Genomic DNA, 144,179 nt, shown 5'->3' with positions numbered 1-144,179 from the left:
ATTATGGCTGTCACTCACATTTTCCTTCTCCTTGAATAAACATGATTATTTGTCGTTTGCTAGTCTCTTCTCTCTCTCTCTCTCTCTGCTTTGTGGGTTCCTGGCTATCCACATGAGAGTAATTTCATAAAGTTTCCCGATCCACACTTTTCAAGGAGTCATATGTTTCTTACTCACAAGAGCAGCTCAAGTATCACGATGGGAAGGACATGCCTTGCCACGGGGTTTCTAACTGCAGCTCAGAAGTTCTAGGTTTGATGTCAGTCCTTCCAGGAGCCTCCTGATGGGCTGTCTTGTCTTCTCTCCTGGAGGTCTTCATTCTTCCCTTCTTGAATCCGAGTGGGCTACTAATGGAACAGGATTGAGGGAAGCCGAAAGAATTTCCTTTGGGGGAGTGTAGACATCAGTGTAAGAAGAAAAAAAAAGGGGGGAGGGGTTAAAAAAAAAAAAAGCCACAGAGTGCGCACTCTTCTGAAAGCAGAAGCATGTGACAAAATTTTTTAAGAGGTCTGGCTTTATAGCTGGGTCTCTGGAGGGGATTAAAAGCTAAAAGGCATGGACATCGTGACAAACTGGCTGGATACAGAAGACACAGAGCCAGCAAAACGCTGAGGGCAAGAAGCACATCCAAAAAGAAAAGTTAATTCAAAACCGCAGATATAATTACCTAGATGAAAAGAACAAGCGCCCTTCTTGAATTTTCAGAGGAAGGTTATAAAAATCACTTAATTTAAAATAAAGTGCACCTTTTGATGTGAAAATACACAAACCCTGGGGCAAAAAAAGGTAATATAATTAATTTTTAGATCAGATTTTGAATGAAGGGGGAATATGTTGCATCCGTTCATCAAACTTGCAAACATTTACAAGCGATTAATGACCCCTAAACCCAATAAAGTCATTACCAGGCTAATAAAGACAATCATAGCCAAGATCCACAGTTAGTTAAACGCAGTCAGATGATGGATTGAAAAACAAAAAATAAAACCCCACCACTCTCATTAATGGAGAAATTAAAACTCTTACCAACTTCTGGCATTTTCTGTCACCTCAGGCCATCTCCGATCCCCCCACCCCGTCTTATCTGTTAATTGACTTACTTCGATTACAAGGCACTGACGCAGGACACATCTCATGTCTCCATTCCACGCTGAGCATTTCCTTGGCATTAACTGGAATATTGTCTGTGGTTCATTAGTTCATTCATCCAGCAAATGATTACTAAACGCACATCGACAGCAAAGCATTGATTTGGGGTTGCTAGTTATACAAAGATTAAAAGACAGGACCCCTGCCCGTAGACGAGTTAACAGTCCAGTTAGGGACACATACATAAAAGCAATTGCAATACAATATGCATAGATCCATAAAAATAATCGCACCTGCCTGCTTAGCACAGTAGGCAGCGCGACAGTCTCATAAAAATAATTGCAGTACAGAGGACCTTTGGAAAAGGTGCAAAGGGAGCCAAAAGGAAGGAGGCTGAAGACATCTGGGGACAAGGGTCTACTTCTGCTGAGGGTTAATGGCTGAGGAGAGGTATGCGTGAGGACCATAGGGTGCTGTGAACTGACCAAAGCCCGTTGGGTCATATACAACTCTGAAATGCAGGTTAGTAAGTAGTGCCTGCTGGAAAAGCTTGAGGCACATAAGAATGTGCTACTCCCTCAGTCTTGCTGGGACCACGAAGGCAAGCCTCAAAACAAAATCTGCCAAACACTCAACATTTCCTCAAGGAACAGTCTTTCACTTGCATGGAGAATCTAAAAAACAAAACAAAAAACCCCAAACTTATACAGAGAACAGATCGGTGGTTGCCAGAGGCAGGAAAGTCAGGGGTGGATAAAATGGATGAAGGTAAAAAGGTACCGAAGTCCAATTATAAAATAAAGAAGTTACGAGATGTAATATACAGCACAGTGACTCTAACTGCTAAGATTGGATTGCATATTTGAAAGCTGCTAAGGGGGTAGATCTCAAAAGTCTTCACAGAAGAGAGAAAAAAAAAAAGATTTCATAGCTCTGTAGAGTGACAGATGTTAAGTAGGTATATTGTGGTGGTCATTTTGCAATATATACAAAAATCGAATCGTCATGTTGTATGCTTGAAACTAGCAATGTTACATGTTAATTATACCTCAGTTGAAAAAATAAAGAAATATTCATTAACAAGGAAGCACGAAGCATTTCCTGTCTGTCGGTTAAATGATGTGGCAGCTTTCCATCCTTTTAGATGCTTTGTGTGCTAGAACTGCCACTTGCATGTGAGTTATCTTCCAGGGTGACAGAAGCAGCTTCCTTTGAGTTGACATCAGGCAGCCCTAAGTCCTGCTAAACCAATTCCTGGACAGGGGGACATTTAGGAATTCAGCTTCAAGTGTCATACCTATACCTACAAGCCCCAGGCCCCTTAATGCCTATATTCTGTACATGCTAGAATGAAAAATATCTCTGAAATGTTTTAGCCAATCCACATTTCTTTCATACTTGAAATTTCACCCATGAAAGTCCATTGTCAATATTCATCCTGCTCTTTAAGAAGCCATCAATTTCACCAACGAGAAAACTGTTGGACATTCACGGTGCTGATTTGCACAACCTCAAGGACTGGCTAAGATCTAGCTACCAGGAGCACTTGTGGTAAACTCTCCAGAACTATACTGACCAATATGGTGGCTGTTAGCCACATGGCCCTAGGCCAAATGGAAATGTTCCTAAGTGTAAAATACACACTAGAATCAGAAGACTTAGTACAAGACACACTAGAAGAATCTTATTAATAACTTTACATTGGTTACATGTTGAAATCATATTTTATATGTCATGAGTTAAGTACAAGATATTGCCAAGATTGGTTTCACCTGCTTAACTTTTTAAAAGTGGTGCTTAACAAAATTAATATTAAATATGGGGCTTACATTATGTTTCTATTGGGCAGAGTTGTTCCAGGGGTATAGAATATGGGATTCCAAATAAGAATGCTTGCTGGTCTTCCCCAGACTGTAGCTGTCTGGGCAAATGGCAGGAGTCTGAGATAGAGTCGCACGCACGTGGCGTGTCCATAACATCAAACTGTGCATGCCAAAGGGTTGTATTTTATTTATTTATTTGCAAAGATTTTATTTATTTACTTGACAGAGAGAGACACAGTGAGAGAGGGAACAGAAATGGGGAATGGGAGAGGTAGAAGCAGGCTTCCCGCTGAGCAGGGAGCCCGATGCAGGGCTCGATCCCAGGACCTTGGGATCATGACCTGAGATGAAGGCAGACGCCTAACGATTGAGCCACCCATGCACCCCAGCTGAAGTGTTTAAAAGCAGATTGATTGATTGATTGATTGATTGATTATCTGACAAGACATAAAAAAATCTATACTGACATCGAGATTTATATTTTCTCTGGGGTAGACAGTAAAGAAATAAATAAAAAACATGAGAAAATCCTAAGTGTTGTGCAGAATGTTAACACAGTGTGAGGTGTTATGGCCTGACTGGCAAGTTAGTTTAAGCTGAAGAGTCAGAGAAGTCCTCTCTGAGGAGATGACAATTAAAATCATACCTGAATGACATGAAGGAACAGGCGTGTCAAGATGGGGATGGACAGGGCGCCTGGGTGGCTCAGTGGGTTAAGCCGCTGCCTTCAGCTCAGGTCATGATCTCAGGGTCCTGGAATCGAGTCCCACATCGGGCTCTCTGCTCAGCAGGGAGCCTGCTTCTCTCTCTCTCTCTCTCTGCCTGCCTCTCCATCTACTTGTGATTTCTCTCTGTCAAATAAATAAATAAAATCTTTAAAAAAAAAAAAAATGGGGATGGACAAAGGGGCAGAATGTTCCAGACTCAGGACACTGCTAACACAGAAGCTCAAGTGTGGGAATGGGCTTGGCCTGAGGAGAAAAAGAATAATGCATAAACATTCCCTAGGAGATCTCTTTTTTTTTTTTTAAGATTTTTATTTATTTATTCATCTGAGAGAGAGAACACAAGCAGGGGGAGCAGCAGGCAGAGGGAGAAGCAGGCTCCTCACCAAGCAAGGAACCTGATGCAGGACTCGATTCCAGGACCCCAGGATCATGACCAGAGCCGAAGGCAGATGCTCAACCCACTGAGCCATCCAGTCATCCCAATTCTCTAGGAGAGCTTAGGGAACACCATGCTCTTAATAAATGGAAAAGGAAAAGGAGCCCAGCGTCAAGCCCCAGAGAGCTCCTGCATTTAGAGATTGAGTGGAGAAGGAGACATCCACAAAAGGAAGAAGAACCAGGGAATTCGAAGGAAAAATTGGGAAGAGTGCAGTGTCACTGAGGCCAGGAGCTGAGACTTTCAAGAGGAGCCAGGAGTGTGGTGAAGGCGTGTTACTGAAGGGTTAGGCAGGTTGAGGGCTGTGCCTGGTGGATTCTACTGTATGGAGGCCATTGAGCATTTCAGAAAAGCATTCTCTGTTGGGCATTGGGAATGAAATCCATTGAGAATAGGTTGGGGAGAGAATGTGAGGCAGTAAGTGGTAACAAAAGCTCTTGCTAGACCTTTCAGAGTTTTTCTGTGAGAGGAGAGGGCCATGTTGGGTCTGAGGGACAGTGGAGTTGGCTGAATGTAGGTCATACTAAGTGTATGACTGCTGGCGGGGAGAGGCAGTCAAAGTAGATCCACAGGGTCTCATGGCAAAAGGCAAAGGGCATCTTGTGCTATAAAAGAAGGGAGGGAAACTACTGAAGGGTCTTGGGTAGAGGAGCATAGTGTTTGGACAGGAGCAGAAAGGAGGACAGGAGGAAGAACAGTAGGAGTCTGGAATGTAAGAGGCAGAGGTCTTTCATGGACATTCTCCTCATCATTGCGGAAGTCAAGAGGCCTTATAGAAAGTTCTCAAGGAATGTTGCTAAAGAGAACCAGTTGTACAGAAGTCCTTAGAAGACACAGGCGAATTCACCAAGATCAAATTATTTGAAACCGATTCACCAAAATACAATTTGCCAAATGACCAATTCACTGAATTCACTGAAAGCTAATCTGCTGAGAGTCAAATTGTTAACATAAAACTGAATGGCCAGCCCAGCAAATGATCGATTTAACCATCAGTTTTCTATGAAGAAGTGTCTAGTGTAAATGATAAAAATGGGCAAAAGATACGGAGAGGCAATTCCCAGAAGGGAAAGTCTCAATGGCTAAAAAGTATATAAAGAGATGTTCAGATTCACTAATAATGCACAATTTAAAAACCACTGAGATGCTACTTTACATAGAGCAAGATGGCAGATACCATCTAGGAAGATAATACCGAATATTGGCAAGTGATCCAAGTCGGAATCTCCAGGCAACAGACTCGCTTACAGTTAACATGCAAGATATTTATTAGAAAGGGCTAGTGGTACCAGTGGGTGGGGAGCTGCACTGTTGTCCCAAAGAAAGCCTCAGCCAGCCCTGCAGGGAATACTGAACCTGGGGTGACCCTCAGAGCCATACAGGTTCATTCTTGTAGACCCAGGACATAGCTAAGAGATCCAGTCATTTATATCTCCAAACTGGATGATTGATCACTGGGAAGTCTTTCCAGCTGAGGACAGTCCTAAAGGGGGCTGACAGCTGAGCTGTATTCCAGCCCCTTTTCCAAAAGCTGGAGGACCAAGTTCCTCATTTCCTGGGGGTGGGGGTGGGGTTTGACAGTCATGCACATGCTGGGTCAGATGTTATATTTATTTTTCAAATGTTGATATTTTGTTCACCCGATTTTTTGCATTAGTTTTGATTTTTAAAAATATTGCATTAAAATACTATCTTAATTATTAAGTTTGTTGGCACTCCCTTAAATTTTGCCTCACTCGCCTCATCCTAATCCCAGCCCTGCTTCTGGGGTTACCTAAATGAGTCAGCCACGCAGGAAGGCAAGCTGGTAGTACTTAGTGACCTGGCAGGTGCATTCGCCCTGTGATGCAGCAAACTGCCTTCTGGGTATACGCTCAGAAAACATGATCTCATCCCTCTGTAAGGGCACACATATGAGGGTGTGCAGCCAAAAATTGTTTAGGATCGAGGAGGGCTGGGGACAACCTAGAGGTTCATCACCAGTCTATGGTTACTAAAATGAGCCAGATGTACCCTATGGAAATACTATGCGGCAGTTGGAGGCAATGAACCAAATGTACAAACATCAACATGGACATGACTTTAAAACATAGAGCAAGAAACAGAAGGCAATCGAAAGCACCATTGTATGTATATAAATTAAGAACACCCCAAACCCTACTGAGGCTACGTACATACATTTTAAGGACACAGAGCAAACACATCACAGTGAGTCCCCACGGAGACAGGGAATGTGAGTGGATGTTGGCAATGAAGGGGAATCTGTACAATAAAATAAAACATAAGAGCGACCTTGTGTGGGTGAATGATGACAATGTTTTATGAGAATGACTTATTCAGTTTGCTATAAGAACCAAAATAAAAGAAAATATAATTAACTCTTTAAATCTCATAGCAAATTATGTTCTATGAAGTGGTTTCGAATGCCTTCAGGGATTGTCCGCTTGCCGGTAAAGTTGTAGCTTGGGTTCCCCACAGCTGGTTCACCCCACCTGTTTGCAACAGATTTGTCAGTTCAACGCAGCTGAATTTCAATTTTGTGTGTGACTCACATTTCAGACGCTAATCCCTTCTCGAGCATTTGAAATATAGAAAGAAAATGTGTATTTGAACTGGCTGATTTACAAATCTGTGAATTTAAAAAAAAGTATATAGAAGGCAATGAACTAGACTGAAATGTCTCAGAATAGAGAAACCTGCTCTGCCATTCATAAAGTCCTTCTCCTCCAAAAAACATTCTAATTTGAAATAACGATGACTTTCTCATTCCCTAAATTCACTGACCCAAAACATAGAAAAATCTAGAATATGTTTGGTCACAGAGATACAACTAAACTAAAACTAGTTAAGACAAAACCAAAGTAAAACTTCAAACTCACCAACTAATATTTCATAAAAATCTTTTACGTCTGTTAAAAATATTTCTAGCCAAAAAAATAAATGTAGACATTAGGAACAACCAAGAAACAGGTACATTGATAAACAGGGCAAATTCGTATGAAAATCTGGCTCATCGTCTGCAGACTTGATCTTCAGCGAATTGACCTGGCGTAAAAGGACTCATCATTTCCTCTTTCTTCTCCACATCTGCCTCTGATATTCATCAGAACTGTGGGCACCTGGATCAAAATGCTGGGGGGCGGGATGGGGGAGGAGCCATGAGATCGGGCCCCAGATCTGTTCATATTCAAGGACAGCCGCAACTACCAAGTGGCAGAATTTCAATACATCCCCATCTCCCTGAACCTGATTGCAGGAAACCAAGTGGAAAAAATTAACCTTGGGCTGAATCCAGTCCGCTTGCAGCTGCAGCCCGAGTGGCCTTTTTAAAAGCACACATTTGATCGTGCCACTCCCCAGCTTACACCATTTCAAGGACTTGGGATCAAGTTCCAACGGCATCTCAGGGCTTCAAGGCCCCTCAAGATAGGCCTGCCTCACCGACCTCGGCTGATGCTGCTCCTTTTCCCCACTCTTCTGTTCCCTAAGCTCCCCATTGTACTTAGTTCCCCATGTTCCTACCTGCTACATGGTCACAGGGCTCTCCTTTATCCATGTTGTTCCCTCTGCTGGGCACACCTCCCTCCTCTACCTCCCACCCTGCAGGCCTGCCTAAACAGCCTTCCATCGCCAAACACCTGCTAGCTCAACATCATGGCTCCCATTGAACCCAACTTCCTTCGAAAGACCTGAATTAAGGAACTACAACCAGGGCCGCCTGGGTGGTTAAGCGCCTGTCTTCTGCTCAGGTCATGATCCCAGGGTTGTGGATTGAGTCCCACATTGGGCTCCTTGCTCAGTGGGGAGCCTGCTTCTCCCTCTGCCTGCCGCTCCCCCGCTTGTTCTCTGTCTCACTCACTCATGTGGGCCCTCTCTCGCTCTCTGGCAAATAAATAAGATTTAAAAACAACAACAACAAACAAAACTCTGCAACTAGTCCTACAGTCCTGGGAAACAATTACTACGGGCTCTATCCCATTTAAGTACATCTTACAAACAGTGGCACTTAGTGCCCTTTGTTCCACACTCGCTTTTTAAGAATGATCAGCCTAGGTGCGCCTGGGTGGCTCAGTGGGTTAAGGCCTCTGCCTTTGGCTCAGGTCATGATCTGAGGGTCCTGGGATCAAGCCCCGCTTCAGGCTTTCTGCTCCTCGGCAAGCCTGCTTCCTCCTGTCTCTCTTCCTGCCTCTCTGCCTAGTTATGATTTCTCTCTGTCAAATAAATAAAATATTAAAAAAAAAAAAAAAGAATGATCAGCCTAGGAGGATAGAGATAGTGTCTCGCTCCAAAGCAAAGGGCAGTTAGACTCGCCATCCATTATACAATACTTGTGTTCCCTAAGTTCAAGTCTTCTCTCCTATAAGGCCGCCTATTACACACACTTGCAGTGACCTGGGTCGTCCATATTGCCCCCATAGAACCTGCAGACGGGTAGAGCTGACCCAAATACGTTGCTCGTACCACTTGCTGCGACTGAGGAATGAGGTCCTTTGTATCTAACTCAGGAGTCTCATGACTTCTTCCAGCATCCAGGAAATCATGACAGGCTAAACTGCTGATTTGCAAGTGGGGTTAAAAACTCAAGCGCTGGGGCGCCTGGGTGGCTCAGTGGGTTGGGCCGCTGCCTTCGGCTCGGGTCATGATCTCGGCGTCTTGGGATCGAGTCCCGCATCGGGCTCTCTGCTCGTCGGGGAGCCTGCTTCCTCCTCTCTCTCTCTCTGCCTGCCTCTCTGCCTGCTTGTGATCTCTCTCTGTCAAATAAATAAATAAATAATCTTTAAAAAAAAAACAAAACTCAAGCGCTTCTCAATTCTTGACAGTAATAAACTGATGTTAATTTCCTGATTTAGAAGGTTGTGCGCTAGTTTAATAGGATTATGTCCTTGTTTGCAGAAAACACACACTGAAGTCTTTAGGAGTGATGTGGCATCATGTGAGTGAGTTACTATTAGAGAACAAAAAAAGGTTCTCTACTGAACTTGGGACTTTTCTGTATGTTTGAGATTGCTTCAATCTTTTTTTTTTTTTTTTTAAGATTCATCAGTGGGTTCAGGTGCTACTAGCCTGACCTGTCCACTAAAAAAGTTCCCAAGCAACTTCAGATAGTCTTCATTTTTTAATTTTTATTTTTTAAAGATTTTATTTATTTATTTGACAGAGAGAGAGAGTGAGAGAGGGAACACAAGCAGGGAGAGTGGGAGAGGAACAGCAGGGAGCTTGATGTGGGACTCGATCCCAGGACTCTGGGATGATGACCTGAGCCAAAGGCAGATGTTTAACAACTGAGCCACCCAGGCACCCCTAAATACTCTTCATTTTTTAAAGCAGTCCCAGTTTCACAGCAAAAACTGAGCAGAAGGTATAAACCTCCCATATAGCCCCTACCCCCACATTCCCACAGACTCAATATCAACATCTTGCCCCAGAGGGGTACATTTGTTATAATGGGGTAACATACACTGACACATCATAATTGCCCAATACCCATAGTTTACTTTAGGGTTCACTCTTGATGTTACATATTTTGTGGGTTTGGATAATGTATAATGACATATACCCACCATTACAGTATCATATAAAATAGTCTCATGGCCCCAAACATCCTTTGCACTCGACCTATTCATTCCTCTCCACACTCCATCCCCAACCTCTGGCAACAACAGATCCTTTTTCTGTCTCCATGGTTTTGCCTTTTGCTGGATGTCATACATTTGGAAATCACACAGTAAGTAGACTTCTTAGATCCGCCTCTTTCACTTAATAATAGCATGTGAGATCTCCTCATGTTTTTCCATAGCTTGATAGCTCATTTCTTCTTAGTGCTAAATAACATGCCATTGTCTGGATGGCCCACGGTGTATTTTTCCATTCACCTACTGAAGGACATCTTGGTGGCTTCCACATTTTGGCAATTATGAATAAAGCTGCTGTAAACAATCATGTGCAAGTTCTTGTGTGGGCATGAGTTTTCAGCTAAATTGGGTAAATGTCAAAGAGCACAATTGCTAGATCATAGGGTAAGAATACGTTCGGTTTTGGAAGAAATTGCCAAGCTGTCTTCTCAAGCTGTGTTTTGAAAGAAATTGCCAAGCAAAGTGGCTGTACCATTTTGCACTCTTACCAGCAGTGGATGAGAGTTCCTGCTGCTCCAGATACAAACCAGCAGTTGATGTTGTCAGTGTTCTGGATTTTAGTCATCCTAATAGGCCCAGAATGGTGTCTCATGTTGTTTTCATTTACATTTCCCTCATGACATGTAATGTAGAGCATCTTTTCACATGCTTCTTTGCTACCTGTATACATCCTTTGGTGAAGTGTCTGTTCAGGTTTTTTGTTCACTTTTAAATTGGGATGCTCTTTCTTATTGTTGAGTTTTAAGAACTCTTTGTATATTTTAAATAACATCAGTTATCAGATATGAGGTGGGTTTTTTATTGTTTATTTTTTTGCAAGTATTTTCTTTCAGTTTGCAGCATATAGCCTCATTCTCTGGACCATTAACTTTTTAGTTAATAGTTTTGGCACCTACTGATGATTACTGCCTAGATTCATTATTTCATCAGAGATGTCAAGAAAAATGATTTTCTAATTCAATTATTCCTTCTGAATTTATTACCTTTAATTCTTCTATAAAAAAGCATATTTTCTCCTCAACTATTTGGATTTCCTGAGATAAAGTTTATACAGGAATAGTGAAGGGGAAAAAATGCTTGATTCTATTTATTTTATTTATTTTACTATTATTCTATTTTACTTTATTTCTAAAGTAACTGATTTGTTGCTTTGGGAGTGACCAAGGAAATTTAGTTTGATTGTTTGTTTGCTTCAGATGAGCACATAATTTTTATAATTTAGTATTTTCAATCCATTGCAGTCATTATTCCTTTTAATGCTCAAATTGCCCATCTTACACCATTGCAAGTACCTTTATGATTAACCAAATGTCCCGTTGTCCTGATTTTATTTTTCTTTGATTGCTTCCTTGCTTTGAGCATAAGGTGATATTGCAGGTTCATCTTAGACAATTCTTGCCCAGATCTGAAATCAGCCCTTTCTCCAAGAAGTCTGTCTCCTTTTAGAAGAGAGCTAGTATTTAGAAGCTGAGATCTAAGAGCTACAGGTGTTCGTTGCTACCATTTTGTCATTAATTCCAGCCTTTTCAGTGGGCAGAGTTAGGACATATGTATGAAATCAGGAGTTCACGCTGGTACTTACAAGGTTTATATAACTTGATTGATTTTATCCTTTTCCCCATATGCTGAAAACCTTGATTGCTAGCAATCTGAACATATTTATTTATCTTATACTGTATTGTACTATACTTATAAAATGCTACAGACATCCTATAATGGTTTCAGAATAGCAATACTCCAATAAAACACTAAGTCTGAGCCACACTAAGTCTACCGAATATAGTTAAATATTTCTCTGTGGCTTTTATTTGTCTTTAGAATATATCTCACTGGTGATGTACAGTCAAAAGAGTGGCTTTTATAATTACGGCTAGTGTGCCCAGCTACCTTGGTTTGCCCCCAACTTGGGGAGAGGGGATTCCAGATCCATGCCCAAACCTGGACAGTCCTGGTCACACTAGGAGGGTTGGACATCCTGGTTTAGGGAAGAAATTCTCTAGTCTGTGTGGTTAACTATCAACGTGACACAGAGTTAAATTCATTTGTTTCGGGCTGCTTTCAACTTTTGAGGGATTCTTTTTAAATTTATTTTCTTATGGGAAACATTTACATTGTTCCCAAGCCAAAAGCCATGCACGGGATAAGCACAGAGAAGCCTAGCTTCTTTTAGCTCTGCCCCCTCCACATTATCCCCTCTCTCTCCTCTCCTCTCTCCTTAGAGGTGCCATTATCATTAGTTTTCTTGTTTATTCTCGCACTGTTTCTTTTTTGAAAATAAAAGCAATTACATACATGTAGTGAAATCTCCCTTTCTTAGACGAAAAATGGCATTCTATGAACACTATCTTCATACACTGTTTTTTAAGTGTTTTTTAAGGTTTCCCAGATTGGCACTTAATCTGGAACCGCAAAAACGTAGACCTACACAATCACACCCATCACCCCCCAAATGACCCTAAACCTCAAATTCCAGAACTGGTGGGGGGGGGGGAGCGGGAATCCAACAAGCCAGGGACAGATGGTATGAAGAAGCCAGATTAATTAGGATAGAACGTTCCAAATTTTCTCTCCACACCACATCCCTCGCATTACCTATTGAACCCCAAATAGCTTTTTAAAATTGTTGCTGAGCTCAAGCCCAGGACATGTGGAGATTAAGTGTAATGACGAATCTCGCATCTCGATTGGTGAGAGGAATTGCTTTCAGCTCCCAGCTGCTGAGGATGGGAAACGGGTGATGAGGGCAGCAGGAGGGGCCCTCTCCTTTGGTTCGGCGGTGGTGGCATAGCGCTGGTGTGCGAAGTGAAATGCGCACAGGCTGCTCAACCTTCTGGTGCGACAGGGCACAGGGAAGGAGTCGGGAGCATGTGTGAGCTGCTCTCTTGGCTGTGCGCCATGACATACAGGAGCTCTTCATACCGTGTGCGTGTGGCAGCATCGCAGGAGAAAGATGTGGGGGGCTGGGAAAGGAGTCACGTGTGAGATCCAGTGATTTCCTTGAGTGTAAGAAAGGAAATGTCTCCCGTTTTTTTTAAATTTGTGACGAGCCAAGCTCACCTCTTGACAAACTGGCCCTGTAGCCTGCAAACTGTGCACAGGGCATCTGTGGTTTCCAGAGTATTCTAAGTGCGCTGCCATGATTTGGTGGCCCAGTTGGTGGCTATCTACCTGGTGTGACTGAAGGACACCTACAAGCTCCCCTGGCCTCTCTCACTTTCTTCCCCACTCCCCCACCCCCAAGGCCTGCTACCCTGCCCCCCCCCCAGTCTGGGGAGTACACACTCTGCTGAGCTCTTTTTGACATCACCTCTTGAAAATTATCCTTTAAATGCACTTTGCCAGTAGGAGAAGGAGATAGGAAAGCTCTAGCCAAATTCAATAGACCATTTAGATTCAGGTGCAGAGGAGGAAGAGCAAAGTGGTTAGAGCAAGGCCCCAGGAGACCGACCACAGATCTGAATCCTGGCTCTGCTCTCCTCTATAGAGAGCAGTCTCTTCCCTTCAGTTTCTCACTTGCAAAACAGAAAACAAACAAACAAACAAAACAAAAAACGAGTCTTTTTCCTAACTCATGAAGTTGTTATACATCCACAGTGGGTTAAAATGTGACCCCCAAAAGCCACGTTCACCCAGAACCTCAGAATGTAAACTTATTTGGAATAAGAGTCTTTGCAGATGTAATGAAATTAAGGATCTGGAGGAGAGATCATCCTGGAGTTAGGGCGGGCCTTAAATACAATGACTATCGTCCCTACAAGAGGAAGATGATGAGGGAGATGTGAGAAACGGGAAACAGCACATGAGGACGGACCTAAGACTGGAGTATTGCATCTCCAGGCCAAGGCATGCCAAGAAGGGCCAGTGGCCACCAGAAGCACAGAGGCGTGGAGCAGATTCTCCCCCCCAGAAGAAAATAACCCTGCGGACGCCTTGGCTTTGGTATACTGGCCTCCAGCTCTGTGAGAAAGTAAATTTCTATTGCTTTAAACCAAGCTGAGGGGGCCACTTGGATGGCTCAGTCTATGGAGCACCTAACTCTTGATCTCAGGGTTGTGAGTTCTAGCCCCATGGTGGGCAGGGTGCCCACTTAAAACACAGAAGAAAACAAAACATAAACCAAGCTGAGGGTAATTTGTTACAACAGCCCTGGGAAATCAAAGAGAGCCTTAACGACAATAAAACTGTGCATCAGTGCATGTAGTAGCAACTCAATAAATACTAGCAGGGATTACGGAACTCAGAGCAGGAGAATGGGCTGAGAAGAGTGTGTGTCAGCTGGACAATGACGGCAGGCGGAAAGCAAAGACCAGGTAGGAAAGACACACTTGCTCAACTTTTTCCATTTTCCTAAGATTACCCATTCATCACCTGCTATTGCTCCGGGATGCAGAGAACATGGTCCAATACCTGACTTCAGGGAGTGCATTATTGAATGGGCAAAGGGCATGTAGACGAAAGATCCACTAGGTGAGGCTGCCATCTCTGACTGTAGTGTAGACGTGCTGATTAAGTCCAGAATGATCACTCATATGCAGCTGGGTTGGAGCTCCCCATCGCTGCCTTCCGAGCTAATGAAGTTGGGTAAATTGCTCAACTTTATGTATCTCAGTCTCCTTATGTGTAAAATAAGCCACAGCATATTGCTTCTTGGGTTTTTAAATGAGAAAACATACCATGCCTAGTGGGGTCCTGGCATATGAAGATATTTGAAAAATACCTCTTTGATTCTCCATATCTACATTCTTACAGAAGACCCAAAAGAAGCTTCACGCCTAATGTGTCCCAAAGTGAACTCCTTGAAGCCCTACTCCTGGCAAAACATGTCCTTTCTCTTAATTTCCTGATCCACTTAATGGCATTATCACCCCACTCAGCCTCCTAGAAGTTATCTTAGGGGTCTCCCTCTCCTTGGCCCTTGCATCCAGGTGGTCACAAGATCCTGCTGATTTTACCTTCCAGAAAGTTCTCAGCTCTACCCTTTTCTGCTGCCAGTGCCTTCGTTTGGGCAGGTAGCATTCCTCAGTATCCTTCCCATGGTCTCCCGGCTCTCCCCTAACAACCATGTCTCCGACCCCCTACCCCAGTCTTTCTGGTGCACCACCACCGAAGCCATGTTCTTCAAGTCTGATCTTGTTGTTCTGCTGGTTTCAATCTTCCAGTGGCTCCTGAGAACCTAGCTGGAGCAGAGGTCAGGACTGGTCCTCATGCCGAGAACACGGGAACTTGGGGGTGGGGGGAATGGTCTTAAAAGCTGATGTGCTAAATCCCAGACACCCAGGCACTCATAGAGATAGGTGATGAAGGACCGAAGATAAAACAGGGCAGCCAGACTCAGACTCCCTGTCTTCAGCCTGCCAGGCCAAGTCTTGAATTCATTGCAGGAAGGGTGCTAGAGGAAGGTTCAAGCAAGATTATCCTCTACTCTCTGAATCGGAGACTGAGACCCACGGAGTCAGGTTTAAATGAAATGAGCAGGGGAGATTTCCAAAGTTAGAAGGCTACCGTGATCTTCCCAATTTTCCGAAGCCTTGGGTTTCAGTAGGACAAGCATTTATGAGTGGTCAGCTGCAACAGCTCTACAGGTAGTGAGAGGTGAGAAAATACTTATTTTCTTGCCATTCTCCCTCCTTCCCTGAGTGGGACACTCCAGCCACAGTTGAAGTTTTATAAACACACCATACTGTTTAATGCCTCAGGGCCTTTGCATGTACTATTCCATATTTATGTTTTAAATTTGGGATTGTCTTTCCCCATGAGTGCATAAGTTCCAATGACAGCGGACCTCGCATGGTACCTAATGCATAGTAGGACTTCAGAGATGCACACTGAAAGCACGATGCTGTTCCTTATGCTTTTCCCCTTTGTCTGCCTGGGAAACTCCTGTTCATTCTTCAAAACTCAGCTTCTATATTGCCTCTGACAAATTTCCCTGCTCCCGCCTCACCCCCACCTCTCTGAACTCACTCTGTCTTATGGACCCTCTGAGTTTCTTCATCATTTCTCTAGGATTGCTGCTATCCTACCATTTATAATGGTGTCTTCACAAGCCTGTCTCCGCTAGGAGACGGTGAGTCAGCAGGCAACTCTTGCTGACTGAGGGCCCCAGTACCTAACATGGGGTCAGCCATCGAACCCTGTTCACAGTGAATATTTGGAACAAGAGAAAGTGGAGCTCCCTGCTTGGAGGGCATAGAGAATTGGGGTCAGAAGAGGATGGCCAGAAGAGAGAAGTTTGGCAGGAGAGGGGTTAGAGATGAGCCTTCCAGGGAAACAAAAGGACGTTCAAAGAAAGAAAAAGACATTTCAAGGTCTACTCGAGAGTCTTTGAGAAAAGTGCTGCTCATCACTGCTGGGCTGGCCAACCCCAGTCGCAGGAAAGGGGGTTGATAACATGATGGTACCGCAGAAGGAGCCCCCTGAGCTCTCCACCTGCAGCCAGCAGCTGTCCCCAGCAGGCCCCTCTTCAAAGCCTGGGTCAGAGGGTGAAACGAGAACATGCAAATTGCTATTCCAGCGGCAGTTTTGCCTGCAAGCAATTTCTGAGACCACACAATAGAAGTTTTCAAATAGATGGTTTCAAGTATCCACAGTGTAATGAGATCAAGGCTCCAAGACTGCCAGCATGTAGCACAACAGGAAAATATCATTTATGGCAGGCTCATGCATCCTATTTGCATAAAACTTATAAACCCAAGAGCACACACTCCCCGCGCAGCGAAAAATCAAAAGACCTCTCCTAGTTTTTGTTTTCTCTGGGTGGTGTCAGCTAATCAGGGGAGTAAGCCTTCAGGAGGAAGGATTGCTTGATCGCCGCGAGGCTGCTTGTAATGGATTCTGAAATATACGAATGCGTTCATTCAGACATTTCTTCCATCAATCTGTTATAGGAAATAAAACCTTTCCACTTAAACTGTTCTATAAGCCTTAAATCCCTGCATACCCGCCGTCCCACCCTCCACGCCCTGCCTGGGTACCTGTCCATCCCCCACCCCCGCACCCCAAGCCCACAGTGAACACGGTGCCTATGCTCCCCGTAACTCCGGCGTTCGCACACGGAGATGTAATTCCGCTCGGGGGGCCGCTGGTTTTCTGCCGCACGCGTTCTCCCGGCTGCTCTTGAAGCTCACAGAGGCACACGTGTGGCTTTTGTTTAGAGAAAAAACAGCTTTAACAAGGTCAGGTGGCATTTTTCGTAGATTAATAGAGAGTCGAATTATATGAAGTTTGGAGTCCTTTCTAACATTGGAGAGTTCTCAAGTTTCCTCCTACCCCCTCCTTTCACACTTCCCCAGCTCCCCACACAGCATAGGTGTCCTGTTTATATGTGAGGGCCTGCCTGTGCCTTGGGGATTGGAGGGGGGTTGGGGGGCACCAGCTTTTCTGCTAGAGCCTTTGGAGCCTAGGTTTCCATCAGGGCCAGCTGCTACTGCATTTGTAGAGCTGAATAACTATAAAATTAGTGGAGACCCTATTCTGGACACTTTGGCTAATGCCTTTCGGGAGTGTTTCTAGGGGTAATGTCTCTTCAAAATCCCCTGGTTGGACGGACTAACCGTAATGACTAGAGGGATCCAGCAGTACATAGGGGCAACTCATTCTGGCCCTTGGGGGGTGGTTAGGGCCACAGGAAATTGCATGGCTCTGGCTGGGGGCTGACCTTGGACCAGGCACGGTAGGAGGCCAGAGGGCCTGCAGAGGGCCAGGGATGGGGTGTGGAAGCTGGCCTTAGGGCAGCATGAGCACAGGATCCAAGCAGAGGGTCCTCCTATGCCACGGTTGCAAATGCCCCCTGCCTCCACCCCAGCAGCAGGGTTTGACAATCCCTCGGCTTGGAAGCATCCGAGCGGGGCTGGAGGTTCAAAGGCCTGCTGTGGGGCAGTGGCAGAATTGTGTGAGACCTTGCTCCTCTGTGCAAGAGAGAAGGGGTCTGCGTGGACAGCAGGGACCTGGCTGCGGCCAGTCGTTGATGTGAATGCACAGGGACTCAGCATCACAAGATCTGTCATTGTCTGCGGAACGAGTACATTTCAAGGATTAGCACCGAAATCCAGTGGAGACTCGTACATTCCAAACCAAACACCTTGTGGGGCCAGATTTGTGCCTCCAGCTGGATGTGAGCACAAGGTCAGGGTGATCAAAGACACTTCACCAGTGGTGGGACGTGAGGGCCTCAGATAATCCGTGGAAGGAAGACAGGTAGTAAAACTAAAAAAACCTCAACATGAAGGAGACTCAGAATGCTTGGAATAACGGAAAAGCTTGGCTTCTTCACAAAACCTGTATCGTCAGGGTCCAGAGACACACGTGGCCTCAGGATATACATACCTGTGGTTGAGTCTGGTACACCAGGAGCCACTCAAGAGAAACAAAACAAAACAAAAAATGAAAAACCTCTCCTCTTTAGGAATACATGAAGCTTCAAAGAAATTGCTTCCAGTTTGTACCAGAAGAGGGAAATGAGTTCAGAAAAAAGGTGAGAATAAATAAAAATACTAAGTTATAGAAAGAGCTGGCCCATAGGTTTCAGGCTTGCAAGACACTGAGCAAAGCTTTCTGGAGGCTGGAAACGCACAAACCTGTTTGGCCATGACTTGCTTCTAGACAGTTCGTGGTCCCCTTTCCCCTCTGGCTGTAGTTATAACTTCTGTCCTTTAAACACTGGGCCAAAGATGTGGTCCTCTTATGAATGGGGACGGGACATCACCCACGAGGGAAGGTTGGGAAAATCAGTATGTTTCGAGAACTTCGTCTGTGCCCAGGTCTGTGGGTCCTTCATGGATGACACCTGCTTTTGTTACTACTCACAGCATCTCTATAAACTAATGCTAATCATCTCTGTTGTACAAACGAGGAAACTGAGGCACAGACTGGGAACATGACTTATCCACTGTCAGAGAGTTACTAATAAATGGAAGTACTAAAATGTAAGCCAATTCAGTATACTAGTAATAGCAGCTGACACTTCCATCCTAAGCCGGGGAAGCTTTGTATGACCTCTGCGCTGTGACCTTCCATTATTCACTTCAGTCTGTCTTCAGAGGGGTGTAGAGATTAAATGAGATGATTCTTGTCAGCACTTAACACCCGACCTGCCCAATAAATGTGATTAATACTTTTGTTGGGGTTCCTGGGTGGCTCAGTCAGTTAAGCATCTGCCTTTGGCTCAGGTCATGATCCCAGGGCCCTGGGATCGAGTCCCGCTTTGGGCTCCCTGCTCGGCAGGGAGCCTGCTTCTCCCTCTCCCTCTGCCTGCTTCTCCCCCTGCTTGTGTGCTGCCCGCCCCGTGTCAAATAAATAAATAAAATCTTTAAAATATAATTATTGTTGTTAATAGAAGTAACTGGATCTGCATGCAGAGGCTTTTCAGTGACTATAAGTGGACAGATAAGAGGAAGGACAAGGACAGATGGCAGGAGCTTGGGAAATGACAGGGAGTGAGTGAAGGGAGGTTTGATGTAAAGTTTGTTTTTAAGTTTGTTTGCTAATTAATTTTGATTTCAATGGACTGTATTGCATCCCCCCAAAATCATATGCAGAAGCCCTATCCCCCAATGTGATAGTATTTGGAGGTAGGGGCTTGGGGGGAGATCAGGTCATGGGGGTACAGCTGTCACCATGGGAGTAGTTTCCTTCTAAAAAGAGGCATGAGAGAGATCCCTCTCTCTTTTCATCACTGGAGGACACAGCAAGAGCACAGCAGTCTACAAGCCAGGAGGAGGGATCTCAGCACACACTGAATGTGCCAGCCCCTTGATCTTGGACTTCCCAGCTTTCAGAACCACAAGAAACAAATGTCTGTTGTTTCTGCCACCCAGTCTGTGATGTTTTGTTGTAAGAGCCCGAGCTGACTAAGATAAGAACTGTAAGTAGAAGAGGAGAAGCTGACGGTCCAAAGGGAAAGGGGGAGCTGGTCAATGCGGAAGAGCCTCTGGGTCCTGGAGGAAGGCTATCAGGAAGCCAGGTGAGAAGTTCAACCCTGGAAAGGGGAATAGATGCTTTTCCCTCTGAAATGGGGGAAAGAAGGGAATGGGTAGTAGATAACAGCATATTTTTACGTGGAAGGAAGAAAATTAGGGGACTGAATTTTTTTTAAAAGATTTTATTTATTTATTTGACAGAGATCACGAGTAGGCAGAGAGGCAGGCAGAGAGAGAGAGAGGAGGAAGCAGGCTCCCTGCTGAGCAGAGAGCCCGATGTGGGACTCAGTCCCAGGACCCTGAGATCCTGACCTGAGCCAAAGGCAGCGGCTTAACCCACTGAGCCACCCAGGTGCCAATTAGGGGACTGAATTTTGACCTCATCCCAGTGCAAGTGGAGAAAAAGCTGCTGCTGATGGGGAGGAGAGAAGGAAAGGGAGCTGGGGAGGGAGGAGATTGGGAAAGTGTGGGCATGGCTTCCATGGAACCTCTAACCAGGACAACCACACACCCCAGATTCCCTGGCACAGCCCTAAATTCTGGATCCTCTCCCATAATCCCCTTCATAAGCACACTCATGTGGACACGAATACTGGTCAGATTTGCCCAATTTGAAGTTTAAAAATGTAGTCCTACCAACCAGGGCTGAATAAAAGAAGTGATGAGCAGCCTAAAGCCAAGCTAAGATTATATTGAGCAAATTCTATCCGTAGACCTGGACAACTCTCTCTAGCTCCACAGGACGGTACAGAGAACCCTTAGAAAGAGGGACACAATGGAAAACTAAAGGATTATAGGATTCTGTAGCAAAAATGGGAAGGCAGAGGTATGGATCCCGTCCTGATCCAAAGCAAAGAAGGCTTGACTTATTCCCCATATTTCTCAAAATGTATTTCCAATGGTCAATCTAAGAAGCACTGCACATTATGTTCTCCACAGAAGATTTATATTACAAATCAGCATATTAAAGGCTCTGAGAAGTCCTGCAACAAAGAAATAGCATCCAGTAATTTCTTGAAATGCATTTTAATTTAACTGCTCCCTGGGAAAACCCTAGAGATTGTTGAAAGAAGTATTTTAATAATCTACCAAGGATCAAGGTGGCATTGAGTCTATAAGGGACTGCTTAAGAAACAACAGATGGTCTCTGAATGACTTCTATGAAAAGGGGAGCCAATTGACTATAGGACTTTTGTTTTACTGAAGGTAATACTCAGGTTTGGGGCCAATGTTTTCAAGACAGTAAAGAAGCTGGATGTGGAGGAGGGAAGGACAGAGGACTTCCACGTATGTCAAGAAAAAGTGATCTTGGAAAAGAGGTATATCTCATGAGCATATTCAGATTAGCTTGCTATGGGTGGAAGGATAAAACTTCTCCATTTTCCCCAAGAAAGCCTCATCAAAGACTGGAAGGAATAAAATCACAAGTTGGCTGCATGTAATTGAAATGTCTTGTGGAAAATGGTGAAGGGGATGAATGCCACTAAGCACGGAGCTGACATGGTATTAGCTTAAAAAGATGGGGATGGGAGAAAACTATCTGTCCAGTTGAGTTATATCTGTTCAACTCACTGTTCTCCAAATTTATTTGTCCAAACCCTATTTTCTTTTCTTATAACACCTATTAACATCTCAGAACTCGTATTCCTCAGATCCAAATTTGGGAACACACTGGTCTTACTCATTCCCCTTTCACATAATCTGACTAAAGCAGGGAGCTTGAAAAAGTTCTAAATTTGACTTCTGTCAGAAAGAAACAAGGATGATGTTCATAATACCTAAGAAGTCCAGCATGCTTTCCAGTAAATGAGAGCAGATAACTGTTAACTCATTCAAGCTGAATGATAGTCCTACAAAATCCTGCTTGCTTCTCAGACTACATTTAATCCTGGCCTTGGAGTTGGGACTTATCTCTTAATAGAACTAGAAGGGCCCTTTGATATCTTATTCTTCAATTCCTTCTTGCACAGAAGAGGAAATTAAGAGCTAGTTGGTGACAGACTCGGGATGAAACCCCAACCCACCAATGGTGGGGCACACCAGCAGTTACTCTGTGAAATGCAGGGAATTAATCACTGCTGGATACCCAAGACCCAAGTCATCAAATACCGATCTCTTCCTTCTTGCCCACTTCTCACCTACCATCTGTTTTTGGTCTACAGTTATGTATAAATAATGCCCAAGTGTTGTGGTCTTATTCCTAAGTGCAGTATTTATACATAACTGTAGACCAAAAACAGATGGTAGGTGAGAAGCGGGCAAGAAGGAAGAGATCGGTATCCAGCAGTGATGGCCTATATTCGTTAGGACAGGTTCCTGTAATGAAAAGGCCCAAACAGATTATGGGTCAACATAACAGAAGCTTATGCCTTTCTCACATGACAGTCCAGAGAGGTCTCATTCTGAGAAGTAGGGTGTGGCTCCAAGAACTCTTCAATTATTCTAGACGGAGGGTAGTTCTGCCACCTTTAGCATCTACCCTCTAAGACTGCTCCGGGGGTTGGAGCAGGACACGCGGAAACTTACGAGCTAGATAGGAAAGAGCCCGCATCACTTTTGCTAGGCTCCCATTTGCTAGAACTCAGTTACATGGTCGCCAAAGAGGATGGGAAATGAAGTCCAGCTGTGAGATGAAAGAGAAGAAAGTCATTTTAGTGAACAGAATCACTGACCCTCATCTTCCCATGAACTTATGAAGCATGGGGATTTAAGCTATCAGCATTCCCATCTTTTAAGTGTGTGAATAACAGAGAAAGAAGACAACTGGTTTCATTAGGGTCTTTTTGTTTTGTTTTGTTGTTTTGTTTTTCACTTCCAAATGTTTCTGGATGGCTGGTTTATATTTAGGATCAAAACTGGTAAAAGCTGACAGTAAACGTAGAGTTCTTTTTCAAATTCTTATGCATTCCAATAGTCCCTCTTCCTTTCCCTCCACTTTTTTTTTTTTGAAGGAAAGGTAAGTGCTGGTACTAGAAAGCCTACTGGTTTAACACACAGCAGGTTTGGGCTCAAACTCTTCTATATCCTCGCTATGTGAACTTGGGCAGGTCATTTAGCTTCCTGAAGCCCCAGTGTCCCTTAATTGTAAATTAAAAACACACACAACAGCTCGACCAAGACATCTGGTCCCAGAAAGAAGAAATATCTTCTCCATCATTTCCCATAGGCATTCACACTAGGATCCCTCTTGGAGGATTCGTTTTGGGGAGGAATTGACATTATTCACATAGATTGTGACTAGATTGACCAAAGCTGTGTTCTAGTACTGGTGTTGGGGGGATGGGAAGAAAGGGAAGAAGGCTAACTCAGTCACACCATCCAAGTATGACTCTTGAATAGGGCAATTTCAGCAAGTCATCCGTCTGTCCTTGGAAGTTCATTAGAAGGACCAATTTTTCTGTAAATTTAATGCATACATTTTTTTTTGGCCATTTCCAAGAAATAATGATAGTCTGTCTGACTTTCTACTTCTTTTGTGTTTGAGGCATTTCTTAAATTAAGGTACAATACAGGGTATGGATTTGGGGAACAGGATTATGCACAGAAAAGTTAGTACAACTGGTGAAATACCATGAATTAGAGCTGTATTCTGTTGTTTTGGTTTTGGTTGTTGTTGTTTTTTTTTTAGATTTTATTTATTTCTTTGACAAAGAGAGAGAGGGAGACAGCAAGAGAGGGAACACAAGCAAGGAGAGTGTGAGAGGGGAAAGCAGGCTTTCTGCTGAGCAGGGAGTCCGTTGTGGGGTGTAGGGTGAGGGGCTCCATCCCAGGACCCAGGGACCATGACCTGAGCTGAAAGCAGATGCTAAACCAACTAAGCCATCCAGGCACCCCTAGAGCTATATTCTTATTTCCCAAGATATACTGAAGTTCAAGATAATTGGGGTTTTTTTTTATACTTGTAGGGTCAGTGATTTTTTTTTTCACTAAGGCTATAGCACTAATTTAATAGAAATACAAATAAATACCTTAAATATTATTTTCACAACCTCTGACATCCTAGTGGGTACTGAGAGGAAAGGATATGGTAAGGCTGCTATACGCCTATAGTTCTCTCCTCCCAGTGGATTCTAAGAATTGTGCAAATAGCGCAATTTGTCCTGGACTAAGTGAGCTGATCACCCAAACTGTCTCAGTTTAATAAATGAACAAACTGAAGCCAGAAGATGGATATTCCCAGCTTCTGGACAGATATTCTTTCTAGAGAGAAAATCCAGAGGGTCTGCTGCCCATGCACTTGACCGGCATTCCGAATTTGTGTTGATGGCCTCCAACTGGACATGCATAGTGCAGAAGCTGCCGGCAAGACCAACGGTCTTGTGCATTTTCCATCATCTAGAAGGCCTGGTTGCGGTTCCACCAGCAAAGGCCAGCTACTGGGCCTGTAACCTGTGCCTTCGCCTAGACCCCTTGCTCAGAAGGGCTCCAGGTTTGGTTTCATGCTCTTCGGTTCCCAGTCTTGAGACCCTGAATAATGTTAGCTTTGACTTTGTATTTTGTAAGTGATGTTTGGCAGGACCACGGAGCGGTGGGGAGGGAGGATGCCTGAGCTGATGAGTTACCCACCGTAGGAGTGTCTGCTGCTGTCTCTTGCCGCCCCGCTCCCCTGTAGCTTTCGGGGCAACCCACAAGCACAGAATCTGGCAGCCTCCAGTGTGTGGGAGCTCAACAAAACGCAAAACAAGTATGTAGTGAGTACACGACCTACACAACTGAATCTACAGTACAGCCCTAAGAGGCCACACTTTCCACTTGAGACCGAATTTCCTTAGAACACAGGAAGGACGTCAAGACATTTTAAAAAAACCGTGAAACCCCAAGGTACGTGTATCGCATCTTATTTTATTCGCATATTTTTCACTTACCTGGAATTGGCCAACCACTGGTGCTAACAATGAAGATGTGGAAGGAAAGGGAAAGACAGGGTAGCCGAAGTTCCTTTCCTTTTCTGTCCTTCCTTGCTCAGCGGCAAGCTGAAGGGGCAGAATCTTGGTGGGATATGTGCATACCAAAGAGTGAATTAAAACCAGTCGAGTTAGTTGTGTGCAGTGTTTCCATTATTCTGATAAGAACAACATACATATGCATATACAAGCTACAAAATACAAATCGGGGGATTCTACATGCAAATTAAGTGCTGTTCTGTTTGTATTTGAAACTGGCATTGCACAATGTAAAGATAAATGGTAAAACTCATGCTAATAATTTACATTTTTAATTTTTCCTCTCTGAGGAAGGCATTAATAGCAAACGAAAAACACTGTAAGCTGAAAGAGACGCCAGAAGAAAGGGAAAAAATCTGTATTTTAGTAATGCCAACAGCATGTTTTTCCTTCTTTTTGAACAAAGGGCCCTGCATTTTCATTTTGCTCTGGGTCCCACGTAGTAGGTAGAGGCCTTTTCCACCAGTTTGAGTCCTTGATGTGAGATGGGAAAGGCGACAGTGGTGCGGATGTCACCTTCCTCCAGGGATTTCACTGCCACTGTTTGAGGTCAGTCGAGGCTCCTGTTTTAGGCTGCTTTCATCACCAGGTGAGAATAACAGGAATCCTAAAGTTGAAATCAGGTGGGGTTTCCTACCTATTTCCAAGGCAGTTCAAGGCTGGGGGGGGGTAGTAGTATTTTTTAATGAATTTTAATTCTTAGTGAGGGAATTCTTTGTATAAATTAATATTTCAAATAGTATGATTTTTAAAATTATATACCTAACTTGTGTTCCATAACATTCACTTTCTCTTTTCTTTCTTGCTTTTATTTCTCCTAGCGGGAGGGAGGACAGAGGGGCAAAGGGGGAGAGAGACAGTTTTAAGCAGGCTCCACACCCAGCATGGAGCCCACCTGGGCCTCTGTCTCACAACCCTAAGATCACGACCTGAACCGAAATCAAGAGTCAGACACCTAACCAATGGAGCCATCCAGGAGCCCCAGTAGTCACCCTTTCGAAGCGTACAATTCAACAGTTTTTTGGTTTCACAAGGTTGTATGACCATCAGCCATCTAATTCTAGAATATTTTCATCACCCTGAAGAGAAACCTGTACCTATTGGCAGTCACTCCACATTTCTCCCCACCCCCACCGGCCCCAAGCGCTTGGCAACCACTAATCTTTCTGTCTCTGTGGATTTGCCCATTCTGGATATTTCATATAAATGGAATCACTCAATATACGGACCTCTGTGTCTGGCCTCTTATGTTTAGCATCATGTGTCGAGGTGTGTATTGGGTACAGCAGGATGCACTTTATTCCTTTTTATGGCTGAATCATATTTCATGGTATGGGTATGCCACATTTTGTTCATTTCTTCAGCTCTTGAAGTACAATTGGTCCTTGAATGACACAGGTTTCAACTGTACGGGTCCACTTATGTGCAGATTTATTTCAATAAATACGGTAGAGGACTGTATATAGGATTTTCTTGCTAACTCTTTTCTCAGGCTTGCTTTATTGTAAGAACACAGTGCAGAAGACACCTAATACACAAAGTTGTGTTCATCAGCTGTTTATGTTACCAGTAAGGCTTCTGGTCAACAACGGGGTCTAAGCAGTTAGCTTTAAGGAGTCACAAGCTGTATGCAGATTTGTACCGTGCAGGGGGTCGGGTGGCCTAATTCAAAGGTCAACTGTATAAAGTTTAAATGAAGAGTAGTCTCTTGCTCCATTCTTTCCTTCCCCATTCTCCTCCTCCCCCCACCAAAGAAGCCATTTTCTACTCTTCAGTTATTTCTCGTGGTACGTTCCTTCCTGTTTCCATATATCATCTTTATAGAGCTATTTATTTATAATTTTGAGATATTCATTATATTCCTACTTAGAAGATGAGCACATGCCACTTTGTTCACTCTACCTGTACCTATTCTTCCTTCTTCCTTTCTCTTACAACAATGGCATGGACAATATTTGGTCAAATCAATCCCTGCTGAGTCAAGGAATATATAAGCATCACTTTTACTTTTCTGAACCAGGAAAATTAGCTCTGATCTTCCCATATGAGAGTGCCCTGGGGCCCAGGCCTTGGACCACTTCTTTTCTCTGTTTATACTCACTCCTAAGCCCATCCCTATGGCTTTAAAAATTATCGAAACGTTTATGACTCCCAAACTTAGATCGCCAGCTTTGTCTTCACTTGAATTCCAGGCTCCTGTCGTCTACTGCTGACTTGACATTTCTGTGTGGATGTCCAGAAGGCACCATATACTTAACTTGTCCAAAACAGAACCCCTTCTTCCCCTCTGGAGCCACAACCTTCCCCCATTTCAGGAAATGGCACTTCTGTCCTTCCACTTGGTTAAGCCCGAAACCTTAGAATTATCCCTTGTCTCCTTTTTTTGCCCTTTTATGCCCTATATCCAATCCATAGGAAATCTGGTCAACCCTACCATCAAAATATATCCCAAATCCAGCCACTTCTCACCAGCTCTACTCCTACCATCCCCGGTACAGGATGCCACCTTATCTCAAGTAGACTATTACAGAAACCACCTGACTGGTCTTCCTGCTGCCATCGTTCTCCTACCCATTCATTGTCCAAACAGCAGCTGAAATTGTCCTTTTATCACCTTATTTCTCTCCTCAAATCTCTCCTGCGGTTTCCTGGCTCACTCAGATAAAAGGTACTATAAGATATGACCCTGCTATGTCTTTGGCATCATCTTCTTTCAGTCTTTCCCTACTTATTCTGTTTCATCACCATTAGCTTCCTTGCCATACTTGGAACCCTATAAGTTCATTCTAACCTCAGGGCCTTTGCACCTGCTCTTTCCTCACCAAGAATGCTCTGCTCTCAAATAGCAGCATGGCTTACTCTTTTACTTCTCTAATTTAGTCTTTCCTGCTCAAATGTCACCTTATTGGGAGGGCTATTCCTGATTAGCCTACATAAATCAACACCCTGTTATACCCCTTATTCCTCTATATTCTTTATCTTGCTTTATTATTTTTTTCACAGTATTATTGTCACCTGACATGTTATATATTTGTATATTGTCTGCTCTCTTCTCCCTGGAAGGCAGTTGTTTTTTTTGGTTTTTTTTTTAAGATTTTATTTTTTTATTTGACAGAGAGAGAGAAAGAGAAATCACAAGCAGGCAGGCAGAGAGAGGGGAAGCAGGCTCCTGTCAAACAGAGAGCCCGATGCGGGGCTCGATTCCAAGACCCTGAGATAATGATCCAAGCCGAAGGCAGAGGCTTAACCCACTGAGCCACCCAGGCACTCCAGCCAAGATTTTCTGTTACATATACTACTTTATCTCCCTTGTGCAGAATGTGCCTGGAATATAGTCAGCACCTAATAAATATTTGATGGCTGAAAGAATTCATTTAAAATTGTCAACAAATGCTTGTATTCAGTCTACAAGCTGAACGGGAAGCAGAATTTCCTATTCTGAATTAAAAATTCTATGGAGTGCAATTGCAGGGTCATAGGGAAGCTCTATTTTTAATTTCTTGAGGAATCTCCACACTGTTCTCCAAAGAGGCTGCACCAGCTTGCATTCCCACCAACAGTGTAAGAGGGTTCCCCTTTCTCCACATCCTCTCCAACACATGTTGTTTCCTGTTTTCTTAATTTTGGCCATTTTAACTGGTGTAAGGTGATATCTCAAACACAGTCTGAGGGGTTTGAAGTGGCAGGGGGTTGGGAGGTTGGGGTACCAGGTGGTGGGTATTATAGAGGGCACGGCTTGCATGGAGCACTGGGTGTGGTGAAAAAATAATGAATAATGTTTTTCTGAAAATAAATAAATTGGAAAAAAAAAATTCTATGGAGCTTCCCCTCATAAGGCGTTCCTGGTTGGTATGACTCTGTTTAGGTCTTGTTCTCTTTCACTGGACCGAAGCTCCTCAGGGGAATTCTCAGGGCCTGGCCCCAGGGGAGACTCCGAATAAAATGTCTCTGGGACTGTATCGTCTTAAAGATTTAAAGAACTAATGGGGATGGCTGCTCACATGTTGCCCATGCCTCAGATATATTTAGGAGTGAGCCTAGTACATTGAAGGCAGAGGATCCTACAACCTCATCCAACTGTTCATTCATCCAAGCAACTGAGCTCATGTATACTGAGCACCTTCCTTGTGAAAGCTTCTAGTTCCTAAATACTTTCTATTCTTGTCTCTAAATGACCTGCCCTCCCCCCATACTGATTTAAAATGTTATTTTTTGCTCTGACCTCAGTGGAGCTGGGGAACAGCTGGGCACCAGCATCTGTCTAATCACCCTTCATCCCTTGGCAACCATTAAGACATGCCAGGATGCTCTTTGCTGATGCCTCCCAGATTTAAAATGGGGACACTGGGTATTCCAAATAGAGGGCCTTGACATTTAGAATACCTGCCCCTCCTTTCTCAGTCTGAAAGAAATGCCTGGTGGTTGGCTTTCAGGGCCCACACAGGCCAGCCATTCTCCGCAGGGCTGGTGTTTTGGCAGGGCTGGTGTTTTGGTTTGGTGGACCGATTTCATGGACAAAGGGCACATTTTCATGAGCCATCACACCCGGAGGACCCCACATTGTGTGGTCATGTGATAAAAGAGGGGTAGGTGGTATTTTATGGATGGAGCTTGAATTCTAACTCAGCCAGCCTGGAGCGATCTAAAACGCGTTGGGAAGGAAATGAGGCCAAGTTGGAAACCCAGCCCCCACACCACACAGGAAGGCTGTTCTGGAGAGGGGTCTTTCGGACGTCTCTAGAACTCACTGGACTCAAAGTCACTGGGTTTGCCATCTGTCCTTCCATCCTCCTCGCTTGAGTTGGAATGAAAGAGTAGCCTTGGAGTGTTTCCTGAAACTCTGTTGTGTTATGTAAATAAACCTGCTTTATAACAAAGGCTCCTGGGGGCCTTTTACTGCAGGCCTTGTTTTTCAGGTCAGAGGTCAAGAAAGACGGGCTATTACCCATCAATATTGTTTTGCCACAATTATTCATTGTCTTTCCTGAGCATCATTTTCATCTCCCAGAAGTAGAGTGCTTTCAGTGGAAAGGTATGTTTTAATTCAAGAAACAAGAGGCAAAAAATCATTCTTTAAACAAACAAACAAAAAAAACACGGAGCCTCTTTCATCCCAAAGGGAGGAGTCCTTGAAGCTGCAAGCTCTCCTATTATATTTAAAACCATATAGTTCTCACAAACAGGTATGCACACACACCTCACACATACAATTTGATTTACAAGGGGATTTTTTGCTTTTATTTTTAATATATATATATTTGTTTGCTTGTTTGATTGATGGATTGATTTTTGCCACCTGGCTCCTTGCTATTGTGTAAAAGGAAACTCTAGCCACCCATTTGCACATGGGACATTAGTAGGGGAAATGGGCTCATCTGTCCGGAATAGTGAACAGGGATTTCAGGATATAAAACTGATTTGACCTGATTCCTATCGGGTGCATTTGCCTGTGAAGTGATCCGTTCAGCTGTAATGAGGTGTGGCTATTGCCCCGGGACAGGTTGTTGGGGGCCGCCCGGAGTCTTCCGCAGGGACAGGTGGGGGGGCGGGGGTGGAGGCGGGGACGGTTTCTGGTCGGGCTCCTGAGTTAGACCTGGGCTGCTTTTGTTTTCCTGAGGGAGGTTGGCTCCAGGCTCCGGAAACTTACTCCTGGCTCCTGCCAGGTGACTCTGTCCTTGGGACAATGTGGGCCGTGAACACGGGGACAGCTCCGTGAGGACACACCGTTGGGAATACTGCATTTCTTCAGATATGGTGCAGGCTTTTGCCAAAATCATTCTTTCCCCTTCACCTCAACCACAGAAATCACTTCACTCTTTCCGGCTGTCGTTCAGGTATTTTCAGAATCCTGAGTTCATTAGCGTTACTTCCCAGCTTTTGCCCTGGTCTCCTTCTTACCCATCAGCCCCAGATCAGAGTGTGCTGCCGGCCTGGTGCCCTCAGTTGCCTCCTGAGCCGCACTTGCCAGGGTGTGAACAGGAATCTCCTGGACTGAGTCCCTTAAAGCCCGTGTGCAGTCAGGTCACCCACTGACGCCCAGCTACACGCGTACTGTGTCTGCTTCTGATGGGGATAAATGATCAAGGAGAGATAGAGAAGCTCATTTCAGGGAGATGGCTGCAAGTTCCTTTTGTAATTCTACCGACAACTCCTTCTGTGACCTCAGGTTTCTAAGACTTATCACAAATAGAGACAAACTCAGATAATTTCCCAGGGCTATTTTGAGTAATGCACATTAACTGGTTAAGTAAATTATGCAGTGATTAGCAATCATTTTGTAAATGCAAAGCTTTATATAGACTGAGTAATTCTTTTGCGGACTTTCCAAATGACCGGACTAAAATCAATGGAGAGAAGTCCTTTTGTTCCATAATAATCTTTAAAATGTATGATATATATAATGAATACCTACCTTATTATAGGATAAGAGCCGACACATATTAAGTCTTTATGTACAGGGTACTGAGCTTAGATTGTCTCATTTAGTTTCCCCACCAGCTCTTTTTGCTCAATACTTTTCATTTCTCCCATTTTAGAGATGAGGGCACTGAGGTACAAAGAATTAAATAATTTCCTGAGCCTCTTAAGCACAAAAAGCCAGAACCAAGATATGGACCCTGACAACTCATTCTCATGGTTCCTCTTGCCTACTCTCCTGTAATGCCCACCAACATCTGGAAGTCTCTCCAACCACTGCAGGAAAGTTCAGTAATTTTGTTTCGTTAAAATCTTCAGTGCATTGGATGAAATAATAATGAATAATGAACACTTGTTGAATAATTACTTTGGACAATTACACATACTCAACCATTTAATTCTCAACCAACCTTATGAAGCTGGTACTTCTATTATTCCCAGTTTCTGGATGAAACACAGATGTTGAGAAGCTTGTCCATGGTCACACAGTGAGCAAGTAGCAGACACTGGCTTTGGACCCCCGGGCAGTCTGAATCCAGAGTTCAAACTCTTTATCAGTGAGTAGCCCCATGACTGAAAGTACAGTGCTTGTAGAATCCTGTTACTGACCCAAGGAGGAGACTTGACCTGTAAACTCACTGTGTGATCTTGGGCCTCAGTATCTTCATCTGTAAAATGGATGAAGACCCTGCCAGCTCTGTAATTCTTTAAGTTCTTCAGTCTGTAAGACTTTGACATGTCTGCATTTCTCAATAGGAGTCGGGAGTATAAACTTCATGGTTTTAGGAACAAGTGGATAGCGGACATTGAGGTTTTAGGAATTGGAAAAGAGACAGGTCTCTACCAGATCAGGGGAACACTTGAAGCCACAGGTGCTGGTGAGCCTCACAGGAGATACAAGCCCTTGGCAAAGGAGTGGTGTTGGGGCTCTGGGGAGGGAGGGAGCTGGCGTGGGTTGTAGATGTGTGGAGTGCCCCGGAGGAGTCATCTGTAGAGGGAGATGGGAATAAGGTTTTTAAAATAGTTAGAAATTCGCATTGTGTTTTTTTGTGAATTAGGAGATGATATTGGAGAAGGAAGAAAAATTACAATTTGATCATTTCTAAAAGACAAGTCTGATAGAAAGGGCAGCATGAAAAGAAAGGGCCCCGTGCCCGTGCTTGTAATGAAATAGAATGAAACGGGTTTGCATCCAGCTCTGCCACTTTTTAGCAGATCCTGAGTAAGTGCCTTAATTATCTCCTTGATAAAACAGGTATCATACCAATCCTGAGCAGGGACTCAATAAATGCTTCTTTCCCTTCTAGCAGACCACGAATGCTTCTCTTCTCTGCTTCACCCCAAACCTCAGAAAGTCAATACTCAATTAACTGTTAGCCTTGATGAAAAGCCCTGATCTTAAAGAGGGATGAAGACATCGTATCTGCCCTGTTTTTTCCTTTCAAGTTGCTTTAGGCTCCTCAAAGAGCTCAATCCTGATCACAGATGAAGGGATGGGAATGCCTGAAAGGCAGCAAATCAAGCTCCCCCAGGTCAGAGGAAACCAACTGGCCCCCAAGGGTAGATATAGCAGGGGTCCACTAGAAACGTCATGATCGGAGTATCCACTCCTCAGTCCTACATTCTCCCCTCCACCCTGGGTAGGGGCTGGTGTATGAACGCTGGAGAGAGGGCTAGACTATGGTGTCCACGACAGCTCCCTGCACAGTGTGAGGGCATGCCTGGTGCTCATTCCCTCCCCCTTCTCTGCTCATGATAACAGGCATTCATGAGATCCAGAGAGGGGGCTGGGAGAGGGTACGGGGATGCTTGGTGGTCATCACGAGCTAAATTCCTGGGAAAACAGACTTTGAGATTTGTGTGCTGGGAGTGCATTGGACATGGTCTTAGGATCAACAACTGTTGGGTTGTGATGGATGAAGGAAGGGAAGCTGAATAGGAAGAAGGAGACTGCCATTGAAGATGCAGCAAAGACATCAATCTACCCAGTGGGGAACTCAGGGTTGACTCAAGTGTAGGACAAGGGGCCAGAGCTTCCCTATCTCTACATGTAGTCTTTGTATGCGGGTTGCCTAGGGAGGGGTTACCTGGGGAGGGGTACCGCCTTGACCACAGGTGACTCTCCCACCAAGGGAAACCTTGGAGAGGTATCAGTAGCAGCCATTGGGTCCCGCAGCTGGGAGGGTGGACGCGTGTCCTGCAGCGAGGATCCGGGGAGTGCATTAGGTACCCAGTGGAGCCCTCTCGTCTTAGAGCAAAGACCAAAGAGAACACGGATGATGAGTCCTTGCAGGGCATGGGGTATGAGGCTGAGAGCTTGCCCTCCCAAACGGGTCAGCCTGACTCCCCATCTCAGCTCTGCTCCTTCCTGTGTGTGGTTTGGACCTTTACTCAAGCTCTCTGTGTCTTGGCTTCCTCATCTCTCATGATTACTGGGGGTAATAGCATTGCCCTCTGAGATTTGTTGCAAAGGTGAGACGCATCGTCATTGTAGAATTATTAGCGAGTCTGGCGGATCCCCTAGATGTTAGATGTTGTGGTAAATGCTATGCCCACATTCCTCTCCCTACTTTATCCCTTTGACTCAAACCCAAATATGTAAGGTGTAAGCTGGAAAGGAGAGGGAAAATCCTACTAGAATACTTATCACCAGTTACTAGACCTACCAGGAACTCCAGCAGGGGGCGGGGATTGGGGACTGGAGGGGAGGAGGGGCGTTAAGGGCAGACACCTGCAGCCTCCATGCTTAAGGGAGCCTGTGCACTGACCAGCTGGTTGGCTCCAAAGAGCCATTGTGAGAACTAAAGGAGGTGGTGGGAGTAAAGCTCTCAGGATGCTGCCTGACACCGTAGGGACCCTTGTTTGCTGTTCTCATCTTTAAACAATGGCCTGTCCACAGAGGCAGCACTGAGGGAAGAAGCCTTGCATTCAGACCTTGTGGGTTTCCCAGGATGTTTAAAACCATGGGAAGGGGGGTGGGGTGGGGGTGGAGGGGGCGGGGAGGGGGACAGTCAGACTGAATTCCTGTCAAACTCTGTTTCCTCTGTTATTAGGTTAGCCCCCATACAGCCCCAGATGCACTGGTTTAAGTGTTGGATCTTTTACAGTTGTAACGGGATGGTCCTAGAGGCTGGTGACCTTGACTTTAGTCTAAGGTGGGATTGGCTGGAGAAGAGAGGTTAGGACAAACAGCTCCAGAGATCAGCTAAAGGAAGTGGTATTCTTTGAGAATCCTGGGTCCCCAGCAAGGTAACAGAAGGTACGGTGAGGTAGGCTGTGCTCTTTATGCATTTATAACCTTTTCTTAATTCTTGGTTCACCTGGGAAGTTGATCCTTGAGGAACTTCCAACACCCCAATCCTAATAAATCGACCATGTCCTCTTGTATTAGATATTCCCCATTTTCTTTCTCCCCAGTTGAAAGCTATGCTGGGAATGGTTGCAGAAAGCTAAATGGGAATGGTCAGGATGAATTTGGGCGAGGGGGCTTGGAGGCAGAGAGAGGGGATTTCAGAGAACATTGCCCTTGCGGAGAGGCTGAGAGCTCCTGCCGTCCTACCCACGCTCCTCTCTTTGCCCCTTCCCTGCTTTGAGCTGAAAAAAAAAAAAAAAATCAGACATTTATTTTGATTTACCTTTTCAAAAGGGCTTGATTTTCAAGCCCACCTTGTCCTTAACACTGCCTCCCTTGGGCACATGCTGGCCTCACTGGGTTCTTAACCACATGGAATAAGAAAATAAGACATGGGAATCCCAAGTCACAACGCGGATCAGTTTGATGGACTCATTTAAACTTTCTCCAGGACTAACTCCCCATTCATTTTATTTGGTTAAGAGTCACAGTGAAGCTTCTTTGGCAATTATGGTGTCAGATTTTTTTTTTTTTTTAACAAGTAAGCAATAAAATAACACATAAAATATTTGGATAAGCAGAGCGATCATGCTGTTCATATCTTTCAGAATCCAAAGAACTCCTAATGACCCAGGTTTTTGGCATTAAGGGAGATATTTAGACAGGATCATGCCCTTGATTTTTATCTTTGTGGACTTAAAGTCCATGAATGTCAGTTCACAGAGATGTCATTACAAGGGCAGAATGGACTGGCCATTTCCTGCACTGACTTTTCATATCAGAAAGTGTAGTTGACTTTAACCTTGTGTCTTTATTTCTCAAAAAAAATTATAAGACTAGGCAAACAGAGAGAGTCATGGGACTTAAGGGGAAAGCCCCAAAACAAAATGTATCTGAAATCTATGTCTTTTCTGTCTCCAAAGCCACAATCTTAGGGTACTCGACCATTATCTCTAACTATGATGACTATTTACAATGGCCTCCTAATCGATCTCCCTGTGTCAATACTTGCCTGACCCCTGGGTGGTTTTTGCACACACAATGGTCATGGTGATTTTCAAAAAGTGTAAATTATAGCATGTCACTGCCCTAACTGAAACTGTTTCATAATTTAGAGTAAATCCCAGGCTCTTACTGAGGATACAAGGCTCTGCTTGTCCCTCCAGGCTCAGCCCACTGTCCTCTAGGCTCACCAGACTTCAGTTCTCTAAGTGACCCTTTTCAAGCCTCAGGACCTTTGCACGTGCTCTTTCCTCTATTAAGTAACATTCCCCAATCCTCTTCTTCCAAGTGACCTTCTCTTCTCATTCTTCAGATCTCACCTTAAATGCCACTTCCTCAGGCAGAGCTTCCCTAACTATCTTCTCTAAACTAGGTTTCTCATTCTGACCATCAATCTCTATTGTATCATAGCATTTATCATGATTTGTCACTGTTTTTACTTATTATTATTTATTTTTCTTTTTTTTCCTGATTGATTTTCTGCTTCTGGCCCTTGAACATAGATGGCTAAAGGCACATTATTCTTGTTCACCACTGCACACCTTTGCTGAGCAAGGCACTTGGCACGAAGTAGGGACTACACAGATACCTGTTGAACAAAGAAACACTTTATTCTGAATAGGGGGCTTTAACCATGGCTGCGTTTTCCATGAAGTAGTTTGCCTTTAGAGTTTTAATTTTATTAAATTCTGGATGGCTTGCAGGAGTGTCTGGTAAACTCACCTAGTTCTAAATTGCGTTGTGACTGCCTCTGTTCTCCGATTTCTCCCATTTCATTGTCTCGTCCTTTATGAATTCCACAAAAATGGATGTATGCTAGAATGTAAGCTTCATTTTTGTCTGTTCTGTTCCTGCTGTACGTCTAACAGTAGTTGACGCCTAGTAGCATTATATATGTATTGTGGTAACATAAGAACCATCCAGGGTGAGATTTCTAAACCGATTTAGCACTGAGACTATAAATCCACAGAGCAATGGTTCTTAGAGGATTTGCAGACTGGCTAGAGGCGTCTTAACAGAAGTGTACTGTTTGGCTTGGAGAGTGCTTGAAATTGTTTTAAATCAGTCACCTAGATTTTAAAATTGGGATTTCAAATATGTCAACTTTTCTCGAAACTCCAGGAGATTGAGTCACACAGGCTCCTCTTTGCCCACACAGCACCATGGGCCGAGGCTGGGTAGAAGTTGCCCCTTTTGGAAGCTCACATCCTCTCCATTCCCTTTACCTAACAGTTTGTGTTGATGTGAGAATTCTGCCCCCATTCCCATTATCTGAAAATCGTAGTGGGGGATTTTTAAAGTAGGTAAATAGAGAGTTTCAGCAGAAAACCCACCAGAAATGAAGAACCAACTTGGGGAATATTTGTGCAAGATTGAGATGGAGTTAGGCCTGATTAGTCCTTCGGAGATTTGTTTAAAGCTCTCCGCAAGTGGCTGGAATCGAAATTATTTACTCTCGAGATCCTCTGTGTTGTGAAATTCTGGGCATGGAGGAAGAAGCTAAACTGATTTCTTTATCTTAGGACCAAGCTAAATCAGCTCATAAAAATTATTCAAGGACACCATGCCCCCAATATCCAGAGAAAGGAAGAAACAAATATAGGCATTATTTAAATGTGTTACTGGGCCACATGTATTGAAAATTGGCCAAAAAAACTAGTGGCTGGACAAGACAAGTCAAAGTACATATTTTATCAATTGATGATGAGTTAGCAGCCCCAGAGCTTTGGCATTATATCCCCGCTGATGAAATCTGAGCTTTCATCGGGGCATTTGAAAACACGTTAAGCCCCGTTACATATAAGCAACTGTTTGAACTTGACATAAAGAGGTTCGAGTTACATCTCATCAGGAAAACACTTTGGCCGTGTCTGCCATCAGGGTCGAAACAACAGATGATTTATGAGACCTAGAAAGGAGTTATTGGCCTAATTGAATCTGGGCTGATTTCAAAATGATAATTATGTTTATTATAAGCATTTTCCCTCAGATTTTATTTTTTGCCTCTATTCCCTTATTGCTTTGGTCACTATGAAAAAAAATAGGCCTAATGAGGGCAAAAACATCCAAGTACTGTGCAGTTTGATTTAGTCTAGTAATTAGATAGATTTTTTTCCAAGTGTTACTAATTGTCCCTTAAAATAAACTGGAGTGCTATGAAAATGGAAGTTGCAGTCTAAAATTACTCATCTATTTTGAAATCTAATTCACAGCTTCCACTTACATGTTTACAGATTATAGTTTTAAAAAAAATAGAACTATTAACATTGTAAAATGTTTAAGTATAATTTATGAGGAAATCTATCATTCATGATTTCATTTCGTAGTTCACCACAGCTGTTCAGGTTCACGCTGGAATAAAAATATCTTGCATCAAGCAGTACTATTGAAAACCAAAAGTTTTACCACAACAGGATTAGCTATTCTTCCCCCCCCCCCAAAAGCATGAGGCACAAGAATCTAGGAAATTGGAGAAAAGTATGCTAAAATTTGGAAGAAATGAATGTGTAGTCACTCATGGGATGAGTCACACTGCCCCATGTTCAAGGACCACAGGCTCGGGTTGGGATTCATCTGGAATTCCAGGTCTGGTTCACACTGACTCTCCACCTAGAGTGGCCAAGCTTTAGACTCACTGAGAATCACTGATAGAGGTTATTAAAAAATATACATGTCCCTAGAGCTTCAGACTGCTCCATTCTAGGAAACTGGAAATCTATTGTTCTGACAATTCCTTAGGTCTCTCTAATAGTTGGCCACATGAGGGAAAGGGCTGGTCTAGTTCCAGAGGATACCAGACATGATCTGTCACCCTGTTGTCCTTTAAACTCAGGTGAGTTCTAAACCACAGTTTGAACTAGGCAAGAACCCTCCACGCTTATTCAACCCTTCTACCCCAATTGTCTCAGATTCAAATGACTGATCAGAGGGGAATGGTTCTAAGGGGACTGGCCATCAGAAGACCTGAGGTTCTAGTCATCTTTTTGTTCCCACCCAACTGTGTGAAATTTCTTTCTCTCCTGCACCACGACTGTCTGTAAGATGAAGGAGGTGGGCTAAAAGGTCCCTAAAACAAGGACTGTAATCTGGGGGAGGGGGGAAGCTGGGGGGGGCACTCAGGCCCCCTCCAGCCTGTAGACTGATTTTACTTGGACCTATGTGATGTTCAAAAATAAATTTCAGTTAGTTTCCCAGCAGGGAGATTTCCCTCCAAATCTAGATTTTTAGCTTCTTTTGGAAATTTGGAAATTCTGGACTTTAATGGGACCCTCATTCTTACTTGGCAAATGTCTCCTGGAAAAACTAGGGTTTGCTCCTCTTAAAAGAGCCACAAGCTCTTATTTTCCAATAGCAGCCTTGCTTTCTACCCACCATTCTGCTCATATGTGGGTTTTCTGCTTGGTTTCTGGAGATGGTCCAACTGTTGGCTCTTACTTACCCCAGGGTCATTTTCAACACTAGCATCCTTTGATTCTCTAGACTACATTCTAGGGGGTAGATCCTTTAACCAGACCTGTGCCCGCTTATTCTTCCTTAATTTTTGAGTTAGGAAAGCAGTTTCTGCTAGTCCATTTCCAGGGCATAGGGAGTCTTTAAGAAAGAAACAAGGGAGTAGGAGCCTGAGGGAACGTGGTGACTGCTTCTCCAGAAAGGATCCAAAGAACTAAAATTTCTATGTTTACAAATTCCTAAGTATAATATACCCAAGTGGGCCTTAATTTAGGCCAAATGTTTATATCCCTGGTTATGTGCAGTTCCAGCAAGAGTAAAGACATTCTTAAATTGCCAGGTTTTTGCAAATTATAATGAAAATTGTATGGCACGGTGTCCAAAATCCTTGTATCAATATAATATTTACTGTATGACTGGAATTACTGAAAGGAAGTGGCTTTTCTGGGAAAACACAAGTGGGAAAAATTCTTTCAAGTTTTGCAGAAGCATCTTCAGCCTCAAGGTGGGCAGTTGGGGTTGGGGGTGGTGGTCTCAGAAGAGGCCTTTGAACTGGTATAAACCTGATTAGGAATTCCTCACATCTCACGGCTATTGGAGGGATTGACCAATTCGAGATACGGTTTTCCCACCACTTCCACCTGAATTCTTTCAAAATACACCAAACGTAAAGGATGGCCTGAGTAGATATTTATTCTCAGCCTGCCAAGGTCAATTAGGGCGAAAAGCATACTCCCTATGGTCACTTAATTCAAAGCAAACATTTCTAGCCCCCTAATTAAGCACATGATTCCAGATTACAGAAGAGGAATCACACTTGACCCCAGAAGCCATTGTATGTTACAGATATCTATGCAAGTAAGAAAAATACCTAATGGCTGCTCTAAGGAATTCCATTGTCAAGAGATAAGCAACGGGCAATGGGAAAGGAAGGAGGGCATCATTTGGGTTGGGCCTAGAAGGATGGGCTGAGCTGGGTGGTGAGATGACAAGAAGTCTTTGGGTGTAAAGAGTCTGCCAATAGGAACCCATGTTTGAAAAACCATGAGTGGTAAGCTTTGACTGGAGGGGAAGCTTCCTGAGTGATAAGAGAAATAAAAGGGATAAGTAAGAGTTGGTCCGAAATAAGGCTAGAAAGCTATAGGACAGCCAAATTGCTAAGGCCTTGGAACATTATTTCTGGGTAATGGTGAAAGCCACTAAGCTTTGTGGGAGGGATCACATTTTCATTTTAGAAAAACAATTCTGTGAATGGTGTAGCATGGGTTGCCGAGAAGGGGTGTGGGGCTGGAAGAGTCAAAGTTATTTTGAGTCTAAGTTGGGGTTGTCTCTATCTTCTGCCTTAAGTCTAAAAGATAAAATACCCATTAATTTTTACTTGGTTCTGTGGTGTCACTTTTTTTTTTTTTAAGATTTTATTTATTTATTTTTCAGAGAGAGAGGGAGAGAGAGCGAGCACAGGCAGACAGAGAGGCAGGCAGAGGCAGAGGGAGAAGCAGGCTCCCTGCCGAGCAAGGAGCCCGATGTGGGACTCGATCCCAGGACGCTGGGATCATGACCTGAGCCGAAGGCAGCTGCTTAACCAACTGAGCCACCCAGGCGTCCCTCTGTGCTGTCACTTAATGCTAATGTAATGTTATATTTGAGGAATAGTGCCCCTAGCAAATTGCGTTATTTGGTTGAAGGATATACATAATGTTTTACCAATATGATCTTTCATTAAAAAGCAGTATAAGTGAGGAGCGCCTGGGTGGCTCATTCAGTTATACATCTGCCTTCGGCTCGGGTCATGATCCTGGGGTCCTAGGATTGAACCCCACATGAGGCTCTCTGCTTAGCACTGAGTCTGATTCTCCCTCTCCCCTCTTCCCTGCTCTTGCTCTCTTTATCTCTCTCTCTCTCTCTCTGTGTCAAATAAATAAATAAAATATTTTTTAAAAAGGTAGTATAAGTGAAAAAATAAATATACTTATTTAAAGCTATCCCCCTCTTCTTCTTGACTTTTCTAGGATCTTTACCTCCTTCCTCCGCTTTCCCCTTCACCGAGTTCTAAGCTGTTCTGTGCTGTCTCTGGGGCAGCAATGCTAAGTCTGGGCATTGAAACAGGAATGATCAGGCACTGAAGCAAGGATGGCTTCGGATACAGTTTTGGGTCTGAAGGACCTCAACAGGCCTGTTCTCTTTTGCTACAGAAAGCTGAAGTGTTATAAGGTATATGGAATGGAAACTATCAAATCAAATGTGGTAAGAAGCCAATAAACAAGAAATCTGATCATGACCAGAAGTAGGAATAAAAAAGCATCATAGTCCACTGACAAGGGGAAAAGCACAACACACATACTAATAGTTCTAATATGTTTTATATTGGTCCATTATATATGGAGCTCGTGTTGACCTCATGGAAAATGGATGATTTTCAGTGGCATCGACCAATGACAGGCCTTTGGGGTTTTTGAAGAGAAAAGGGAGCCCTCACATATAAAATACAATTACAGCCGTGTGAAATATCTTATTGCTGGGTCTGGTATTATGGTCGTGCACTGGTAGAGACGTACTTTAATGTTCAGATCTTATAAAATATGGAAAATGACAGCTGGTAAGGAATATAAGGCTGTTTCATGAATTTCACATAACTTAGGACACATTCTGCCCACTGATATGTATGGCTATAGAGAAATTCCTTGGAAGAAGGAGAGGCTGGATTTCATATTTCACTGTTTTGCTAACACTTCTATTTCAGAGAACCGTTCACAAAATGCTTCATCAGTATTTTTATTAAATAGCATTGTTACTAATTATAACTCTTTATCTTACTAAAAATAACACAATCTCAGACAGTTTAATTTATATATATACATATATATTTTAAAGATTTTATTTATTTATTTGACAGAGAGACAGCAAGAGAGGGAACACAGGCAGGGGGAGTGGGAGAGGGAGAAGCAGGCTTCCTGCTGATCAGGGAGCTCGATGCGGGGCTTGATCTCAGGATCCTGGGATCATGACCTGAGCCAAAGGCAGATGCTTAATGACTCTCAGATCATTTTAGTTGAAAAATGGCAAAGAGCAGTAAGTACACTCACAGAGTTCACATTTTGGGCTGAGAGAGGAGGTAGAGTCTCTACGTTCCTAAAGAGTGTCAGTGATGGACCCTGGGGCCCTATGGCAGCGATTCCCTGTGATGAAATCATAAAATCCACAGCTAATCCAAGATCACCAGCTTCTTTCGACCAACACACAGTATCAAGGTGAAGTCTGCCAGAGTCAGACAGGCTTGAGCAAGCAGTTGCTCTGCGGCTTACAAGCTGGGCGGCTAGAGAGAGCTACCTAACCTTCCCGTGCCTCAGTTTCCCTATCTGTGCAACACTGACAAGACTCTCCTAGAGCTGTTTTGAGTGTTGAATAAGATGATTCCTCTACAGCAGTTTATTAACAGTTTGTTAATCTTGGACCTCTTCGGTATTTAGAGCTGTATAATTCTTTGTCATGGGTGGATGGTCCTGTGAACTGTAAGAGGTTCAGCACCATCCCAGACCTCCATCCACCTAATGCCAGTATTGCCTCTCTGAGCTCTGAGCTCCCTCAGGTGTGAAAAAGATGGTCTCTGGGCATTGCTGAATGTCCCGAATGTCCCCTGTTGGCCAAACCACTTCCTTCCCCTCAAGCAATGATCTTGGTAAATTACTCACACATAGCAAGTGCTCAAAGGCATTCTCTATTATGATTATTATAATTTTGTCTTGGTTTTAAGCAGCAGCCTCTTCGGCTTACAACATCTCTTTGTTCGTTTTGTTGGCCTCCATGAGAATGTACAGAAAAGAAATGGTCAGATGGAAGGAGTAGGAAAGGATGGCCACAAACTATATAATCAGCTCCTGACAGTTTTGTTAAATGTAGTGATTTTCTTTTTTCCTTTTTGTTCTGCCACTAAGGAGAAGAAGGTGACCGAACCCTTGGATCCTCCCTGATATTTTCCAGATTTTACAAGATGCCTGAATAAAGAGAATGTTGTCCCTTTCCCAAGTCCTGCTGTATGAGAAAACGGAAAAAGATAATACGGGTAAGTCACTTGCATGCTATTACATGAGCTGCGCTTTGCTGCTGTTCCCGAATGTAATTTCCATGTATTTCTTCACCTCTAGCCTTCCAGCATCGCTATTACTTAACCCACTGACCCAGAGAGCTGCTTATTAACATTTAATACATGTCGAAGTGTTAGTGGGCTTCGAACAAAACATGAAGAAGTTTCTGACTTGCTTTTAGCTCTTTGCCCTTGTACCATTACATGAGTAATTCTTTAAAGCTCTGCTCTGCTTTTGCTGTAACCATGGCACGTATTTTCTCAGAGATGAAAATGAAGTTCATGAAAAGAGTGTGTCCCCCTGATGTATGCAAGCTTTCATCCACTGAACAATTTTTTTTAAAGATTTTATTTATTTACTTATTTGATAGAGATAGAGAGTGAGAGCACATACAAGCAGGAGGAAGACACAGAGGGACAGGGAGAAGCAGACTCCTTGCCCAGCAGATGAGGGGGTTCAATCCCAGGCTCCTGGGATCACGACCTGAGCTGAAGGCAAATGCTTAACCAACTCAGCTACCCACTCGGGTTGTGCCAGACGCTGTATGCTAGGAAGGCTCAGGAGCCGATGTGGTGTTTGGATTCCAGTTGCTGGCAGTGGGAAAGGGAGAGGTTCACACCGGGAAACACAGCAGGTCAAGGGGGGAGCACAACAGAGAAAGAACTAGATGTCCAGAGAATCAGATTTGTCACCAATTAAAGTACGTGGTGGGGTCCCTGACTCAGTCTTGAGGGGTTAGAAATGTTGTCTCCATTTCAAAACAAAAGAAAAGAAAACCATCCCCACTACCCTGCTTCCTCAATAAAGTCACATCGATGAGAAAAGCCAAAATTCAGTCAAGGCAGGGACGCTGGAAGTTTGTGCCTTTGGACATGTGTGTGGCCCTCGTATATGCAAAAGGCAAAAATATTTGAGAGTAGGAATGTTTAATTTGACATAAATATTTATTAATTCCTAAGTTCACTGCAGAAAATATTTGGCGTAGCTAAATTTGGCCAAAGAAAGCCCAACTTACTGTTTTCTTTTTAAATTATAGAAGTAATACATGAGCATCCTTGAAGAAAATTTCCAAGGACACAGAAGGAAAAGAGGGAAGGGGCGAACTGCCCTACTCAACCCTCCCTCTTTCCCAAATCTGCCCCGCTTGCCAAGGACGGCCACTCGATGGTTTGGAGTACATCCATGCAGAGATATGGTTAGATATTAGGTGGAACCGTGGAAAATGGCTGGTTTTGTGGGTCAAAATTGGCCAACTCTACTTCCACCTAATATTTAACATGCTTTGAGTCAACCTTCCCATGTTATCCTGCGACTTCCTCTCTTCCCTAACCATAAATCCTTAAACTTGATGTGAACAAATAGAGATCAGTTTTTGTTGTTGTTGTTGTTTTTGTGCATAACATTTCTAAAAGGGCTATTAAGAAAATCATCTTGAGAAGATCAATTAGGGCTACAGAGAGGCTGAGAGGCTTAGGAGGATAGAACTGCTAGAAATAGGACTCCTAACATGCAACCATTTGGCAAATAAACTGGTCACCTCGGGTCAGCCTGCCCAGAAGGCCCAGTTCTTTCCATGGGGCCCCGGGTGGACATGGTAAAGAGGCTTTTCAGGACGAAAACCAAAACCCGCCCCCAGTGTCTTCGCTGTGGGACTCCTGCTGCCTCGCGTAATTGACCTCCCAGCCACCCAGCCTCCCCTGCCCTGGGCTGGGCTCCAAGCTGTCTGGGAGAGAGGCTGGCTGGCTCCAAGACACAGAGGCTGTAGTCTGCAACTCAGATGAAGTTTTTGTGTTAACAATAAATGTTAACTTAGTTTCTGATGACTGCGGAGTCGGAGGATAGTACCTGCTCGTCCAGATTGTTGTTGTTATAACTTCTCATCATCATGCTCTCGGAGGGCAGTTTGAGGGGAAACAGCATTGGCTTCATGGTCAGAAAACTTGCCTTTATTTATTTTTTTAAAGATTGTATTTATTTATTTGACACAGAAATCACGAGTAGGCAGAGAGACAGCCAGAGGGGGAGGGGGAAGCGGGCTCCCTGCTGAGCAGAGAGCCCGATGCAGGGCTCGATCCCAGGACCCTGAGATCATGACCTGAGCTGAAGGCAGAGGCTTTACCCTCTGAGCCATCCAGGTGCCCCAGAAAACTTGCCTTTAAATGTCGGTTCTATTATTTATTAAAACTGATGGACTTTAACTGAATCCCTTCTCCTCAGTGAACCACAATTCATTTTAAGGGCTAGACAATTAAAACAGTAAAAAATATCTTGCCATTTCCTGGGTGCTTACTTTATGCCGGGCACTGCTTTTTAGCACTTTATATATGTTAACTTGTGTCATTGTCATGGCAGACCTATGAGGTGACCCTATTCTTACCCCATTTTACAAGTGCAGAGATTAAATGACTTGCCCAAGGTCACACAGCTAGGAAGTAAGAGGAACAGAAGCAAGAGGTTCAATATTTGAAGGTTAAAAAAGAATGAGTGCTTTGGGCATCTCTGGTTGGCACTAGGGCAAGAATTTGATTTTTTTTTTCCCCCTTTGGGCTATTGCCTCCAAATCAGAAAATCATGAAGATTTGGGAGCTGGATAGGATCTCAGAAATTGTCAAGGGCACACTTTTCCTTTCCAAAGAGGAAGACATAGGCCCAGAGAATTTAAGGGAATTGGGCAAGTTTCACGCTAATGTGTGTGTGTGGGGGGGGGGAGGGCGGGGCATAGATTTTGCCTACTGCCTTCAGTCATCCACATTTAAAGCAATTTTTAAAAAACTGTCTATTGGGGAGAAAGTTAAACTTCAACAATAGCATAGGGGAACCCCATGTCCCACACCCAGCTTGAACAGCCATTACCCACTTGGCCATTCTAGCTTTATCTATATTCCTGCCCACTCCCTGCCTTCCAAACCCCACTGGAGAATTGTGAAGGGAATCTCAGGCATCATACAATTCAGTATAAATTTAAACAATCAGGACTCTCTTTTTAATATCAGCACAATACTGTTAACAGACCTCAAAAATAACAATATTCCTTCATACCATCAAATAGCTTCATAGTGTTTATTTGCCCCCTTTAGCACTCGTTTTTTTTTTTAATAGTTGGTTTGCAGCAAGCAAGTTTTGAACTTTTAGGAAATGTGAGACACTGCGGAGGACACAGGGATGGTTAAAAAAATCGTTAACTCTTTGGTTCTTAACAGACAAGAATGAACCTGAAACCTGACTATTAAAGTGGATCAAATGTGTACCGTGGTGTGCGTGGGGGGAAGCAGTATGGGGCGAAGCCTTGCTTACCAGCTTGCTGGGCCTCAGCCAACCTCCACCACCAACTCCTCAGGTGACCTTAAGTAAGGCGCCTGGCCTATCAGTGCCCCCCACTCCTTCCTTGTAAGATGGGGCTGATAACAGACCAACCTCAAAACGTGGTTTGGAGAAGAAATGCAATAATGCAGGTAAACACTTACATCAGCACATGAAATGTGATAATTATGGACTAAACACTAGATATTATTATAATATCCCTACATAGTTATGACCCATTAATAAGTCTTAAAGTCACTTTGTAGTGGATAGTGAAAGGTGGATAGTTCTGGTTATTATGCCATGAATAATAATACATAATAATAATTATTGTGGATGATGAAGATGATGATGATGATTCTGGCCAGGATTTATTTTTTTAATGTGCAAGTCAATTAAAATTAATTGACTTTAATTGTCAATTACAAGTAAAGTAGGAGTGTTTTTGCACTCATACTCTCTCTCTCTCTCTCTCTTCCTATTTCTCTCCCTGCTCACACCCTTCTCCAAGCTGAGGTCATAAGGACTTGATCCCTGAAGCCACATCTCCAAGGCGTTTCTTCCTTAAAGGGCCTAAGGGATATAAGAGATCTGATTCCTAACTGAAATGGGGTGGCAGAAAAGAGATTGCTACAATCCCTCTGCTCAGGCTGACCATCCATTCTGGATGGCTCGATTTGTGCCTATTGTCGCCTTTCACTCCCCAAATCATCCCATTCTGGATGATAAGTATATGGTCACCTGACTTTTATCTAAATCAGAACATCAGGCATGTTTTAAAAACCGTGTGGCTTGGAGTCAACCTTCCCGTCTTTGTCTTGTTGCTCCCCCCCTCCCCTTAGTGCACCTGCCACTCCCACCCCGCCCAGTGTATGCCCTGGCCTCCACTGTCATTATGACCAACTGGGACCTAGGGGCAACCTATGACCAGAGCTACTTCCTTCAGTCACTAACAAAGGTTTATGCCACAGTTTTGGGTGATGTAACTAGGGCTTGGCTCCTATTGCTACCCCTTCAATTACCAATCAAGAATGAGGGGTGGGTCCCTCATCTGAGCTCATTTAGTTGCAAATTTTAGGAATTGCAAATAGATTAAAAAATTCTGTTTCCTCCCTCCCTTACCAATCAAGAAACCTGATTTATATGTACTGTGTGTCAAATGCATTTCTTACTCCTGGCATTTACTAAACCACTTACTACTTTTCATCTTAAAGCAAGTTGTTCTTACTCCTGCAATATGACTTCTTTATCATAGCCTTAGGGAAATGTAAAAAGGTGAAAAGGTCATGGTGCTTAGTATGAGATTAAGACATTTGGATTATACAAATGTATGAAAACAATAATAAGTTGGTTTTTTTTTTTTTAAAGATTTTATTTATTTATTTGACAGACAGAGATCACAAGTAGGCAGAGAGGCAGGCAGAGAGAGAGAGAGAGAGGGAAGCAGGCTCCCTGCTGAGCAGAGAGCCCGATGTGGGACTCGATCCCAGGACCCTGAGATCATGACCTGAGCCGAAGGCAGCGGCTTAACCCACTGAGCCACCCAGGCGCCCTGGTTTTTTTTTTTCAAGTTGGATTTCTTGGAGCCAAAGCAAATCCTGATAATAGAAAAATCCTAGAAAAAGCATTCAGATGCATAATTGGTCAGTAATTCTATTTTGCAGACACTTGGTGCCTACTGTGTGTTTCATGGTTTTGTATTGGGCAAGCCCTTCAGTAAGATCCACCGTGGAATTATAGCACAGTTTCCTCAAAGAATGTATCATTTAGTGGAGAGGCCATGACAAGGTTATGAATAATCCTATTATAAAGCAATGAAAGATATATGACTACAGGGATGTCTGAACCTTGTGCTGCGGGGATTTCTAGAACACAAATGTAACTCTGATGTTTAGAAATACTGCTAATTCTGGGACGTAGCATAGATTTAGATAAGAAGCCCGATCATGTTGCTTTTTTATTTATTTATGTTTGTATAGTTGCCCAGGTAAATGAAGTTCTCAGGAATGGTTGCTGATAATTACAATAAAGCAATCTTGTAGTGCTCTGTTTTAAGTACTATATATATCTGTATCTGTATCTATCTATCTATCTATATCCATCTATATTCTATACATAATGTGATACATGTACATATAATATATATTACCCAATTATGCATACACATACATATATACTTATACATATGTAATATGTGTATTATATATAATATACATATTTTATCTTATATAGAGTATATATACTTAATATCTTATATATCTTATATCTTATATATATATCTTATATATCTTATGTATATCTTATATATATCTTATATATCTTAGTATCTTATATATCTTACATACCTTACACAGAGAGAGAGAAAGTTTGTGTCATATATGAAGGACTCTAGGGTTTTCAAATTGACTACCACATTTCTCCCATTTCTCACTGGTCTTGTCTCTTCTGTTTCCTCATGTTCATTCCTCCATCTTGGCCTTACATTCTGATTCCATGTCTCTTTTGCAACCATTCCATGGCAGCAACCAGATCTTCAAAATCTCCTTCTGATGCTTTCACCTCAGCCACAGACTGCTCAAGACCCTGCAGTGTCCCCTCAATCTCTCCCCCATCCCCTCCTTTCTTCTACCATTACTTTTCTCCCTCTCTTCCTTCCTTCTTTCCTTCCTTCCTCCCTCCCCTCCCCCTTCATTCCTTCCTTTCTTTTTTGCTTTCTTCTGAGAGAAAGAGCTTGTGAGTCATTGGAGGAGAATGACTCTCAAGCCAACTCCACCATCAGATCAGCACAGAACTGAATGTGGGGCTCGATCCCATGACTCTGAGATCATGACTTGAGCCGAAATCAAGAGTTGGCTGCTGAACCAACTGAGCCCCTCAGGCACCCTTATACCATTACATTTCTTGAAAACTAATCAAGCACTAAATCCTTGGGTCTGCCTCACCCCTTCAAATGCATTGTTCCCTCCACTGCAGCCTGGATTCTGGCCCCACAAACTCTCAGTGTGTGTGTGTGTGTGTGTGTGTGTGTGTGTACACGTTGAGTCTCCAAAAACCTCTAGTTTAACTAGGAAAGTGAGTTATCATGGTAATCAAGCCCAGGGTCCATGGACTCAGCCTGCCACAGGTTCAAATCCTGATGCAAGTTACTTAACTTCCCTGTGCCTCAGTTTCCTGAACTATAAAGTGGGAAGACAGAAATTATCTGGTAGAGTTATTGTGAAGATTAAGTGATTTGGCAAGTATAAAGAATTTGGAACTGGCTAGGCATTATCAGTTGGTTTGATGATTACAAACTGCCTGGGATGCTTTTCTGTCCTTATCTTAACTTGACTTACGAAAGAGATAGAATACAACTGAATTCTCCTACTTCCTTGAAAATCTCCTTCTGCTACCGCCCTCTCTGTTTTTGCCTTTCTGGCCCTGGCTTCCCAAGTTCCTTTGTAGAATCCCTTTTTCTGCTGGTCGCTCCTTGTGGGTGGTGGGGCCCCAAAGTGGGGCCTCAGCCTTCTGCATTCCTGGTGCTGTGTGCTGTCTGGGGTGACCTCACCGAGTCTTTGGTGGCAGCCACCTCCCTATGGCCTGTTCCTATCTGAGCTCCAGGCCTGGATCTCAAGCTTTCAAGAGTCTACAAGCACCTTGAACTCAACATGCTCAACTACAAGTTTGTCACCGGCCATTCCAAACCCACTTCTGAGCTCGCCGAAGGCAAGCGCACTGCAGCTTACCCCTGAAGCCAGGCACGTCCTCGAGCTCCTCCTTGTACTCATTTTCCGCAGTACTGTTGGTGATCAAGGCCGACTCAGAGTACTTCCCTTCTCTCTTCTTCGCCCCTTCTCACATTCTCACCTGCACCAACTCGGTTCCGCTCACCATTTCTCCTAGGGATCCCTGCATCAGGCTTCCCGCCATTTTCTTCAGGTCTCAAGATTTGTCCCCTTCCAACTCATCCTCCTCTGAGCATCCCCATAGCTTTCCAAAATGCAAATCTTACCTCATCTTGCCTTAGCCTAAAGTCCTTTATTGACCCTTCATAGTTCCCACTGTATGGGCAAAGACTTTCAGAGGATGAAGTTCATGCTTCTTGGCACCCATGGGTCCTGTTTATCTCTGTGCTCTCCACTTCCCTTCCCTATGGGCCCAGTTTCCCAGACTGTACTGTGCCACAGGGACCTAGGGCTCTTGATCTACATGTTCACCCCCCCCCCCCATGCTGTTTCTTCCTCTGGCCCTTCACACCTGTGCTTTCTACCCCTTAAACATCCTCCCCTCTCTGCTGTGTCTTCCTCTTCTCCTGATACCTCAGAATCGAAGTGCAACCTCTTTGGGGAGCCTCACTATACAACATGACGTAGCTGCCCCTCTGTGTTCAAACATCACTCTGTGCAAGCCTCTGTTAGAGGATGTAGGACAGTTTAGTCTTTGACCCCCTCAGGTATCAACCTTTCTTTCTCTCAAGTCTCTTGAGGTCAGCACCTATGTCTTACCTCACTTTGCATTCCTATACCTAGGGTAATCCAGCTGGCCCATGGAGGTTGCTCAATAAATACTGAAATGGAAGCTTGAACCGAGAACTTACATTATTTTCTTTCATCTTCATAAACTGTGAGGTGCTTATTGTTAGAATAGAACCTACCCATAAGGATCATACATTCATTTCTTCCACTGTATGGGCAAAGACTTTCAAACAGTTACTGGGGAAGCAGGGACTGTGAAGGAGCAAGCTGGAAAGGGAATATACCCTTTGGGTGGTAATCCCACCTCTAGGAATGTCTCCTAAATAATCAGAGGCAGAAAAGCTTTATTCACCAAGATGCTGCTCATCACTGAGTAATTTGTGATAGAAAAAAAAAATCTGGAAAAGATAGAAAAATAATTAAACCATCAAAATTATGGTACGTAATACAACTAAACATTATACTGCCATTATCCACTGCTTCCAGAGAATTTTTAATCATCTGGGATAATGCTTATGTTATGCATAGTGAAAAAGACGGATGGAAAACTAACAAATATTGTAAAATCTTAAATGATACAAAGGAAAAAAAGAAACCCTTACAATTAGCAGAGAAATAGGATTTAACAGAAACACACCCAAAATTAACTCTTCAGTAATTGTATCTTGGGTGATTTTTGTTTTTTTATAATCTTTGGTATTGCCTAAATTTTCTACAAAGGCCCCTTGACTTTTACCGTCAGAAACATAAAAATTTGCAGGTTAGACATTTTGACTGTGTGGCTTTAATGAACATCTTCTGCTCCATTTGTATGGCACTCTTCCTCCTTCCTCCTGTGAGAGTGTCTCAGCTTTTCCTTGGGGACACATCCTCCCTCATTCTTAGATCTCATGGTGTGGATGAAATGAACCTTCAGCCCCCAGCCCCCAGAGTGGATGTGGGATCCAGTCCCCATCAATCATCAGATCCTCCCCATCTGGCTTCAGTGACTGGTCCTGGATGTGCATGTGACTTAACCCAGGTCCGTACCTTTATAGGAGATGTTCACGGGGACAGAAAAGCTCTGCTCACATTGGCACTAATAAGCTACGAGCCTAGAGCTGCCCGATTGCGTATGAAGACAGGGAGGTCATACAGGAGAGTGCTGCTGAAGGACGGGCCTGGAGAAAGACACATGTGCACCCCCCCCCCAACACACACACTCACACCACACACACCACCTTCAAGTCCCGATGACTTTGAATCCTTGAATCTAGGAAAGTCTCAAATGTTAGCCTCACTGGACTTTCCAATTCTAAGAACCCTTACATTTTAGGTTCCTTTTTTTTTTTTTAAATTTTTATTTGTATGTTTGAGCTGGGTTTCTACAAGTTGCAATCAAGAATCCTCACTAACATGGTTATGAAAACAATAAATTATGTAAAGTATAATTTATAAAAGGCTCCAGGTCTGTCTTAAGAAAGAGTACGGAATTGGCCCTGCACATCCTACCTGACAAAGGAGAACATTTCCGTCGTTGGAAGTTTTCTGTTGGGTGTGTTCTAAAATGTAGTTCACTCCCATAGCAGGTCACTTAGAGTACTTTCTAGATGCCTTCTTTTGCTGTCTTGAGGTGTTATTAAAAATAGCTAGTCACCCTAAAGGCACAGTGTTGCAGGCTTTCTGCTATGCCTGGCATTAAACCTTTAGTGGCTGGATCTGAGGAGATTTAGGGTATCTCAAGAAAGGGATTGGAGTGAAGGGGCACTTTGGTGTTTAGGGCAGTGACCTTTTTCCAGTCAATACAGAAAGACTTCAATATTCTACAAACTTATGTGGCCAATTTGGTGTGTATTGGCTGAACACAACCCCTGTCAGCAGGCATGAGAATTTCTTTTTGGGTACGTGCTTACCTCCCCAGACTGTGAACCCCCCTTGGCAAGGACTTTGTCTTACTGATTTTTGGAGGTCTTGTGCCTACCCAGGTCCTCAGTTAGTAGATATTTGTTGGATGGTAAACATGACTGACAGTCCAGCATTGTATAATTCCCTATTCTGGGGGTTTTTTTTTCCTGATAGAAGTTTCCTGCCTAGAATTAAATTGCAATATGGTCTCTTTTCACCTGCTCTTCTGAAGACTGGTTATCCTCTCCAATATCAGTTGATTGAAGAAGAAAATTGTAAATTTTCTCTCTCAGGCATAATGTTGATATTTTAACTCCCAGTGATTTTTTTTTCTTACTACAAAATGGATTTTAGAAATGAATCAAGATCCCAGAAACTTATGATTGCTTTGAGTGGTATCTTTTATCTCTGTCATCCTAAGAAAAAGATGTGGTTTGATGGCCCATAGCACAAGCAGAGACCTTTGAATTTCAGTTTTCCCACAGCTGTCTGACTTGACACATTTGCTAAAACACTGGGGTGGGGGTCCTAGTCTTGACGGTAGGGATTGTGGTAGGGCCCACCTCTGTCAGTTAACAATGGTAACTCCAAGTACTAGGTCTTCCTTGTTCAGAGTGGACACTTACATGCTTGTTGAATAAATACATGAGTTTAAGGAGAGGCAATCACACATATTGATTGACCTAGAAATGATGATTTTTAAAAAAGAGTATTTATTTATTTATTTGCAGGGTGGGAGGTGGGGGGTGGGGCATGAGTGCAGGGAGGAGCAGAGGGAGAGAGGACTGAGCCTGGAGCCCAGTGAGGGGCTTCACCCCTGGACCCTAGTATCATGAATTGAGCCAAAGTCAGCCACCTAGCCAACTAAGCCATGCAGGTGCCCCAGAAGTGCTTCTTTTTAAGTGATTAGGTTTAAAAATCCCTTCTTAAAAAAACTAACTTACGTGCTATGAATATCAAACAGGAGAGCTTTTATAATATTAAAAAAAAAGTGGGGCGAGGAGCTGGTTAATTATACATTTTGGATGCTATTCTAGGGAAGAGTCTAGGTATATCTATAGGATTCCCCCACTTTTTCTGATGGGCACCTCCTATTTATTTCCCACTCTGAAGCTCTCTGGTAAGGTGTTTTCTTGGTTTATTCCAACGCAGTGGAAAAGGTCATCATATCCGGAATCAGTCTCAAAATGACTGGCTCTCCCTTCTATTTGCTGTGCGGTCTTGGGCCACTTTTAAAACTCAGGTAATAAACATTCTGCTCTACCCACCTCACACAGCTGCTGTGGTGAGCATGGAATAATATTAGAGTAAGAAGGAACTATAAAATCCCGTACAGATACTGTTGTTACCTTGGATAAAGCAATTCCCAGGCAGTGGAACCCGGTTTAAGATGATTATTTTATTATTATTTTGCTCCTGGTACAGGCGAAGGCAGCTAAGAGGACCGTTGGGACCCTTGTGCCAGTTACTGTCCTCTGGTACCGAGCCAGAGAAATTACAGTGCAGAGCGTGGGGTGGGGTTGGAGGGGGTGGCTCGCAAAGAGCTTAGCACAGAGACCCTGGCGGAAATGGGTTTAAAAACTCTGGATCCCAGAGCAAACTTCGCAAGCCAAGCTGGGTTCCCAGGAAAGTCTCCGCAGGGGCTTCTTTGGCGGAGGCCACGCCGACCAATAGAAACCAATTGTGTTCTTACGGTTAAGAGCAGATGGAGAAACGGAGCGTTAAGAATTACCTACACCCCGGCTCAGCATTTCACCACGGAGTCAGGCGCCTAGCTTGGCCCTCTTTGCTTAACATAAATAGAAAAGAACGTGGGGGCCCAACTCCCAATCCCCTGCGCCCCAACTCCTGTCGGTTCCCGCACCACCTCCGCCACCAACGGTGTCTCTTCTCTTTCCTCGGGAGCGTGCTGGAGGGCCGGGCGGCGGACCTTTATTGTCTGGGGAGCACCTGCCAGGTGGCGGGCCCGTGCCCTAATGTGCGCTGGGTGCCGGCTTCACAAAGCGCGCGGGCTGCACCCCGCCTCGTCTGGGAACCGCCTCGGGCCCCCGACCACATCACAGGGGAGGCGGAGAGGTAGAGAGATGAAGGGGCTCGGGGGTCAGGAGCAGGCGGCGAGGGCCAGCACGCCCTCCTCCTCCCCGCCGGCTCAGCCCCCGGGGATTAGCACGTCGAAGGAGCAGAGGCCAGACGCCGCCGGGAGGGAGCGAGACCCGGGAGCGAGGGAGGGAGGGGAGGCGAGGAGGGGCGCGGAGAAGGGGCGTGGTCAGAGCGCAGGGGGAGGGCGCTGGGAGGAGGGGCCGCTGCTCGGCGCTCGCGGCTCTGGGGGCTTGGCTTTGCCGCGCTCGGTGCACTTGGGCGAGAGCAGGAACGTGGAACGGAGCTCCGATCCCAGCGCAGCCACCGCGATGAGAGGCGCCCGCGGCGCCTGGGATTTTCTCTGCGTCCTGCTCCTCCTGTTCCGCGTCCAGACAGGTGGGAGAGCTCTGCGGGTCCCCGGGGCCGCGCCCCCCGCCCCGTTGTAGCCCGTGCCCCCGAGGGCTCGAACCCGCTGGGGTGGGGGGGGGGGTTCGTCGGCTGAGGTGACGGCCCTTCAGTGCCCGTGCTTTTCAGGCTCCGGGAAGGTTCGAGGCGTTCCCGGGACTCTCCTGCGCCCTGCCTCGCTCACCTGCGCGGGGAGCCCCTGCCGCGGTGGCGAGGGCGCTGAGCCGGGGGTCTTGAGGGAAGGAGGGCAGCGAGGGGGCTCAGGAGTGGGCGAGGTGCGGTCGCCGGCTGCAGGCTGCGTGCCAGTTCGGGGCTGCTTTTGTGTGGAGGGTACGGGGGGGCCGAGGCGGGCGGGTCCTGGGTCCGCACCCAGCGCGTTATCTCCGCGGTGCGAGGCGCGGCCGCCGCTTCCTTTTGTTAAAAGTTGCGCGTGTGTGACCAGCGCACTGGACGAGCAGCCGGCAGGTTCCTAGCCGCGCCGAGGGCAAAGTTGGAGAGCCTTTTCGTCGCTCTGCGGCTGCCGCTTTCCAAACCGCGGGCGCTCTTTGTGGCCCAGAGCTGGGGACCGACCCTCTGCCGCCTCTCCTCGCGGCGTCCTCGGGTCCCCTGGTTAGGCATTTTGCCCGGGGAGCGCGCGGCGTGCGGCTCTGGGGCCGGACCGTACGGAGACAACTTGGGCAGGGCGTGTGGAAAGCAGCCGCTAGGTTGCAGACTTTTTGCCGTTGTAAATCCCATGCCAGAGGCTCGCCCCTTTCTGCCGAGGTGCCGTTTCTTTCCTGCCACGCGCCTCCGAGCGGCTGGTGGCTGCGTTTGCCGCCTGCTCCCGGAGGAGGCAGGGACAGTGCGCCCGGACGCTCAGGTCCTCCACCCGGCCGCCTCCCGCGCCCCACCGGGATGCCCGGACAGGCTGGCTGGGCTCTGCAAGCCGCTCGAATCGGTGTCTGCGACCTGTAATTTCGGGTCCCCGTTTTCTTTGGGAATTTTGAGATTTGCAACACCCTTCCCCACGTGATAGCCACACTACTTAAGGCCCGCCTGGGGCGGGGGTGGGAGATGGAGTGGAACTTTTCTGTGAATCTTCCTTGGATCTTGAAGCTGTCGTGAAAATCCGGTTCTGTCTGCGCGGGAACTTGGGTCTGAAGGTGGGGGAGGAGGAGGATTTGCGGGCTCCTGGAAGCTCTCGGTCAGACTCCTGCCTCGTCTTCCTTTTTTTTTTTTTTTTTTTTTTTCCCTGGGTGTCGCTGGTGCGCGAGCGAGAACAGGTCGCCCGGCTAAGCCTTGAAACCCTGCTCTCTCCCAGGTCATTTTTTGAAAAACCTTTAAGGCTATCCCGGTGATGCAAAGACAGAAAGTGGGTGTGAACTGGGATTTGAGGGCTAAACAAGGAAGCATCGCTGTGAACGGTCGTGGTACTCCATTGACCACTGGTCCCATTTCCCATAAAGTCTCAAGGTGCAGCCTCCCTACTCCCGGGGCTGGAAAGGCATTGTGAGGGCTTTCCTGTGGAGGAAGGGGGGCCTCGCACCTGGATCTGGACTTGAGAGGTGGTGGCGGCGGTGGGGAGGGAGGAGGGATGATCCTGAGTGAGTGCCCGGATTCCGTGGCGGATTTGACCGTTCTAGCTTCAGATGACATATTTCGTCCTTACCTCTTTGTGCCTTGAAATGAAGGCACAAATGCCTTGGCATTTTTCATTTCACTTAAGGTATGTGTACAGACTCCAATAGGGCGCTGGCACGACTTACCTTTCAAAAAATTAAATGAATCCGTTGCTTCCTTCTTCCTCGTAATTATTCTTGCTCCATCCAGTAGATTTTGGGCAGAAGGAATTTTAAGGTCTGGCTCCTGGGGGGCAGTGTGGTATAGTGACAGAGCCTTGAGCTTCCCTTCTGGTTCTCCTTTTCCAGCATTTATTAGCCGTGTGCCCTTGGCAGGTCGTTTAAATTCTGGAGATCCCAGTTTCCTCAAGAGGATGGTGAAGCATCTTTTGGGCCCCAGATTCTCCTCTGGACACTGTTCTGAGTGTAGATTGCAATTTTCTGAATTCTTTTCCTGATTCCTTTCGGTCTCCTTGAAATTCCTCTGCCTCTCCTGGTCACAGGGTCCACTCGTGGTATGCTGCTGGTCAGCCTCTGGCTAAAGCAGGAAATTGTGGTTTATTCTGCTCGCTCCAGGATCCAAGCACGTTCGCCCAGTTTCCCTTTGAATTCGCTCAAGGAGGCGCCAATTCTTTAGGACTCTCCATCACCACTCCCCTCAGCATTTATGACTCCTGTGCCCAGTGAGGTGAACCTGAAGGAAATAGTGAATCATACTTTTCCCCCTTGTTCCTGCAGGTGTGAGGTCGAAGTCATACCCAGCAGCTGGTCCTGGGACATTTTGGATCTTATCCTGTTGGGAATAATATGATGGTCTCGTAAAGTCCAGAAAAGTCATTTAGCCCCATGCTGGTCTTCCCACTCATCCACAGATTTTTTTTCCTTAGGACTTGATAAATTATGTATGCTGTGTTATTGCAACACATTTTCTTTTCTTTCTTTCTTTTTTTTTTTAAGATTTTATTTATTTATTTGTCAGAGAGAGAGGGAGAGAGAGCGAGCACAGGCAGACAGAGAGGCAGGCAGAGGCAGAGGGAGAAGCAGGCTCCCTGCCGAGCAAGGAGCCCGATGTGGGACTCGATCCCAGGACGCTGGGATCATGACCTGAGCCGAAGGCAGCTGCTTAACCAACTGAGCCGCCCAGGCGTCCCTGCAACACATTTTCTGATGCGCCTTAAATTTCACTTTGTGTGTTGTACATAGTTGTTCTTTATTCGGAACTGGGCCAGGTCCATGCTGGGAGGTCGGGGGGGGGGGGGGGGGCGGTGCTTTATACTTGGTATTTCTAGTCGTTCCAACAAACCCTGGCGGGGTGGGGGTAGTACTCTTGGGCGGGGTGGGGGTAGTACTCTTGCCGTCCCTACCATTTCATAGCTGGAGAAACTAGCTGAGGATTAGTCAGTTACCAAATTAATCCGTGGTGAAGCCTGACATTAGCCCCACATATGTGCCCAACTGTATATCCATTCACATGCCTTAACAGAGTCAGGTGTGTGATTCATTGGAAACTATGCAATGAACACATATTTATATGTCAGGGTATTGTTGGAGGTTCTGGGACTACAGGATGGTCAAGGTCATTACCTTCCAAATTTTGGTTTTAAAAAAAAAAAAAAAATCTCCAGAATTGCCTGTCTTAGGATGTCTGAGGTAGTGTTCTCAGTTTGAAGAGAAGTATTCATTGGGAAGGGGAGTCATTAAATTCTGCTTCCCTGGGGAGTGTGTAGGCAATGGACCGTGGGCAAGAAGGCTGTAGGTTTTAGCTGTCCCATTCCAGAGGCCCTCAGAAATGAGGATAAGCTGTCTCTAAGGTGATGGTGGAAATCAGTTGATTTTTTTTCCCATCCCCCGCTCCAGAAAATTAAAAAAAAAAATGCTCTCAGCATTATTACATACTTGTGGCATACTTGTCTAAGAGCAAACCCCCAAGGAATGAGTTAATACCGCTGGTCATTTAGGGACAGATGTTGTGGTGATGAATTTTGCTGCTGTTGTTGACGGCTGCTAGAAGTTACCCTTAGGATTTTGACTCATTTCCTCAAGTCTTTCCCCGCCAGCTGATTAAAGAAGGACACCAGGAAATGAGCCGCGGTCTCCAAGCGGAATTCTTGAAGCTGGCCTTGCAGGACGGGAACCCCTTAAAGGCAGTGGTCAAGGCCACAGCCACCTTTGCTACAGAATGCATTTAGTTGACCAGTCAGTGGACAGGCTGGGGCAAGGGAAGGGCTTTATTTTGCCGCATTCGTGTGTAGTTGACTTTCAGAATAAGGGATTGAAAGACATGGGAAGGGATCTTAAATGTGCAACATTTTATAGGTGGCTTCTGTAACTTGAATGGCTAGTGCATGAGTTCGAAACCGGAGGGAAGGGTGCCTCCCCAGGAGTAAGCGGAGGTACAAGTGTGAGTCTAGGGCCAATCTTTGTTGAAAGGGAGGGGACTTGGAGGAAGTCTGGCCTAGGCCCTCTGATTTTGGACGTTTGACACCAGAGACCGCTCATCTTTTGACTTCAGACTCTAAAGTAGAGAAGGGTTACTGGCTGATAGCCCATCTACGCATTTGTTGTCCCTCCCGGCCCCATGCTTTTTAAGAAAACCTCCAGGCCATACTTAAAAATCTGGAGAATTATGTCAAGATCTCGATTTGTCTGTTCTCTTGAAGAACTGAGAACTCTGTCCCTTTCGATGGACCTGTGGTGTTTAGGAGGCCCTAAGAAATAACGCTCTCCAGCTAACCCTTAAACGTGTAGACATTTGGCCTTAGGCCCTGGTGAGTGTAGATGGGACCACACAGGTACCTGGTGGACAGAGCACAGGCCCAAGGAGGGACGACGGCCTTGTATCAGTCTGCTGACTTTGTGGCTGAACCCTCTGGGGCCTTGGAGCAAGTCGCTTGCCCTGCTGAGTTTACTTTTTCCGTCTTAGTTTCAGCTGTGTGACTTTGGCAAATTCCTTAACCATTCTGTGCCATCCTGTGCCAGTAAATGTGTTTCTACCTGGAGAGTTTTTAGAATGGTGCTGCCTGGCACGCTTTCTAGAAAGTACAAGCTCCGTTCAAGTCAGTCATGATTATTATCTGTAAAATAGGGATTCTTGTTATGCCTAGCATGGAAATCATGCCCACTCTAATATGGTCGGTTGTCCTGCAAATCAGAAAGAGATTTTTTTTTTTTTTAAGATTTTTATTTATTTATTTGACAGACAGAGATCACAAGTAGGCAGAGAGGCAGGCAGAGAGAGAGAGAGGAGGAAGCAGGCTCCCGGCTGAACAGAGAGCCTGATGCGGGGCAGGACCTGGAATTATGACCTGAGCCGAAGGCAGAGGCTTTAACCCACTGAGCCACCCAGGCGCCCCCAGGAAGAGATTTTTGTACAGACGACCTGGCCCAGGGTCTGGGATGGGTACCTGATGAGCGAGTGAGCTCTGTGAGTATGTAGAATGTGACTTTTGCTTTGCCACCACCTTTGCGTGCAGGTATCAGTAAGGGCTAACATGATGGCTTTTAATGTGAACTAAACTTTCATTTTTGTTGTGCGTTTCAGATAGCTTTTGACCTAACAGTTGGGAATCACTGCTCTAAGACAAAACAGATCTTGGACCTTCCCCCTTCCCCCAGAAAGACAAATAACCCAGCCCATTTCTCCAGGGCAAACAGTCACCTCGTACTCCTCCATTCATCTTACGCTTTAGCTTTTATGCCTACATTTTGGTTTATGCACACTTTGTGCCTCCGTTTCTGACAGCTAGGTTTTTCAACACTTGCAAGCTTTAAGCTAAATTGTTATCCAGGGTGAAGGGCGTCAGAGGTAAGACCTTGGGCTCTGAAAGGGACAACCTGGGTTTTTACCCAGTTTTGACCCCTTGCCAGCTGTCCGCTCTGGGAGAAAACTCTTCCTCCCTGGAAGCTTCAGTTCTCCATGTGCGACCCAGGGATGGTGGCATGGGCTCCCAAAAGGAGTAAATGAAATGATCCACGTAATGTCCCTATCATGGTGTCCCTCACAGGGACAGCATGGGGACTCTACAACACGGCGATTTTATGTTCCTCTTTTAGCTTTGTCTCTTAGGAAAAAAAAATTGGAAATGGATTAAAATCAGATTATATAGAGTGGTGGGTGTTTGTTTTTTAGTAGTACTATGAAATGTATACATTTAATGTCTAGTTTTTTTTTTTTTTCTTAAATCTACTGTTAGTGGCAGTGTATTGTTCTCTCCCTGGTTCTTTGTTTCACCATATTTTTTGCACATTTCAGTGAATACAGATTTCTGGATGAAAGTTGAGGAGGGAAAAATGGCCCTTTTCTCAAGGTTGCCCAGTAAGAGTAGCACACGTAGAGTCTAGGAACTCTATTACCTTGGAAAGTGGCATCGATGTCACCATAAGAGTGAGGGCCTTTTCTGGGACTGCCTTCCCTCCGAGTGAGGGACCAGGCTGACCATAGCCGTTGCCCCAGGCTAGGCACGCAAAGGGGCTTGGTATATATGAACGTCTCCTGTTCTCTAGGACTTGTACAGTGCTTTGAACATAGTAAATGCTCAGCAAACATTTCAGAAATAGTCGAAGGAAGATCTATCAATCCCCAGGCCTTGGTCCTTGCCTGCACTGCAGGTGGTGGGATTTCAGAGGAGAGGAGTTTATGTCTTTGTGGGCAGATGATAGAGATCAGAGATCAGTAGAGGTGTCCAGGTGGAAGATAATATTTGAGGTTAATTTCTTTTTTTTTTTTTTTAAAGATTTTATTTATTTATTTGACAGAGAGATCACAAGTAGGCAGAGAGGCAGGCAGAGAGAGAGAGAGAGGAGGAAGCAGGCTTCCCGCTGAGCAGAGAGCCCGATGTGGGACTCGATCCCAGGACCCTGAGATCATGACCTGAGCCGAAGGCAGCGGTTTAACCCACTGAGCCACCCAGGCGCCCTTGAGGTTAATTTCTGTGCATTAGAGGGTAGAGGGTCTCCAGTAGAGGCTTCCTTTGGAAGCAAGCTGTGGGAACAGGGGATAAGACTTCAGATCTTGTTTGAGGATTGTCAGGGCTTTCAGGTGGTGTGATGGTTGTGGTGGGTAGGGAATTGGAAGGGAAGAGGCTGGAGAGGTGGGTTCTTTGATTAGCCTCGGGGAACATTGGAGGGAGGGCATATCTAGTGTTGAGTTTGGTCCAGATTCTGAAAAGAGCTTGGAGGTCAGGGGTAAGGTGAACTCCACCCAGGAATGGCTCTCTGGGATTTGCTGACGAAGCCCAGGTGGCTCACTCTACCATTCCAATCCAGTCCTCACCCTGCCCCGAAAACTTGGGACTCCCCCTTGCTGTGGGTAACCAAGACTGAGGGAGGAGTGTGCGCATGCACGTGTGTGTTTACATTTCAGTAAAATATACACAACATCTACTATCTTAATCATTTTGAGGTGTACAGCTCAGAAGTGTTAAGAACACTCACATTGTCCGGCAACGCATCAGCAGAACACTCTCCGTCTTGCGAAACGAACTCTGAGCCCATTACACACTCACTCCCTATTCGCCCTCCCCCAGCCCCTGGCAACCATCATGCCCTTTTCTGTATTTATGAATTTGACTACTCTAGGGACTTCATAGAAATGGAATCCTTGAGTATTTGTCCTTGTGACTGGCTTGTTTCGCTTCGCATAACGTCTTCAGGGTTCATCCATGTTGTAACATATGTTAGAATTTCTTTCCTTTTTAAGGAGGGAAATGTATGGCTGTGTGTATGTGTGTATGCATATGCATATGCACATGTGTTAATTTATACCATATTTTGTTTATCCGTTCATCCATCAATGGACACTGCCTGGGTTGCTTCCCCCTTTTGGTGGTTCTGAATAATGCTGCTGTGAACACGGCCATGCAGATATCTGTGGGAGAGTTTCCCAGGGGCCTTGCTTAGGACGGTCAGGCTCATGGCCGAGCTATGTGTTGATGGGGAGCTGGGCAGAGGGGGGCTCAGACTCTACATGGTGCCTGGGTGAAGGGATGAGGGCCTGGGTGTGAGGGTACGAGCTCTAGAAAGAAGGGAGAACACATGGGAGACAGGAAGATAAAGGTGGTCGACTTCATTCACTTGGCAAATTCACAGGCATCTTGGGGGTATCAGGCATGGGTGAGATCGAGGGGAAGAGGGGCGCGGGAGTTCCCGCAGGCCTGCGTAACTGGGAAGACTGGTGGTACTGTGAAATAAATGGAAAATAAAGCCAGAGCAGGAGCCCACCATTTGAGGGGAGGAATAGGGTATCAGTCTCTGTTGTGGTTATTTACTGACTGTTTATGGGTTGCGTTTATTTGAAACTCAATTTCGCAGACATGATGGTAGATACAAATGAGATTCTTCATAGGGTCAGGTCCATATAAGGGCAAAGCTACACCCCAGAAGTCACCAGAACGTGGCCGTGTAATATCAGGGGTAGGATATGGGGATTTTAAGAATTGTGTGTTGTCGATCAGTCATAAAATGAAAAGTAAATTTTCATGAAAAGGAAGATAATTCTGCATTTATTCTCTGCATTAAGCTGTGTTTAAAGGGTGTTCATTGGCTTTCTCAGAGAACAGAATGGGCATTGTGGGTGTGAGGGAGGACAGAGTTGATTAAAGCTTTGGCAAATAGGCCCTTTGCAGGCAACATGAAGAAATTGGATTTATTAAGCTGGAGAAGATAAGGTGAGGAAATTTTAGGGAATGACAGTCTCCAAATATTTGTAATATGTGAGTGAGGAATGGGACAAAATGAGAACAGTTTAAATTGCCCCAGAAGAAAATTGAGGTTTTTTTTGGGGGGGAAAATTCTTTGATTGGAGGCTTGGAAAATACTTTATTGCATTCCCAGAACTAGTTGGTAGGGTCTTTACTGCAAGTATGAGGAAAGCCAAATATTGTCGTTTTGAATGGTTAGGTCCTGCTTACCTCAGCTGGTCTGATGACCCTTTAAGGGCTTGTCTGAAACCTTTTCTAAATAAAATACCTAGCCATTTTACCTTCTCCCCTGCCTGGGCTTTGGGCAGAGTGTTTCTCTAAACTCTGGTTCGACTCTAACACGATCCACCAGTCTTCACAGTTTTGGGCTGTACTGAAAATAGCCAGTAAAGAACCCACAGCTTAAACATGGGTTATTGATGTGCTGGGGGCCGGGGTTTCCAACCACAGAATGAATGATCACGGTGTGATCACTTAAGGTGAGTGCCAAGGTGAGAGACACAAAAGGAGTTTCAAGGTCTTGAGGCATGTGTCCTTGATCATAATTAACCCTAAGGACGATCGTGCCCTGGCATCCCCCAACTGGCTCATGATTTCACGAGAATGCCAGCCGCGCCCCACATGGGCCGAGAAATCTGTTCAGGGTGAAGGAAGTTCTTTTTCCTTGATTGCTCTGGTGGATTGGTGGACTGTTCGCTCTGTGGCTTACCCACCACGCTGACTTCCCTTCCCACCTGCCTGTTCCCTTTGGTCACGTGGCACATACCAGATCAGCCCGGCTTCCAGTAGGGGAAGGTGGTGGAAATGAGGTTGCAGTCCAACAGCTTCTAGTTGATGACACCGCCTCACTTGTCCTGTTGAAAATGTGGGATGATGTCTGGGATGTGATCCCTGCCTTTATTAAGGAGGCTGGGAGCTACGGGAAGATAAGGGCTGGGGTCGGTGCTCATGTAATAGGATTTGTAATAAGATTTAAATAACAGTCCTGGTCCAGAAGCCAAGATGCATATTCATTACCATTGGATTAGAGGAATAGGCATCATTTCTGGAGGAGAGAGGCTGATGCAGAGGAAGAACTGGGGCCCGAGTTAAATCTCGGTTCAGGAATTGGGTAAAGGTGCGAAAGGAAAGGGTTTCCATTAGCCAGAAGACTCCCATGGAAAGAATCTTTTTTTTTTTTTTTTAAATATTTATTTATTTATTTATTTGACAGAGATCACAAGTAGGCAGAGAGGCAGGCAGAGAGAGAGAGAGGAGGAAGCAGGCTCCCTGCTGAGCAGAGAGCCCGATGCAGGACTTGATCCCAGGACCCTGGGATTGTGACCTGAGCCGAAGGTAGAGGCTTAACCCACTGAGCCACCCAGGTGCCCCCCCATGGAAAGAATCTACTGGAAGGGGCGCCTGGGTGGCTCAGTGGGTTAAGCCTCTGCCTTTGGCTCGGGTCATCATCTCAGGGTCCTGGGATCGAGTCCTGCATCGGGCTCTCTGCTCAGCAGGGAGCCTTGCTTCCTCCTCTCTCTCTCTCTGCCTACCTCTCTGCCTACTTGTGCTCTCTCTCTGTCAAATAAATAAATAAAATCTTTAAAAAAAAAAAAAGAATCTACTGGAAGATGAGTTAGGGTAATTTCTTAGGATTTTTTTTTTTTTTTTTTAAATTCGTCAGTAATTGCAGTATTTCCTACGGTGCCATATGTGAGGAGATATTTGTTAAGTGTAATCTGGTCAAGTCGTTACTTAACACAGAGAAATTAACTTTAAAAAATGGAAAAGTGCAGATCTCACTTTCACATATATTACTCATAACGTATGTACAAGCCAGTCAAGGGCAAGGCCATAGACCCGCACATCCAGTTGCTGTGAAGTCCAGATTAATTACCCTCCCCCACCTTCCTACTCCTCACCGCTAGCCAAGATTGCAGATTTCGATGGCTCAACATCCAGAAGTGGCAATAGATGATTTTTGGTTCTTATTAGCAGATTTTAAATATTTAGTAAAATGATAATCCAGGCATACGTAGCTGTCTGCATAAATCCATTCATTTTTTAAAAAACAAAACTACTCCCAAAAAACCAGCAACGAGTGAAACCTCCCAACCTTGATCAGAAAGGTCCCGAATGTTTTAGGATATCGTGAGATTTTGCCCTGGATTCACCAGCCCTGCATTAGAGGGCAATGAGAAGGGAATTAGGGGCACTGGTTACTGCTCTACCCAAAGCAGTGATCCTTGGGTGGGCAAGTAACTCTTTGTGGGAGGAGAAGTCAGTCACTTCAAGAAAAGGTGTGTGGTGGCATGGGAAACAGGGGAGAGCCTTGTTCCTAACCAAGTGGTAACAAAATAATAGGGAAAATGAAAAGAGTGAGAAGCCCTTACTCACTCCTTTTCTTGTATCTTTAAGTTCCTGAGTGAGGCAAAATATCTAGCTTCCTTTGGATTTATCCCAGGTGACTCAGGTTATTTCAAAGGGTGTTTATAAAAATCCCTCAAAACAATCCTGGGCTTCCAGTAATATACGTATAGGATGATTTGCGTAGGCCGCAGTATTGCTTAGCAGAGGTAGAGCAGGGGAGGTCTTTAGCACAAAGAACTTTGGAAATTATTTGGTGTGTCTTTTTATCGGAAGGAGGTATTTATAGAAAGGGATCTAATATAGATTTGGCTTCTGCGGAAAACACTGGTGATTTTAGAAGTGTCAAGGGGGGTGCATTGGCTCTCTGTTACTCTACTTGGCTAGTACTCATTTGGGAGAAAACAAGAACATGTTTAAAAAAATGGAGAATTATTCTACTTGGAAAGACTACGGGTACTTTTAAAGTGACTCGGTTTCGGGGTTTGTAAAATGTCTTAAATGCATTTCCATTCCCATTTTCACGGATTTCTTTTTTAATGGGCAACGCTGAGCCTGTGTACCTTGGGAGATCCTCATTTAAGAAATGGCCTGGGAGAACCACATGGAAGGGTCATTAGGCTTTTTGTCCTCATTAAATTAAACCTAGATTCTTCATTCAGAATACGTCATTTGAATAGCCTCTTGTGGCAATGTTTTTTTCTACTTATCATAGTATCTTCGGGATATTTACTGCAGGCAAATAGTAGACACGTTTCTAGCTCAACCAAAATGCAGCACTTTCGTAAAAAGAACCCCCCCCTTTTGCTTTTTTAAAATAAACTAGCATATGTAGAAGGGTTTATGAATTTTTTAGTAGATCTGAATGTGTAGCCTAATTTACATTTCTGCATTTTCAAGGGATATTATTTAAAATGATCACCTTAGCTTGAGAACGACTGCTTTCTGAGGAGAGGCTGGCCAAGGGAGTGGATGCTGGAGGGCAGAGGCGGTGGCCAGTCGGGAGATGAGGACAGCTCAGCCCCAGGTGTAGCTGGCTTCTAGCTCCCTACCGGAAATCTGGAGCAGCAGCTCTGGCCATCAGACTGTAATGCTTAAGTCTCTCAGCTTCATTCTCTTGGTCCCTCCAAGTATCTTTCAAACTGACCTTACAGAGCAGGAATCACAGATTTCTTCATAAATAATTCTGAAATCATTGGGGGAGGGGAGTATAGCAGTGAACACACCAAGCAAAAATCTCCGTCATCTTGGGGCTTCTGTTCCAGTGCATTCTTTTTGTCTCATGAGCCCAGGCCCACAAAGAGCCCAGAAAGAAAAAGAAGAAAGCCCAGGGTCTCTCATAGAAAGCAGCTTAGTTTAGATTTATTTCAGTTCTGCATTATGGTCAATTAAGGAAGGAGGCAGAGAAAGGTAAGGTTTCTCAGATGGTCAGTGGGGACTAGGTTCATGGGGAAGGAGAGGGCCAGAGGAGGCAAACCAGATCAGGGCAAGAAGAAAAACAGGGAAGGGGGAAGGGGGGCCAGGGGCCGACTCAGTGGAGCTTTTGAAGATAAGATGTTGGTCCCTTGAGTGCTGTCTGCCCTGGGAAGGGCTGAGCCCTCACTGCTGTCTCAGCTTTTCCCCTTCCCAGTGTGACAGAGGGACAGCAGTGCAGAGTTGTGGGCCACTTGAGCAGGGGTTCCTCGAAGGACCTATCAGAGGGGGTTGAATCAAGTGTGTGTGACACGGGGGAGCGCAGATGGGTGTCTTGGCTTTCCGGACTTCACGGAGCCTTCCCTGTGCCACAGTGCCTTGTCAGTCTGGAGGCTTGGAATCCTTTTTCTCAGAACATACCAGAATGCTTTTTCACAGCTGAGAGGGATGCTTCAGGGGTCCAGGCTGAGTGTGCTTCAGGATGTCTCCAAGGACTAGAGGGTCTTCACCTTTTTAAATTCATCCTTTCCTTGCTAAAATCAGACTGTCTTGGGTCTAATAATAACTACGCTCCCCTGATGGCACTTTGCATCTGACTCTGGGCCGTTCAGCTGCTGATGGGTTTTCTGAGCATCGTGGCCCACTCTCCTGTTACTGTAGGTGGCCGGGTGGCGGGGTGCAGGTGACAGCAGCTTGGCTTCATCTGATTTTCTGTGTCTTGGCCTGAGAGTGGCCTTTCCAAGGTCCATGAAACGATAAGCTCTCTAGTTTCAAATCAAGGACACCCCCAAGTGAAAATTGACCCTGTTGAACTCCTGAGGACTGGAAAGGTCCTTTTCTGTCAGCTCTTGGGCATCGAGTAGGACTGTTTGCTGACTTTGGAATTGTTAGGGTTGATCTTCAAGAAGAAATACAAGGTGCAGACGGTCTGGCCGTGGAGAGTGGTACCCCTTTGATTTGTGGCCAAGAAGGCATGGCCCTGGTGACCACAGCTTTGATGGAAGGCCTTAAAGATTCCTCAGGGGCTTGGTAGAATGTCAGCTAACAATTTTGACCAAACGACCAGCTTTAGGTATACAGGTGTGGGTACCAAAGTAATGATGGACTCAGTTGCTGTAATATACTTGCTCCAGGTTTGACAAAAGACTAGTGTTTGTAAATCTGAGAATTCTTGTCCGGTGTGGTCATCGTTGGTTAGTACCGACTCTTTAGGGTGAGAATTTCAGGGCCTGGTTTATTTATTTTTTTATTTTTTTAAAAGTTTTATTTATTTATTTATTTGACAGATAGAGAGAGAGAGAGAGAGAGAAGGAGATCACAAGTAGGCAGAGAGGCAGGCAGGCAGAGAGAGGGGGAAACAAGCTCCTTGCCGAGCAGAGAGCCCGATGCGGGGCTCGATCCCAGGACCCTGAGACCAAGACCTGAGCCGAAGACAGAGGCTTAACCCACTGAGCCACCCAGCCTCCCCTCAGGGCCTGGTTTAAATAGACCCTATTTAAGTTTGCTATCAGTTCATTAGAGAAGGGTTAAAAAAAAAAAGTTGGAGGCCTGAACTTGTAGACTATTCCTTGGGTTGTTTGAAAACCTAGTAGTAGCCATTTTATTTTAAGATGGTGCAATTGAGGGGCACATGGGTTCATCTGTTGTTCAGTGTCCAGCTCTTGGTTTCGGCTCAGGGTGGTGAGATCAGTCCTGTGTCAGGCCCCGTGCTCATCCTGTAATCAGGGAGTCTGCCTGAGATTCTCTCCCTCTGCACACCCCACCTCCCTGCCCCCTGTTCCAGCATGCGTGCGTGCACACACACACACACACACACATACACACTCTCTTTCTCTCTCTCTCTCTTCTCAAAATAAATAAATATTAAAAGATGGAGCAGTTGAACCTCACATTAACTTTAAATAAATTATAGAGGTGCCTGGGTAGGTCAGTCGGCTAAGTGCCCAGCCCTTGATTTTGGGCTGAGGTCATGATCTCAGGGTCATGAGATCGAGCCTCGCTTCAGAGCCTGCTTAAGATTCTCCTCTCCTTCCCTCAGACCCCCTCCCATATACTTACTTGCTCGCTGTCTCTTAAAAAGATAAACTCGATCTATCTAAATACATCAGTCATGGGGACATTTCAGACATAGGTAATAGTCCCATGCACCTTCCTATCCCCGTCATCCAGCTTCAACAGTGGGATCAACAACCAGACTTTCTGCTTTATCTCTGTCCCCTTCATCCCCCTGTTCTTTTGAAGCCTATCTCCTGCCTCGTGGAATTTCATCTTTAGATGTTTTCAGTGTGTAGCTCTAAAATACGATTCCCTTCCCCTGCCCATGATAATGCCAGTGTCACAGCCTTCTAAGTCAGTATAATTCCTCAGTGTTGTTGATTATCCCGTGTTCATATTTTCCCCACTGAAATAGAAGAAATATAAAAATATTTAAATACACACACACACACACACACACACACAAACACACACACACATATGAACACATTTGATAGAATCCAAACGAGATTCCCATATTGAGTTTGGTTGATATGGTCTTTAAGTCATTTCTTATTTATTATAGGTCCTCTTCCCCCATTTTTGTTGAAGAAACTAGTACTTGTCCTGTGCAGTTTTTCACAGTTTGGATTCTGCTGGTTTTGCTGATAGCATTCCTGTTGCTGTGGTGATGGCTCACATGCTCTCTGGTCCCTGTATTTCCAGTAAATTTGTGATTTAGAGGTTTGGTCATACGCAGGTTTGATCCCCCACCAACAAGTCTACTTAATACTTGGTATATTGTTTGGTTACCGTCCTTTTTCGGTGTACCTTTGAATACTGGCAAAGATTTGTAATTTTTTCACTCTGCTGGTTGCTTTTATCCTGATACCTTTTTATGATACCTTGTTTTGCTCTTTTTTTTTTTTCTTCCTTGTTTTGCTCTTTTATATTACCCTTGTACCCTGCCTTGTATGGGAGGGTACCATTTTCTTTTCGTTTCCTACTGTGAGTAACATTTAAAATTAGCTAGGGGGCACCAGGGTGGCTCAGTTGGTAAAGCATCTGCCTTGGGCTCAGGTCATGGTCCCTGAGATCAGGCCCTGTGTCAGGCTCCTTGCTTAGGGGGAGCCTGTTTCTCCTTCTCCCTCTGCTTACCACTCCCCCTGCTTGAACAGTCTTTCTCTGTCAGATAAATAAATAAAATCTTAAAAAAAAATAAAGAAATAGCTAGGAGCCTGTTCTGTTCGTTCTTCTTCCTTCCCTCTCCCTCCCGGGCTTGGCATTTGAAGCAATGTCCTCTCACTGCAGTTACATCTATACGGTCGGTGAGCATACGCTCCCTTTCGGCTACTCCTCCCTCCCCTAATTTTACTGATAGCTATACTAAAATGGCTTTATCAGAATATATTGTGGGGCACCTGGGTGGCTCAGTGGGTTAAGCCTCTGCCTTTGGCTCAGGTCATGATCTCAGGTTCCTGGGATCGAGCCCCACATCCGGCTCTCTGCTTGGCGGGGAGCCTGCTTCCCTTCCTCTCTCTCTGCCTGCCTCTCTGCCTACTTGTGATCTCTCTCTGTCAAATAAATAAATAATATCTTAAAAAAAAAAAAAGAATATATCGTTACCCTCTATTCTGCTGTATCCTTTGTTACCCGTCTTTGTCCTACTAGCCAATACACGTTTAATGCTGGCCACTGGTGTTTATGTCCTGTCTTTCCTGGCAGGTTGGTGTTCTGAGGCTTGTCCTCTGCTCGATGCGTTAGGAAGCACTCACGGGAAGTCTTCCCTGAATTACATGTTCATAACAGCTCGTCTGTCGCCTTTATACTTCAAAGTCAGGTTGGCTGATAGAAAATCCTTGGCTCATCTTTCCTTTGCTCAAGTCTCTTTAATATTTTATGGTACTGTCTTTTGCCATAGAGTGTTGTCAAAGTCTTCTGACAATCTGATTCTCTTTTCCTCACGTTTAACTTGGTACGTTTGCCTCGCTAGCCAGAGGAATGTGTTCTACTTTCACTCTTTGAAGTCCATACGTAGTTCACAGTGCTGGCTGCCCTGTGTTGCTTTTTCTAGGGAGGTGATATGCCACGTAAATATGGAATCACCCAGGAAGGTCTTCTTGTCGCATGGGTTTCGCTGTGTCCTGTTCTTTTTCTCTGTCTTCAGGACCTCCCGTTAGGTGTGTGTTAGATCTTCTTTGCTTGTCTTCTGTGTTGCTCACTTTCTCCCAAATCCTTTGGGTGTCTTCATAATTTCTGTGAATTAAAATATTTTGTTCTCCATTTTCCAGTTTTTTTTTTTTAAGGCAACATTTGTTTTATTTGCTCTTTGTGTGTGTGTGTGTGTGTGTGTGTTTGTCACCCTTCATTTCTGAAATGATTTTCTTCCCTTTTATATCTAATACTTTTTTTTTTTTTTTAAAGATTTTATTTATTTGAGAGAGAAAGAGTGTGAGAGCACAAGCAGGGGGAACAGCAGAGGGAGAGGGAGAAAGCAGGCTTGATGCGGGGCTCAGTCCCAGGAACCTGAGATCATGACCTGAGCCAAAGGCAGCTGCTTAACCAACTGAGCCAACCAGGTGGCCCCTTTTTATGTCTAATTCTTTTCTTAGTTCTTTACCTTCTTTACCTCAAAACTTCCATTTTCTCCAATCATCTGATTTCTGGTTTATGTGGTTCTTTATAGCTTCTTTGATTTAATTTCTTTTAGCTTGTTTTGAAATGCTGGGTTGGAGTTTACAACTGTTTTCTTCTTTCTGGCATGATTTTATTGTCTAGATTCGGGATGTCATTCTGCTTCATGTTTTTTCTTTAAATAACTATTTGGAATTCAGCTGTGGTTCTTCTCTGTTGCTCACTATAAGTTTTCTTTTTTGTAGGGCCAGAATAGCTTTTCTAGTTTCATGGTTCTAGAGTACCTCTTACGTTGTTTTCATGGAGCGGTGTGTGGACTCTACTTTTCGGCAGTCTGAGGTCTTCCATTTTTGGTTCCCATTCCCACCTGCCCACCCCAACCTCTTCCCCTCGTTTTGCACATCTCAGATTCATCCCCATCAGTTTTCCCCTCCCTATGAGGCTTTCTCCTTTCTTGTTCATTCTTAAAAATCAGACCTTCCCCAACACAGAACATTCCAGCACTTAGACATACATGGGTCACAATTCCCCCTGCCCTTACTTGTGAAATAGGAACCTGCAAAGCCATCTGGCAGTTTGCGTGGGCCTTCTCAGAATGGCACTCTATCCACTGAATATGTAATGGCAATTCTGGAAGCTGTTGGTTGTCCTCATCTTCTCCTATATAGAGTTTGTGGGAATACATTACCACCTGGTTCTGTTGTAGATGCTGTTCCTGGGTTTTTGGTCCTGCTCTATTTGTCTGTTGTTATGGTTGGGGTGGGGGCCGATAATTAGGCTGCTTCCACTGTCAGAATCTGCATAGACTTTTTAAAAAAGATTTTTTGTATTTATTTAAGAGAGAGCATGAGTGGAAGGTAGAGGGAAGAGCAGACTCCCCACTGAGTAGGAAGCCTAATGTGGGATTCAACCCGGGGACCCCAGGGTCATGACCTGAGCTGAAGGCAGACGCTCAGCCAACTGAGCCACCCAGGTGCCCCTACATAGACTTTTTAAATTAGATTTGTAAACTTTCGGTCTACTAAATTGGAATCAAAGCCACAAAGTCTTGAAATGTCACTGGTAGCTGACTTAAAAAATAATTTTCTTCCAAAATAAGTTATTAAAAATGGGTTGTAAAGAGAAAAGTTAGTGGTTGTAGCCATCTGAAAATTAGAACTGAACACTTTATGGTCTATCTGCCATTAACTTTCTAATCTTCTTTATGGCAAAATGTAATGGTTGAAATCATCAGAGTACCAGGAAGCTTCTATCTGACCTCTTCTTTCTGAGGGAAATGTGTAAGAAGTGACACACTTTTGCCATTGTTTGGTGTAATATTCCTTGAGTTCTGAAGGAGAGAATGCTCTTTTATGGTTTTAAAAGCATTAAGCCACATTAATACTTTTAATACCATCTAATAAAGATAAAATCATTACTTAATTAGGTGCATTTTTCACTTTCAGCTTTTTTTTCTCATGAAAAATTTGCATATCTTTAATTACAGTCATTTGAAAAAAGTGCTGCTAGGGCTTGACATAATATTAATTTAGATTTCCAAAAATACTAAATTTCTTTCCTCCAACTTGAGTTTCCTTTAGTTGGCCATTGATTTAAATTACCTACTAGAAGGTTACAATTTTAGAATCGGCCTCTTTATCCCCACTGCTTTTCAGGCTAGCCAGTATTTTAAAATCATAAAAGGGGGTGCCTGGGTGGCTCAGTGGGTTAAAGCCTCTGCCTTCAGCTCAGGTCATGATCTCAGGGTCCTGGGATCGAGTCCCGCATCGGCTCTCTGCTCAAGCAGGGAGCCTGCTTCCTCCTCTCTCTCTCTGCCTGCCTCTCTGTCTACTTGGGATTTCTGTCAATTAAATAAATAAAATCTTTAAAAAAAATCATATAAGGAAGGAGTAAAACTTTCTCAGTGGACATATTGGAAATTTTGAAAAAAAATTCTGGGAAACAGAGTAAGATCACTTCAGACATTCCCTCTTATTTTCTACGAAGAGATGAGAAGAAATCATTTTAAAAACAGAGCTGGTCATTAAGGATTCTTTGTGAAAGGGTAGCAGGCTTAATGTATTGTTGTAAGTGAATGTCACCCAAGAAGAATTAAGGGAAAAGTGAGCACTCATTAAGCAAATTGACCAGCAAGTGTTCTGATGAATGTCGCAACAAATTTGAATAAACTAATTTTGTCCATTAGTGTACTTTTAGACCAATGTGATTGTTTTGATCTAATTATTTTTTATTTTGTTTATTCAAATGTAGAATGACTGCGGAATTAACTATAGCAGCAATTTTCTGAGCAGCGGTTTAGAAAATCGGTGGATGGTATCTGACTCCTCACCAAGACACGTCTGTTATTTGATTGGGCCACGTGCAAGAACGTGGATGGTTTCTGGAGAGAGGCCTGTTCTGTTTGCTCTGTTTCTCACCCCCTGCGCATGGGAGCTCCAGCCCCGCGTTGGATCCGCAGGGGCCGTGGGCTCAGGCTCTGGGCCCTCAGATGGAGTGCACCAGATTGAAGTCTGATGTGCTGCAGAAGTTGTATTTGCCACCCAGTGTCACTATTCTGGAGTCCTTTAGCTGTGACTGGTGAATTCTGCAACATTTCCCACTTCTAAAGCTTGGGGATTCGAGAAATCTGTGCCCGAGTGGCTGCCAAAGCTTGTCAGGGGGACCCAGTGCGAGGCCGATTTCTAGGTGTAAAAGCCAGGCAGATTTGCTCACTCAAGAAAATCTGTTTTGTGTAGGTTTGCTTTGACTTCCAAGATACAGAGACTGATAGCATCTTTTTTTCTTTATTCTTTTCTCTTCTCTTCCATTTCCTTTCCCTTCCCTTCCTTTCTTTTCCTTTTCTTTTTTCTTTCTTTCTCTCTCTCTCTCGTTTTTTGTTTCGTTTTGTTTTGTTTGTTTTTTGCTGTGCTGTTGCCGTGGTTTTCTTTCAGTAGCTGATGGTCTTGTGGGGGATGGGGAATAACTGCTTCTCCTGTGTGGTCCTGGACCACATCACCCGGGGCTTCTCAGAAATGCAGACTCTCCTTCCCCACCCCAGCCCCACTAAAATGGGAAGCTCAGAGCAGGGCCCAGCGGGGTCCATTTCAACAGCTTTCCAGGTGACCCCAGTCCAGGCTGAAATTTGCCAACCAGTCGTGTTCTAGTCACTGGGGCCTTGTCACAGTCAGGGCAGTGGTCGTTGAGACGTTTAAGCTCCTGTGGCCTCTCGACTGGCGGGACCAGGATGCAATTCTCAGTTCTCTTTCTGTTGCACTAAAAAGATAGATACGAATTTCGGTTAGTCCAGACAGGAAAACAGACGGTCGCTGTGCTGTAGAGGCTGCAAGGGGCCTTCAGAACACATGCCTGTGCCTGGGGGGGTGGGGGTGGGGGTGGGGTGGCCCTGCTAGAGGGGGTATTATATTGTATTTCTTTTCTTTTTTGAAGATTTTATTTATTTATTTTAGAGAGAGTGTGTGCGAGCAGGGAGAGGAAGAGGGGAAAAGAACCTGAAGCAGATTCCCCACTCAGCAGAGCCCCACGTGGGCTTGACCCCAGGACCCTGAAGTCATGACCTGAACTGAAACCAAGCGTCAGACGCGTAACCCACCGAGCCACCCAGGCGCCCTGAGGTGGTATTTTGGAAGGACAGATACAATCGTGTCCCTCTCTGATTCAGTCCAGGCAGATCCCACCCCAGGCATCCAGAGTCTCCTTCGCATCTCTGTTTCGCACACAGCACCAGCCGTATCCTTGGTTGTCACAGCTCTTGTCACTCCTTGTAGGTGTCCTGCTCCTTCGCCTGGTGGCTTTGCAGGAGCTGCCCCTCTGCCCGCATCCCGTCCACAGGGACCGTTGTGCGGAACCCCCCCTTCAGAACCCCAACTGGTGTTGCCTTTGTGATTCTTTTCGCCTCCCCTCCTGCCCAGGGTGGGTCAGGTCTGTTCTCACACTGTACAGTGCACTTCACCGTCCTCGTTGTAATTATACAATTGTATCGTTATTGGTTCATTGCTCATCCATGGGGCTAAATCGAAATTCAGTGAGGGGAATAGACCTTGCTTATTTCCTTGCTGCCCAAGGGCCTGGCAAGGAGCAAGCATTCAGTAAATATTTTTAGATGGATAAATGAATGGATTGGGGAGGGCAGTCCCCTTTTTATCCCTGGGTCATAGGGCTGCTTAATGTATACAATTGGAGAGAGATGTCACCTAGTAAGTTTTATTTATAGTCTCAGTTGCTACCACCATCCAGTCCTACCACTGGAAGGGCCAGCCCTTGCCCAGGGTCAGTAGAGTCTTACAACCCAAATTCTAATATGGGGCCTGGGTTTTGGGTCACCCAAGAGAAGGTCTTGAATATTACTACCCCGGGGTATGGAAAAGGAGACAAATCCTCTGAACGTGGAGATGTTCATAATACCTGTGCCAGAAGCCAGCAGCTAGAGTGGTAAAGGTGGCCTCTGAGAAATTTTCAGGTAAATGACCCTTGTCCCTCCCCTGTCCCCTCAGAGCTTCCAAGAAGGGCTGCCTGCTTTGCTCATAGAGTTTGATGAGGGGGCGCTGAATGTCTTCCCACCCACTTCCAAGTCCGTTTCATAGAAGAACAGAGATGGTGGCCTCCTTTGCCTTCTTTTAGTTGGTTTGTCTTGACCTGGATAAAGTCTGGTTTTTCAGTTCTGTTCCAGAAGGACAGAGCATGGCATTTTGCTTCCCTGAGGCAGCAGCTTCAAGGTGGGGGCATTTGTCTCAAATAAGACAGTAACTGTGCTGATATTTAGTAGGATTGCCAATAGCTTGCATGTGTGTAGTTTATAAAAATACATATATTGAGGGGCACCTGGGTGGCTCAGTGGGTTAAGCCTCTGCCTTCGGCTCAGGTCATGGTCCCAGGGTCCTGGGATCAAGCCCCACATTGGGCTCTCTGCTCAGCGGGGAGCCTGCTTCCTCCCCCCCGCACTGCCTGCCTCTCTGCCTACTTGTGATTTCTGTCTGTCAAATAAATGAATAAAATCTTTAAAAAAATACATATATTGAGAACAAGGGCTCATTTTTTTTTTTTTTTTTAAGGTAGGGTTTCCAAGACCCAGCAGGTAAAGATGGGACAAGGGATTTGGAGATGAAGTAGGAATCCTGAAATATATTTCAGGTGCTTATGGGAATCTTGCTTTTAATAGAACTGATCTGTTGCCTACTTGTAAACTGGTTGATTGTGTGTTTAATTGTGTGGTGGTGTTGTTTTTTTAAATATTTGAGGCACAACATACTCATACCTATTATAAACTCTTTTTAGATTAAGTGAATGTAATAAATGCAACATGTTTTAGAACAAAAGTCATAAACACGATTTCTCACTCCAGTAACTGTAATCAGGATAGCTATCATCTGCGGAGCCCGCCAGGAGCGTGGAGAGTGCACATGGCTATAATTCTATGTTTTGGTGCATGTCCTTTGTCTGTCAGATGCCATTTTCCCTCCCAACTGCAATCATTCCACATCCCCCCCGCTGCCTTACCTTGCTTGCTCTCTTGCCCATTCTAGATCCCAGCGTGGCTCTAATGCTTTCTCTGGTACTCCGTTGTCCTCCTCTGTTGGTGTCAAGTCATCGCGGCGGGGAGTAGTAGGACCGGCCCCATTTACTGCTGCAAGATACATGTAGGATTTGGAGATGAAGTAGAAATCCTGAAATGTATCACCCCCAGTTAGAGATGGGAAAATGGAAGCTTGGAAAGGTCAAGGAATTTCCCCCAAAGTCTCATATAGCTTGGATTGGAATCCATGCTTCTCTGACTCCAAAGCCAACATCTTTTTCCATTTACGTTCTGTTGTTTCCTTCCCTTGCTCTCAGAAGGTCAGAGAAGCACCAAGATCTTCAGGCCCTGAGCTGGGCTCTAGACTTTAGAAGAGTGCTGAATAAAGTTATAGAAGTTGCAAGGTTAGTACAAAGAACTCCAGGATACCCTTCACCTAGGCTCTCTGATTGTTAACATTTTGACACATTCCCTTTGTGTATATACATATTATTTTTTTTCTGAAGCATTTGACAGTAAGTTGCCAGTAGGCCTCCCTGAAGAGCCATCTGAAGGAGACTCTGCCTTATAATTTATGAGAGCACTGAGGCCACCCAGAATGAATGTCGCCTTCTGTGCTCCACCAAAGTGTGGTTCTGCCCCTCCTTCCCACCCCCAACATAGGAGCTCCCTCCAAGGAGGAACACCTCTGATCTCCTTGCTTTCACCCTCCACCTTAATCTGAGTCTGTCTCAAATTCATTGCAGACCCTAAAACTCACCTGGCTTCTTGGAAATTGGCTCTCTCTAGCACCTAAAAAATGGAACCTCTTTTTGGCGAGGTAACACAAAGGCAAATTGAAAGGGGCTTTCTGTAGGTTTCTGCTTAGTCTGTAAAGAGGGGAGAAGAGGGGATTACCCCCCACTTGTTATCCAGAGCTGCAGCTAAACTCATCCCCGCCAAGTCAAGTCTGTTTGCAAGACAGTTAGTTAACCAATGCTGGTAACCTTTTCTCTGGCCACTGTCTCAGATAAAAGTCCCTTTTTAAAAAATTAATACTTTTGTTTTTACTTCCTTTGGTATAAACCAGCCCTGTGGCTATAAAACGACATTTTGAAAGTAGAAACAGAAGGAAAAAATGTTCTGTCTGGTCTGTGTATGGGATGGAGGGGAAGGTGCAATTTCCTTTATCTGACAGGTCCATTAAAAGCAGGATTCAGAATTTATTCTCCAGTAAGATTTATTGATTTACCCATTCTGTTGAAAATGAGCTTAAATATCTATTTGAGCCAAGCCTAGTTCCTAGTATTTTTTTTTTTTAGAACTAGAAAATCAGGGAGGCCTTTCAAAAATGGAGATTACATTTGAAGACAAGATGCTTTAAGAAAACAACCGGAATGTCAGGATGAGTGGATAAATGCGAATGTGGTGTGTACATACAGTGGAATATTACTCAGCTTTCAAAAGGAAAATTTGACACCTGCCACAACACGGAAGAACCTTGGAGACCTTATGTTGATTTAAATAAGCAGGACACGGGCCTCCTGGGTGGCTCAGTGGGTTAAGCCTCTGCCTTTGGCTCGGATCATGATCCCAGGGTCCTGGGATTGAGCCCCACATTGGGCTCTCTGCTCCACAGGGAGCCTGCTTCCTCCTCTCTCTCTCTCTCTGCCTACTCGTATCTCTGTCTGTCAATAAATAAATAAAATCTTTAAAAAAAAATAAGCAGGACACTAAAGGACAAATATTTATGGTTCCACTTATGGAAACTTAAGGTTTCGACTTGTGAGGTTTCTGGACCAGGCAGTTCATAGAGACAGAAAATGGAATGGTGGTTGCCAGAGGCTGGGGGCCAGTGGTGGTGGATTGGAGTTGCTGTTCTTTGGGTACAAAGTTGCAGTGATAAAAAAAATTCTGGAGGTGGAAAACGGTGTTAGTTGTACAACGTTGTAAGTGTGTTTAATGCCACTCAACTGTATAATCGAAAATGATTAAAATGGGGGGCGCCTGGGTGGCTCAGTGGGTTAAAGCCTCTGCCTTCGGCTCAGGTCATGATCCTGGGGTCCTGGATTCGAGCCCCACATCGGGCTCTCTGCTCAGCAGGGAGCCTGCTTCCCCCTCTCTCTCTGCCTGCCTCTCTGCCTACTTGTGATCTCTGTCAAATAAATAAATAAATAAAAATGATTAAAATGGTAGATTTGTGTTATATCTGTTTTGCCACCACAAAAACAAAACTTAAATGCCCCCACTGGTGTATATTTGTGTTTGTGTGTGTAAATACTGACAAACCGGCCCCTTCCTTCGCATTGGCATTTTATCTGACGCCCGTAGGATTAGATGCTGTGGAGTTAGAAGTAGAGCTTATGGTTGGCACGTGTTGTGATTTCTAAAGGTTTTCATTTGCTGCGAGCACCACCCCATGTCCCCTCCTGAACCGGGGAGCTGTTTTGAGGAATTCTGAGTTCCCGGTGGGAGGAGAGGGTACGGCGGTGAGTTAGCGTTGGGGACCCCCGTGCCCATGCTACCCACGCTGCCCCGTGTGCCCAGGACAAGCTCACGTGAAGGCAGTTCACGTCCAGCGGGTCCTTCCGCAAAATCTAGCAGGATCCGCTTCAGCCTCTGTGGCGGGAGCATGTAGCCTGGAGGGTGGGCTAGAGATGAGATACACAGGCAGGGCTCTTCCTGGGTGCCTGCTAGGTCTTGGGGTACAGCTGGCCTCTGACGGTGTGGTTGACCCTCCCCATGCTCTTTTTGTGCTGTTCCCCCTAATCCTGCGTTAAGTTAAGGAAGTTAAAGTTGAAAGAAATGAAGAGCTTCCCCTGCCCCCCACCCCGCCCCAGACTTCACAGGTGGCAGGATTCTTGGGATGGTTATTGTATTCAAATCCTTAATGCTTCTTATCTGATTCTGATTTCTAGTGCTTTCCAGAACTCAGAAACACAGAAATCTGCCTATTTACAATAGAAGCTGTGTTGCGCTATTGGGAAACCCCCCCCTGGAAATGAGAAAGTTCCTCTTTTCTGTTGTAGGAATGGATCCTGATGTATTGTGTTTGTCAAACCCAGACCTTATCTGATTCCCCAAAGACCGGCTTCATAATGGCGGAGAAAGGTTTCCTCCCCATGTGTGTCTTTGAGATCAAAAGAGGAAGTCCTGCTTCCTCCAGCATTGGCTTGTAATTTTCTTAGGATGAGGGAGTAGGAAGTATATTGAGTAGTCCCCTGAAAGCCTCTGCTGCTGGCCCTCTATGCTTGGCTAAAAGAAAGTGTGCAAAATAATCCGGGGAGAAGGGCCTTTCTTTCAGTGTTGAATGATCCGCACCTCTCCACATTTCCTGTTCACTTTATAAGGCGACAGAGCCAGGGATCAGAAGTCAGGAGTAGGCACCTTATTCTAATTCTGTGTTCACACAGTAGTTTTAAAACAAAGTATGTGACTTGTTATGTTTATATCATAAGAGAATCACTGCTCCCCGTTCTTGCCACAGTTAGCTGAGTCCAGCCCCTGAATCTTGACCCTCATGTGGCCCAAGTATTTGATAACAGATCTGAGAATCCTGGAGGTTTTTTGATGGCCTCTTTATAATTTTTCAGAAGAGGAGACTGAGTCCTGGAGAACGTTGGTGGCTTGCCCAAGATTCCAAATCTACAATTTGTGTATTTCACCGCGATTACATTTCTTTTTTTCCTCTTCACACCCTTCACTAACTGCTTAAGAGCAAAATGAGGCTGTTCTACATTTTATCTAAAGCGTACAAATACTGCATATTTTAGCAGAAACCAAATAATAATTTTGCTAGCCTCCTTCAACCTGAGAGAAGCTTTGCCAGATGTCCTATCTTTTTTTTTTTTTAAGATTTTATTTATTTATTTGGCAGAGAGAGACCACAAGTAGGCAGAGAGGCAGACAGAGAGAGAGAGGAGGAAGCAGGCTCCCCGCCGAGCAGAGAGCCTGATGCGGGACTCGATCCCAGGATCCCGAGATCATGACCCGAGCTGAAGGCAGAGACTCAACCCACTGAGCTACCCAGGTGCCCCGACAGATGTCCTGTCTTTAAAAGGCATTTACTGGAAGTTTGAATCTTGGTTGCCAGGTGTTCATAGTCCGTTTCCTTAGAAGCAAGCAGAATATCTAACATCTCCTTGATCACAGCAACAGCAGTGGTGCGGGTGGGGTCTTGTCTTGCCACTGGTGGCATCCTTGTGAATCAGGAGCCCCCGGAAGGAAGGCATCCAGGGTCCAACTTCAGGGACGTTCCCGGTGGTCCAGCCAGTGCTGAGGGATCTGAGGGGGGAAGTGCTTTACGGCAGAGGATGAGTGCACATACCTTAACTGGGGATCCCAGTAATAGCCGGAAAAGCAGGAAACGCCAGTACTCCAGGAAGGGCTGAGCAACACAGGTGACTTGGCAGTTCTGGGTTTCGCCAAGCACGCACCTTACTGGTTCTGTGGTTAAGGCAGAGAATAGAGAAGCTGATTTGGCCCCTAGGAGGAAACCACTCTCAGCAGCGCAGGCAGGAAGGGTCCAAACCACAGGTGAATCCACCCAGGCTGCAAAGCCCACAGAAAGGTGAGTGGGTGAGAAGGTAGGAGGGGGGGGGTGATGCGGCCTGACCCTGTCTGCCCAGAGGAGAGCACCCCGTTTATGGCGGGCCATCCCTTTCTAGTGCTGGGGAGCATGGGGAGGCACTCTTCCTTGGCTGTCCATGACGATGCAGGACTCACGGGTCCTACCACTGGCCCCTTTGCGCCACAGGTATTTTTCTGAAGAGAGGACCCTGGGACATAGCGTTTTCACCTTGGCTTTGGTGTCTTTACACCCCAGATGGACTCATGCACCTTATGGCTGCACATTAGCAAGCCCCAAGGTCAGGTGTCAGCAACGGGGGAACCCTCCAGCCGGTTCTCCTTTTCTGACCTTCCCTGACTCCCATTCCTCTGTGGTGTTCTGCCTCTGTGGCTACTCATCCCCTATTCTAACTCGGAGCCCACTGGGAGCCACTGCTGCCCTTGCTCTGCAGCTCCAGGAGTCCTCCTCTCCATGCCCCGCCCGCCCCCTGCTGGCCCCAAGATTCCTCTCCCCCAGCAGTGTGTGCGTTCAAGGCTCCTACTCTCCCACATCCTGGGACTGCAGGACCACTGGGAGATCCTGGTGTGATGGGTGTGGGAGTGGGGCTGGGATGTGGGTGATTCTCCCATACGGTTTTGATGAGGGATGCAGGACCTTGCCTGGCTCTCTTTCTACCCTCATACCTGTCAGTGACCAGTCCTGTGTGCCCAGGGCCATGCAGCTGGTTCTCTGTCCACTTCTGCTCCCCTCCCTACTGCCTTGTCCTCAGAGACTCTGGCATTCATCTAGAAGGCCCTCTTACCACCTTGTGTGGCGTCTCCTGGTTCTCCTTTACCAGAGGCATTGCCGTCTCTACCCTCCTCCAGCTACCTTGCACCTGTCATTTCCTTTTGGGGCTCTGTACTCCCCACTCCCTCCCTGGATAATTTCGGGGATATTGCTGGTTACCACCCCCACCCTCCATCACCTGCTGTGTGCTGGTGAGTGTGTTCGTGGCCTGACACAGGCCCCTCCCCCCCCGCAGCCCAGTTCCCGCGATGTCTCAGTGCCACCCACCCACTGGTCCAAATGTGCTTCTGAATCTGTTCTCCCTCCTCCATTCTGTTGGCACCCCATGTTCCCATCATTTAAGCCAAAATCAGGTGTCCCTTCTAACTCTTGCTTCTTCACTGCCCAGATCCAGTCCACCCCAGAACCCTGACCCATCAGTACTATCCTTCACTGCTCCCTGACGGCCCCCCCCAACCACACATCAGTAGTGCCCCACCAAAGTGGGCTCACCCCCTTTCTGTGACAAAGGGGACCCTCCAGTGGTCCTGCCCCCCTCCCAGGACCTCTGGCCTCACACCTTGATGCTGTAGCAATTCAGAATAACTGTGATAAGAAGAACAAACCTGTGCTTCCCCTTACCTAATAGAACTTTCTCCTCCTCTCCCTCTGAGCTTGAACAGGTCACACATAGTCTTTAATTTGAGCTCTGAGAATCCTTTCATGACCCTGTTCTCCCGACTCCCATTTCCCTGTTGGCTGTGCTGCCTTCATTCTTCGGTAATTCTCCATGTGTCTATCTTCCCCACTGGGCCCTGAGCCCGTGCTGTCTTCCTGGTCCCCAGCCCCACCCAGGACAGACAGTAGGAGCTCAGTTACCATTTCATCAATGAAGACAGTTTCAGAAGCGCTCGCTTTGTTACGGATCCGTTTCTCTGCCAGTAATGACTAATGCGCCAGCCTTTATTTCTCTGTCCTTGAGTTCCCTTCTGTCAGTTAGTTCATAATCATTAGACCAACATGGAAATATACTTATGGAGATGCTTTTAAAAAAAAAAAAAAACTCTGCTTCAGTGAAGTCTTTTTGTTATTTTGTGATTTTAAACTGACTTTCAAATGCTGATCATTTTACAATGGTATATTGCTACAGGTTGAGACTGTACAGTCTTAAATACTGAAATTTTATATAATCACCACAAATCCTGTACCTAACATACTACCAAGCCCTGGCATGCCAAGAGAAAATTTCTTTCATTTTGAAGAACTAAGTACAAATTTCCACCATGCCAAGGGCATAGTTTCTGAGTCCACAGTCACGGGAATACTGCAGTGAAAGACTTAAGACAGTGAAGACAGCCTGTCAATTACTGACTGTTTACCTCGTGTCTAACCTGAGATTTTAACCATGAGCCCTTCCTGAGTAAGTGGTTCAAGATCCATCCGAACTCATTCTTACCCAGAAAATCCTTTGGAAATAGACTGGTGAATCTGGAATCATGTGATGTGGTAGGACTGTTCTTGAACTTGTCCATGGAGGTGCTCATACGGGTTGGGAATACTAGGGATTTGGGTGGTATGTTTGAGAGTATGTAGCTGTAAGGTGGTTTAGTTTCTCGGAAAGCTCATGTTTTTCCGCCCGAATTTATTTTACTTTCTATCTGATGATACGTAATCGAAGAGTGTTTAGAAATTGTCACTGACAGCAATCAGCCTTCAGGAATGCTGGTTACAGAGCATCCAAGGTCAGAGAAGTACTGCTGTGTAGAATGATGTCCCACATTAGCTTCCCCTGTCCTGCACCTGCACAGCTAATAAATCTAGTAATTTCCTTCACCGTGCATTTATCGTCATTGTCTGTGTACCTGGCGCTCTGTGAGGCTTGGAGGATGGAGATAGTGACAGATTTTGCTTTGGAATCTGAGAGCTTATCCCTTTGGGGGTGTGGTAGGGCTGGTGGGGAGGCGGTCCTTGCAGGATGAGCTTTTCCTGACCACCATACACCTTAGTCTGAGAACTTTGTCTTCCCTTTTCCCCTCCTTGAATGCCCTTGTACACGTATATGTTTGCAAATGGACAAAGGCTTGCTGGCTCAACTCTCATGATCCCTCCTTCTGGACCTTTCCATCATGTTTCTGGGTCGTAGAGTAGCTGCCTTCTTTGAGACATGGGATGGGTTGATCATCTTTCAGTATTTTTATTTTGTTTATATTGGTTTTGTGAGACTTCCTTGGTTATGGTGGCATGAACTCGGTGCAGTAGAGCGGGGCCGTTCTGGGATTCTCCATCCCTCGGTTTCCTTAACTTTGTGTGGGTGATCCCGAGTGGATATACAGACTCCCCCTGTCCCCCGACTGGGCCAAGAGCATTTTTTCAGATTTGTTTGACTTTCATTGAGCTCATACTCCCCCCGCCACTCTCCCTACCCCAGCTTTTTTCTATTTCCAGTATCCTCTACTTGTTTTTAAGGCCTCATGGGGGTTGTGGGCAATTACTAGGATCCTTCCATCTTGGTTTTTATCCAGTTTATTCCTGGGGGGATATAAAAGTATGTCAGAAACAGGAGGATATACAAATCATTAGCTTTTTTTTTTAATCATGAATTGTGGTAAAACAGTACGTGAATTTAAGAGTCGCTTGGCTACCGTGGAGCTTTGAGCTTTGTTTTAGTTGCGGTTCCTGCTCTACTTCCTCAAGACCAGAATAGGCCTCTAGACCTGGGTTTGCTTCCCCGCTGTTATTTTACCTGGTTCCTTATAGTTGTGTCCAGAGGAGAAAAGGTTTTGAAATGACTTCCTTACTTTTAACCCCGGCTGTAAACCCAGTCTCTGCAGCTTAGATGTTTGTGAAGCGTACAAAGCCCTTAAGAGGATCTTTGAGAAAAGATTTGCAGTAATGGGCCGTCGACGCAGTCCAGGCACTGCGGAGGGGCCCAGGTAGGGCCTCGCGCTCAAGCAGGTGGCTCTCCCTTGCACTGGTGGTTGAGACCCTTCTACAGGACAAGCCCAGCCTGGACTGTCAATGGGTGTCTTCATCGACAGGATACAAGACTACAGATGTACCTTGAGTAGTGTATTTTCACTTAAGTAAGGTGGATAGCTGCATTCTTTCTAATGGAGAAGCAGAACCTTGACTTTGAGTTTTGGTTGACTTTGGGTTTGGGATGACTGGCAGGGGTTCTCCGTGTACACCACACCCAGAATCCAGGCACGGTCTGCAGTTTCTAACTGCGTTTCCTTCAGTGTCCTGCTTGTGAAACAGCACTGGGGAGGCAGAGGCCCCCCCTCCCTTGGTGTGTGAGCCCCCCTCCCCCAGTCTTCTCATGTTTCACTCACATTTCATTGGACACTGGTCTTAGCTGAGCCACGCTTAGCGGATTTCTTTGTTATCAGACAGTAGAGAGCTCTTCCCCAACACACACACTCCTATTTCATCAATTCTCATAACATGCTCTTAATTTGTGTATAAAGTAGGCCCCAAGACGAACTTTGAGAAACAGGTTTGAGAATAAGACCACGTGACCCTGACGGTGGGAGCAGGAGTTGTGGGCACCCAGGATCCCCTGCGCTGGAGTCCGTGTGGTTGGAAACTTGGAGCTTATTCAGCCCAGAAAGTTAAAAGTGCTTTTATGAATGCCTTCTCTGTGTAAAGTAGCAGAGAGATGGGAGCCAAGATGCCATTCGTGCCCTCAAGCACAACGGAGTAGGACAAATCAAAACAATGACAACAGTTTTTCTAAATGACGTGATTTAAAACAAAGTCAAGGTGTTCACAAAGGCTAGTACGGGGGGGTGGGGGGGGTCAGAGTGGCAGCTGAGAAAGAGCCAGGGTAGCTGGAAGGGTTGAGGCTTCACTGGCCAGGGCCTTTGAGGAATTGTTGTTTTGTTTTGTTCAATGTTAGTTTTTGTTTTTTTTTAAAAAATTGTGGTAAAATACACATAATATAAAATGTACTGTTTCTAAGTGTCCAATTTAGTGCCATTAGGTACATTCACAGTGTTGTGCACCCATCACCACTGTCCATTTCCAGAACATTTTTTTTATTATCCCAAATGGAAATGCTGCACCCATTAACCTCATTAGTTCTCCATTCTTCCTCCCCCTCACTCTTGGCAATCTTATTCTACTCTGTCTCAGTGGACTGGCTTACTGTAGGTGCTGTGTGTAAGTAGAATCACACCACATTTGTCCTCTTATTTGTGGCTTATTTGACCTAGTATCATGTTTTTGAAGTTCAAGAATGTGGTAGCCCAGGTCAGAATTTCTTTCCTTTTCAGGGCTCAGTAATATTCCATCGTGTGCACCTGCCACATTTTGTCTGTCTATTGATCTGTTGACAGGCTCTTGGGTTGTTTCCACTTTAGGCTCTTGTAGATGATGCTACTGTGAACATGGATGTGCGAATATCTGCTTGCATCCCTACTTTCAGTTCTTTTGGGTATGGTTGAATTTTACACACGAGAGAGGTTATAGAGAGTATGTTGGCGTTCATCTTCATATTATTAAAATCTTGCAACGTAAGTGCTCCTTTTCTCCCTTATTGATGCTCTTTGAAAGCAAGGACTGCCTTCTAGGTTCGGCACTTAGCCAGGTACCTGGGATACATATATAAATATTTGACTAGTTCCTAGTCTAGAGTCATCATACACTATGGTAGGTGGTCCCCAGAATGGTAGGTTGTGCCATCTTTTTTTTTTTTTTCTGGCTCATTAATTAACACGTGTTCAGAGAATAGAAAACAACTCTTAAATTATCCTTAGCCAAACATAATTAGGGAAGTACATTTTCTAAGGCAAAGAGTCCCGATGTAGATAAAACTCAATTCAAGAAACATTTGTTGAGAACTTGCTATGTACCCGATGCATTTTAAAATGTGTAATTTCAGAGCAATTTCAAAGCTCAGTTGGAATACCTTATTGGTATTGAACTTTAAATATAATAGGTACATAGCATATATTTAAATATAATAGGTACAGACCTTTTAACATGAATCTCTAGTCTTTTTTATTGTGAGAACATTATAACAACGTTCAAGATAGTTTGGAAAAATGAGAATTAATAATACCCAGAGTCCCACTCTGATATAAGCTCTATTTTCATTTTCTAGGGTGAGTTTGAGGCTTGAACTTCTAATTTATTTTGAAAATAAAACCCTTAATGCCTCTGGTGGCAGTTATTTTAAAATTTATTTTTTAAAACCCCAGAAGTAAAGTGGAAACCAGGGATCTCAAAATTGGAGGCTCCTTTTTGGGATGTATCCATAAGAGTTTAATGGATGAATGGAGCCACTCCCTTTTCTTAGTGGAGCAGCAGAAATGACATGTGTCCTCTCTTGGGGATAGCCCAGTGGACTGCTGACACCTGTTACAGGGGCTGGGTGTTTAGGAACCTGTCCCTCCTCCAGTCTTTTCTGTGTTCAGGGATCCATGGGAATGTTTTCATGACTTCACCAGGGGAAAATTACAATTTAAGATTCCCAGAGGAGGTGAGACCTAGATTTAGACCACGAGTGAGCATCAGGACAGACTGAGGGGTGATGGGGCTGGACGTGTTAGATGGAGTTAGTGAAGACAGGTGACTGTGGTTAGGGACCAACACCCATGAAAAAAGGGATTTTCCACATGGCAAGAAGGTGAATTTGTGGAGGAGGTGTGTTCTGGGGACACGGGCAGACAGAGGGGCCTAGGAAGGAATGGATGCTATTCATGGGCTCCTTAGCCAGCCAGCCTGAGGATCCGTCTTACGGGAGAGGCAGGTAAGGGTCTTGTGGAAGCAGCTAGAATTTAGTCCTGTGAAGTGTTTTGAAGCTGTAGGTGATGTCACTATTAGCTGCTGCCACTTCTGGGAGGGTCTTTGAGGCTGGGAGTGGGTTGGTGAAAGATGGTTGTTTTTTAGGCTGATGCATCTCAGGGTTTGATGAGTTGGGAGTGGACTGGCTGGAGGCTCAAGGTCTTTTGGGAGAGGATGTCATCTCTCTGCGAGGTAGTAAGTGGCTGGTCTGGGGTGGGGCAGCAGGAGCGGAAAGGCAGACAAGGATGAGAGGCAGAGGCTCCGAAGGAAAGATGGCTAGGATTTGCTGCCAAGGAGGCAGAAGTCAGGCGGGAACTTATTTGGGAAATGATGGAAGCATTTATATTCCTAGGAAGTGAGTAAGTCAGGACTGACTAGAGGAGTGATAAGAGGTTCTGTTTTTAGAATAATTGTGTCTGAAATTTATTATGTCTTTTCTGTGGGCCCCCAAACAGTTCTGAGTACAAACAGCTTTGTACAGCTGCCTTATGAAATAGGTTCAACTACCGCCCGTCCCTGCTTTTCAAATGGGGAGACCAAGACAGAGTTGATGGGTAACTTACCTAAGGATCATACACTCAACTCCTGGCAGAGCCGGGATGCAAATCTAGAGTCTTAACTCTAGAGCCAATTCTGATTCCCATAAAAACTCTGTGAGATGAGGGTATATATATATATTTTTAATCATTTTCCAAATCTGGGAGCTGGGGCACAGAGAAGTTGAGTGGCGTGCCTTAGGTCACACTTCCATTGGCGTGGTAGGTCTCTGGAAGTCAGCAATATTTACTCAGCTGGATTGACCTGTCCACAGATGCACTCCTGAGAAAGCGAAACTGATTGAAGTATATTGCAGTATAAATTCTTTAGGAATTTTTGAACTAAATTCTTTCAACGTCACTGCTATCCGCTTGGAACTACTCCCTTTTTAAAAGGGGATCAATAATTGAAATATTGGTGTCTCCATTTATTGCTGTGCCCAGTTTCATTATTTAACACTCTGTAAGACTTTAAAAACAATCCCAGGCACTTTGTTTCCATATTTAGGCCCCTCCACTTCAGTGCTGAGACTAGCGGATATGGATGGTCTTGTCTGTAACACTTCTTATGTTGTTGGTGCTTAAGAACATTTGATGATTGTCATTGACCTTGTTAAACTTCTGCAACTTGAGGTTTGCTGAGGGTCTTCCGTCTGGGGTATACTTGGCATGATCTTGTGGAGGTACGATGGAAGCCATGGTCAAAAGGTGCCCAGAGGCGATACTTGTCTGGGTAACAATTTGGAATTGAGACCCGTCATCTCTGTGCATCTGCAGGAGACAGTTTCCCTGCTTCTTTAGAGCATCCTTGGTCTGTCCCTCTTCCCAGACTCTCCTCTGTCTTCACGTGTCAATAGGTCTCTTCTGTAACTTTTAACCTTGTTTGACTGCAGCTCTATTACTCTGCCTTCTTGGGCTGTATAGCTCCTCAGGGAGAGGTCTACACATAGAGCCTTTAACCTCGGAGCATACAGAAATTTCCACTCACCTGAAATTGTACTCTTGGGTTTCCTGCCGTCTCTTTCTCACCAATGCAGTTGGTTCCTTCCCTTGATCACTTTTGTTCATTCCCTTGATTCTGCTCAGCATCTGCCCTGGGACCCCCCACTCTCTCTTTGAAACTTTCTTTCCTCTTTAGTGCCCCATTCCCTTCCTTTCTGGCAGTGGTTTTTTTGGTTGCTTGTTTATTTTTGTTTGATTTTTAAATCTCAAATCTATGCCCTCTTGGAAGAGCTCTCCAAGATTGGTACTCTTTGTGTTCCTCATTTTTCGACAAGCCCTTACCCTTGACTATCTGATCCTGTCTTTTAAGTTCACGCATTTTTGCTCTTCTTCCCCCATATGCAATGCAGGCCATAAGGTGAGAAGTGCGTCCACTGGCCAGGTAGACCCTGGGAGCGGGGCACTTGCCCCTCCTGTTCCCGTCCGTTTCTGATCATGTCTTCCCACCCCAGTCCTATCAGACTCATGCAGAGCTTCCTGGCATGGCTTACTTGCTGCCTTTGCCTTTTACTCCTCCTTCAGAACTCAGGTCACTTCTTGTCTTCGACCTTGCATGTGTGGGGGAGGGGATAGATACCCCATCTCCCCCATGACCCTGCAGAAGTGATTGAAAGCCCCCCACCCCCCACTGAGGGGGAGTTCTATTACCCTGTTGCTCTAGCCCACCTTACCCAGGGACCCTTTCTTCCCACTCGCTCAACCAGGTCATATGTGAGTCAGTCTTTGTAGTTTTAATTACATTATAACCTTTAATGTGTTTTTCCTTTGGTAGAATAATGCATTTTTTGTCTCAGATCCTTACCAAATGTCTCATTCCTCCTGCCTACCGGAGGACCAGAACTCTTCACAGATTTCCTGGAATCTCGAAGATCTTCAGTATCTTACTGCACGTGCCACTTTTCTGCTGAAAAACGTATAGTGAAAAAAAAAGAAGAAAGAAAAAGAAAAAAAAGCCAAAATGTATAGTGTCTCTGCATGGTCTAGGTGGTCCCTGGGGCACGTGTCTATCTTCTCTTTCACCTTTCCCATATGGTAAAGGCCCAGCTCACCTTCTTCTTCAGCTTAAAGCTAAAACTTGTAGCTGTATTTCACTTACTCTGATACACAAGCAGTGTGTTCTTTAAACTCTGGAGTGTGTGTACCAACCCTGTGTTGTACTTACGTGGGATTTTCTCCAGCACCTAGCTTGAGGCTCTTGCAGATCATAATTAACGAACCGTTATTTGCGGTCATGCAACAGGTAGATGAACGAGTGAGTGAATTGGCTGCCGTGAATTTTCTAAGGTTCAAGTTCCACATCCAGAGTCTAGGAGACCTATCGAGGCATTGGTTTGATCAGGCAGCAACACAGCGTATGTCATGAAACTGCTCACGGTCTGATCTTTAAAATGGGATTTTCATTTTCTGCCTTTTTGATTGAAACTCCAAAATAGTTCTGCTTTTGATGAACATCACCATATAAGGAGAATTGCATACAAATAACTGAATTCACAGCCACGCTATGTCAAGGTCAAGTACGTTTTGCCAGAAGAGTAACAGGCCAGTAGTTTTTTTGTTTTGTTTTGCCTTTTTTTTTTTTTTTGATAGTGTGAGGTTTTGTTTTTGTTATTTCCAAGCTGGGTGTCAGCATGTCAGTACCATGGCGATGGCCCACATTCAGAGTAGAAACTTGACCCAGCTGTATGTTTAACCCAGAGAAGGCCATGGCATCCCCCAAGTATGGCTTGCATACCAAGTGTGACCCTCCGGATCAGTGGAGAGTTGCGGAAAATAATCTTCTAGATGAACTTAAGAAACTTGAAACAGAACTCTTTCTAACTATAAATAGCAGGGCAGCTTTGTCCTATTTTTATTGTAGAGCAAGCACACAGAAGATGGAAATCAATATTGGAAGAAATGCTTTATTTCGCCAAGGAAAAAGATCATACTCAACACGATTCTTATTTCTCTTGGCAGGCTCTTCTCAACCATCTGTGAGTCCAGGGGAACTGTCTCTACCATCCATCCATCCAGCAAAATCAGAGTTAATAGTCAGTGCTGGCGATGAGATTAGGCTGTCATGCACCGATCCAGGATTTGTCAAATGGACTTTTGAGACCCTGGGTCAGTTGAAGGAGGACACGCACAACGAATGGGTCACAGAGAAAGCCGAGGCCGCCAACACGGGCAATTACACGTGCACCAACAGAGACGGCTTAAGCAGGTCCATTTATGTGTTTGTTAGAGGTAAATGTGTGGCTTTCTTTCATGCTATGCTTTAGAGAACTTAATATCCTGTTCTTAATTATGGATGACATATAGATGGCTGAGCCAGAGAGGAAATATTTCTGGCTGGGTCTAGGGCGCCTGAAACAAATTTTTCTTTGTTAGTTCCCCCCATCTTTTGATACATCGTGGCTGTGGGTATGACTCCAGCTGAAGGTCTGCAAGGCTGTGATACTCTTCCTAATGAGATTACAATATGGTTAGCCCATTTGTCCTGGCACTGCGAGTAAACCCTGAGAATAAATTAGGCCCTTTGGGAGAGCTGCATTTTAATGCCTTGAGATCCTAGATACTCCCACTTAGTAAAAACACTTCAGGGAACTAAAAGCCTCTGACGGCCTAAACAGACCAACACTTCAAAAGAACTGACCCACTTTGAGGGAGCAAATTCCAGAAAAATAAGCCAGTCAGCTAAGCACCCCATGTCCCCTCTTAGGTTCTTAGTGGTTGTCATTTGATTTCATTTTTTTTTTTTTTTAAACCGTGACCTCTTAGAAACAGAAGAAAAATACGATCGTTGGATTTCCATATCTCATTTCCTATGATAAACTCAGTGATTCATCTGTGTTTGTGCTTTTCACATCCTTATCCAGAGGAGGTTTGCTGACGGTGGGAGGGAGGAAGAACCTTTCTGTTGATGTACAAACAAGTACTTCAAGCTTAAAGAGACAGACCCAGGTTATAGGAGGAGAAATGAAGTCCGGGTTCTGGTCCTGAGTTTGTGCCTGGACTGGGGCTGCCATTGAAACAGGCCAGTGTAGGAGGCCTCACCCATGATACCGTGGAAGAGTAATGAATATATTTGTCCTAGATGGCAGATCTGAGCAAGCTCAGAGAGTTTCAGTTTCTTCCTGAAACATTTGGAGAAGATCAACCTGCCTTGTCATCCTCATCGAACTATTGTTCAGGAGACAAACTTGTGCAAATTCGAGCTCTAGCAAGGTTTTATTTTTTATTTATTTTTATTAAAGATTTTATTTATTTATTTGAAAGACAGAGATCACAAGTAGGCAGAGAGGCAGGCAGAGAGAGAGGAAGGGAAGCAGGCTCCCCAGTGAGCAGAGAGCCTGATGTGGGGCTCGATCCCAGGACCCTTTGACCATGACCTGAGCCGAAGGCAGTGAGCCACTCAGGCGCCCCTCGAACTCTAGCAAGATTTTATAAAGTTGATGCCTATAGTGTTCACTGTAAAGAAGGTTGCCCTGGAATTGACTCTGCCTCTCCTTAGTTTATCTGTTACTCTTTCCTAGGTCGGTGCCTTGGCAAGGCACAGCTTAGCCTTGGGGTATGGTTCCATGATGGTTGAGCTAACCTGGGGGGTTGTTCTTTGATGTTCAGGAAGGTACTCTGGAATTTCCAGGTAGTCTCGAAGTGTCATTCTGCATGTTAGTCCAGTGGGTAGATGACGGAATAGATGGGAAAAACTGCTGAATTAACCAGGTCAGTCTCGTGGAGCGCATGGATTTTTGTGAAAAGGGAAGTCTTCCTCAATAACTTACCACTCCAGTGAATTATTACTGATTTAAGATGTTTGGATACTTAAGTAATTTATGTTACAGCAGTGAAGGAACCTGGGCCATTGTAGGAGCTAGCCTTAAGCAACTGAGAAATAGTATATGGAAAAAAACCATCTGTGGCCTCGGACCTTAGTTCCGCCATCATGACGGACTTTATTCTTAGAACACATTAGGCTTGGGAGATGCATAACTCATTCTGGAAATTTTTTTTTTCTTCTAAATTAAATGGTAAGTGTATTTCAATGATGTCGGGTTGATTTTTGTGGAACATCTGAATTCCAGGTGGAAAGGACAGTGAAGAAACACTTTAAACATGATCTGTTGGCCCCGCCATCTATCTGCATTATCTTTACACAGCAGAGGTGGCTGTCTATTGTGTCTACAGAATGAGGTTTGTCTTTGCTTATAGGAGGTCCCAGTCTGGCTGGGGCCTTTCCAGTTCACACCTGGTGTCCTGGCGTAATTATTAATGTCACTCCCCTTCACTGTCAAGTGTTCTGGTTTGGATGGTATTTATCATAATATTCCTGAAAGTCATAAGCGCCCCTTGGAAATATGGCTTCCTTTGATGTCCAGAAGTTTATATTTATACATAATTTTCAAGGAGTATGAAGGGTGAGGCCCACATGTCTTTGGTACAGGGTGGTCTGCTAATAGATTTGTAGATTTTATGCAGAAGCTGAAAGATCCTGGAGACTGGGGGCTCTGGAAAGGGGCCCCTTTCCCTGATCCTGGTAGGTATCAGCACACTGGCTGAGTCTTGGCCCATCCCCCTTAGACCATTCCCTACTGTAGAAGGAGAGTAACTGTTGTGATAAAATACCCTCAGAGTTTAAGAGCTCAAGTCGCGGTATCCGTTGGACTGTGGTTTGAGTCTGCTCAGCCATTTCTGGGCCATGTCACTTGGTGGGGGAGTCACTTTTTTTTTTTTTTTTTTTAAGATTTTTATTTACTTATTTGACAGAGATCACAAGTAGGCAGAGAGGCAGGCAGAGAGAGAGAGGAGGAAGCAGGCTCCCCACTGAGCAGAAAGCCAGACGTGGGGCTCGATCCCAGGACCCCGGGACCATGATCCGAGCCAAAGGCAGAGGCTTTAACCCACTGAGCCACCCAGGCACCCCTATAGGGGAGTCACTTTTCTGAGACTTCGGTTCCTTCATTTCTGAAAGGGTGGTCACGATAATGCCCATCCCATGGGGGTGTTTTGAGGATTAAATGAGATAAAGTGTAATGGTCCAAGCTTAGTGTTTGACATGTGAAAGGGGTTAACAGATGTTCACTGTGGCTTAATTAGTAATATGTGGATAAATTCTACTTTTGCATGCAAAGGAAAAAAAAAAAATCAGAGTCCTTTGACATTTTAAAAATGTTGTCAGTGCCTGGAACCGGCCATTCAAACTACTCATTTTTGACGCACTTTAGATCCCGCACGGCTTTTCCTCGTTGACATTCGCTTGTATGGGAAAGAAGACAACGATACGCTGGTCCGCTGTCCTCTGACAGACCCAGACGTGACCAATTACTCTCTCACGGGGTGCGAGGGGAAGCCTCTTCCCAAGGACTTGACGTTTGTCGCCGATCCCAAGGCCGGCATCACGATCCGAAACGTGAAGCGCGAGTATCACCGGCTCTGCTTGCACTGCTCAGCGGACCAGAAGGGCAAGTCCGTGCTGTCCACGAAATTCACCCTGAAAGTGAGGGCAGGTAGGCGCCCTTTCCGTCTTCCGGCGGGAGGCGGACTTGCGTGGGGGGAGGGGCGGTGTCTCTCTCCTGGCGGTCCCGGGTCATCTGAGTGTGGGCAGGCAGGCAGCCGGCTCTTCCCTGTGGTTCCCCCACCTCCCAGCTGCCCTCGACTGCTTGTGAATTCTTCCTTTCGTAGCGCCCAAGCCCACACCCCCGGTCCACGGCTGCCTCCAACGGGCAGCGTCTAGCCGAGACTCGCCCTCCGACCCTACAGGGGACACCTCCCGACCTCAGGACACCGAGTCTCCTCACTGCCTGAGCTGTCCCTCCCAAGAGAACCTCACGGGGAGGCTTTCCTTTCCCTGTTTGAAAAGATTAGCATAGACACGATTTACTCCTTGATGGACTATTGTTAGAGGAATTGACTTTTCTCCACAGTGATTTGATTTTAATGTGTTCCCAAACTCTTCCCCATCTGAGGAGGAAAGTACCAGCTGAGTATGGATCTTGTTATTACGGTGGCATTATGTAGATTATTTTCATTGCTGGAAAATGTCTAGATTTTGTATCTCCGAGATCATCAAATCCAACGCCAGCTGACATTCAGCTACCGAGTACTTTTTATTAGGGCTTTTGAAAATGTGTGCTCCTTGGAATTAAGGAAAGATTGGTTATTTAAAATGGAGGTTTTTTTCAGAAAAGAGCAAGAGGTTATTACTATGGCACATGGGAAAGATGCCTGTTTGTTTGTTGTTGTTTTATTTAAGATTTTATTTATTTATTTATTTAAAAGATTTTATTTATTTATTTGACAGAGAGAGATCACAAGTAGGCAGAGAGGCAGGCAGAGAGAGAGAGAGAGAGAGGAGGAAGCAGGCTCCCTGCTGAGCAGAGAGCCCGATGCGGGACTCGATCCCAGGACCCTGAGATCATGACCTGAGCCGAAGGCAGCGGCTTAACCCACTGAGCCACCCAGGCGCCCTTATTTATTTATTTGACAAAGAGAGAGAGGATAGAGGGAGAGTCCAAGCAAGGGAGCAGCAGAGGGAGAGGGAGAAGCAGGCTCCCTGCTAAGCAGGGAGACTGATCTGGGACTCAATGCTAGGACCCCAGGACCATGACCTGAGCGGAAGGCAGTTGCTTAACCAACTGAACCACCCAAGCTCCCGAGAAAGATGGCTGTTTAGTTAAAAGAATATGATTGGTTGTAGGTCACGTCCTCCTGAAACCATCAAGGTTGTGTGAGGTAAAGATTAAAGCCGCTTCCCAATGCCACGGTTTCTCCCTGTTTCAAAACAGCCTTGTCCAGTAGCATTATCATCTCAGAGCAGACAGTCCTATTGTCTTCACTCAGTGTTGATGAATTTGTTTGAAGAATGCAAGATGTAATTGCTAATGTCTTCAGATCTGGAAGTAATACAGATAGGTTAGTGCCATACTTGATATTTTATTTAAAAGCTGACCACGCAAGTTGTGTGCCTTTGAGGGCACATGGTAAGTGAAAATGGCATATGATTGTAGAACACATGACTGGAGGGCCACATTTCTGTTTCTTCCAGCCATCAGAGCTGTCCCGGTGGTGTCGGTGTCCAAAGCAAGCTCTCTTCTTAGGGAAGGGGAGGAATTCTCTGTGATGTGCTTGGTCAAGGATGTGTCCAGTTCCGTGGACTCCATGTGGATCAAGGAAAACAGCCAGGTGAGTGGCTTGTTGCCTTTGTTTTTCTGAATATGTCATTCTCTCCCTTTGGGAGATTATAAGGTTTTCCCTTTAATGGGTCTATTTATTGTCCTGGCAAGGCTCAGCTGGTGTATCTGTCTGAGGTGGGACTATCTGGACGTGTGTCGAGATTCCCCTTTCAGAACACCATATGTGGATGTGTACATTCATTATTTGTGACAAATGCATGTCATTTTGTCAATTTATTTTGAGAAAATCTAAGAGAGGACTTCAGACTCCTATTATTACTGTGTGTTGTCTCTTTGACTTTCGTAGAGAAATTAAAAAAAAAAAAACTTCTGGTTAACCGCATAACCTTTGATTTTTAAGACTATTAAATGCATCCAGGCCAGATGATTTAAAATATTGGGGAAAGTTGTCAATTTTTTTTTCCTTTCCATATTTAAAACGAGAAAATGGTCTCAGATACCAACCAAGGAGCTCTTTCCTTTCCCACAAAGTGGCCTATCCATTTCAGAGATGTGTTTCTTTTTGTATTGATCTGACTTACCCCCTCTGAGGCTGGTTACCTGAGATCAAGTTGCTAATGGTTTTCTGTTTGTTTTAGTCACTATTAATAAAATGGTTATCTTTAATCTGAAACATTTGGACATGTTTAAGTTCTCGTTCATTTAACAAATGCATGATGAATGTCTACTATATGTTAGGTGCTGTGTTGGGCATATCTTTAATTTTAGCCAGTTATATGATTTTTTTTTTTCCTCTTTCTCTCTCTGAATACTCATTAGTAGCAAGGTCTTTCAGATGTCTAATCTCCCAAATATTTCACTTGAAAATTTCCATCAACTGAATATTCAATAACTTTTATTTGCATAATCTTGGCCATCTAGTTAATTAGCTGTCATAGTGGTTTTCCTTCAGGAGACATATATGCGTTACATTGGAGAAAAGAAATAGTATATGTTCCTCTTCCTCCTCTTCCTCTTCTTTCTCCTCATGCTCTGTATTCCACATTGGCAATTTCACGCCTGTTTGAAGAATTTTTTGCTCCATAAGTAACCATGGTGAATAGCATAGTGCAAAGTACTATGATGGTATTCATATAGACTTGTGATGGATGATACCTTGCTAATGAAACCTGCCCATTGACTAGGAGAATAGATTGTACTAGAGACTTGTTCTTTCAAACCAGTGGCTCAGAGAAACAAGTTTTAGTTTCCATATCATATAAGCTAATAAGAACAACAGCTTACATAGGGATTTTTGACTTAACTTATAGGACACAATCCTGTATTAATTGGCTTTCTATAATCCTTGATTTCAGATGAGAGAACAGTTTGGACCATGTGCGTATTTGAGCCTCTGTATAACTTGAAAATTAGCCTTTTTTCGATGAGAAATTAAATTGCCCCAGGCAGTTTTGTTCTGAACCCTTTTTCCCAGGAGTCCCGCATGCCATTCCCAATTAATCCACTGGCGCTGGTAGATAAGCCTTCAGTGTTGGGAGCCCTTTGGGGAAATCCCAGTGTGCACCTCAAGGGTTAAGGAAAACCAAATCACATGCAAACAATATGTAATGTGTGACTTGCAGATGGGGCTCATGGCTCTATGCCAAGGTTCATCCATGACTCTTTTGTTGATATCCTTTGGCTTCATTTGGAATACTTAACACTGTTAACACTATCAAAATTGTCTTTAAAATCCATGGTATTTGATTCTGATTGTTTAGAATAAGTTTAACTCACAGTGAAATGGAGGATAAAATGACTGTTCTAGAGTTTTTATAGTCATTTGTTTTAAAATGTCAGAATCTTGGAGTTTATTCAACACCCTTGAATCTTGGTTAGCTTTTCTAATGCATCTACATCCTTGTATTTTTACTTTTTCTTATGATATTTGATAGTATCCTGAATTACGGTCTTCAGGTTTTGAAGGTGTTGATATTGTCTCACTTCGGACCAAGCTATTCTCCCAGCACTGATGTGTTCATTGTTCCTGCTTAGCTCCCTCTGATAGACCCTTGGGCTCTTGCAAGAATTAGAAGGAAGATATACCTTAAATCTAGAATGTGGTATGTTACCTGTCCCTATCAGTTGTCACTCTGTCTTGGCAGAGATGTCTCTGACCTGATGCACTGGGAGAGGACAGAACAGTGTCAACTCACCTTGTTGTTGATCTTACTCATTGCTCTTCTGCAGTGAAATGGCAGATTGTGCCAATTATTAGAAGAATCTCTTGAAAGAGAGCATCTTCATGTCTACATTGTGCTTCAGACTGGAAAGGCCTTTGAAGACCTTTGCTTTCTCATTCCCTTTTATTTATTTACTTAAAGATTTTATTCATTTATAAGAGAGAGAGAGCAGGAGGGAGAGTCAGAGGGAGAAATAGACACCCCACTGAGCAGGGAGCCTGACATAGGGATTCGATCCCAGGACCCCCCCCCCAGTTCATGACCTGAGCCGAAGGTAGACGCTTAACCGACAGAGCCCCCCGGGTGCCCCTCTCTCCTTCCCTTTTAAAAACAAAAGCTGAGACTAGTAGTATCCTTGACTTGCTCAAGATCTCACAGTTACTTAACAAAGCAGGTTTCTCTTCTTTTTATTTCAAAACATTCGGTTTTGGCAGTCTGCTCTTATGTATGCTCATTTTAATGTAAAAAAAAAATTTCCAAAAATATAATAACATGAAAAAAAGAGAGAAACAGATATAATTCCACCATTGCATGTAGCAGTGCTGTGCAATGGAAATAAAATGTGAGCCTTCTATATAATTTAACATTTTCTAGTAGGCACATGACAGTAAAAGTAAAATTGATCCTAGTACTTTTTTTTAACCTAATATAGCTAAAATAGTATCTTATCTAATTACTATAAAAAGTTTTCAATGGGTTATTTTACATTTTTCATATTAAGTCTTCAAAATCTGGGACATATTGTATATTTAAAACGTAATTTGGACCTCAAGCATTCTAAGAGCTCAGTATCTTTATGTGGCTGGTCTTTACAAATGCTTTATTGTCTACTTTTTTTTTTCATATTTCTTTTCTCTCTGCCCCGTGCATATGTATTATCACGTTTGAAGTGTTAAGGTACACTTAATTTATGCTTTTTAAGTAATATAAACATTTTCCTTATTTTCACATTTGTAATTTCGATACTTGGTATACCTTTAGGTCATTTCCAAGATTTTACTGCAGTAAATATTTTGGAGCCTTTTTTTTTTTGTTTGTTTGTTTGTTTGTTTGAGTCGTTTCCTTGAGATAAATTTGCTGGAATTGATAAAGGGGTATGAACAAACTGCCCAGTTACTTTCCATAAGGATTGTTCTGATTTACAATAACGTCAGAATGATCTAATGCTAAAAGTTCACCACTGCTTGGCCTGTGAATTACCCTTGATCTCATTCCATGTCAATATCTGGTCCCATTTACCTTCTTTTCTCAGTTGTTATTTTTTTTCAATAGGAATGTGGTTTTTTTTTTTTTTAATTTTTTATAAACATATATTTTTATCCCCAGGGGTACAGGTCTGTGAATCGCCAGGTTTACACACTTCACAGCACTCACCAAAGCACATACCCTCCCCAATGTCCATAACCCCACCCCACTTCTCCCAACCCCCCTCCCTCCAGCAACCCTCAGTTTGTTTTGTGAGATTAAGAGTCACTTACGGTTTGTCTCCCTCCCAATCCCATCTTGTTTCGGAATGTGGTTTTTTACAGAAAATTTGAAGGATGCAGAAAGCTGTATGGTGCTTCCTTTAGTATTTTCAGGGTGGCTATAGTTTTTATTATGTTTTATTCCCATGATGTTTTCCATACCAGAAAAAAAAAAAAACAAAACCAAAACTCTTCATGTCTTGTCTGCAGACAAATAAAATGAATAGAATGAGGATATCACAAGAGTAAATTTGCAACTTTTTCTCTTCTACTCAGGTTTAAATAATTTGGGGCTTGGTCTAACATATCTCACATACTTTGGAACCTCTTTTAATAGAAGCCAATATTCTGCTGGGTGAGAACTGTAGGGTGCATTTCCAAGTTAGTTTTAGACATTGTGACTCGGGGCGCCTGGGTGGCTCAGTCAGTTAAGTGGCTGCCTTCGGCTCAGGTCATGATTCCAGGGTCCTAGGATCGAGCCCCCACATCAGGCTCCCTGCTCAGCAGAGAGCCTGCTTCTCTCTCTCTCTCCCTCTGCCTGCTGCCCTGCTTACTTGTGCTCTCTCTGTCTCTCTGTCAAATAAACAAATAAATAATCTTGTAGACACTGTGACTCAACTTGTCTTCGTGAAAATAATATAAATGTTAATGAAATAGAATATTATTATTAGCGAGGTGTTTTCTTTCAATCACTAGGATATAGAATAAAAAAAGATGTCCTAACAGCAGATACTGATATGACTTCACTATGCTGAGTCAATGTAAAATATCAGTATTCTGTAATATTTCTTCTAGAGTAACTTGTAAAATTTGGCTCTGTTAAAAAAAAAAATAGCGCCACAGAGAATTTGGAATTATGTATGCCATGGTTATTATGAAATGAATTTTCATGTTTTTTTTTCAATCATTAATAATGACTATCTTTCAATATAATCTTGTAACATGAAGTGTTCCAATGACAGACTTGTCATGATGCTTTATTATTCTTACTTAAGGAGCGTATAATGAATGTTAATATGGAGAAGTTAATTGCTGCTATTTTTAATTTATCTAGGAAAGATCCTGAATCTAAATTTTATGGTAATGTTTGATTTTTATTTTTCTCTCCTTCCGAAACCAGCAGACTAACGCACAGACGCAGAGTAATAGCTGGCATCAGGGTGACTTCAATTTTGTACGTCAGGAAAAGCTGACTATCCGCTCAGCTAGAGTCAATGATTCTGGAGTGTTCATGTGTTATGCCAATAATACTTTCGGATCAGCGAATGTCACAACCACCTTGGAAGTTGTCGGTAAATCTCTCTATGGGAATGTATAAATTACTACCAGTAGTGAAAGAAGAAATTGAGCTAGATAGTTGCCTTTTTGTGTTAATAGAATGTTGAGAGATCACTAGAAATTTAATTGTCACCACAACGAATGAATGAATGAATGAATGAAAGTGATCGTTGTCACCTTTTCCAACTAGAGCACAGAAGCAAATTCTACCAGTCTTAATAAAGGGGAAGTGGAAAGCTGTAACTGAAGTTGTTTAAATGGATCATTTTTCTGCCATCCACCTCCTAAGCAAACAAATAAAATGTTAAGTGGAACTTTTTCAAAAATTCTAGGCCTTGCTGAATGACTTGAGCTTGGAAATGGATTGTAGACTTTCTGTATGGAGGAGTGAGATGCTGGGAGCTGAAAATATTTCTCTGAATCTTTTAGGGAGGCACCTGGGCCTTTGGTTTCTCTTTTTACCGTTTATGGGACTAGTTTGTTTGATGCAGGAAGGGCTGGGTTGGGCTGCTTCTTCCTAGTACACCCCTTTACTCTGTCCGCCAACCTATTAGGCCGTAGCATAAGCCTTGAGGAAAGAGACCCAGTAGGGGCTGACACACTAGTTTTAGACAGCATCAACTAGATCATGGTTCCCTAGAGTCCTAACCCCATCATAGCCGATGTGCACAATGGGTTTAGCCTTTTCTTCCCTAGCCTGGAAATCCCACTAAATATTTATTTTCCAAGGTCTACTTAATGAGCGCAGAACATAGTGAATGTCCTGGATGTTTTTGACTTACTGGAAATAATAATAATTTCTAAATTATGCATTTTTGTTTTTTGAGTATCATTTGAATTTAATCTATTTTCTTGCTTTTTTAATGCAATTATAGTCTTAGTGCTTGACTTTTAAGTACTTATAGGGTGGCAAATTTCTTCATCACGAGGGATAATAAAATGATGTGCTATTTGTTTTCGTCTCTACTCTTTTCCCCATGTTTCTTCAATAATTCATGAAGCAGTGTTAGAGGTCTGTGATTTATCCCACAATAATCTCATATAATTTTGGCATTTCTGCCCATGTTGTAATGGAAATCATCTCACCAGACTAAACGTGGAGAACACCCTTTACTTGCAGTTAGAGTCCGCGTGCAGAGTCTTACTTTTTCCCTAAACGTGATTGGGAACCATTTATTAATTTGAATAGAAAGCGATGCTTTTAAAATATTAAACTCCATAAGTGCTAATTTGCTAAGTTGATTAGGGAGCATGTTGATCTATCAGCTTCAGCTCCAGAAAGCAATTAGTAAGGATGTTTTGAGCGTATTATTGTGTGTAATCAGATTTTTAAAACCCATTCATCAATTTCCAAGAATATAGCTGTGTAACTGGAAGGACTTGTGGCTGGGAAACCTGAATCTGGTTTTGTATTGTTTTGGGTGGGTTGGGATGGGACAAGAACAGGAGGAGACAAGAGAGAAAAATGATTTTTTTGGGAGCTGGGGGTGGGAGGCTTGGGCTTGGTTCTTACCTGATTTTGAGTAGGCCCTGTGCCACCTAACTTTCGAGGGCACCCTACTTTACCTCTGCCTGCATTTCCTCTTCCAAGAAACACAGCCTCTAACTCCAGAGGCTGCAGAGAAGAGAAAGGGCAATGGATTTGGTTTATAGAAGTGCCTGGTATCGTGTTTGTACTTGATTCAATGTTAATGCATCACCAATTCCTTAATGCAGAAGCACCTGAAAAAGATCTTACCGTAGGTTAAAACCCTGACGGATTTCTTTGATCCTAGTAATTCCTATACTTCATGCATTTGAAGCTCTATTCCACTATAGGACATAAAAGTATATTGAGCCAAAGGACTCTAGAAAACTCAGGAGGAACTTAAGTATTTTACCTATGGTGATGATACGAGAACACTTTCCAGTGTAAATTATGTTGTCTGTAATATTGGAATATTTTGCATTGTGTGGAATTCTTGGGATTTAGGACCGTAAGAACATGAAAATGTAATGTAGCACTCCGATGAAACATTTATTCCCTCCAAATTAACCTAAGTTTACTTTAAAAATAGCAAGGGGAGTTTCATTTATGAAGCAGGTATTAGAACAGGGTGGTGGTTTTCATCTTCAGCATTCACCTGGGTGATTTCTTTTTCGCACCTGTCTCAGATCCTTTTCCATCGGTACAGTTGGACACCTTTTATTCTGAATCTATAGGAAACTAACCGGCATTAAATACTAGAATGACAACTCATGTGAGACCTTAATATAGTCACCCCAATAGTGCCAAAAATAATGACTAACAATTTTAAATTTTATAATTCTTAAATTTTGAAAAACAAATGGAGGGATAAAATGAAAACCGTTCATAGGGGCGCCTGGGTGGCTCAGTGGGTTAAAGCCTCTGCCTTCGGCTCAGGTCATGATCCCAGGGTCCTGGGATCGAGCCCCGCATCGGGCTCTCTGCTGAGCAGGGAGCCTGCTTCCCCCTCTCTCTCTCTGCCTACTTGTGATCCCTGTCTGTCAAATAAATAAATAAAATCTTAAAAAAGAAAAAAAGAAAACCCTTCCATAATCCCACCAATGTGATTTAACTATTTATAAGATTTGGTATATTGCTTATATTTTTGTACACAGCAGGGTTTCAATTATACATAAGATTTTAAAAATATTTTATTTATTTATTTGAGAGAGAGAAGGAGCATGAGTGGGGAGAGGGAGAAGCGGGTTCCCTGCTCAGCAAGGAGCCGGAAGCAGGACTCTATCCTGGGACCCTGGAATCGAGACCTGGGCTGAAGGCAGATGCTTAACCCCCTGAGCCACCCAGGCGCCCCTATACATATGATTTTATTCTTTCTCTCTAACAAAGTATATAGAGAATTTAGGGTATATGCTGCCGTAAAAAGAGGCCGGCCTTGGCTTCTCACAAACCTTTGTTCAGATCTGGGCTCTGCCTTTGGTTCGCCGGCTCTTTAGCTTTCCAGGACTGGATATTTTTTATCCATAAATTAGGAGTTATGTGCTTTCTCTCTTAGTATTGTTATAAAATTAAATATTTGTCATAATTATTCATCTAAATGTATACTAAGGTACTTAGGGCAGTTCTTGGCCCCTAGTAAACATTCTGTAAATGGTGGCTATAAAAATTATACTGGAAATTATTTTAGTACAGTTTTTTCAAGCTCTTTCTTATATTATTATATTATAGCCATTTCGGAGGGCTGCCGTATTAACCAGTTCTCTGATGTAAAAAAATTACTACGCCCAGGGTAGATGGCCATTCCTTCTGTATGCAGTTATACACTGAGAAGTGTTCTCAGATAGGAGTTACAGGGTTAAATGGGAGAATAGATAATTATAGAAAATCTATATTGCTACATGCTTTCTGAAAGAGTTGTGCCAATTTACAGTGTGTAGTTCAGCGTGCTACTTTTACCACACTTGGAAAATTACTGAGTTTCTTTCAAATTAGTTTTGCTGTTTTTCCATAGGATGGATATACTTTATTTTTTAGCAGCTTTATTGAAGTTTTGCTATTTTTAATAAGTGAAAAGTAAAGCCTTATTTTAATTACTAGTTTCAATATTTTTCCATCTTTATTTTCATGTTCTCTTTCCTACTGTCTTAATTTTACTGTAGAGACATTTAAAAATGCTTATGTATTCAGAGTCTTAGGATTTTTATGATTTTATGATTATTTTTTCTTCTGTAGTTCCTAAAAAGCCTAGAAAACTGCTCCCCCCCACAGAAGAAGTTTGATAGGAGGGAATTCTGTTGTTCAGTTAAAAATATGGTTATTAAAATGCTGTCCTTGATTTCATCTGTGACTTACAATGTGATGTAAGTTTATTTTTCTTTAAATAGTAAATGGTGTTCTTTCAACATCTTCATTGACCATTAAGGCTGTCTTCCTCTTCTTGGTTTGACACCTTCCTATCACATACACATTTATATCGGGTCTGGGTAGGGGCTAACTAGTTAGTCCAAATGCTTTTTAACCTGGGAAACATCAGGACGAGTCATTCTAGATATATGATAAGGAGCTAGATCTTTAAGAGAGTTGTTTGAGAGACAGAGATGGGAGAATAAACATTTCAGGTGTGTCTGTCCTCCCCTTATGGCTGTGATTCTACAAGAGCAAAAAGAAAAAAAAAGAAGGTCCAATGGCCAGTTAAAATCGTCTTGTAATTGCCAATTAATAACCTGAAACCAGTCAGTTATCTTTGTGATCCAGAGATGAAGTTGTGTTCTCTCTTGCATCGTTGTGGGTAATAGTTTCTTCCTGTTTTGTTCTGTTCTAATTAGATAAAGGATTCATTAATATCTTCCCCATGATGAATACTACAATATTTGTCAATGATGGCGAGAATGTGGACCTGATTGTTGAATATGAGGCATATCCCAGACCTGAACACCAGCAGTGGATTTACATGAACAGAACCTTCACTGATAAATGGGAAGATTATCCCAAGTCTGACAATGAAAGTAATATCAGGTAAGAAAAGAGCCTTGCCTTGGGGATTAGACATCTCCCCCCCGCTTCTCTCGGCTTGCCAGATGCTATTTCTGTGACCCATAAATGGGAAAGGACACCTGATAAAAGGAGTTTGGGGCTCCTTCCTGAGCCCTCAGACCAGTATTGCCTTTGGCTATGTGTTAAAAGCACACAAAAAAGTCTGGGCAACAGTATTTGCATCTCTGGTATGGAGGATAGTTCAAAGCAGGGACTGGTATATACGAGGGACCCATTAAGTAATTTTTTAGAGAAAGAGGAAAGTGGATGCTTTGAATCCTTTTTTAAAAGCTGTAGAAAAATAGGCACCTGGGTGGCTCAGTCTAGGTTAAGACTCTGACTCTTGATTTTGGCTCAGGTCATGATCTCAGGGTCATGGGATCCAGCCCGATGTTGGGCTGTCGGCTCCGTATGGAGTCTGCTTCTCTCTTCTCTCTCCCTCTGTTACCCTGGCCCAAAGCTCACATGAGCATATTTTCTCTCTCTCTAAAAAAAAAAAAAAACCAACAAGAAAACCCAAAGCAACCAACAAACCCTAAACTGAAAGAAAACTAAGCCTCATTCAGTAGTTTTGGGCCAGGCAGGCAGTGAAGCCAAGTTCCGTCACATCACATTTCTCCCTTTTTTTTTTTTTAAAGATTTACTTATTTATGTATTTATTTAAAATATTTATTTATTTGAGACAGAGATAGAGCACAGGTGGGAAGGAGGGGGGAAGCAGACTCCCCTCTGAGCAGGGAGCCCAATTTGGGGCTCTATCCCAGTACCCTGGGATCAGGGCTTGAACTGAAGGCAGCCACTTAACTGACTGAGCCACCCAGGTGCCCCTATTTATTTATTTGAGAGAGAGAGATTGAGAGCGCAGGGAGGGGCTGAGAGACACTTTGGCAGACTCCCTACCGAAGTCAGAGCCAATATCGGGCTCGATCTGACAACCCCGAGATGACCACTTACAACTTCGAAATCACCACCTGAGCTAAAGCCAAGAGTCAGACACTTAACTGCCTGTGCCACCCAGGGGCCCCCACACCTTTCATTTGATCCTCAAGACATTTTAATGAAAACAGTAGCAATCGTAAAATAGTAGAAAGTGAGATAAAAATAAATAAATTAAATTAGTAAGAAAATTAAAAAGTAAAATCGTTCAAGTCACTTACTCTACGTAGGCTGCAGGTGCTCTTGGCGTGCTATGCCGTTCTAAGAACCTTCCCTTATATTAAGTCAATAATTTTAGTCTTCACAAACCCCATGGACAGGCGCTCTTTGATTTCTGTCATTTCTGGAGAAGAGGAAAGTGAGGCACAGTGAGTTACGTACTTGACCAGGATCAGATGTCTAGATCTAGATGCCTAGATAGACTTCGTATTTTTTTCCAGTCAGGAGGTATGGGCTGTTGCAGGGCTGTGGGTGAGAGGTGACGCTGTCCCAGACCAAGGTTCAAGGGCTGGAGGGAGGAGGATGGATTTGGGAGGCGTCCGACTACCTCTTCAGTAAGACTCTGTGGTTACGGGGCTGTGAGAGAGAGGTAGGGGCTGAAGATGGCCTTCGGGTTCCGTGTCCGTCAGCCATGTTGGATGGTGAGGGGGGATGCCATTCAAGGAGGAGGAAGGGTTGTGGGGGCGAAGACAGTGAGTTTGGCTTAGGGTTTGTTAAATTGGAGGTTGTCTCGAGTGGAGACATTCAGGTAGGAGACATTCAGTTGGAAGTATCCCAGGTCTGGTTCCCTACAAGCAGAGCAAAGGGATTCCGGGTCAAGGGCTTCATTCAGGGAGAGAGAGACCTGCCAGGCAGTAGGAGAGTAGGGCAGGGCAGGGAGGGTAAAGGAAAGGAGGAAAGAAAGGATGGATGGGTGAGTGGCAGGCTGAGCGCAGGGGCCCTCTGGAGCAGGTCCCTTCCCACGGACAGGCACTCATCGGCTGTTGACCAGGATGGTCAGTCAACTTCAAAATGGGGTCAGGTGTCCCAGGGCAAGACTTGGGAGGAAGACGTTGCAGGTGTGAGTCATTATTAGCTGTACCCACGAGGCAGGGGACTGGGGGCATGAAAATAGCTTTGCAGAGGAGGTGTAGGACCAAGAAGTCTGAACTAGAGGTAGAGATTGGAAAGTTGTGAGCAGACAGCAAGTAGTTCAGCGGGAGAGTAGCTTGCTCGGGGTGGGGCAGTGTGAGAGGAGAGGCCGACTAGGCCGCTGTGTATGGCAAGACGGCTGTGTGGCTCCGGCGGGTGAGGGGCTGCATGGGGCGCTCCATCCCCACCCATGCCCATGTTCATAACTCCCCTCGCATGCCTCCGTGCTCAGTCTACGTGGCTGTAGCTGGTGTCCTTGCAGTGAAAGGGAAGCTCGAAGAGCAAATCCTGCAGAAGACACTGGGAAGAAGTAGTGGGGTGAAGGGGAATCAGGAGCTTATGGTCCTTGTGAGAGGGAAGCTGAGGGCCCCAGTGTTGACCTGGCTGCGAGGGTCCCACACCTCCATGTGGTCACCTGCCAGCCTGGCCGGGTGCTCGGTGGTAAAGCGCAGCAGGACGGGTGAGTTCAGGACGCTGGTGAAGGACTGTGGGCAGAGAGGGATGTGGGCAGGAGGACAACCAGGGAGGGGGAAAGAGGCTGAAGTCTCCACGAGGTTGCCTTCGGGCTGAGGAAGCCTCTCCCCACACAGCCATTTGTCCCAAATTAAATACAGACGTCTGTGTCTGGATTTATTAATGTGGGTCTTGTTAATGCTGAGTGAAGTGAGTCCTGTTCGTCCTCGAACAGGCATGTATTTCCAGAGAGAAACTGGAAAAGTCCCATACTCGAGGCACATTGTACCCGGGGATTGAGTTCTTCTCTTTTCTTTCCTTCTCTTTCCGTAGATACGTGAGTGAACTGCATCTCACCAGATTAAAAGGGAATGAAGGAGGCACTTACACATTTCAAGTGTCCAATTCCGATGTCAACTCTTCCGTGACTTTTAATGTTTATGTGAACAGTGAGTAAAGCGAATGGTTCCTTATCTTTTTATTTTTTATTATTTTAAGTCGTGGCTGGTGTTTGTAACAGCTGCAGAACCGAGCTCATTGTGTACTATGTAAATAACGTCTCATGATAATTTTGACCTTAACAAAGACCCCGTGGTTTGGTGGTTGGAAGAATGTGTGTGAGGACCAGTTCCTTGGCCTACATTTCACTGACCACACGACCTTGTGGAGGTCACTCGGATTCTGGGTGCCGCCTTTGAAGTAAACAGAGGAGCCATAGAAGTTAAAAATAACAGGCGTTTGCGGGAAAATGTATTATTATTGATTGTTGAAACGGGGAGCCAGAGGTTGAATAGGACCTGGTGGTGTTCGTTGGGAGAGAGATGCTATCAGGCTCTGACATGATTTCTTTGTCACAGTGCTTTCTCTTTCGGGGTTGTGATATTATTTGTGTTTAGATTGTTCTCCCACTAGGATGAATGCAGTATCGATCAGGCTCGACAGGACCCTTCTGCAGAGCACGTGGGTACTGTGGGAGAGGGAGCAAGTGGTTTAGGGGGTAGCAGAGCTTGGGGCACGGAAACCCAAACGCCTAGGTTCTGCCCTGCTGCGCAACATTGTAGAGAAACGTCTTTGCACAGAGATTGAGGCCGAGGGCGCATGCTCACCAGCAGGGACTCCTGCCCCGTGCAAAGCTGCTTCCTCGTTCTACTCTGGGGCCTATCTGCACATCCAGGGAAGGGAGCCGTGTCTGCCACACCACCCAGGGGACCAGGGGACAGCAGGCCTCCAAAGAGGCAGAATTCCAGAGGAGTGGTCGGCAAGATGACCATGGGAATTTGGATTTGGGTGTGTGTTGGGGGACTGGGGGTGAGGAGATAGTCTGGAACATTCCCTAGGGAGCAACTTAGAAACTCTCTTGAGCCCTTTGTGTGTGTTGGGCTGCAGGAGGGCCGTGGGAACAAAGGATGGGTGCCAGTTTCTTGTCCGCAAGGAGCTTACTGTGAAGTCCTTGTGCAAGTTACTTCCTTGATTGCAGCTCGGTTGGGGTGGGGGAGATCCAAATACAAATGAAGACAGGAGAGTGATACTCAGGGCGGGTGTTTGATTGCCAATGTGGAGTCTTTTAATGGCACCCTCATTTCCAAGAACAAGGTGTTCTTAGGTGTTAGATAAAGAGGGTCACATATGTGGAGCTAAACAAGTTTCTTCACTCCAGGCTTTGTCAGAATCCTTAATGTGCTTCCAAATCCCCGGAAGGGGGTTTGGGATGGAGTGCACAGCTCAAAGGGCTCTGACCACAGAACTTACCCTTTTTGAGGAAATCGTGTTAATTAACATCTCAGTTCCTCAGAACAGTGTTGATGATACGGCATCTCATTGGCCTGAATTTCAAATATCTCCAGATTAATTCAGATGTTAATCAGAGGCGCTTAGCATATTACACATGGGCCAAATTACCTGCTTCTGAAAAATCTCAATATTCAAGTAATTTAAGAGGCGATTACAGGTAAATCAATATCCTTACAAGCATCCTAAGCTTACTCTCCACACGAAACTGGATTTTTGGGTGCTCTAGTGTGGCGCTTAGCCAACTGTGGTAAAGGTTGCCTTTTTAAAAAAATTTCTGATTTATTCTGGATCAGTACTTGCTACAAAATACAGTAAGAACCAATCCCTAGGAAGGTGAAGTGAGTAAAAACAGACATCCGCAACATCCAAATTTAAATTTTTTTTTTTTATTGTGAGACTCAGTAGCTAGAAAAATTACTCTGTCCAATTTCTCCTTGTAAATGCTTATTTTGGTTGGTTGCACTCACCCCTCTTTGGACAAGTAACATCAGATCACGGCCACGGCCGGCTCCATAGACTTCACTTGGAGAAGCTCAGCAGTTGGAAATTTTATAAAATTAAGTGCCATTTGCATCTCTCTTTCCCTGGCTTCAAGGTCAAGGAAGCATGAAGCTCTTGTCTCTTTTCTTCCTCCTCCTGCTTCCGTTTGCTAGTGTGATCTGCCGGTTGGCTGCGAGTCCCTGAACTTCGAAATATGTCTCTGAAGTCACCATTCTTTTTCTCTGGTGACAAAATTGCAGCCGTTTTCCTTACCGGGCCAGTTTGCTATCCAGCAAGAGCAGCGTTGGTCACCTCTTTTTTTATTTTCTTTTTTAAAGATTTATTTATTTGACAGAGAGAGAGACCACAAGCAGGCAGAGAGCAGGGGGAAGCAGACTCCCCACTGAGCAGCGAGCCTGATGTGGGGCTCCATCCCAGGACCCTGAGATCATGACCTGAGCAGAAGGCAGAGGCTTAACCCACTGAGCCACCCAGGTGGCCCTTGGTCACCTCTTCTGGTGAACTCAGGCCTGTTTGAAATGAGATGGGAACCAGCATTAAGCTTCTCACATGATTTTTTTTACCCCCTGGATTCCCTGTTGGGGAAGAAGGCCTTTTGGTTATGCCGGGGCCTGGGTCTCGGATCCTGCAGTTGCCAAGCTCCTGTGGGTCACGCGGGGCACACAGATAAGAGCGGTGAAGAGTCTCCCCACTTAGGGTAAGTTTTTCAGGAAGTCTTTCGTTGCTCTCAGTTTGTTACAAACACTAACTGACCAAAGACACTTCTTCACTTACCTAATCCTTCGGATTTCTCGAGCTCCAAAGGCCTTGACAGGGGTGGTATTTTTGTGTGAAACTTAAAAACATCTACCTCTTGTGAAGTGTGTCCAATCGGTCTTTACAGATAAAGGTAGCTAATTACTTCGTTGTTGTTGCTGTTTTTAATTGAAAGAGATTTTGGAATGGTAAAATCCAAAGTATTCAAAAACAGTTTTGAAACTTAAAATTGGAGCAGTTGTGTCCATTTTGACATAATGTTTTAGCTGAGCCAAATGCTCCGTAGATCTGCTGTGTGATTAATTCTGTAAATAAGCTTAGCCCCAAGGATGAAAGGAATTCGGCTGTGCAAAAATTAGAACTGATAAAAATCAGAATAATAAATGCATAATATTAGTGCAGAAATTCAGTGACTTTTATTCAGTGACATTGATGCATAATTGCTTAATAGATTCAGTGCTGAGAAATGCTTATGAAAATCCATGATTTTGAATGGTTGAATGTTTGATGGTTGAAAAAGTCATTTGTTTTAAAAACCCCACATGTAAATTTGAGTACACTGGGTGTGTGCGTGTGTGTGTGTGTGTGTGTTTTAATTGCTTATGTGGGAGGCTTTAAAAAATACCATATTCTGTGTTAGAGAAAAATATGTAGCATATTCAACTTGAAAATGTTTTAAGTCTGTTTTTACCTTCTCTAACCAAGCTATGATTTCCCTGGGTCTGTGCAGTTGGCTCTGTGGCATTAAAGGTGATTTATAAAGGCCAGGAGCTGTATAACATGTTTGCTGTTTTTCAGCAGAACTTCCAGTGCAAAGTGATGGGAGGTTTTTTGATTTTGTTTAGAGAGAGTCAGAGAGAGTCAGAGAGAGTGGGATGGGAGTGGAGAGGGGCAGAGGGAGAGGGAGAGGGAGAGGAAGAGAATCTAAAGCAGACTCCACACCCTGCGTGGAGCCCGACGTGGGGCTCAATGATCTCACACCCCTGAGATCATGACCTGAGCTGAAATCAAGAGTCGGATGCTTCACTGACTGAGCCACCTAGGCACCCCCCCCCCCCGCCTTTTTTGAAAGGGGACATGGGGGGTGGAGTTTTCATTAAAGAACAAACAACAAAAGCCAGTGATTCCTTTGCATTGAATTTGCATTACTACAATCACCATTGCCAGGCTTGTGGAAGATGTATACCGAAATCAGATTCTTACTTCTAAAAAGAAGTTGGAGATCCTTGGTGAAAATGGCCATTTTCTTGCTTTGCAGAGCAAAATTGGGAGGAAAGTAGAATTCTGAAATCTATACAACCCCCCAAAAGTGCCTTTTTTTTTCCTCTTAAATGTATTTAACTACAATGACATAATATATGCAAAGTGCTTTCCTAATAGGACCTAGTCTTTCCAAAATTCCTGGAGGTATTAGAAAAAAGCAGCACCACCAAGATTCTGTAGGTAGCCTGAGATACTCAGTTAGAAACCCATGGACTCCTTGCTTAACAATAACTGTCACACAGTAAGGTTTTTACCAGATCCAGGACAAATAAAGGGCCAAATGTACATTTTACTCTAAACGATACATTTGCTCTTTCCCCCTCTCCTCCCAATCTTTCTGGAATACATTTCAAATGTTTTAGTGGACTTAAATGTTAATCAGTAATGTACATATTTTACAAGTTTATTTTGGCATATAATTTCAGATAATCCCATGTGAATCGTGAAGGAATGTCCATAATTGTGGAAAGTATAATTAATAGGATAAAGCAGTTGTTTTTCAAACACCTGGAACAATTTTGAGAAGATCCAATAGACTTTTTTTTCAGCTCTTTTGGGGGACACTTGACAAAACTGAAAGATATTTGAAGTGCATACATGACGACTTTGATACATGTAAACATTTTGAAAGGATTCCCCTGCCCTTCCCCCCTCCCCACCCCCGCCATCAAGTTAATTAACACATTTGTCACCTTACATGTTTACCCTTTTTGGTTTTGGTTTTCTGGTTTTTTTGGAAGGCGGAGTGTTTGGTGTGTTTTTTTTGTGGGAACCTTTAAGTTCTACTTTCTTAGCAAATTTCGGTTATATAATACGGTGTTACCAACTGTAGTTGGTACACCTACTTAGAACTTGTAGAAGACGGGTAAGTTCTAAGGAGCTAATGAATTATAATTCATTAGCTCCTTAGAACTTACCCGTCTTCTGCCTGTTCGTATTCCTTTAATGCCTCTCCCGATTTCCCGATTTCCCCTGTCAACCACTTTTTCTGCTCTTTGATGAACTTTTTTAAGGGATACCACATAGTATTTGTCTTTCTGTGGGACTTACTTCATGTCACATAATGCCTTCGAGCTTCATCCATGTTGTCACAAATGGCAGGATTTCCTTCTTCTTCTTTTTTTTTTTAAAAGATTTTATTTATTTATTTATTTGAGAGAGAGAGAGAGAGAGAGACAGAGTGAGCATGAGCAGGAGTAGGGAGGGACAGAAGAAGCAGGCCCCCTGCTGAGCAGAGAGCCCGATGTGGGGTTCAATCCCAGGACCCCAGGATCATGACCTGAGCCAAAGGCAAATGCTTAACCAACTGAGTCACCCAGGTGCCCCTGATTTCCTTCTTTTTAAGGCGGAATAATATTCCAGTGTGTTTGTGTATGTGTGTGTCACATTCTCTTTCTCTAGTCATCATCGAAGGAAATTTAGGTTGTTTCCATACCTTGGTTGTTGTGAATAATACCGCAGTGAACATAGGAGCACAGGTCTCTCTTCAAGGTGATAGTTTCGTTTCCTTAGGATACATACCAAGAAGTGGGATTGATTGCTGGATCAGAGGGTAGTTCTATTTTTAATTTCTTAGGGAACCTCCATGCTCTTTTCCACATCACCTGTACACTTTGCGTTCCCAGGACCAGTGCGAGAGGGTTCCTTCTCCATACCCTTGTCCACATTCCTTCTTTTTCTTTTCTTTCCTTTTTTTTTTTTTTTGGTAATAGACACGCTAACAGTGTGGGTGATAGCCCATTTTGGTCTTGCTTTCCCGGTAACCATAATGCCTCTTTAAAACGTTATCGGTCACGTTTCCTGATAAGCATTATGAATCTAAAATTTGTGGTACATGGTCTCTCGGGGTCAGAAATAGGTCTCTCCTCACTCTTAAAGGTCCACCCTTTAATGACAGAGCTGGCGGGTTGAGTCAGAGGACTGTGGTGCTCAGGTGTGGTTAACAGTGAGGGCAGGTGGGACGAGCAAGATACCGAGAACCTGGGGCTTGCCTTCACTGTTGGGCTTACGTGGTAATGTTAACCTAGATTGGCCGTCCAAAATGACTGCTGAACTGCACCAGATTAACCCTCAAAGTCACTGACTCTACTTCAGAGTGTTCAAAGAGGGTTGAAACGATTTGAGGAAATGCTAAATAATGCATCATTTCTAAATCACCATATCATGTAATTAACATCCGGTCTGGTATGAGCAATTATTTATAGATCGCACCGTGTGTACCCGCATCCGTCCGAGTGATAAGTCACCCAGAATGAGGTCTCTTGATGAGAAAGTTCTCTTGGACCTCATTTGCAAACTTTGGGCTGCCTTTTTACATTTTTGGCCTTAGTTCAATCTAGGTGTGGGTGGTTAAGCTCTCCTTCTAAGGAGAAGCCACCCTGAAGGGTAACGCCTTGCAAACAAAGGAGCACGTTTGCCGAAGGGGAGGGCGAACCTGTCAAGTCCGCTGAGTGGAGACAGGGCTGGGACTGTCTCCCAGCCAGCACTCTAGGTCACATACCTGGCTGAAGGGCTCAGGGACCGTCACCCAGGTTTAAATGGTAGTGCGGGGTGGCCCTCAAGGATTGCTCCAGTTGGGGACTCGGTCTGTGCCTTTCAGAATTGCCATGAGATGAGAGCAGAGTTACTAGAACTTTGCCTCTTCGGGAGATAGGAATATTTTCTACCTTCTGTCTCCCTTTTTTTAGGGCTGATAGGACCTTCCAAATATTTGGGTGGCCAAACCGTGTCCAAACCATACTTTCATTAGAGCCTAAACATTTTAAGGCTTACGACTCACCCACTTGACTGTTGAGTTTTGCTTGAGAGGCTTTGCTTTTCAGTTTTGTTGTTGTTGTTGTTGTTTCTTCCTACAAGATGGATTCTATTATATCTACTCTGGGTTTTGTTTTTGTTTTTTTTTTTTAAAGGAGAGAGGGAGAGTGCAAGCAGAGGGGAGGGACGGAGGGAGAGAAAGAGAGCCCCAAGAGGCTCCATGCCCAGCCCAGAGTGGAGTCCCATGCAGGGCTTCAAGCCCATGACCCCAGGATCATGATCAGAGCTGAAATCAAGAGTTGGATGGTCAACCGAGTAAGCCATCCAGGCGCCCCCAAATTATTGGAATTCTTAAACATGAAATAAAATCAGTGCCGGATTAGAACTCCTTTCTGATTTATTTACTTGCCTTGGAGAATTTGCTATAAGGCTATCATAGTAACCAGAAATGTAGCTTGGTTTGTGCAAACGTTTGTATACATGTGTTCTTCAAACAATTTTTTCTTATTAAAAAATGTTAACGTGAGGGATAGGAAGTGGAAATAAGCAAGTTTTAATGGTACCTCTTGAAGTATTTACATTTTATAGATTATTATTGCTAATATAGCCCTTACTGTATATGTTCTTCCTGAGCATTTAAAAAAAAATTTTTTTCAACAAAAATGAGGTCATATTGCTTTATTAGCTTGTGTTTTGGTGCTGAATGCATTGTGCACACCTTTCCATGACATGGAATGTTCTTTTGCAACCTCCTTTTGGTATCTCATTGCATGGATTGTGCATAATTTTTCTTACCCCACATCTGGCACAGTTTTGAAACACTGTGGAGTACGGATTGGTTTGCAAATGATGTGACTGGGGTTTTAAAGAAGCCCATCAGTTGCTTATTTAAGGTTTATAATTATCTTGTTTAATCTCAACTGAGCGACCTTGCCTAAGTGCCTGGCAGTAAATAAGGTTATCATCTGTCATTATCTTCCATGCTCCCATGTCTCAAACGTATGTCACAGAAGATACACTGTGCTGGCTTTTGGGACAGTTCTAAATTAAGGAATAATTTTCAGATCTTCTTCCTGGGGTTGCCAATCCATGTAAAAATAGGCACTTGTCTTTTTACATTCATCTTTTTATAGGTAGTGTGTGTTCATTGGTGATACCTAACAGGATCTGAGCTCTGTTTTTATTCTCTATTACTGAATTTGAGATGAGTTTTTGTTGTTCAATTTATGAGTGTTGTTTTGATGTGACACTTTCATACCTCTTCCTCCTAATGAAGATCTCTGTGGCTACAAGAATTGCTGGAGACATTTGAGTGGAAAGAAAAAAGGGATCTCATGGCAGCCTACATTTTTTTTTTTTTTTTAAAAAGATCTTGTTTATTCATTTGACAGACCGAGATCACAAGTAGGCAGAATGGTCGGGGGGTGGGGTGGGGTGGGGGCAGGCTCCCCGCTGAGCAGAGAACCTGACGTGGGGCTCGATCCAAGGACCCTGGGATCATGACCCGAGCAGAAAGCAGAGGCTTAACCCACTGGGCCACCCAGGCACCCCGGCAGCCTACTTTTTTTTAAGGTAGAATTGGATCATCTTACGTTCTGAAGAACATTTAGGAAGTGTGTCGGTATCTCATGATCGGTATCCTTCGTATCTCATGAGAAAAGGTGGTCTGGTTTTGCTAATAGGGGGATCTAGTAAAACGCTGAACCTGTTTGATGACAGGTGACCTGTGCAGATGACCTTTGTTGTTGTGGTCTGGCCCACGTTTCACATTTATGGCAGCAAAGCAGGAGAAGCAGGTTTAAGTTCTGTAACAGGTCAACTTCTGCTAGGATTTGACCCTGAACTTGGGGCATCATTTTCTGAAAACAGTATGAGGACTTTCCTTCCTATGAGTGGAACTTGGACAATTTGGAAGTTTCCTTTCCAGCGGAGCCAGATTATGTTTTTACATCAAATTAGCCCCCTTCGTGGATACGTGTGCACAGGTTTACCTATAATTTAGTGTAGATTTAAATTAACCCAAGAAGAGATACAGAATTCTTCCAAGCGTTTTATGTCCATAACCCTTATCCTGCACTTCTGAATTATGTCACAGAATGAATTCACTGCTTTTCCTGAGTAGAAAACGAGCATTTAACCCATGGCTGCCCTCCATGTTGTGTGTCCATATCCATTCTCTGCCTGTCTGGGTCACGTACATCCATTCCGTGGTGCCCCTGGAAATCAAGCAGGGTGATTTTTTTTTTTTTTTAAAGATTTTATTTATTTATTTGACAGAGACACAGAGAGAGAAGGAACACACGCAAGGGGAGTGAGAGCGGGAGAAGCAGGCTTCCTGCTGAGCGGGGAGCCCAATGTAGGGTTTGATCCCAGGAGCCTGGGATCATAACTTGAGCCAAAGGCAGAGGCTTAGTGACTGAGCCACCCAGGCACCAAGCATCGTGATTCTGGCTGAGGAGGGTTTTCCGCCGGTTTACTGTTTTAACGTAATCTCAGGACTGGGGAGATCTTTAATGGCTCTATAGACAGAATAGTCCTGGGGCCAGATTCTGCCTACAGCCAGTTTTTGAAGGGCACATAAACTAAGACCTTTTTTTGAATGGTTGAAAAAAGAAATCAGAGGATTTTTGTGAGACATGAAAATAAAATTCAAATGTCAGTGACCATAAGTAAAGTTTATTGAACACAGCTGTGCACATTGGTTTGCATCTCTGGCTACATTTGTGGTATACAGTGGCACAGTCGAATATGTGCAGGAGAGACCCTAGGCCCTAAGGCCCACAGAGCCTGAATTATTTACTGCTTCAGCCTTTACAAGAAAAGTTCGCTTACCCCTAGTTTAGAATATCACTTCATTAAGAGGGTGGGGTTTTGTTTGTTTGTTTTTAATGGTAAACACTCCTGTTAAAGACAGCTGGATACAGGTGACTGTAGTTGAAGTTTTGTTTCATTTGTTAAACAAACTTCTACCAAAGTGCCCATATGCCAGTTTCTGGCAAATTTTTTTTTTTTTTTTTTCCCCTTAAGGGAGGGAGAGAGAGGTGTCAGGGAATGGGAGAGGGAGAGAGAGAGTCTTAAGTAGGCTCCATGCTGCGCGGCTGAATCTCAGGGCCCTGAGATCATGACCTGAGCCGAAACCAAGAGCCCTTAACTGACTGATCCACCCAGGCGCACCCCCCTGGCAATCTTTAAGACAAAAGAAAACGAACATACAAAAACCAAAAGCAATGTGTAAAAACAAAGTACATTTTCAAAATCTCTCTTCTGGGGATTTTTTTTAAAGTATACTTTTATATAAGTAAAAGTCAACCTGCATTTTTTTCGTACGCCTGTTGCAGCTGATCTAAGTTCCTTTATCGCAGCGGTGTTGCCGCAGGAGTTCGACCCAGGCCCGGATCGTGTCCAGTTGCTGCACAGCATTGCTGTGCATCCATTAAACGCCAGCCGACCCACAGCTGTAAAAACAAAATGCATCCTCACGATCCCTCCTCGTTTAGTGTTTTATTGTTAGGAGACTGCCCTCTGTGTTCTTTGCGGATGGTAGCATGTGGGCAAGTGTGCATTTACGGCAGGAGCTGGTCGAGGTGGTCAGGGGCGAGAGGAGCTTCGCTCAGAAATGCTTCCCCTCTGTTGCTTGCGCCTCTCTTCCCACCCCCGCCCCAGCTCTCATTATCTGTGCTGTGTTCTTAAAAATTTGTTTTGTTCTTGCCTTCCGTATGGACCTGATGGTGGAAAGGAAAAGGAATGTTTTTCAAGATCACATATCTTTGGGGGTAAATCGGCAAATGGTTAGGATTTTTAATTGCATGAGCCATAAATTCTCCGTGGAGTCATAAGCACTCTGAAATCAGCCTACGAGTTGATCCGTGTTGTTGGAGACACTGGAATGACTCAGGTCCATGATGCTTTGAAAGGAGAAAAGGCTATTTTCTTAATCTCCGTAGGAAATACATAACTCATGCACCTCTTAGGCTTATCTGAACCTCCAACTTGGGAGGAATTAGGGAATGTGTCATTTGGTATAGTGCTGATTGCAGAATATCTCCGAAACCACAGCTCAGATTTAACCTGGAGAATTGCAGAGTTATGTATCTTTAAAAGCAAAATGCATATTTAATGCCTTACACAGTGCATTGAGGCACTTACAAAATGCAGATGAGCCCAGATTTTCATTTTTAGGAATCAGATTTGTACCTAGCTCATTCTTTATGCATTAAACACTTTCATAGTGCAACTTGCCATGTAGAGCTGAAACTGTACTCATGTAATTTAGCCTTTTCAAAAATGAGGTCTGTCATCACCAATGTTAGGGACACGGCTGGGATTAGGGTGAGGCGCCTGGGGTGTAAAATTTAAGGAGGTGCTCACTCACGGTGCCAGCCCTGTATTAGCAAGACCTTGAGAAGGGTGGGTGCCTTCTCCAATTCCACACCCTGTGGGCTTCTCTTGCCTCACCCTTATCCCGGCCCTGATCAGGGTCTTTTGTAAGTACAATATAAAGGCACCTTGCTGGGTCAGATCCTCAGCGTTCTGTATCTCTGGGATCTCTGGAATTGGGGGGCCGGGGGTGGGGGCAGGGATGTCTGTTTTAATTTTTTTCTTAGTCCTTCGAAGGCACATTAAGGTTTAAAGACTTTCTGAGCTTGGTTGGCCAGGCTAAGGACCAACAGGACAGAAGCTGCTCTGCTAGCCTCGGGTTACAACCGGCCCGAGACAGTAGCTTAAAAACCTGCCCAGTTAACCAGCACTTGGGAACAAGTAGGCCAGCCGGACGGACGCGCCAGGCCTGGCCCTTGTGTAACTGCTAGCAGGTGTCCCGCTGGAAGGCTTGGATCTGGAGCATTTGTAGCCAGAGCGAAATGTAACTGATTATGTAATTTTGAGCTGGTCCAATTTTTTTAATTAAAAAATGTTTTATTGGTTCATTATTAGCTAGCTGCATGTTCGTGGTAAAAAAAAAAAAAAATTAGAAAATAACTCAGAAGAATAAAATAGAAACTATCCATAACCCCGAGTACCCAGGAGTAACCATTGTTAACATCTTAAGGTACCCCTTCAGCTTTTTTTTTTTTTTTCCTATTGAGTTCATATTTAATTCCACTCTGAAAAATCTGTTGTGTGGCATTAGGAGGGAATGTCGATATGAGGGAGTTGGTCTTAGGACCTTGATCTATGACCCATCTATGTCCTATCCAGTTACCTTTGGCATCTCTGTGTTTGCCCACCCCTCTCCCCATTAAACTCAGTGTTTAAGCACAAGTCACACGGCCAGTAGACGTGTGGCAGTCTCATGGGCCCACTATTATAAAAGAGTGGAAATTGCATCCCTACCCAGCAAAGTCCCCATCAGGCTCTCCTCCCAGGTCCCTTCTTGGGATTCTGATAGAATTCCTTCAACTCTGAGGATCTTGGTTCTTTGGAGGGGACTTCATCGTTCAGACAGCTCTTACCCTGTTTCTGCCCCAGGTCAGACTCGACTCTGAGGTACCAGTGGTAAGATGAGGTTCTTCCCAGGAGAGCATAGAGTCTGATGGAGGAGGCAGACCAGGATGTTGCATAAGAGGGTCAGGTGCTCCAACGCGCTGTGGGAATAAGGAGGGGAGACCGACCAACTTGGCTTTGGAGAATTGAGGATGGCTTGGAAGAGGAGATGACACTTGAGAAGAGTCCCAGAGAGCCCTGCCTTATGGCGCCCGCCGTCTTCAGCAAATAGCATTCTCCTAAAGTTCCACTGTTTTTTTGTGTTCTGTCCTACTTTTCAGCCCCATCACACAGTTGCCCATGATAATTAAATGAGACTTGCCAGATGGATGCTTTCGCAAGACGGTGGCTCGTCTTCTTGCTCTATTTGTGAAAGCTGGCATTGGATCCAAACTCTCAAGGATGCCCCTACCTTGAGATCGCTTTGCAGTGCCGCTCGTGTGTGTGTGTGTGTGTGTGTGTGTGTGTGTGTGAGCCAAATGGCCTGGCCGTCCTCAGGGCCAGGCTCCGTGACAGGTGGGTGTGCCGCGCGTGTGGACTCTGCTTCCCGCCAAGCCATTTTGCCTGCAAGGAGGTGAGGTGCTGAGAGGCTGTTCTACAGTGCCCCCCTTGCTTTGTAGAAATCAGCCCCTAAGCCTCTGATCTGTCAGTCCTGCCTTCTCACCACCTCCGTTTTTCCTATCCGTTGCAACATGATTGAGGTCAGAGTCCCAGTGCATGGGGGTTAAAACACAAGCACATTAATTCTCACACTATCTTAAGCCGTTTTTAGATCACTGAAAAGAATATTCAGAGGGGCAAAGACAGTTAATGTAATTGGTAGCAGACTTGATTAACCAAAGGGAGGTACTCTGAATAGAAAATAGTAACTGAATCGTTAATAAATTAATAATGAATAAATCTGTTTCCTATCTGAGAATCCTGCTTCTTCGTGGACTCGATCTCATTTAATTCTCGTAGTATCGCTGTGAGATGGTACTGTTGTTGTTCCCACATGACTCATGAGGAGACTTGATGGAGGGCAGAGGATTGGCGAGCGTGGGAGCCCGTGTGCAGGTGCGCCCGCCCTGCGTGCAGCTCCCAGAGTTCTGTCCTGATGGCGGACTAAGGACTTGGGGCAAGCGCATCCCCGCCCCTGCTGTCAGATTCTACGGCTTAGTTTACTTATTCTTAAAGGGTTAGAATCCTTCAGATATATTTCCAGTAGAACAGCTGAATGTAATAGGGCGCCTGTGGCTCATTCGGTTAAGCGTCTGCCTTTGGCTCATGTCATGATCCCGGGGTCCTGGGTTCGAGTCCCAGGCTCCCTGCTCAGCAGGGGGTCTGCTTCTCCCTCTCTTTCCGCCTGCCGCTCTCCTGCTTATGTGCTCCCCCCTCTCAAATAAATAAATAAAATCTTCAAAAAAGAAAAGTAAAAAGAACAACTGAATGTATTTTCCTTTCCCTTTTAGAAAATCTCAGGAATTCACAGTGCTTCAGGCACTCTTGATTGAATACCTGTTGATTATTGTCATTACCCAGAAATGTCAAATTAGAGCATTCCTGCTGAGACAACTTAGCTTTTCAGTGATTGTACACAGGTTTAGATGTACGTATGAATAAAACTCTTGGGCTGGTTTCCTGTTATAATTTTCTGTCCATATTTTGCATTTGAAATACAAATTTGGAGTTAAAAGCCCATATTGTATTTTACTCTTATGTTTTGGCTTCTCTAAATAGGGTGATTCACTTCTTTTATTTCCAGCCACTCCCTTCTGCCCCTCCCCACCCCAGAAAGGACATTCCTGTAGAAGGGGGTGGCGGGGGAGGGGGCCCTTCTCTTTTCCTGTGAGTCCTCTTAATTTTATCCACTCCAGTCTGCACCATTACTTGAAATTCCTGTGGCAGATTCAGTCATTTGAAATTCTGATGGCAGGAATCTTAAACAGGATTTCCACCTTCACAACAGTCTGGAATCCTAAAGTTTGGGTTAGAAGCAGTTTTTCAGCTTCTGCCTCACTGGAGACTGAAACCCGGCCAGTGGTCCTGCGAACCCCACTTCCGTCGTCCCCAAACAGGAAGTTTCTCAGGGGACCCCCCCCCCCATTCTGCATTGTAGACCGTCTACACTGGGGCCGGGCATCTCTAACCAGGAAAGCCTTTCCTGGTCTGTCCTGCACCTCTGCCTCCCTGTGCCTCCCACACACAGCTTAAGATTTCTCCCCCCTTGAACGTGTTCCCACAGGGTCCTCCTCTTCAGCCTCAAGCAAAGTTCTGAGGATTCGAAAACTGTGTGTGTGTGTGTGTGTGTGTGTGGAGGGGGGGCGTTGTGATGAAGTTTTCCAGCAGTCTGATGAATGGCCATTTCTCTCTTCCTGCAGCCAAACCAGAAATCCTGAGTCATGAAAGTCTCGTGAATGGCATGCTCCAATGTGTGGTATCTGGGTTCCCAGAGCCCACAGTAGATTGGTATTTTTGTCCAGGAACCGAGCCGAGGTGAGAGGATTATTTTGGGTACTACTTGACACGCATGAGGGAAGGGCTGCAGTGTAGTTGCGTGTCAGATAGATTTTCAGATTTTTTTTTTTAATTTGTTTGATTATATATTTCTATCCATGTGGCTTTGGAGGGGGGGCATAATTGCTGTATTTTTTGTAGTAGACGTTAATTTTGTTTGCAGGAAAATGATTACTGAGTGACTTCTCTTCTTTTGGTGGTTATCTTTTGGATTTATCATGCAATTTCTAGCCTGCAGGTAGATAAAGCAATTTTCCAGGACAGAGTAATTAGATTTCCATTCTATACACAGGAGGCAATGTGTGTGGGAAATGCGGCTGTAGTTATCATGAAAAAAAATTGCCTCAGAAGTTAATTGCCAAGTTACCAAAAAGTAATGATTGTGCAGTTACAACATACGTACGGCATGTGTAAGCTCTGTGTTTTTAAAAGGTTTTCTCCTTGATTAGGCGCCCCTGAACACAACACATCTGGCATTGTGCTTCCTCTCCCTCCCGGTCTGCACTTAAGCCTTAAATTGTCCTTTCACATTACCTGAAGATGAAAATGGGGTCACCCTGGCTGTTTTTATCCATCAAATGCTATTTTGTGCTCAGGCTTTAAAAGCCCAGTGTAACATCACAATTGAATAGTCAGGATAATAATAGAAATTTTATTTTTTCATGGAGTAGTCCTTTTTATCACAACAACTTGGAAGAGGTTACATAGGATTGTTGTTTTCCGCGGAGCTTTAGTAGAATGTTTTCTTTGGGAAACAGTAAGGAGGACTCGAGCGCCCTGGAAAAGCCGTACCGTAAAGGCAACCCCAGCAGTCACTGTCGCCCATACAGCAAACACTTACGGAGCACCAGCTGTATGCCAGATGCTGGTCTAGTGAGCAGAATGCACCTGAGTGCCTGCTTTGTGAGTTCATATCTAAGGGGTAGAGGTGAGCAGAAGACAAAATAAACAGTTAAATGCTAACGAGGAAAATAAAGTGAGGTCAGGGACTAGAAAAGTGTTAGGTATATGGGGGACATAATTTAAAATGGGGTCCTTTGGGCTTTGTCCCTGATGGGCTTTCCCACTTGGAGTACAAGCCATGGTCTAGCCTCTGTCTCCTCCATAAAACCTGGCTCAGGATCTCAGCTGCTGGGGCGTTGGGAGCCGCCCTGTCTTCATCTTCGTAGACTTGAACTCTTGCCTCCTCTCGGCTCTTTTCTTCAGCCCTCTTGTCCCCTTCACAGTTCCTTTATCAGGTCTACTGTGTGCCAGCCATCTTTTCTTTCATTATTTCCAGCCCTCTCAGTTACCCTCTAACGCGGGTCTTACCGTCCCCATCTTCTAGCTGCAGGAACTGAGTCCTGGAGAGTTTTAAGTATCTGGTCCGTAAGGTGTTTGAATAAGGATTCAGACTCCTGTCTTGGCTCACGGCACCAGGGAAGGGCCCATCCATCCTCACACTCTTGGTTGTAAGAGGAAATTTCTGATGATGACCCACTAGCTTTGTTGTAAAAGTTCGCCAGGTCGAGTGTGATTGAGCAGTGAGCGAAGTTTTTTGTTCTTTTTTTCTCTCCAGATGTTCCCTTCCTGTTGGACCAATGGATGTGCAGTTGCAAAACTCCTCTGTCTCACCGTCTGGAAAACTCGTGGTTCAGAGCTCCATTGATTATAGTGCATTCAAGCACAATGGCACGGTCGAGTGTAGGGCTTACAACAATGTGGGCAGGAGTTCTGCCTTTTTTAACTTTGCATTTAAAGGTAACAGCAAAGGTATATTTCTTTTTAATCCAATTTTAAGGGGATGTTTAGGCTCTGCCTACCATATCAGTCATGATTTTACGTCCATTCCATCAATGGCCATGTCATTTCTGGTAATCTCGACATTGTCCCATGCTGTCATCAAACTCACTAAGTTTCATTCTGTACTAGTTCATTGGTAACACGTATGCATTTATGTGCGTGCGCCCATATGTACATATGCGTGCATGTGTATGTGTGTATGTGTGTATAGTGAATTGCATATTTCCAGTCATTCTCATTAAAAAAGGGGTACAGAGGGAAAATAGGGAAGTGCATTTCCCTTATAGCCAAATATAACGAGAATTAGGGCAATTTAAAAATTAAAATTCAATTTATTTATTTATTTATTTATTTTTAAAGGATCTTATTTATTTATTCATTTGACAGAGATCACAAGTAGGCAGAGAGACAGGCAGAGAGAGAGAGAGGAGGAAGCAGGTCCCCTACTGAGCAGCAAGCCCAATGCAGGGCTCCATCCCAGGACCCTGGGATCATGACCTGAGCCGAAGGCAGAGGCTTTAATCTGCTGAGTCACCCAGGCACCCCCAAATTAAATTTAACTTAAGATTTTAGTTATTGAAAATCATGCATTTTAACACATTGCCAGACACTACGTCCGAAAGTGAACACTGCCTTTTATGAAGTTATGTCACTGAGCTGTTTCTTTCTTTTCTTTTTTTTTTTTTTTTTTGATCTATTTCTTTAATGTTTGTAAAATTTGATTCATGAGGGACTAGCTCTCCTACCATAAGTTAAATAAATGATCCTTGTGGGCAAATTGATGAATTGGTATGAAGTTAGAGGACAAAGAAACCGGGCACCCACCTGTGTGGGGTGTAGTTTTTGTTTTCTCGAACTGGCGAAGGTGTGTGCCAATGAGTGGTACACTTCCAGTTTTTGAGTAATGAGGGGAAGAATCTTACATTGTTCTTCATCCAGATTTTTTTCCTCGGACTGGCAATGAAAAGAATACTTTAAACATGTTTTCTTGGTTGTAGAAGAAATTCTTGCTCAGTGTAAAAAATTTAGACAATACAGGGAAGCTTAAAGAAGAAAATAGAAACTATCCATAAAGGAAACTTCTTAAAGTTGTCTGAGGCAGGAATTTGGTTGAAGTACAAAGTTCATCAAATGTTGCTTTTCATGGACAAAACAGCATAAAATTCTTCTTGTACTACAGAAATCTCAGCTTCCACAACAGTCTGGTTTCAAGTTGTTATTTCAAAAGATTCCTTTGAATCATAAGAATAAGGTGATATGGGGTGCCTGGGTGGCTCAGTGGGTTAAAGCCTCTGCCTTCAGCTCATGATCAGTCATGATCCCAGGGTTCTGGGATCGAGCTCCGCATCGGGCTCTCTGCTCAGCGGGGAGCCTGCTTCCTCCTCTCTCTCTGCCTGCCTCTTTGCCTACTTGTGATCTCTGTCTGTCAAATAAATAAATAAAATCTTTAAAAAAAAAAAAAAAGTAAGGTGATATTAGCAAGGCAAGGAGCTGATGAGATCCGCTTGGCTTTGAACCCTGCTCCTGGGCTGTAAAGGGGAGGGGGATGGGTGAGTTTGAGGTGAGGTGGTTGTGGCGATGATCCATCCCTGCTAATCGGTTGTGATTCCACATTCCCCTTTCATTCTAGAACAAATCCATCCCCACACCCTGTTCACACCTTTGCTGATTGGTTTTGTGATCGCAGCTGGTATGATGTGCATTATCGTGATGATTCTTACCTACAAATATTTACAGGTAATCCTTCATTTGTTCTCCACCCTCAAGGCTGCAGTGATTGAAACATTAATCATTAAAAGATGGTGTATCTCTCCCTTTCTCCCCCCCCGACCAGAAACCCATGTATGAAGTACAGTGGAAGGTTGTTGAGGAGATAAATGGAAACAATTATGTGTACATAGACCCAACACAACTTCCTTATGATCATAAATGGGAGTTTCCCAGAAACAGGCTGAGTTTTGGTCAGTATGAACATGGGCTTTCCACGTAACCTTTTTGTGTGCACGTAACAATGGCTTTAGGGAACCCCACTCGCTTCCTCTGTTCTTTTCATCTGAGACCAGTGACTATTTTCCGTGACATTTCACTGCTTTTGATAGATTTCGCATAAAGTGCATTAATGGAGAAATGTCTCTAGACAGACTTGTCCTTAATTCCCTAACAATTCCTTCATTGTTGACTTGGAAATTACCCAGGTGGTCCTTTGGCCCCCCCACCACCATTTACTCTCTTCTCCTCGGCAGGGAAAACTCTGGGTGCCGGGGCCTTTGGGAAAGTGGTCGAGGCTACCGCATACGGCCTCATTAAGTCGGATGCCGCCATGACTGTCGCCGTGAAGATGCTCAAACGTAAGTTTCCCCAGGCTCCTCCATGCCCTCAGCATTGGCTTGCCGTGTTTGCTTTTTGCTAAAATGAAACATTTTTCTCATTTTAGCAAGTGCCCATTTAACTGAACGAGAAGCCCTAATGTCTGAGCTCAAAGTCTTGAGTTACCTCGGTAATCACATGAATATTGTGAATCTTCTTGGAGCATGCACTGTTGGAGGTAAGATTGTGACCAAATTAACTTTTATTATCTTTCAAATTATCAAAAGAGGGGAGATTTTAATATGATTTCAACAGGGCTTGATTATATCAGACTCTTGCCAGATTTTCACCCAGGTTGCTACCTCTTGCGAGATTTCACATCCCTTCTCCTCCAAAAGCTGTTGTTCTTAAGAATGGGTATTTTAGTTTAATCATCAGGGGATGGGACAGCCCAGGACACACCCTGGTTATTGTCATAGCCGTTGCATCGACAGGGACCTCTTAAGTCTCCTGAGAACGTCTCTCCTCTCTCCCAGAAAGCTCTTCTTTTCCAAGTTTGATAGTTTGCCAAATCGTAGTCGGTCACTAAAGGGTTACTGTTCATTTGCATACCACAATCAAAGGTAGACTTTGAAGCCTACCAGTTCTCAGATACACACCAAATGAGGCAAACACTTCACTTCTGTAAAAAACTGGATTTCCAGTTGAGCAATTCCGAAGCAGAGCCTTCGGTCAAGGATGTCTGTGACGTTTCACATTTTGGTCTTAAAGGAGCAAAGATATGTAACACGAGCTCTTCCTCGAGATGTATAGGGATTCACGGTCAAGTTGACGGCTTAGAGAATTTCTTAAAACAGCCCCATACACGTGGCTTCCACATCGTGACTTGTTCATGAAAGTTTCTGCCCAAGTCGGTTTGTTGTCTCTGAACTTGAGAGCGGCAGCGTGAGGCACCTTCACCGCATGGAAACCTTGGTGGCAGGTCGCACTGAGGAGGCAGGTCACACTGAGGAGGCAGGTGATGCCCTGCCACTCAGGTGCTCGCATGCCCCCTGGGGCTCGGCTCAGCTGGCTGTTCTGTGCCATTGGTTTTCCTATTATGCCACACTTTGTGCCCTTCGTCATTTCCATAATGACCTTGAGAACGCATGAAGCTCTGCTACAAACAAGCCACTCAAAGGGTTCGTGCGGGAAATTTGTTAAGGGTATAACGTTGAAAGCAGTAACTCTTGTGTGTGATGCTGGCAGTCGAGCTGGGCCTCCGAGCACGGATGTCGCTTAGGACATCAGGTCCAAGGAGGCTTACCTGGAGAGCTGTGCTCCCCAGAACACTGGTTCTCAGTAGGCTTAGCAATGAACCGGAATGAAAATGGTTATGATCACCCCTGAGTGTATTTATGGGTATTGTTTCTATAAAACTCACCTCTTTTTAAACTTCCTTTATATGCCTGTAGGGCCCACCCTGGTCATTACTGAATACTGTTGCTATGGTGATCTTTTGAATTTTTTGCGAAGAAAACGTGATTCATTTATTTGCTCAAAGCAGGAAGATCACTCCGAAGTGGCACTTTATAAGAACCTTCTGCATTCAAAGGAGTCTTCGTGGTAAGACTGATTTACATAAATAGCTGTTGATAGGCAGTTCGTGGGGTCATAAGGGTTTGCAATCAAGGCTGATTCTTTAAACAAACGAACAGAGGTACTTTAAGGCGCCAAATCAGAATTATTAAATCATTTAGGTGTCATCAACAATTTGGAAGTTTGAATAGTGTTTGTAAAGATTTAAGTAGTGTTAAACTTAGGTTTTTTATTGATTTTTTTTTTTTTTTGGATGCATCTTTCATTTTTTTCTAAGTGTTAATTCTGTTCCGTGGAATGAATTCTATACCTGTTTCTCTTATCATGGCTCTATTTTTTTTTTAATATTTTATTTATTTATTTGACAGACAGAGATCACAAGTAGGCAGAGAGGCAGGCAGAGAGAGAGGAAGGGAAACAGGCTCCCTGTTGAGCAGAGAGCCTGACGCAGGGCTCGATCCCAGGACCCTGGACCATGACCTGAGCCGAAGGCAGAGGCTTGAACCCACTGAGCCACCCAGGCGCCCATGGCTCTATTCTTCTGTGTCATTTTGTTTATTCTGTTGGGCTTGCTACTTTATGTATCTCTACAGTGAGACGCTGCTTATAAGGGAAAATGTTAAAGCCTGTCAAGTTGTCTTGGTAAATTTCTTGAAAACTTTTAACAGGGTTGCAAGAGAGCTCTGAACATATCTCGGCACATAGGTTTCTCACCATCTACCTCTGAATTATTTCTGTATACCTTGCCCTTTTTTTTTTTTTTTTAACTCCTCATGCTATAAAAAGGCACAGTGACTCTAACACATTGTTAACAATTCTGTACCTTATTTTCATCGCTTTCCTCTTTAATATTGTTCTGAATTTGAATGGTGGATAAAGAGTTTCAGATTCCTTTAAGAACAGCTAGTGTGGCTTACAGTCAGAAAACATTCTTCTCGGGCGCCTGGGTGGCTCAGTGGGTTAAGCCGCTGCCTTCGGCTCAGGTCATGATCTCAGGGTCCTGGGATCGAGGCCCGCATCGGGCTCTCTGCTCAGCAGGGAGCCTGCTTCCCCCTCTCTCTCTGCCTGCCTCTCTGCCTGCTTGTGATCTCTCTCTGTCAAATAAATAAATAAAATCTTAAAAAAAAAAAAAAAAGAAAACATTCTTCTCTGCCATGCCTGGTCTGTTCTTTCCAAAGGTAGAACCACCATGGAGGAAGATTTCCTAGATCACCCCGCCCAACAGAAATCCTTTTCATCATGCTTTATACTTTAAGTATAAGTATACTTTATACTTTATATTTTATAATCCCTTATACTTTATATTTCTGAAGTTGTTTGGAGGGTTTCTCTTCTCCTTTTTTATTCATTCTGTCCTCTGCATTTTGAGACAGCAGGACTTTATTTCTTAAACTTCACTCCAGGCCCTCGAGAAGACTTTAGCAACTATTACTGATGGGCAGTTACCTTTTAAAGCTCTTTTTTGTACCCCTGGCTAAAGTTTTAAACCCCAGATGAAGCCTTTTTATTTTACCTTTTTTTTTTTTTTTTTTAAAGTCCTATAGACTTAGGTGGTGTCAAGTGGGAGTAAAATACGAAACAAACCACCTTTTGTTAGTTTCTCCAGAGCATATGCTCTTTGTGTGAGTAAATGAGCCACTTTGCCTTATTTCTGAAACCTTGGCCCCATATCTGTTTCTCAACTTTCTGAAATAATGGCCCAAATTGTTCAATCCGATGTGGTGTTCTTTGTGTTTTGGGATCCCATATGGGACTGGAACCACCAGCATACTCCGAAGGAGATTGTTGTCATAGTGTTTCTATGCTAATCAGAAGCAGGAAGTACTAGAAATCTTGAAGACTTTCCAGCCAAATGTTGCAGATTCAAGAGGTCCAGATGGTTCAGAAAATCATCCAAATTATTGGTGTTTATCTGAACTAAACTTGGTTTTTTCAAACCTTCTTCCATCAGTCGCTATATGTTAACGATCCCTGCCTTCCCCCCAATCCCACAATCGGAAGCTCTTGGTCTTTGTGTCTTCCTTGTCTCTTTCATCTTGTCTCTTGGGGCTAATTTAGAGAGTTTGAGGGAATGGGGGATAATGTTTTTGGCTCTCTGTTTCCCATTAAATCCCTGGTGTCAAGAGATGGGAAATTTCTAACCTGAGTCCCATCAGTGATTGAACACAGAAAAGACGGTCTCATTCCCGGGCGTTGGACCCTAATGTTGAATATTAAAAACTCCTATCTTATGAACAAGATTTTCTGCATTCAAACTTGGCAATACTTTCTTTGAACAAAATCAGCCTCTTACGTAAAAAAGGCAGTGGGGAGATAGAGCCTGTCCCGTGGCTACTCCCTCTGTCTTCCGTTCTATTCGTCCTGATTTGATGGATGGATGGATGTTTCATCTCTCACAGCAATGACAGTACTAATGAATACATGGACATGAAACCCGGAGTTTCCTATGTTGTGCCGACCAAGGCGGACAAAAGGAGATCGACAAGAATAGGTGGGTACCTATCAAACAATCAGGATTTCTCATACCACGGTGAAATGTACCAGTTTGCCCCATAGTGATTGGTTCTCTTTTTCAGTAAGGCCCAATGCCCAGTGCCACCGGTCAGTGGCAGTTAGGGTTCCACGTGGGTATTGGGGTCAGAGCATTTGTTACTGTATAGGAGTGTCTCACTGCATATATGAAAATAACATGGGTATCAGATTGTATTTTGCATATCAAAAAATAGATTTTTTTTTAAAGATTTTATTTATTTATTTGAGAGACAGACAGTGAGAGAGAGCATGAGCAAGGAGAAGGTCAGAGGGAGAAGCAGACTCCCCATGGAGCTGGGAGCCTGTTGCGGGACTCGATCCTGGGACTCCGGGATCATGACCTGAGCCGAAGGCAGTCGTCCAACCAACTGAGCCACCCAGGCGTCCCAAAAAATAGATTTTTATATTTATTTACCATCTTCCTCACCTAAAGCCCCAGATTGTGAATACTAGCTTGGGCACTTACCTTTCCTCAACACTGGGCAGGTGACTTGCCTGCATAGTCACCTCAGCTCCTTCATTACCAGCCTTGGTATCCTCGTCACTGTCTTCTGTTCTCTAAGCTCTGAGGTTTAATTGCTAAGAAAGTGCTCCTTCTCCTGACAGGTTCATACATAGAAAGAGATGTGACTCCCGCCATCATGGAAGATGACGAGTTGGCTCTAGACCTGGAGGACTTGTTGAGCTTTTCTTACCAGGTGGCCAAGGGCATGGCCTTCCTTGCCTCCAAGAATGTGAGTAGGCGTGGTTCTCTTAGCAGAACGCCCCCCCCCCCCGTGGAGCCTTTTAGAGCCCTGGTTAGAATACACAGTGTCATTTGGAAGTGTGGTAACCCACAATAGAGGAAATTCAGTTTCTTCATGCTCCAACTGCTCTCTCTTTGGAATTCCTATTCTCATTTATAAGCTTTAAAGTGCAGGCCTGTCTAAATGAGCTTTCTATGAAAAAAAATTTTTTTTATGCAGTGAATTCATTTAAAAATTTTGGCTTTCAGGATATGGGAGCTGCTCCTAGAAAATAGATAATGATTTTATCGGCAAAAGGAGGGGTGTCTCATGGCAGGTGCTGGGCTTGGTGAAGGGCACACTTGGGTTTTATTGAAAGGCCTCAGCTATTGTATGGGTTCATGAAAGTGTTGGGGGAATAAGGAATCAGAGAATAATAAGTATATGGGGGAAAGATAAGGATGGGAAGAGAATGATGGAACCAAAGCGAGGAACATAGTCTCTGGAAGGGTGAGGGGATTTCCTTAGCAAATGGGACTAGCAGACTAGCAGGAGGTAACGGATCCCACCCTTCAGTGTCATTGGTGACATTTCCCAACAGTGACCAAACGGAAAGAGTGTGATACAGGATGGCTGCAATAAAGAACCCCTTCCCTGTGTCCTTGGGAAACATTGAATTGGAGTTGCAAAGATGTTTTAAAAACTCTGTAAAAGGACCTTCAAAGAGAGGCATGCAGAATGAGTTTTCGGTTTAAGAAATATGATAGGACTATTTATAATGTATTTTTCTATGAATGAAAGCAGTCCTAAGGAGAAAAAAAAATCCATTCGCATTGGTTTGGAAAGTGATTATCGTAATTAAGATCCTAACGATGTGAAACACAAATTCTGAACATCATTCAAAGCATAATTTAGATCTTTATTTTTGGTGCACCGAATAGTTTCATTGGAAAGCCGAGGTACTGGATTTGTGTGACAGAGCAGCATTCTAGAATGTGTTGGACATAGTTTTCATTCCTGAAGAGTTTAAAATAAATGTAAATGGTTTTCTTTTCTCTCCCACTCTCCTAATAGTGTATTCACAGAGACTTGGCTGCTAGAAATATCCTCCTTACTCACGGTCGAATCACAAAGATTTGTGATTTTGGTCTAGCCAGAGACATCAAGAATGATTCTAATTATGTGGTCAAAGGAAACGTGAGTACCCACTCTCTGCTTGACCAGTCCAGTGAAGGATTTTAGTTTCAAGTTTTTCTAAGAATTGCTTTTTATGAGTTTCCTAATGCAAATCCTACCTTTGAGATATCATGCATGTTAGCAGTCAAATTAAGTGTACTTCAGCAAAATTTGCATGGTATGCTGAACATTACTACAACGAACATTCCGATAATAGAATTCCTAATTCTAATTGTGTAATTATGGGGCATGTGAAAGAAACAGAAATAGCCTTAATTTTCATTATAGCCTGAGAATAGCAATGAACTCTAGTTTGTTCAAGTGAAACAAATGTGGGCCTGAAGGTCACAGCAGGGCAATTTGATTTGGAGATTGACATGCTATGTGAAAAAGATTAAAATCTAAGGTAGTGTTGAGAATTAGGTATGTAGAATGTTGGATCTTCTAATCAATAGCGAGCATATTAAATAATTGGGTTAGAGAACATAGTGATTTTATTTCAAAGTGCTTTATTTCCCTGCCAGTTCTCACTAGATCATCAGAACAACCCCCTGCGATGTCCTCACATTTTCAGAGTTGGAAAAACTAAAACTCCATATGTTTTGTATGTTTTAGTAATGAACCTCACTCTTCCAGAGCTGTCACAGGTCAGTAAGGCCTGAAACCAGAGTGATCTCCAAAGCAGCATCCCATTACTATGGGAAGCCATCGAGTCCTGTGCATACATTCTTGTATGTCTGTTTGCCCAGGCCCATTTCCCTAGTCCAGATTTATTCCTGGAAGTAGTTATTTCTGTCCCTTATGATAATGTAGTATTTTCTCCACCATCACCATAGCATCTCTATGGGTAGGCTGTACTTGACTTGGTTTTGTAGAAATGTTGCTGGCTTTATGTCCTGATCAAGCCGTATATTTCTTTCTTTCTTTTTTTTTTTTTTAAAGATATTTATTTATTTGAGGGACGCCTGGGTGGCTCAGTGGGTTAAAGCCTCTGCCTTTGGCTTAGGTCATGATCCCAGGGTCCTGGGATCGAGCCCCGCATCGGGCTCCCTGCTCAGCGGGGAGCCTGCTTCTTCCTCTCTCTCTGCCTGCCTCTCTGCCTCCTTGTGATTTCTGTCTATCAAATAAATAAATAAATCTTTTTAAAAAAAAAAAGATTATTTATTTATTTGAGAGAGAGAGAGAGAATGAGAGCATGAGCAGCGGGGGTTGCAGGCAGAGAATAGGGAAAAGTAGGCTCCCGCTGAGCAGGGAGCCCGATGCAAGGCTCGATCCCAGGATGCTGGGATCATGACCCAAGCCAAAGGCAGAAGCTTAACTGACTGAGCCAGCAGGCGCCCCCTCAAAACATTTCTAATAAATCTCTTCTAAGACTAGATTTCATCATTATGAGGGTTAATGGAACCAGGTTCTCTCCAGCTCGGTGCATGCACTATTGGAAGAAGGAACAAGGGATGGTTCCTTATCTGGGCCTTTCAATAGTCAAAGAAAGGCATGAGGAGGAAAGCAGCGGGTTCTGGACCCAGTCTTGCCGAGTTCGCATCTGATTCCGTTATTTAGTGGCGGTGGGATATTTGTGAGAATTACCCAATGCCCCTCAACCTTGCTTTTTTTCCTTCCTATTGGACATGATCCTGTCACCTGCCTCATAAAGTTGTGAGGATTAAATGAGTTCATCTTGGTGACATGCTTAGGACAGTGTGAGCCATATTGCTCCTAATATAGCGCTTTTCTTCTTCTTTTTTTTTTTTTTAAGATTTTATTTATTTATTTGACAGAGAGAGATCACAAGTAGGCAGAGAGGCAGGCAGAGAGAGAGGAAGGGAAGGAGACTCCCTGCGGAGCAGAGAGCCTGACGTGGGGCTCGATCCCAGGATGCTGGGATCATGACTGAGCTGAAGGCAGAGGCTTTAACCCACTGAGCCACCCACGCGCCCCAGCAGCTCTTTTCTTCTGTCCTTTGTAGATGTCTGATTTGGAATATAAATAACTGTAACAGTGGTTATGCCGCAGCTTCGTAGTAACTTGTTACTGGTTGGGGACCTTTGCTGAAATGCACAAGGATGGGTTAGGTCCCACCAGGCTTCTAGACTGGGGGCTCCAGCTTAGGCGTGTCGAGCTAACCAGTTACAGATCTCTCTTCATCAGGCTCCCACGACATGTTACTGCCCCAAATTTACGACATCTTGGCCGTGTGTCGTCTCCCTGTGTCCGCTTCTCAGAAGGTTCTTCCACTCATTCCACATAGGTTCTGAGTCATTTTTTCTGCCGTGGCCCCTTCCATAGTCCCGTGAGGCCAGTTGGAACCCTTGTCAGAACGTTGTCTGAAATGTCTAAAATAAAACCTGTAGGATGATCAAGAAATACAGTTCATTTGGAATAGAGTTCTCATGCTATTAAAAAGCCCATTTTTGCTGTCGGTACCTGTGCTGCGTTGTTATGTGGAGCAGCCTGTTCTAGGCGTGGGTCTCAAAACGGCTGTGACTGGTGACATCGCTTGATGATGGTGAAAGTGACTGTTGGTTCCTGCTGGTAACAAAGTCACAGGAACAGTAAAGATCGCTGGGTGTTACTGCCTTCATTCACCACTGAAGGAAATGCTAAGCTTCATATAGAAGTTAATGAAAACAAGAATGTCCTTCTTTCTCCCTTCCAAGTTCATAGGCCCCTGAATCCAGGACACCTGTATAGCGGAGCTAACCCCGGGGGGCTCAGTTGGTGAAGCGTCTGCCTTCGGCTCAGGTCATGCTCCCAGAGTCCTGGGATCAAGCCCCACATCAGGCTCCCTTGCTCCTTGGGGAGCCTGCTTCTCCCTCTCCATCTGTCTGCCACTTCTCCTGCTTGTGCTCTCTCTCCCTGTGTTAAATAAATAAAATCTTAAAAAACAAATAAATGAAAAGCCCCCATCGGAGCTTTAGCGTAAATTTGGGGAGGGAATACTAGAAGGCTTGCTTGCTTGCTTTTTTTCCTGCTGGCTAAAGTAACTTTAACACTCGATTAAAAATTGTCTTCCCAGTTTTCAATCCTAAATGGATTAAGAGAAGGATTGATCTAGTTGTTTATGGTAGACTAAGATCCAGGAATCCAGAATGTCTATAAGAGGAATAGTCCCAGCAAGTTTAGTTTGATTTTCACGGAAAGGGTTCATTTAGGATGTGAACCTCCTCTGTTGAATTTGAAGTCCAGATCTGCCGCTCGCTGCCTTGGAACCATGATGGTCACCGGAAGCCGCTGCTGTTCTTGTACGCTGGCTTATACAAGGCGACTGTTGAAAGATGAGTGAGGCAGCGGTACTGTGCGAAGCACTTGGGCCCACATGAGCTCACTTAACCCACAAAACAACTCAGGAAATTGGAAGCATTATTTTTGCTTTACAGAGGAACACATTGAGACTTCATTACAGATACTTCTAGGACATTTCCAACGTATTCATAAAGGATAATTTGGGTTTGAAATGACCAAAAACCCCAAAGAAAAGGAAAAGAAGCGTGGTTAGCAGCAGACTGGGGCTGATTAGAACGCCAGGACCCAATCCTAACTCTTCCATTTTCTTACCATCGCCGGCGTAGCCCTCCTTCTTGCCGCAAGGTGGCCTCTACAGAGCCCACCAGACGGCAGGATGGAGGAGGGATGACGCTCTACGGACTTCTGTCCCCATCTTTTTTCTTTATTTTTTTATGATTGGTCTTATTTATGTGAGAGAGAAATAGAGCATGAGTAGGGCTGGGGCAGGGGGTGGGAGCAGAGCAAGAAGCAGGCTCCCGGCTGAGCAAGGAACCCCATGCAGAGCTCAGTCCGAGGACCCCGGGATCATGACCTGAGCCGAAGGCAGACGCTTAACCGCCTGAGCCACCCAGGCACCCTTGAAGGTCCTCTTCTTGAAAATGTGGATAGTACTCTGTGAACCACCTATTTCAGAGGTAGGGGGAGTTGTCTGAGGTCGCAGGGTAAAAGGCCTTCGTGAGATGGCAGTCACCTTCTCGCCCTCACCCCCTCAGCAGGAGCGATGGCTGTAGGAATATTATCTATTCTTTTTTTTTTTTGAACTTATTAATTAACATCACCACATGTGTTGTGCTTGCGTTCTAGGCTCGGCTGCCTGTGAAGTGGATGGCACCGGAAAGCATTTTCAACTGTGTGTACACATTCGAGAGTGATGTCTGGTCCTATGGGATTTTTCTGTGGGAGCTATTCTCTTTAGGTAAAGTGCTTTCCAGAGGCACCTTGGTTAAATTCCGAGCATCTTCTTTAAGATTGTTATCCGCGTCCTGCTTGCTTATTATTAACACTGATTCGTAAACTGTTTGTGCCTCAGGAAGCAGCCCCTACCCTGGGATGCCAGTCGATTCTAAGTTCTACAAGATGATCAAGGAAGGGTTCCGAATGCTCAGCCCTGAGCACGCACCTGCTGAAATGTAAGGGTTGAGATATTTTCTTGCAGGTCCTGCTTCCCCTTTTGTTTTCCTTTTCAAAGACAGAAACCCAGGTGTGTGCGTGTGCGTGTGTGTGTGTGTGTGTTTGGGGTGGAGGGGGTGCGACAGTGTTTCACCAGGACGGTCTGAAGTATCAACACCTCCTGGTTCCTTTTGATGACATCCTGATCAGGTGGTATTTTTGTAGCTTATTTTCATAATCTCTTGTCACCAAATACGCAGAAAGCTTCAGCAGTCTTCCACAGGGCCAGTGTTTTATTTCATGCCCTCGCCATTTAGTATGCCCAGTTGCACGGCCCTGGAATGATTTTTGAGATGGTCACATGGTGTACACTGAGAAGCCAGGCCAAGGGCGTTGAGCAGTGATAGGAAATGGCCCTCGCTTCGCAGGTATGACATCATGAAGACTTGCTGGGATGCTGATCCCCTGAAAAGGCCAACGTTCAAGCAGATCGTGCAGCTAATTGAGAAGCAGATTTCAGATAGCTCCAATCATGTGAGTACACTCCGGCCCCCGCTCTCGGTCCCGGGTGCTTCCTTCTCGGGCCCAACCCCTCTCTCCTTGGCTTAGGCGGCATACTGGACTTTGGGTGGGCAAGGAAAGCAGTGGCAACAAGTTCTTTCTGCCTGACCCCCATTCTGAGCATAAAGATGTGAGATGAGGAGGGAAAAGGGGAAGGCTTTGTTTCCTCCCCCGACCCCAGATGCTGGTCATGGGGTCGGCGTGTTCTCTGTCTCACATGTCTGGGCCATTCAGCCTTTGGACAGTTGGGGTAATGTGAACTAGAATAAAAAGCATAGAAGAGACAGCTGTTAGGGCAGGGAAATAAGCCTCCTGCTCAAACAGGCGTAGCCAGAAAATGGCAGCTAGCCGTCATGCCCACAGCCATATAAAATGAAGAGCTTTTTGAGGTCGAGAGATTCCCCGCCGGTGATTTGAGGAGGTGGGGAGGTTGGGGTGGGGATTCTAAACTCAAAGCCATTATTTCTTCTCCTACTCTTAAGGAAGAATTAGCGATCCTTGCTTTAACTCAGATTTTTTTTTAAACTGCTTTTTTAATGGATTGTATGCTTGGAGCTATCATTTCTAAGAGTATACCACTGATATTTTGGGGTTCAAGCTTACACTTCTGGGTGTCAGAGCATGTTTCAAAGTAAACATGTTTAAGTCTCAGCGGAAGACCCCTGGAAGGGCCACCAGTGTCCCAGCAGATGACCTCAGCCATTGGGTTATAGTTGGCCAGAGAAGTTTAGAAACCCTTTTCAATAGTTTAGGTAGTAGTCCTTGTTCCCAGATAGACCCCGATAGAAAAGTACTTTTTTTTTTTTTTAATTGCCATCACTTCTTATGTATCAGACCTTGGGGGAAATGAGGGATCAAACAAAGTTTATGTTTCCTTTTGTCACTATGCTCGGGATTTTTGGCCATGAAAGTCCCATCCATCCCCTCCCTTTTCGAAGAGACTTTTTAAGTTCCTTGCAATCCCGAAGCTGCCAACATGTCCCCCTGTCGCCGTGTTTGTCATGGGGACCGGCGTATTAACTGCGGACTTGTGTTCCTCAGATTTATTCCAACCTAGCGAACGGCAGCCCCCACCAGGAGCGGCCTGTGGTGGACCATTCTGTGCGGATCAACTCCGTGGGCAGCAGCGCGTCCTCCACCCAGCCTCTGCTGGTGCACGAAGATGTCTGACACAGGAGGCCTGCCAGTGGGGGTGTGGGGGGGGTCCTCCCCAACAGGAATGATCCCAGCTCTTTTGGTTTCTATACTGGTTGTTTTTGTTCTCTTTCGGCTTGCATCCTGTCCCAGAGTAGTGGACACGCCACTGTAATCCCATCTTGACGCGCACACTTGAGTGGCCGGTGATTTTTGTCACCAGCCAGCATCCTGTTGTAAGAGTTCCAACTGTATCTTCTCTTCCCCAGAGCCAGGCAGCCCCCATTAATGAAAAAATAACAATAATAATAATAATAATAACAGACTTGGAGCAAGGGAGGGTGGGCTGGGCTGGGCACCCTGAGTCCTTTCCAAGGCTTCTCTGATTTTGATTTGAAAAGCATCACCGATTGTTTATTTGAATAAGTCACAGTGGTCACCTGCGGGCCTCCTAATCATCCTTGACCATATGATGATGCTGCAAGATTAGAAGCTGAGACCTGATCGCTTGATGTGGAAAATGGAATGTTCTTAGAACAAAGGGCAGAAGTCTATGAATATCTAGGCGTAAGCAATCTAGTATTTCATGCTGGGAGTGAGACCGAGGCCATGGAAAAGTACTCCCGGCACATGAATCAAGACCCGGGCACGAGCCTTTGTTCTCCTGACCGGGTTTGTAAATAGAGTTTGCTGTTAGGACACCGAGTCTTAGAGGAGGCCTCCCAGCCGGCATTTGTATATACTCATCTACACGTTGTACATGGTCATATACTCGCGGGGGGACGTCCCCCAAGGTGTTGTTTCTGGATGCGACCCTGGCTCAGGTCTGCTGTGCTTAGAAATAGATGAAGAGCCAGATGAGTTGGAAGGAAACAGTGTTTTGTTTTGTTTTGTTTTGAAAGAAAAACAGACCATAATTGCCAAGCACAATCTTAACAAAAATCCCCTTTTGTAGCCTACGAACCTTGCTCCCCAGATTCTCCAGAGCAAACCTACCAGCTTCAGAAAGGCATCGTGCTTGATGGCTTCGATGCCTTTGGAAAAAGTGACTGGTTCACTGCATGACTCCCACGGGAGGGACTGAACAGTGCTGTGTTAGTCTGGATTCTTCGAATTAAATATAGATTCAGCCTCCTCTGCAGGCATGTCCCGGACGCCAGGCCAGTACTGTGTGTGTGTGTGTGTGTGTGTGCGTGCGCATGTGTGCGTGTGCACTTCCGCGTGTGCTTGTAGACAAATATTTTGGGGTGTTTTTTTTTTGCCTCCAGCCCAAGAGGGTCCTTCAGCACTCCAGAAGTAGCTTGGCCTTCATCATCCTCACTGCTCGTTTCTCTGCATCTCGCTGTCTAGAGGAGCTTCCCCAAAGCTCACGTAGCGTCTAATAGGAAGCAGAGTGCTTAAATATTTATTTATTTGCAAGCCACCGACACCTCAAGCATCCTGGTGTTTGTACTCAGCATACTGTACTCATTCCTTAGACCTAAGGCTGCTCTCCCGCTAAAGCATATTTAAATGTTACCCTTTAGGCAGTAGCCTGAATGTTATTCTTCGAGTTCACCTTTTTTTTCTTTCCTTTTTTTTTTTTTAAAAAAAAAACCCTCTGCCCAACTGTCAGAGGTCCATGGGTGTGCGCCGAGGTTTGTGTGTTGTCTTGCGAGATTCGGGTGTGCTGCCTACACGGTTCCCCCTCCTGGGTCCCTCAGACTCCGCTTAGAGAACTGTGGTCATTTATCTGGAAGTTACCATTTGCACTGGAGTTCTATACTCTCGCACCTTTCCAAAGGTAACAGATTTTGGGGTTTTGTTGTCACGTGAGAGATCGTCGCTGTTTGCCATCCTCTGTCGGAACATTTCCTTTGTGTTTCTGTTGCCTTTGATTATAGTAGGAAAAGTGGTGGTTCATTGTAGATGTCTAGGTACTTCAGGGGCACCTCACTGAGAGTTTTGTCTTGGATATTCTTGAAAGTTTATATTTTTATAATTTTTTTTTACATTGGATGTTTCTTTGCCATTGCTTACTGTTTGAAATTGTTTTATGGCTTTTTTGTAAATATTGAAATGTAGCAATAATGTCTTTTGAATATTCCCAAGCCCACGAGTCCTTGAAAGTATTTTTTATATATACAGTAACTTTATGTGTAAATATGTAAGCGGTGCAAGTTTAAAGGATGTTGGTGTTCCATGTGTTTCTTTTTCCTGTTATGTTGTCCAATTGTTGACAGTTCTGAAGAGTTCTAATAAAAATGTACATATATAAATCAAGTGGAATTTTTTGATTATTTCTTCAAGCTTTGGTGAAACTCAACTTTGAAGCATTAAAGCGCATTCACTCTGACATTAGAAAGTTTGTTCCTAGTATGCCCTAGATAACAAGCGAGACCATCAGATCACTAGGCTTTATGTATTTGATGATTCAACAGATATTTATTAAGAATTTAGTATGTGCTGTATTTTCTCATTTTATTTTTACAACCCAAGGTCTCCATTTAAATTGAAAAAGAAATACAGGAAACATTTTGAGAACACTACACATTGCTCGATTATTATTAGGTTGATTTATGTGAAATGACTATTTTTGTGGGCAAAATGATAGCTAAATAGCAATTTCATGTGGTTTAGTCTGATGTAACTAGCGTGTTTCTTCCTAGAAAAGATTGTCTACAAATGAATTGTAATCCGCAGGGTTGACATGAGGACTCCTTAGAAAGTGGTTTGTTTTCTTGTTAGCTTGGATTTTGAAGAGAGCTTAGTCCATCCCGAGGTGTTCCTGCTCTAGCCGTTAATGGTTACTCTCCCTTGCTTCTGGAAGAGTTGAGCTCTATCACTTGCTTGGAGGAAGGTGATTTGTGCCTATCAGTTGAGTCGTTTCTTGTGGCTGGAGCATTCTTTGTGATGAGGAAGTACCGTCCAGACCAGTGGAACCTGCCAAAGGCCCGAGAGTCCTCCCAGCTTGAAAAAACAACCCTGAACCATGGAATCCTATTACAGAGGAGTTAGGCACATGAAACACCGTCAGTTTTTATTTTCCTTATTGACGCATCTATACCTGCCGAAGAAATATGTCCAGAAAGGAAAGGGAAAGAGGGGTGAAAGTTGTGATCTGTAATGAAGAGGAATCCTTTAGCCATCAGGAGGAATCACATGGCCAGGAACATTTCAAGAGTCTGTGAAAAACAACCACATGTCGGCCCAGCATTTTCCGTTACTGTATTACAGACTGGAATGAGTGCTAATTGACCACAAAACAAAGAAGTCCTTTCTTTCTGAAGGTTTTCCGTGTCACTGAGGCTTTTTCATGTGTGTGAAATCTTGACTTAAAAGCAGTCAATGGGGGTGCCTGGGTGGCTCAGTGGATTAAAAGCCTCTGCCTTCAGCTCAGGTCATGATCGCAGGGTCCTGGGATCGAGCCCCACATCGGGCTCTCTGCTCGGTGGCGAGCCTGCTTCTCCCCTCTCACTCTGCCTGCCTCTCTGCCTACTTGTGATCTCTCTCTGTCAAATAAATAAATAAAATCTTAAAGAAAAAAAAAAAAGCAGTCAACGGTCGCTGTATTATTAGCCCATAGTTAGTTCCCTCACTGGCCCACCTAGCTTCAGGTGCTTGGTGTCCTGGCTCAAATAGGACCTGGTTACAGCCTCGTCTCGACCACTTACTGCTGTGTGTGGTATTGGGCAGACCGGCTCTTGAAATCTTAGTTTCCGTAATAGCATGATCTGCCTGAATGCAGTAATAAGAAGCTGTCAAGACCACATCATATGCCTAATACATAAACAGTGGTCATAAATGGTAACTTTTTCATGGCTCGTTAGACTTAACTAGGAACAAAGAAGAGCCGCTGTACCAGCATAACCCAGTTGGTATCCCATGTGGAACTGTAGAGTCAAAATTTGCTTCCAGTTGTTTCTCTCCTAAGTGCAAACAGTATCACACTAGTTTGCTGTGAAACTTGACTTTGCTCAGAGATTTCTGTGTTTTACTAAAATCCTAAGTCTTTAGCCCGGAATTCAGGTCTCCCTATTCTTGATCAAGATTTCCTTCTCTTG

The 144,179-nt window shown here is 44.3% G+C and overlaps 1 protein-coding gene across 4 annotated transcripts; it reads left to right on the top strand.

Annotated features, from left to right (window-relative positions):
• Positions 1-54,848: 54,848 nt before the first annotated feature.
• On the top strand, positions 54,849-142,398 carry KIT (KIT proto-oncogene, receptor tyrosine kinase). 4 transcript variants are annotated; one of them, XM_044225774.1, is made up of 21 exons: positions 54,849-54,985; positions 91,765-92,034; positions 95,013-95,294; positions 96,833-96,969; positions 101,732-101,900; positions 106,177-106,366; positions 109,238-109,353; positions 123,811-123,925; positions 125,505-125,686; positions 127,359-127,465; positions 127,563-127,689; positions 127,972-128,076; positions 128,163-128,273; positions 129,490-129,640; positions 132,013-132,104; positions 132,752-132,879; positions 133,945-134,067; positions 138,136-138,247; positions 138,362-138,461; positions 138,870-138,975; positions 140,044-142,398. In XM_044225774.1, the coding sequence occupies exons 1-21, from the start codon at positions 54,919-54,921 to the stop codon at positions 140,170-140,172; spliced, it is 2,919 nt and encodes a 972-aa protein (XP_044081709.1). In that variant the 5' UTR covers positions 54,849-54,918; the 3' UTR covers positions 140,173-142,398. The 4 variants fall into 4 exon arrangements, with proteins under 4 accessions (XP_044081709.1, XP_044081707.1, XP_044081708.1 ...); XM_044225772.1 differs by having other exon boundaries at positions 125,505-125,698; XM_044225773.1 differs by having other exon boundaries at positions 101,729-101,900.
• Positions 142,399-144,179: the final 1,781 nt, after the last annotated feature.

Source organism: Neovison vison, chromosome 11, assembly GCF_020171115.1.
Source record: "Neovison vison isolate M4711 chromosome 11, ASM_NN_V1, whole genome shotgun sequence".
NCBI classification, from domain to species: domain Eukaryota; kingdom Metazoa; phylum Chordata; class Mammalia; order Carnivora; family Mustelidae; genus Neogale; species Neogale vison.
The sequence above is the reverse complement of the archived record's forward strand: the minus strand, read 5'-3'. Positions and strand labels throughout refer to the sequence as shown.

Bases quoted from the DNA above. Each gene is read 5' to 3' on its own strand.
- KIT (XM_044225770.1), top strand. From the start codon at position 54,919: ATGAGAGGCGCCCGCGGCGCCTGGGATTTTCTCTGCGTCCTGCTCCTC. The intron at 92,035-95,012 runs GTAAATGTGTGG...GACGCACTTTAG, and splicing joins CATTTATGTGTTTGTTAGAG to ATCCCGCACGGCTTTTCCTC. The intron at 96,970-101,728 runs GTGAGTGGCTTG...TTCCGAAACCAG, and splicing joins GGATCAAGGAAAACAGCCAG to CAGACTAACGCACAGACGCA.